We start from the raw sequence: 144,179 nt of genomic DNA, 5'->3' as shown, positions 1-144,179 counted from the left end.
CAACAACTGAAAATTACCAACAAATCCAACACACAAACAATCCTTAACATTTTAGAATATATTCTCCTAAGTCATTTTCTACATATAAACAAGTACATATCCCAAAACGTGTGTACGGTGTGCAGGGAGGGTGGCTGTAAGGTGGTGGTGGGGGTCTGGACAATAGGGAGCTATTAGAAGACTGTCCTAAAGAGTTGATATTTGAGAGGCTGACACCCAGTAGAGACCCTGAGAGCGAGGACACATGTGGCCAGCACACACAGAACAATGTGGAACATGATGCAAGATGAAGCTGGAGAATTCAAGAAAATGAATTCTGCCAATAACAAGAATGAGCTTGGAAGTTAAATGTTCTGTAGATTCTCCAGATAAGATTTCCAGCTTGATTTTGGCCTTATGAGACACTGAGTAGAGGATCCAGTTGAGTCTACAGAACTGAGAACAAAATAAATAAATGTTTGGCTCCAAGTGTCTGGTGATTACTTATATTTAGTTTTCTGAAAACTAAACAGAAAACAGAAAACTAAATGGGAAGTTATCAGGCAAAGAAATGTCAGAATTGGTCTGCATTTCACAATGTTCCCTCTTTGGGAAAAATAAGAGAGGAGGGGAAGGAAAAGGAGAAGGGAGAAAAAAAAAAGGGGAAAGACAGAAAGAAATCCTGAGTATATGTGAAAAAAAAAAAAAAACAAAAAGACTAATTGGGAAGCTCTGCAGCAATCTAGGACAAAGAAGAGAGGAGATTAAACAAATTAAGGATGTAGCAATGGAAATTGAAATAAAAATGTTTGTGAGGAATGTGCTACTTCATTTACCTATTGAAACAAGGATGTTTCAGGAAGTGTACTAGCAAACAGGGATAAAAAGGATTGTGCTAAAAATCTTTCATTCTTCTTTACAGATCCAATCTCTCCCCTCTCTCCCCCTGCCTTGTGTTTTTGGAGGCTGATCTGTGTGGCCTCCAGGTAGGGATTTTTCTGGCCTCTGGTTTTGACTTGGATTTAACCAAAGGGGAGCACTGACTGGTAAGAGACACAGGGAGGAGAGAAGAAAGTGAAGTCAGAGTACTTCTTTTCATTTCCACCAGATGTAACATCGTGAACTGGCTCCATCATTTAACTAAAAGTCATAACTCCTATCGGGCGACCCAACCCTTTCCCTCCTTTGGGTCTGAAACCTGCTCCTTCCTATTTCCCCCTTCAGATCTAGGGGTAGGCACTAGGTCTGGAAAACTGCACTATCCCAGTTTCTGAACACTTAATTTTGAACAGTGCCACTGCAAAAATTAAATCCATGGACATGAGCTTTTGCAAGAAATAATAAAAGTATGTATGGAGACAAAGATCTACTCTTGGAAACTATCAACATCTTTTATAATAAAAATAATCTGAATTTATGAGACAAGTATTGTATATACGGTTATACATTTTCACTGTGGAGAAACTGAGGCTACAAAAGGCAAATAGTGTTTGCCCCAATGTCATACCTCTAAAGAGCAGTAGAGCAGACAGTCTGGCTCCAAAATTCCCCACTTGGATAGGTAATCCTGAAAATGAGACAGAAGCAGAAGCCAAAGTGGAAGTGGAATACCACAAAATTAGAGTAAGAATTTCAAGAATATAAGTGGCGAGGTGCCTGAGTGGCTCTGTCAGGTAAGTGTACTACTACTGATTTCAGCTCAGGTCAAGAGCTCTAAGTGTGAGATTGAGCCTCATTTCGGACTCCCCATGCTCTGGGGGCATGGAGCCTGCATAAGTTTCTCTCTCTCCCTCTCCCTCCCTACCCTATCTCCCCACTGCTGCACACATCCATGTACTCTCTCTCTGAAAAAAAGAAAAGGAATGGAAATGGCAACAGTGTCAATCACTTCTGAGCTTCTGAGGAATCAAATACAAGCATATGTGATATCCTTTGGATTTAATAACACACAGATTATTTTTTCTGCCATTATAAACGATGCTGCAACAAATTTCTTACATATACACACAGCACTCCTGTCCTTTTCTAGAAGTGAAAGAGCTGGACTAATGGGTATGAGTATTTTAAAATTAATAAATAATTCCAGTTTGCTCTCCATAAAAGATAGACATTTATGCCCCTACCAATAATATAGTCAGAGAATCTATGTTACATCAAACCTTTCAACTAGGCTATCAGTCTGTTTGATGTTTGTCAGTCTAAGAAAATTATTATTTTAATTGTATTTATGTGCAACTGATTACTAGGGAGGAAGAAACTCTATGCACATAACCACTGAACAATTATGTGAATCTTATAAAAAAAGATCATGAGATGCCTTCTTAATGTCTGATAAAGCCTAAGTCCATGATGTCTATTATCATACTTTCTTTTGGAGTAATATTAGCTAAAATTAACTCACAAAAAATATGCTATACACTTGATTTACTTTGCTGCATTTTATTGCCATACAAGAACTTTGAGCATCTGACATTTCTCATGTAGCCAAATCTATATTTATTGAGCAAGGTGGCTGACACTGCTGCTGATAATGAGGATGACAGTGAGGGCAACAATGAGAATGATGCACTTATGCCTTGATGAACTCTCTTTTTATGTTCAGATGTTTTCCCCTATTATTAAAAAAGTTGCATAGAATTAGGAATTGGATTTTCGTTTATATTTCAGTATTTTTTACGATGAGTGCAAAAATGAATGGGGGTTTAAAATAGGCAACAGGATGAAATATGACTTTTGCTCACTTGTGGCAGGTGTGCATTCGTGTTTATGTGAATATCTTTTTGCTATCCTCTTTCTGTAGTTCAGGACTAGTTTTCTACAGTTCCATCTAAGGTACAGTTTTTATTTACCTTCTTAATTTTTTAGTATAGTTTAAACCATACCTGTCCTAAATAATAATCTCCCACTACCACAGCTTACTTCCTTTCTCCAACCAAAACATTTCTCTGGCATTTGGCGATTTATTCTTACTATATCTGCTATGTACATATTCTTTATCATCAGAAATCCCATGAAAAAGAGACAACATACATTTATGGTATTGGTGGCCCATGTGTACAAGGAGGACTGGAACGTTTGTCTCTAAAATAATGAAGCAGATTGTATTACACACTTGAGTAACAACAGGTATTTTCCTTCAGAAGGAAAAAATGTAAATTAACTTCTCCAGAAACAGAATGTTTTTAATGGCTACCAAGTCACATGGTAGGTAGCAAAAGGAGTTTTGTCACAAGATTACTATTAATAATTTATTTAAAAAATGAAATAACAATTTAATAAAATATGTAGGTGATGACAAAATAATAAAAAAAACAAATAGATATTAAATATATCCACCTAAATTTGAACAAAGTTTAAATTAGAAATATCAAATTTTAGTGTTTTTACTTTTGGAAAACTGTGTATCATATGAGTATTTTCCTTTCTAATAAAACTCTTTCAAAATAATAATAATTTTAACTGAAAAACTCTCACCAATAAATAAATTACATCATATTATTCATCCAAAAAAGTACATTTTCAAAAAAAATTAAAAAAAAAAGTACATTTTCCTCCTATAATATCTAGCACAATAATATTCATGCAAAAGAGGGGGGCTTATAGATATACAATGGCCCTTGTGTAACAAAACTTAAACATTATCTAGGGCATGCACATATTGATGGGTAACAGGCAAAATAAAAGTGACAACTCTTTTATAAGGTGCTTTTATTTTTATTTTTATTTTTTTTAGATTTTATTTATTTTTATTCGTGAGAAACAAAGAGAGAGAGAGAGAGAGAGAGAGACAGAGACACTGGCAGAGAAGCAGGCTCCATGCAGGGAGCCCAACGAGAGGGACTCGATTCCAGGTCTCCTAGGATCACACCCCCGGGCAGAAGGTGGTGCCAAACCGCTGGACCACCGGGGCTGCCCTATAAGGTGCTTTTATATGTAAATGTTGCTAGGTTTCCTGTCATAAATTTGGCCTCACTGTTCTGTTGCTTTGTATTTCATGAGGTGGCTCTATCATAAATTGTATACATTAGAATCTGTATAGCCAGACACTTTTATTTCCAAGTCACAAACAAATTCACTTCAACTAGTTGAAGCCAAATGGAAACTTACTGGAATGGTCCAGACAATAGTTCTTGTGAGGTATGGCTTCATACAGAGGTTCAAACAGTATCTTTAAAACATGGTCTCTTTATGTTTCACTACATCCTCCACCCAAGATTGGCTTCACAGTGACCAAGCTCTGTCATGGAACAAATTAAAGCAGTAAGTCTGTTACTTTTATCTATCAATTGAGCAACTCCAGAAAAATGGAAAATTTATTTTGAAATAGTTCTTAGAAAAACCCCAGAGCTGGATTTCATTGGTTTGGCTTCCATCATATGTAAAATCCCAAAATACTGCAGTGTGATTGGGAGGGTCTGGTGCTCTGATTTGGCAGTGTAGGTTCTATGCCCGAGTGGCTGACCCCATCCTAATCAAATGCACTTGGACTACAAGAGAGCTACTAAAAACCTTGCATCCTGAAATATCTCAAGAATGAGTACATTTGAGCTATTTCTATCTGATCCATAAATAAGGAATGCTGAAAGCGCTGAACATTCTTTCACAAAAACAGCAGTATTTTCATTTTCTTCTCCTGAGGCACAAGTGGCTCATTAGCTTCAGAAAAACACATTAGTATTTAGTTGTAATTTAATATGAACCTTTCATGGTCAACCATTATTAAAGCCAAAGTGATTATAGTGAAACACTAATTGTCTCCAAATTTCCTCATCTCAGGGGTAGATACAAGTAAAAGAAGGAGATGCTTGCAATTATCTAAAGAAAGATAGCGTGTGTGGCAGGTAAAGTGGCACCTGCTCTGAGTTAGGATGCTTATTTGGAAAAGCAGTGGTTAAGACTGGATATTATTATAATATACAGTGCCAATGGAAACAGCTTAATGAATATGTGGTGAGATAAAACCATAAAAGCACAGGGTGGCAAAAAGCTAATAAAAAAGTAACCCACAGGTTCACAAAAATGACCAGAGACCAGAGCATGTATTAATCAATGTGAATGGGTACATTAGAATGCACATCCCATATTGTATTCCTTAGAACCACAGTTCCACAGGGTGTTGATACTCCCTGAGGAAAAAGGCAAAAAAGGAATCGTTGGGAAAATAAGGTTTAAAAAATCTGAGTGAAAAGACATTAAAAACATTTCTTTATTCCACAGCATCCCTAACTAGGTCCTAAGCATTTGTTCCTAACTTCTTAGCAGCCAGCCCAAAGACTGAAGGAACAGCTACGATTGACATTGGTTGGGCTGAGGTCAGAAGAAGTAGGTACTGGGATTATCTGAGGTCAGCTCATACTAACGCTAAGCTAGATGTTACATATTACGTGCATTTTACTTCTGACAGATCAGGCCATGGGCAGTCACAACACTGGATTAGACACGGATGTAAACCAGGCTTTGACATAATGAGCCAGGGAGAGTTGTGGGCAAGGCACAGATAGATTCTGAATACTCTCTGAGGACATTCTTCTACGCCACTCTGAATGACTTCCTCGATCTGCTTTTTCTTTAGTCCTTCCTTAGGGCCTGATTCATTTTAGAAGGTGTAATCCTTTTTGCCAAGGTAATAACAGAGTGAATAACTTACACTTACAGAGTACTGACTACAGGTACCATTCTAAACTTTCAGTGTATTAACTTATTTGATTGTCAAACCACTCTATAAAAGAGGTAGTTTTATTAGTATAATGGAGGAAAATGAATAGCAGGGAAATTAACTTGTATGTGAGTCAGAAGTGGACATTAAAGGCTGGCAGGCTAGCTCCAAAGTGTATATCCAACCATGTTGATTTCTTGACTCAGTAACATCAGTTTCCAATATCTGCTTTACATTAAAAAACAACAATAAGGACTTTGGACGAGGCTTAAGAAGCCACCATCTTCAAATCGCTCAAAGGGCTACGAGGTTTGTCTCTCTTAAAACCCCCTGCCTAGAAGGCAGGAAGAGCCTTGTGTCCAAGGATAGAGATTAAGACAGTATTCAAATATGTGAAACTCACAATTTCCTCAAGACGACGCGTGGCCTCTCACCCACAAATTTCTGCTCCTGCTCCAAATTTTACAAGTTATATATATTTTGTTCTTTGTATTTTCCCCCTTCCCCATTCTAAAACACTAAAAATATCCTTTATAATATTTTACTTTAAAACTTTAGCACTTTGCAAGCAGAAAAGACTTACTTTCAACTGCCTTTACCCCTTATTTCTAAGTGTGTATCTATTGCCAAGATTATGCAAACAAACTGTTCAGGAGGAAGGAGGCTGGGAGGTCATCTCTTGAAGATCTAGAGGAGGATAAAGAGACATGCTCAAACATGACGGGGTTGGCACTTTCTTCAGCTTATCTCTTCACTGTGCGGCAATGCAGGGCTCAGAGGGCAACTGCTGTGGAGCAGTAGTGGGGAGAACAAAGCTAGGCATGGGGCTCTCATCTCCAGGAGGGCTTGTTCTATTCCCAGCATGACCCAAAAGCAAAGTCACCCAACTTCAAGGGAGTTCTGCTAATGTCTTAGTGATAACCCTCCAAAACTGTGGCTACCTTCCCGAATGTTTTGGGAATGTTTCCATAACCCTATGGGAGTTAGAAGGGAAGTCTAATAGTGATGGAAAATTGATTATTTCTACCAGCCTAGCACATTAATTCTCAACTGAAAGTGATTTTCTTTCCCAGAGCACATCTGGCCCTGTCTACAGACACTTTCGGTTGTGGCAACTAGGGTTGGGGTGTTTCTACTGGCATCTAGTGGACAGCAACTGTCAATTTGACAAACTAAATAGTTGTTTTACTAGCAAAATGGATTTATTTGGGACTAGAGAAGGAACTGTAATTCGAGACATGCAAACTAAAGCAAACCATAGGCAAGTCAGGTGAAACAAAGGCAAGGTCAGCTTCTCGTATGGCTTTAGGAGGACACTGGGGATGGTTGTTTTGAATAAAAGTTCACTGGAGAAGAACAAGTTTGAAGTTGTGACAGCTTCTCACTGGCTGCAAGCTGGTGAGGATGTTGTTGTTGGGGCAGGGAGAGATTTTCCTTCTTTTTCTTAAAAGCAAGAAATAAAATTCCTAGTAAAAAATGTCCTCCTTTGTCAAAAGAATCCATATCTTCCTGCTGGATGTGAAGGCTGCAAAGATAAGTATGCGCATAAAAGCTCCCCAATTAGGGCCTCCCACCTTGATTTCAAGTGTGGTTTCCTTTTGACTCATTTTGGCACAACCAAGGATGCTGTGAAATATCCTACAATGCAGAGGGCAGCCACCATAATAATAACAACAACAACAACAAATCACTGGCTCAACAACAAACACTGGCCAACAGTGTTGAGGTTGAGAAATCCTGATGCCCAAGCAGCAAAGGGTTCTAAGGTCCCTTAATTTTAAGGGAGGGGAGAAAGTACCTTACATTTTCTTTATTTACTTATAAAATGATTCCTTGAAATACAGTGTTAGGAGCAACAAGGAAAATTACACAGTCAGTTGAACATTTGATTTCATTCACTTTGTATCAAAGAAATAGACCAACCTTGACTTGGTCATGTAGCCTCCTGTCAGCAATGCAGAACAGACTGGGCATCATAGCCTTGATTTAGGCAGCCTGGTGCCATAATCCCTGAGGAGTTCCCTATAATGCAGCCAACCACCTCCAAGTAGCTCAGGTTCTACCTGAAGACAAGCCCAGATACTGACAGCCAATCAGCAACACCCAAAGAGACTTTGTTCTCCTGATATGGAACAGGGACAGTTCAAAGTCTTTCTTTCCCTCTGCGTCATTCTCTGAGTCTTTTAACTCTCTTCTTCTTTAGGTGCACAGCACAGTGGTAAAATTTCCCATTCATCATTCAATAGTGCACTTCTTGGGTTGTTTTTTTTGGGGGTTTTGGTGATTTTTTTAAATAACAAAAGCGTATTAGTATTTTCCGTAAATACAAAATGTGTGATAGAATTAATAGAGGTGTCAAGGAGAGAAAGAGTTGACAGGAAAGATTTTAAGATAAAATATTGAATCCATTTTGAAGGACATTTCTGTTCTACCCTTTATCCTATTAAAAAGATAGAGTAAGGGATCCCTGGGTGGCCCAGCGGTTTGGCGCCTGCCTTTGGCCCAGGGCGCGATCCTGGAGACCCGGGATCGAATCCCACGTCAGGCTCCCGGTGCATGGAGCCTGCTTCTCCCTCTGCTTATGTCTCTGCCTCTCTCTCTCTCTCTCTCTCTCTATGTGACTATCATAAATAAATAAAAATTAAAAAAAAAAGATAGAATAAGGGAAAAAGATTTTATGAAACACAGAACTAAGCTAAGCAATAGGAATCTGAGATATAACTGAGCTAAAATATTACATGGATGATAATTATTTGAGTAAATATAAAAAATATGATTTATTGCTCTGCAGAGACTCTTGGGTAAGAAATTAAGTAAGACTTGATAGCAATGCTTAAAATTAACATGATGAGATGATTTTTGAGGGTTTGATATAATTGCTTTTTAAAATACTAAATCTATGGGAATTTATACTGTTAAAATTTATCTTAAAACTAATGCTTCATATTTGATATATGAGTAGAGGCATTGTGGATAAGGGCTGATGTTGTGGGTCCTCAGAGCCACAATGTGCTCTTCCAATATAAACTATAATATTGTCAAAATGCATATGTTTCAGGGAAATATTAAGCTGTATCTACAACAAATGACCACAGGCAAGGTAATGGGGAGCTTAATCTATGCAATGTAAACATATAACCATTTTGAAACACTCAGATGAACTAAGTATAAAACTTATTTTATATTTAAATATTTGCAATCATACAATGCAATTTTCATGACTTGCAAAAACAATTATAGATCAATAACTTAGGTTGGAAATCCTGACCCTACATTTTCAAAATAAAGAGACCCAATGTTGAGGTATATGGAAGACAAGTGTTTGGACAATCAATCAATCAATCAATCATTCTGCAGGGAGTAGCTAATTGTTCCTTGTCATCTATGAAAACTATTAAAATCCCAAGAAGTTAGTTAGATGCCATTCCATCAACCATGGTGAAGCACTGCCCCTCTCTTCATAATGTGACAATCAGTAGTATGTTAAACACTCTTCTCTCTCAATGACATTAACTGGTTAGTGTCTTTTGGATTTAGATTCCTAAACTACCTAGGCAGTATGAAATCGTTAGCCATTTCTCACCACTTACCCATATAAAAAAAATGAACAAACAGGCACAAAATGAAACCAGACAAACACACCAATCTTTGGGCACCAATAGGGTTGCTGGCTCAGAGCCTGGCATGGAAAGTGAGAACTTCTTTTACTGTATAGCTATTACCATTTTGTTTCAGGTCTCTTCTCTCTGGAAAGTAAGCTTACCTCAGGGCACTGCTGCCTTAATTCAGGCCTATACCCCTATGGCCTGGTATCTCCGAAAGTGTTGGCTGAATGAAAGGATGATATTTCTTATTTTTATGTAGTTTTAGCTTATATGCAAAAGGTCTTTCTTAGTCTATCTAGGAGGCCATAATAACAAAAGAATGAGGTAGCAGTCTGCCTCATCCTTTGCCCTTAGAAATTTCCCTGACGAAAACCACTATTTCTGGGAAATAATATAATGATGATAGAAGAGAAACAGGCAATCTGAACTGTATACCAAAGGGAAGGGCAAGGTCTTTAATAAATTACCTCTCATGTGAAAGATGGTTAGAGGTGGAATTAAGTGTGTTTCCTATAGCCTGGCAGTGGATGTTTAAGCCAACACAGAGTTATATATTTTATATACTGAGAGCCAGTCTTGGCCCCTGGGAACCATCAACTACTGAATTAAATTTAATCACCTATGTTCATTTATTATGGATCCCCAAAAGGCTTTTCTCCATGGTTCTGGGCAGCTGTGTTGGTTTCCCTTCAGCTTTTTTCTAACTTTTTAACCTTGTGGCTATTTTTCTTCTCTCCAGTTTTATTCATTTCTGCCTAAATGTAACTTTTTTTCCTAAGAAAGTAGTCACGAGCATTTTCAAAGCTGAAAAATACAGGTACTAGGGAGACAAATTCTAATTCAATGTCTTGCTTTTTAAAGTGAATTTGTATTAAAAAAAAATACCTGGTATCACCATAAAATCTCTGGGCTCAAATGAACACTATTCATTGTTAAAAATGCAATTTGCTAAAAAAATGAGTAATAAAGCTTGGAGAATTTGGGAGCGTTTATATACATTCAGACAGTAGCTGAACTACAGCCACTTAACTATAGGTCATGATTTTTCATTAACCTCTTAATATCCAGCACATTCAACACTGCCCTGCTCCTTCCCCTTATACAAGAAAGTCATGGTTTATTGCTCTTGTCAGTAAATGAACTAAATTGTTTTCAAATTATTCAAATAATTGTCCTTTATTTTCTTTGAACTTAGGCCAGTAAGATGTTTTTCATCAATTTATCCCTCCAGAGCAATTCTCCTGCCACACACAGAGGTAAAAGACTTTTGTTCTGTGTCTTAAATATGAGCATGATCATAATAATTCACTCTTTCATTCAAAAAAGCCCTAAGTCCTATTGCCTGATACCTGGTATTATGGCACAGTTCTTGACCTCCAAAAGTGTAAGTTTGGTTGTGGCAAAACCTGTGGTAATTAATATCATATAATAACCACATGACCAAAGATGAGAGTTATCCTAATTGCCCAGGGCTTCTGGGCAAGATAGCTAATTCCAAGAAAGGTGTTTAGTTTGGGCTCTGAAGTGTGGTTGATTACATTCCACCAAAGAGAAAAATGAATTAGTACATCAGTGTTGTGTATCTGTGTGTAGGAAGTTTTTAGAAAGTTTGGGTAGAGCACAGGATCATGTTGTGTGTGTGTGTGTGTGTGTGTGTGTGTGTGTGTGTGTATGATGAAACAGTTTGAATTTGGTAAAATTATGACAATTTGAAAATATACTGCATTTTTAGGAAATCTTGAGTAGTCCCATAGTATTGGAAGTTAAGGGACATTTTCCTTTTTCTTCAAGAAATATCTAAGAGATATCATAGTGCTTTAATTACCACTGCTTTGTAATATAACTTGAAATTTGGAATTGTGATACTGCCAGTTTTGTTTATCCTTTTCAAGATTGTTTTGACTATTTGAGGTCTTTTGTGGTTCCCAACAAATTTTAGGATTATTTGTTCAATTCTGTAAAAAATGCTGTTGGTATTTTGATAGAGGTTACATTAAATCTGTAGATTGCTTTGCATAGTATAGAAACAAGTGATGGCGATTAAAAAGTACACTTATCATGATGAAAAAGTAAAATAAAATAATTTTTAAAATACCCAAGAGGCAAGAAAAAGCCACCATAGAAAATTTAAACTATGAAAAATGTATGCTCCAATTTCAAAAGAACTTGAGGCATCTAGAAAAGTGTTAATATCAGATCTATATTTCTGAAAATACATCTGGACCCTGTGTAGAAGATAGAGAGAGAAAACACTTAGAAGTTTGCCTCAGTAAATACAGTGCCAGTAGAAGGAATAGATATATTCCACTTGAATAATTGTAAAATCGATTTTTAATTTAATATCAGCTCAAAGTTATCAATATTACAAGTGAGTTAAATCTACATGTATGGAACAATGTGCAGCATTAAATGTATATATTCACGAAAGTAGCATGGTCTTATGAACCTCACCTTAGACTCAAAACAAGGCAAAATACTTGAAGTATCACTTGGAACACCAGTAAATTAAGATTCCAAAGATTGGAACTGACAAAGTAACACAACTTCAGGAAATTATTTATAAGTATATAATCTAAAATGCTGAATGCAAAAGAAATGTCACAAAATTTATATATATAGTATGATCCAACTATCACATACTTCTATACTGAACAAGTTTTTAATATATACACGAAATTTGGGAAATCTTTATGTAAAAATACTACTGTTATTGTCTTCAGGAGGTGAAGTTATGGGTACTCATTAAATTTTAGGATTTCAATAGGTATTCAATTACAAAAATCATGGAAGGGAAGAAGGAAGAAAGGAGGAAAGGGAGAGGGAGGCAGGTAGTAAAGGAGTAAGAGAAGGAAGGAGTAAGAGATGGAAAGAAGGAAGGGTGGAAATGAGGGAGGAAGAAAGGGAAGCAGGGACAAATGAAGGAAATAGACACTGACTGTGAATTACAGGTTAAAAATCTTTTCAAATCTATAATCAGTAACTTCGATAATATTTTTTGCCACTGAAATAAACTTGAGTTTTATTCATTTTAAGTTTGCTTGTTTTAAGGAGAAGACAGTTAAAAAGGTAAATTATTACATGACATCCCTAACTGAAAATGGAGATTTGGGGAGGAAAAATAAACTACATGAGAAAGGTACAAAAGTAGGAGCTCGATAAACTGCTTGTTGAATTTAGAAACTTAAACTTTTGTGAATATTTGGACCACTTTACAAGACCTTGGACTGTGAGTATGAATTATTGGTCTGCTCTTGTTGTGCACTACAGTTTATCTTTTTGTCATTCATGCCAACTAATTGCTCATTTTTCTATGGAAAGGAGCGTTAGTGATAAAAAAAATGAATTTTTTCGGCAGGTCACCCCTAAGATCCACACACTTGCATGCATGTAGATTATACGCACTGCCCTACACATCCGTTGTGATCTGCCATTTTTGACCTTTCCTGATGTGGCGTTGTGAAATATAAAGGTCTCAGTATATGCAAACTGAAAACAAGGAAACTGAAACATTTATCCCAGGAAAGACATAATTCTGTTTAATAATGCTGTTCACTAATTCTCAGTGTTAAATCCTAATAGAGAGAACTGGGGTTTACATGATACTGCTGGATTCAACAACACATAAAGGAAGGTCTATTCATCCAACCATTCCCACTAATTTTCCCCTTTTTAATAAGTTTTAATTAATTTTTTAAAAAAGATTTTATTTATTCATGAAAGACACAGAGAGAGAAAGAGAGGCAGAGACATAGGCAGAGAGAGAAGCAGACTCCATGTAGGGAGCCCGATGTGGGACTTGATCCCGGGACTCCAGGATCACACCCTGGGCGGAAGGCAGGTGCTCAACCGCTGAGCCACCCAGGCATCCCCCCACTAATTTTTCCAATGTATTTTTTATTGTTTGCTATCCTCCAAAGGATGAAATTCAATATGTAAAATGTGTGTTTTTTTAAGAGATGAATCAGCTTCTAATGCCAAATTCAATGAACTCAGCTGCTGAATTCACATCCCATTATTATAAGAGGGGAAAAATAAATGATGCCCCAAATTTCAACTATTTTTCTCAGAAGCTTCAAGCTGGAAATTAAGGGTAAGTTATTGGAGTGCTTAGGAACCAAATTGATATTTGGAAAATAGAACTCACATAATGATTTTTCCATCCAGTTTATTTATTCTGAATCCAATAGCCATTAATACATTTTAAACTCCAGGGAACTGAAGGAACCAATGCGGAGTTACTTTATTATCTCATTTATAGGGGACTATATGACTTTAGAAAAAACTGTGATTACAGAAAAAAGTGGCTTTACCCCTTCACTGCCTACTACATAATGTATTTATTTTGGTGGACCTTTCTACCTCTTCTAATATAAAAATATCACAAACAGAGAGCTCAGAAAATTATATGAAATATTCTTTCAATGCTATTGACTTTTCTCCAGAAAGAAAATCATCAGCTAACTTGTCACTAGTAAAAACTTCTGATAATGAGAGGAGATGATGGGGCTATGTAAGTGATTAACAACACTAATTTTTTTGTGTTGTAATCTAATTCATAGTCTAAAGTAAGGGTGGAACACAATGAATTTGGCATGCAAATTTGTGTATGGATCACAGCTTGCCAAAAACAGAACTCTGCAAGTCACTCTATTTGAAAGAAAAGAACCTATTGATGAATCCCTTCCATCTGATACTTTGAACATTTGTCTCATTACTGCCTTCTCAGAAAGGACATACAATAGCAGCATGAAGCAATGAAAGGAGCAAGGAACCAGTACTTAGGACACAGGAGTTCCAGTTCTGTCTATGTCCTATGCTGTATGAACCAAAACAAGTTCTTACAACCTCTGGACCTGACTTTTATCCTCAGTGACTTGAGGGATAGCTGTTAGATTATAATCTCTACTGTCCTTGCAGTCCTAAAAATCCATCTTCCATGAACAAAAAGAGCAAACGTGAAGTCCTAGCACCATACAATTAACAAAATAGGTGCTAGAGATGAATCATGTTTCTCTCAGGAGCTACAGTCTTGCTTTGGTCTTAAAGAGGACCGTAATGCAGTCAAAAGATAGACCAAAATAGGCTCAGACTTATAGAGTATACATTTGAATTGCTCACCATGACATGAAAATGCTCCAAATAGGTAACAGTACTACAATCGGTAGCTTAATCTAAATAATTGTTTAGAGGAATTAATACAAAGACATAGCAGTTTTGCTGATAAGAAATGTATATGTATATATTTTTACCACAAAAGTTTCTATTTTGTTTCATTTTACTTATGCTTTGCAGAACACAAAACAATTTTAAAGATTTTATTTATTTATTTGAGGGGGAGGGGGAGCAAGAGTGCCAGCGGTAGGGAAGGAGCAGAGGAGCAAAGAATCCCAAGCAGACTACACACTGAGCTTGGAGCCTGACTCGGGGCTTGATCCCATGATCCTGATATCATGACCTGAACTGAAACAAGAGACAGATGCACAACTGACTGAGCCGCCCAGGAACCCCCCACAAAATGGAAATCTGTAAATAGGGGAGAAGTGCAGAAAATAGTACCTTTTCTTTTCTTTTAAATTTTTTTTAGTACCATTTCTTAAAATTAAAAATAGACCTAGAAAAGATACATTGGTCAGAAATCAGCTGGGGCCTATAATAATGTGAATAAAAATTATGGCAATGTTAACAATAATAATATCTAAAATATGAGTGCTATGTGTCATGCACCATGATGAACACTTTCATTAAATTATTTTATTACATCTCCCAAGTAATTCTATAAATATAGTGTCATTACACAATGTTACTGGCCAGATAAATTGATAATAATACATAAATAAATGGCAGAATGACTCAGGAAGAATACACTGTTTTTCTCACAGTGGTTATCTACAAGCAAGAGCCAGAAGAGTTCTTCTGTTCTACTTAATCTGGCTCTGTCCATAGGACAATTACAAAACTAAGGAAAGTGTTCTTCCCTTGGGAAGTTTTCTATCCTCCTTGTTAGAGATGATCATTATGTGTCAAGTTTTGGTATTTTTTTCACTTCATTTTATTAAGGTATAATACAAAAAGTACACACTTGTACAACTTGATTAATTTTTACAAAATGTACCCATGCAGATAAACTCAAATAACTTCCACCCAGGTTAAGACGTGGAACACTGCCAGCTGCCCAACAATGCCTCATGCCCCTTTAAAAGTCATTACTCATCTCAGAAAAGTAAACACTATTGTGACTTTTATCACTGTAGACTAATTTGCCTGTTTTATAGCAATATATATTGATATCTTCTGTTTACACTCTTTTGTAAGTGACTTCCTTTGCTCACAATCATATGTGTGTGATTCATTTAGGATTTTTACAAATACCAGCAAGTAGTTTGTTGTTTTTATTAATGTATAGTGTTCCACTGCATGACCGTACCACAGTTTATTTATCCGATCTATTGATGATGAACATTTGAAGCTCTTAGTCCAATTTTGGCTATTGTGTACAATGTTATTATCTGCACTCTTTTCCACTTCTGATGCATAAATGTGGACATGCCTATTAATACACATACACACACAGAGTATATAATAAAGCATCTCTATTTGCATTTGTATACAGAATGTTAGGATACATGGTGTTATTTTAGTAGATCCTGCAAACAAACATTTTGAAGGTGTTTGAACAATCTTCCCATTAGTCATATAATTTGCATTTGTTCAACATGCTAGTTACCATGTGGTATTATCATTTTTAAAAAATTTCAGCCATTATAGTGAGTATAGGTGATATCTCAATGATCTCATTGGAATTTTAATTTTGTGAAGAATGATGTTGTTCAACTCTACACTTACGTTTATTAATCACTGGATACATTTTTTTGTGAATTGCCGATTTTTTATTGTTTTTCCTCTAAAGTATTTGTCCTTTTTTTACTGCTTTGCTATGATTTCTTTATATATCCTGATATAAGTCCTTTGTCAGATGTATGTATTGCAAACATCTTCTTTCCCTGTTTTGCATTTTCTCTTCATGGTGTCTTTTGATCAAATGGAATTCTGGATTATAATGAAATTTCTTTTTAAAACAGTTCTCTGCTTAAGAAATATTTACCCATGCCAAGTCATGAGGATATTCTCCTAGACTACCTCCTGAAAGCTTTATGGTTTTCACTACTAAATGTTAAGTGACTACCTATTTATAACACACCTAAATATCTGCATAAAAGGTTATTTTGTCCTATTTTGGTTCATAAGTCCCCTTAAGACTCTGGTGAAAACTATAAAACCTCACTCTAATCTATAGGAAAAGTGTGGGAGGAGGTTTTACCAGTCACCTTCACTATGATGACAAATTTATCTCCTGGACTTAATCTCCTGTCTCTATGTTATATGTCTATAAACGCAGGAAGACTGGAATCCAAAAATGTGCCAAAATAGCAAACTAAGGACAGAAGTGACTGGATCATTCCATGGGGGCAGGAAATAACTTTTAGAAAAGAAAGGTGGTGGCCTTAAACCAAAAAAAAGTAAATTTTTTTAAGCCATCCCACAGGATCAGCAATGATTTCTTGCAATAGACAAAAGCTTCAATTAAAAAAAAAAAAGAAAGAAAGAAAGAAAGCATTTGTTTATGACTTTGGCAAGATACACAAGAACTTTAGTAAGTTATGGCAGTTCAAGAAACCCTAGATACTGGCCTACAGTAGCACAGACACTTGAACCATTGTTGGGAAATGTGGAACATGCCACTAAATACTATATAAAGAAAACTTTTAAGAACTATTTAAGGGGTTTACAAATTGAAGTGCTATATAAAGAATAAAACATAATGAGAAACAAGAGAGAAGACTAGAATATTTGAATGGATCTTGCAGCATATATTGAGCAAGTTTTTAGCAACTGCAAGGGGATACTCTTAATTTAAATATATATATGTATATATATATATTTATACACACACACACACACACACATACATACATACAGAGTTCAGGGATGTCTGAATGAAATAAAACAGATTGAAGTAGCGTATTTACCTAAATTAAAGCTTCTTGCTAGTACAATCACCATTGTTATAATTATTTCTCAATGTATCATAAGTTTAGGGGACCGGATACTTCTATGTTCTCCTTAGTTGAAAAGTAAGGGTAAAAAACAATTAAAAGGGATTGCATAATGCTTGAGAGTTTCAACTCATAAAACATTTTATAATACAACTTAAAGTATTTGAGGAGGTGAATGTTTACCTTGCCACTCCACACCATGCTTGAGCTGCCAGACACAGCAGATTAGGTTAAATCACTGTGGTGTTCGTGTGTTCATTCCACCTTAATTCCAGTAGAATTAAGTTACCAGGCAAGAATCCTTCAAAACCAGATAATTAGAGGACATACAGACTATAAAAGCAACAATATATTCCTGACAACACAGGAGGTACTTTTGAGTGACTAAACTTATACAGACTCCAGAAGAAGGTATTAAAGTAATTACGCAAGATAATTGTGGGGATTTGGGGGATATATGTTCATAGGAATGAGATCTGTAATGATGTGGAAAAGATGAACTCATAAGTCAGTCAATTAACTCACCAGTAGGACTGTGGAGCTCAAGGAATATGAGCTCAAGAGACAAATGGGTCTGTTTAGATAACAACTTACTTGGTGGTTAGTCTCTCAAGTATAGTTTTCTCATATGGAAAATCATTGTAAGAAATGCCTACGTTGCAAAGCTGTTTTGTGAACTATGCATATGTAAAATGCCTGAAATCAATGGATAAAAGCTATAATTAGGACTAATTGTATCTTTCTTTTTTCATGGGTGTCTTTTGCAGTTAGTTATGAAATTGGGAGAGATCCTTGAAATTCTGATCTAAATTAAGAACTCTGAGGAGAAATAAAATAGGACAGTAGGCTATCAAATATTAGAAAAGGAAATCTAGCAGCTTTCAAGTCAGACTTATGCCTGCTACTTACTGGCCATGTGGACTACAAGTGCTGCAAAAAGTTTTTATCCAAATGCTGGTTTTCTGACAAGCAGCAGGAGCTTTATTTTTGTTGCTTAGTTGACTGTAAAGAGTCACCATCTGTATAAATTGTAATTTTGATATTCTAGAGCCACACTGGAATTGTTCAACTAATTTCCATAAATTTCCTGTAGTGGTCACAATTGTTCATCCTTATCAGTCAAACCCAGAGCTCAATGAAACTATTGTGAAGCTACAGGTGAAACCCTTTCTCAGCCTTCTATATCAATTCCCAGTAATCCTCAATCTCAAACCACCATAGAGAATGTTCTGTGTGAGGTACGTATAGACACATGGGCCTCATGAATAATCACCAACACCAAAGACATTTATTTCAGTGTGAATTCCGTCATTAACAATGATATAAATAATGGCAAGCCAGAGGAAACATTTTTAATTGGAAGCACATGGGCAAGGATTTTAGGCTCCCTTCTATTTCATTAGGGTGATTTTTGTTTCCACAGTCATTTATTATTGTACCTGACATTTGATGGCTTTATAGGTGACTTTATTAGAAATTTTATAGAAGACTTAAATGGGCACAGATTAACAAAGAAACAAGTGACAATGCCAAGCAGGGGAGTGATCATCAGTGCTTAAGTAAGGAAAGAAGAAGAAAGGGAAGCAGTCTGGTTTCCACGTAGTCTTTCCACACAGGGGTAATGTGAGGGCTGAGAAGATGAAGGAAACAGTGTTGGGCAGAGTTCATGAAAACAGCCCACAGAAAGTTACGCCTTTCCACTTGAAGCATACATCTGAGTATCACACAGCAATGCAGTGATGAACAGGCTACATGTGATATGTATGATATGTATGATAGCCAAAACACTTACATGCCTCCATGGAATGGCTGCCTGTCATTATGGAGTCAGTACTTATTTTCTAGCATCCCTGCTCTCAATAACTTGGATTTAGATTCATCAGTGCTTACTTATGGTTCTCTTGAACCATAAGTAAATATCTGTCTAAGAAGTTCTCTTTGTATAGAGTTAACCATTAAACATTTAAATTTTATTTTAATCAGATTAATGAAACAACACAATAGTCCTGTATATACCCAAATTTGAATAACCAAATTTTCTTTCATATGCATGCATTTTTTTTACTTCCCTCATTCAAAACTAAGATATGCCCTGAGATCCATCCCATTCATAAATCATATATAAAATTATATAAAATTATTTGGCAGTAGGTATATACAAATGAATGAAATTGTTTAAAAATTAAAAAATATATAGAATTGAAATAAAAGTCAGTTTTTACTGAGTATAAACTTGCATGCATATTATTCCCAGTATTATCATTATGAATTTAATCAAATATAATATTAAGCATAAACCTATGTAGGAGTTGTTACCATCCACATTTCACTGATGAGCAAACAGGCTAAATGCCAAAAATGTCACTGATTTCCAAGACCAAAGATATAGAAACTGAGAGAGAAACTGAGCCCCAAATTATCTGACTTCAAAGCTCAAGATCTTTTCAACTATTTCAAACTTGGTAAATGCTTGTTACCATGCTAGGTATTCAGGGGATTGATGAAGAAAAATAAAACAGGTCTCACCAAAATGATCTAAAATATTCATATTCTAATGGACTGCTTCTTATCCTGTTTGATTAAGAAAACTCTCAGTTGCCAGAAAATCTGTTTATGAAGATGTTAACCAAAATCATAATAGAAAAGAAAACAATTTGAAGACCTAGTAATGCCTTTCAGGTGCATTGCATAGTTGCTTCATATTTTATTTCACATAAAGAATTAAAATCACTATCCAGCTACCACAAACCATGTGCAATCTGCATTTTGCTTCAAAACAAAGATTTGTAAAAAGCTAGGAAATTAATGTCTTTGGGGACTTACCTTCAGAGTTTATAAAGTTATCAGTTTTATTTTTTTGAAGAACAGAGGGTAAGGCTTGATAATTATGCAAAAGATAAATCATCTAGCTATGTAATTAACTCAGAATTACAATGGCAATAAAGGTACAGTTAAATTCATATTGATATATGAAATTGTAAAGAATGTTAATACACTTAATTGGCATTTAATAAGATAGCTGCAGCAAGTTAATTGGATATCAATTTACGTAGTTCATAAATGTCACTTCTTTTAATAATTGAGCTCATTTCCTCAAGATAATGCTCATATAGTTTATTGTGGATTGTTAACATATATACATTTTTCTATATAAAACGTGTGTTCAATCTTCCACATATATTTTATCAAACAAGCATATCGTTCTTACTTACTCATGCTCTGTCATGGGTAGAAATGTAATGCACCAGCATTCACCATCACAGCTGAAATCCACCTAGTTGGCCATTTATTACTGTTTTCTAAAGTCTCCAGAATACATCCAGATAAAATGCAAGAAGCTCTGTTCTTCATACCAAGTTCTTTAAAAAGACTTGAATTTATTCCTTTCTCTTAAGCATTGTTAATTTAGCCTCTAAATATAAAATTTTCCTTCTTGCTCTCTCTTCTCTTGGAGTCTTCTCCAAAAATTTTGTCCCTGCAATAACTGCTCTTTAGTTTCATGGCCTTAGAGATGCTCGGTTAAGAGAAAATAATAATAATAATAATAATAATAATAATAATAATAAAGCTGATTCACTCACAAATGGGTTCTCCTTCCATTCATAATTAAGTAAAGAAAAAACAGTTGAAATATTTTAAAATCCAAAGTTTCATTAGCAAAAATCTAATAGATAAAGGAAAATGATACTATGTCACAAACTTGAAAAAGCTGGGATCATATCTATATGGTCCAACCAGATTAGTTAGATGAGGATTCAAAAAACGATTCCTCAAACTATGTCAGAATGTATGGTTAATCCAAATTTACCAGCCCACATTAAGAACAAGATGAAAAAAAAAATAAGCCAGCATTTCCTAAAACTTCACCTAAAACAAACATAAGCAAAGGAGTGGAAACAAATTCTGCAAAAGAACTCTCTGCAATAGCAGAATTTATTTAGAAATTGGTGAAATTTTGAATTCAATAAAATATGTATACAAAGAAAAACTACACATGAAAAAGTATACTGGGAAAAAGACAACGTAGAGTTAAGGGAATGTATTGTGCATAATAACATCATCTAATAAACACATTGGGGGGAAAAAAGAACAAAACAGACCTGGAGAAAAGTCAAATTAATGGCATGGAAGAAAAAAGCCTGAGACAATCATGGTGAAGGGATACAGAAAAAAAGAATAAAGTAATTAGGGAGAACATGATAAATACAAAGGCCACATGAAATCTATATTTCACTTACATCCTGAAATTGAGAGCTCAATATATTTGTTATGCACTAAATGTTTGTGTCCTCCCAAAATTTGTATGTTTAAGACCTAAACCTCAATGTGGTAGTATTTAGAGATGAGGGTCTTTGGGGGGTAATTAGCTGAGGTCATAAGGTTGGAGCTTCTATGATGGAATTAGTGTCCTTCTAAAAAGGGACATCAGGGAGCTTGCCTGCTCTCTCACTCTACAGGTGAGGCACAGTGAAGAGGCATCTATCTTCAAACCAAGGAGAAAACCATCAGGAGAAACTGAAGCCTGCTGTACCTTGGTCTTAGACTTTCTAGTCACCAGACCTTTGAGAAAATAAATTTCTGTTATTTAAGCCACCCAGTCTGTGGTATTTTATTATGGCAGATATAGCAGACTAATACAGTATTAACTCTATAGTATTAACTGAATACAAATAAGTTATTCAGAAATAAAATATGGGGAAAAAATCTTATAAAACTAGTAATTGAGCCTATACAGTAAAAACACATATTGTATACATATTATCAAAAGGTGATTTGAAATGCTCAACATCAAAACATCCCATATCTGTTGAACTTCAGACATAAATATAGGAAAAACAATATTTAGGAATCAAGGAAGAAAGAACATAATTTATTTAAAAAGAAGTGCAATACTCTAGGACATTGCTTCAACACTGAGGCAAATCCTGGTAACTTACTGAAATTCACAGAGGATGAATGCATTGTACAGGTCTCCAGGTATAAAAAATAAGTTACCGGGCAGCCCTGGTGGTGCAGCGGTTTAGCACCGCCTGCAGCCCAGGGTGTGATCCTGGAGACCCAGGATGGAGTCCCATGTCGGGCTCTCTGCTTCTCCCTCTGCCCGTGTCTCTGCCTCTCTCTCTCTGAATGAATAAATAAATAAATCTTAAAAAAAAAAGTAAGTTACCCATAAGGAGAAAAATTAGACTAATCTCAGACTTCTCTTCTGTAAAATACAGGTTAAAGACTATTAAGGGGAAAACGGGGCTACTCACAAATATACCCAGTGATGCATCCTTTACAACAGAAAGACAATAGCCAAACATTTCAGATTTAAAAAGTGAGGATTTACTCCACTGGGGTCATATAATCTTAAAAAAAAAAAAGAAAAAGAAAAAGAAAAGAAAAGAAAAAAAGAATTTGAAGATGATCAAGTTAATGATCAAGATGATCAAGATGACCAACTTGCAGAAGATCAAGTTAAAAAAGAGATGAAGTGAAATAAATAATTGAAAAATTACAAATAGTAATAGTGTAAACATCTAATTAATTCAATACAAAACTAAGATTAAATAGCTGTGAAAATGTAGTTAAAGAAGAAATAAAAATATTAAAATCTCTGACAAAGTAAAAAACATAATCTGTATTAAAAACTGGGAAGTAGAAAGGAAATAAGGTGGGAGGAAGTATAAAAGAGCAAATTAAATGATCTTTGAACATTTATTAATACTGTATAACTTTAATTATTCAATTAAAAAGAAAATACTTCTAAGTTTTTAATAATCTTTTAAATCTTTACATCTTTTTTAAAAAGGGTCTTTCAGCAATGTATTTATTGCCATCAAGTCTTAATCTTGTAGTTTGGCAACTTCTTCCCTTTTGATCTAGCTTCTTTTTTCTTTGGTTAAATTCCAACTAACTGAGAAAAATAGATAGTCACAATAATAGGTAAAATCTGACTCCATTCTTATAACTATTTTTGTATCTATGCATCCTTCCTGTCATCCATCCTTATTTTTGTATTTTGGGATCACTTGAATGTCTAAAATTATGAACTTCAAATTTTAATACTGGTTGTTTTAGAATAGTAAGATTCTAAATCTTTTGCTTTCTTGTACCTTTTTTTTTTTTTGCATTTTTTAGAGCTTGGTAATAAATCTATATTGCTTATATACATGACTCTAAAATAAATATATAAGTCAAGCAATCCATTTATCCTGGTGCTAACTTTAGTGATATTTTAATGGATGTCATGTAACTAAATGTAGACAGTATAAAATTCATGTGAAAAATTTAAACAGCAAATTTTGAATATTAGGAACTTTATCTACATCCATTTTATTTCTCAGAATCTACTCAACATTATAAATCTCATTAGTTGGCATGGTAAATGCTTCTTGATGTGCATCTAGAAACACTTTTTGTGTTTGACGTAACTCTGACATTAGTAGCTAAATGCTACAATAGTGAGGAAGGAGGCACACTTTTGTAATCTTCACATTACACAAATGTGTGCACATCCAATTAATGTACATACTGATCCAACAACTTTTCACTCTATCCATACAGTCCAGTTTTGTGGTCCTGAGCTTCTGGTATAGATAAGACTTTGTTCATGATTCTGATGAGAGCACTTCCTAGGATTTTTATGCACCTGAAAATAACAAGTCTTATTTTTTTAGATTTTAGTGACTATAAGCTATTCAAAATCTTATGACATTCCTATACCCAGGATTTCCCAACAAGTGTCATCTTCATTTCATATTCATGAAACTTCTCTGTTAATATCTGTGATGTGCGCTTAATTATGGCAGCATCTTTGGAAATATACACATTTACACAAACAATGCCTAAGATCTGGCAAGTGTCAGGGATGACAGTACAAATTTATGACAAAAAATTGGAATTTGTTTTTTATAAAAAACAACATAAAATTTCTGTTTCTTCTCTGACTGCACCTTCCCTCCTTCACAAAACACATTATCTGTCTAGGACCCAGAGCTTTGTATTTTCCAAACTCTGTACCATTATTTGTGTTTACTACCCATCTCATTGGTTAAAATCTCCTTCCTCTTTATTGAAGCTCAAATGCTACCTCTTCCTCAGAAAGCCTCCTCTCATCTCTCTTTAGAATTAGTTCCTCCACTTTTGGTGTTCCCAAATTTTTTTTCCCTCAACTTCTTTCTTAATACTGCACATACCTGTCTCTTCTATAAAATGTAAGTTCCTTTAGAGAAAGAACCAAATCTTATTGTTGCATTATATATAGACCTCATCCAGTTGTTCTTCACAGTAAATGCTCAATCAACATTTTTTTTAGATATCAAATTGTAAGCATTTTTAAGATTGCTGGTCATATATATATTAATTTAGAATTGATCATGTCTCATTAAAAAGCATATTTTTAAAGCATAATCAAGTACAGAATATTTTCAAAATTTAAGAATCATCTATTATAATTATGCAAGTTATAGTGCATGGCTAAGAATCTCACAAGTACTGCTTTACTCCTTGCAACTCCTTTATGTGATTGAAAGTAAAATTTCACTTCTTTAAAAGCAGTCTGCAATTTGTATTTTTTATTAATCCTCTTATTAGTTCTGTGGCCAGAAAAATACAGTTAGTAGGCCACACTAAGCACTATTGCTTAACTGATTATAGGATGGACATCAAGGGATTTTAAAGTCCACCATTCATTCTGGAAATGTCTCCTTAGTCTGCAGTATACCTATTATTTGACTAATGCAGCTGCAACATATCTTTTTTAATAGTATAATTTGTAACTCCTGAGACAGAGGAAGAGCATTTCCTATACTTGAGAAAAGAGTTCACTGCCACTAAATTAGATTTTTTTGAGCAACCCGAAAAGATCCCAGACAACATCCTTGGATCACTGCTTCAAAGGTAATCAACTTAGAAGGAATTAGGCTGTATAAGACACAACACTGACACATGATACACCAATTTACTGAGTTTTCATTAGTTGAGAGTATCAAACAAAATGAAATCTGCCTCAGCCATTTGTTAGTTTTTGCCATTTTACCAAGTAGCGAATTTTCTATAATCAAAGGTAGGAGTTATCTGCTTTGGAGCTAAATCTGGCTCCAAATGCTTTAAAAACTTTTAATCAAATTCATTTCCAACATTTCAAAATCAGGACATTGTATAGAGAAGTATATTTCATTTTTTCTTGCTCTTCCTGAGAAATCAGAATTATCTAGAGACAATGCTCTCATTTTCCCATATATCAAAAATTTCAGAGTCAGGTAGCGAGAATCCTCTTTTGAAGAGTTTGCCACATACTTACCACACCTTCTTGCTAAAGCCAAAATTCAGCCACATTTAAAATAAATGAACTATTTTTTAGAACAGTTTTAAGATTGAGAGAGAAATTGAGCAGATAGTACAGATAATACAGTTCCCAAATATGTCTCCCTATGTACATAATTTCTCCTATTATTGATATCATCTGGGTGTGGTGCATTTGTTTCAATTGATGAATCAATATTAAGACATTATTATTAACTAACATCTAAAGCTTAAGTTAGGGTTCTTCTTTGTGTTGTACAGTTCTACTTTTGGGTTTTGACAAATGCATAATGTCATGTGTCCATCATTATAGTAACATACAGAAAAATTTCACTACTCTAAGAACCCTTTCTGCTTTACCTACTTTACCTACTATATACAAACTATGGTGCATATGGATGCATCATAGTTTGTATATCCATTAATCTATGAAGGACATCTTGGCTCTTCTACCACTTTTTAACAATAATGAATAAATATGCTATGAATATTTGCATCCAAATTTTTATGTGAATGTAAATTTTCAAATTAATTTTAAATACCAAGGAGCAAAATTGCTGAATGGTATGGTAAGGCTATGTTCAACTTTTTAAGACACTGCTAAAATTTCTTCCAAAATGGTGGCACCATTTTGAAGCTTCACAAAAATACTCATTTATTATCTCAAAGATTCTACAGGTCAGGAGTCAGGCATGTATTAACTGGGTTCTTGCTCAGGGGTTCACAGGGTTGAAATCAATATATTGGCCTAACATCTCATCTGAGACTCAATATTCTCATGAAGCTCACTCAGGTTAGTGACATAATTTAATTCCTTACAACTGTAGGACCCAAAATTCTATTGCTTGTTTGCTGTTAGTTGGGGAGTCCTCTCAACTCCTAGATATTGCCTAAAGCTCTTAGTCACATGACCTCCTCTATTGGTCCTCTCACCTTTCAAAGCCACCAGGAAAATTTCTCTCATGCTTCAAATCTTTCTGACTCAGGGAAGAGCCTAAACTTTTTGAAGGATTCATCTCTTTAGTTCTGACCCACTTAAACTATCTCAGTTTTGACTGACTCAAAATTGATTGAATTGGGACCATAATTGTATCTGCAAAATCCCTTTATTTAGCATAGAATGTGATCTAATTGTGTGAAATTCATCATAGTCACACTCCTGTCCACACTCTAGTAGAAGGGATTATATAGAGCCAAGGGAAGAATTCTGTGGACCATCTCAGAATTCTGGCTACCCCCAAAGAACAATAAGTAGTAAGAAAGTGAGTAACATTCACACAAATATTTTCATTCATGAATAAAGCCTTCATATATTTGGCCTGTTTTACTGGATAGTAAACACTGCATTTAGATCAAGCCAGTTCTGACCACCTACTTCTGTCAGATTGGCCTATGCTGTATGTGTACTTTTTACATAGAGAAACATATTGCTGTTATCTGAAATATCAGTTACGTTTTTCTCATAAGCTCGTCATTTATTGCATAAAAGTAACATGAATTGTTCACTGTGATTTGACCCCTCAGTTTTCTCTTCTCATTTAAAGATACTAGCATTACATTTTTTGATGACTGACAGAATAATTTGTCTGTGTATGTCCTTTTACTAGTGTTAGAACTTTATTAAGCCAAGTAGATCTTTCACATAATCCTAGATTTTAATGCCCCGTTGGATTTGTATAAATAATGAAGAATGCCCCTTTGCCAGAGATACCAAATCTCCTCCCCAGTATGAAGTAGTTTCTCTTCTGTTCTGATAGATTTCCTACCCTTTGACTTAACATTTTTCCTCATGCGTACTTCATCTTGCATATTGAACAACAAAATTTTAATTGTGTGTGTCTAAATTAATGAGACTCTACTGAAAATGTAACACAAATAATTTCAGTACTAAATTCTGAAATTATATTTATTTTCCAGATGATGCTCCTCTTTTTCCCAAAGAAAACAATTTACTTCTCTCAGTACCCCTTACTCTACTCCAGATTGCGATAGTTTGCATTTTTTGAGCTTGCCACCTGCTTCTTTTACTGAGATCTTCGTTGAGGGCTTACATACAGAGTCAGCCTTTAATCAGCAGGAAAGGGATGCTGTCCTCAACTGCTCCTCCAATTCTTGGCTGGAAGGGGAGGTAAAGTGAACTCATTCATTAGGGAAGCTGCCCCGTGACTTCCTGTTGTTTATAATCAACTTTTTAAGAGTAACATTTTTAGTGATTTACAATGATTAGCAATTTTGAAGTGATTACCAATCCCCAGAGAAAAACTAACTCTAATGAAGTTTTGATTTTTAGTTTACTTCTTTTTCCTTCAGTGTCTTGTCTATCCTAATATTTTTTCCTTTTTTTTTTTTTTTGCTATCCTAATATTTCATAGCAAGATGAAATCAAAGAAGAGAATCTATTCAGAAATAGCTTGATGATATATGGAGGTAGAAAACCTGTAGGCAAGTGCCCAAGACAGCAAGATGGAAAAAGGGATGGGAGTAAAAAGTAAAAGCCAAGACTGACTAGATTCACCTACTACTAAAATGTTCCCAGAAAAAGCAAAAGAAAGAAAATTGTTCAAGCTATGACAGAGAAAGCTGTGTTCACCCAAAACACCAATCTTAACAAGAAATTCATGTGACAAACATTAAAGGATATACATGTCCAAAATCATTAAAGCTTTTTAATGTTCTTAATTTGAAATAAGAAAAAAAAAAAAAACTCCATTTTTTTTTCTGGTTTCTCAGTGCCTTAAACTAGATTGGTCTATTTTTGGAACAAAAATAATTTCTTTAAACTTGGCTTATTTAATGTCCCTTCAAACATTTCCAAGTCCAAGTAAGATTCCTCATGCCTTTTTGGCAAAGGAAATGTCTCTGCATTTGATGGGCATTCCTATTCAAAGAATGCTTATTTATAAAACAATGGGTTCACTGTTTCAGTAGTTAACGAAAAATAAGTATGAGATACAATGAATGAATAAAGTGCATTTTCAAACTTGGAAAGACCACAACTAAACATATAAATATTAAATGCAAAATTAAATAAAAGTATATGGAAAAATAATTTATGGGTAATTATTATCTTTTTCACCTCATTAAAACATACATTCAACTATGGTATAAAAGAGAAATTTCCACAAAATATGATCATTAATTCATGTATTCTACAAGTGATTTTTTGAGATATTTTGTGTAAGAACACTGAGGACGTTCTTTAGCTCTTTTTACTCACTCTGTTTGATCAACCAGCAGCATTGGCATCACCTAGGAGCTTACTGGAAATGCTGAATCTCAGACCCTACTCCAGATCGACTAAATTAGAATTTCATTTTAACAAATCCCCAGATAACCAGTGCACATTAAAGTCAACGCATAGAAGGTTTAATTTAGTCAACAAACTAAATAATCTCAACTTTAAACTATAAATAGCTTAACCTTTGTATTGCTTACTTATCAATGATATGTAGCAACTTGCCCAATAATAAATGTGTAAACAACCCAATGAGTGAATAACTGCAGATTGTTTACTGAAATAGCTTGTTAGGATGATAGGATGACCTGTTTACTCTATCCATTGATTAACATTGATCCCATGTGTATCTTACATCTTAGATTAGTGACAGTTCCTCTTTAATGTGGAGAATAGTGGTTAGAGAATTTATGGAGAATATAAATATACATATTATTATTTATTTCTTATTATGACCACTTTTGGAGTCTGATTTAGGAAACCTTAATTTTTTTTCCAGTCTTGGGCATCTGGAACAAAAATTGTGTTCATGTATTACATCGTGCCACAATCCAGCCAATCCTAAGGCAAATTCTGTATCAAGTGTCAGTATTTAAAAGTGACTACAAATATAAAAGACAATCTTTCGCAGTTTCCTCAAATGAATCATTGAATTTAATTTCCTTTATATAATTCATTCAATTTGAATAGTTTTAGACTCCCTAAAATAGAGCAAGCGTTTGACCTATTAGCCATCACACAATTTTATATTTAGTTAATTTAATTAAGGAAATTAAATTCATTTAAGGAAAAATTTGAAGGAAAATTGTTCAACTTAATGATGTTCCAGCTTCACAATATCCAGCCTGGGAACTCAGAGTTTCAATATCCAAAAAACACATTAGCCTATCTCTTGCCAGTTCAATGTCATTATATCTAACATATAATCCCAATGCTTTTTCACACCCCTCTCACCCCTTTTATAATATCCTGAATAAAACTATTTTTGGCAAGTACAACTTTTTTCATGATTGATGCCTAAGGTTAGTAATGTTTAACCAATATATGCCTCAAATTAAGCACTGGTTACAATATTAATATTCACATATAACAATAGGAATTCAATCCCATCTTCTGCCTCCAAATTGGAGACAAGTCACACATCAACCACATTTATTTTAGACTTCCCAGGTATTTGTTGTGAAAACTGACATCTAGCTATTTTCTCAATAGGACTATAGAGTTTCTGAAACAAAAAAGCTCTTTTAAAAATAAGGCTTTTAAAAAATGTAGGCCAATAACACTATTTTATATAAAGAAATGTTTACACTTACCTTATAAAAGGAAATTGAGATTTGAAGGTAAAAAAGTCAGTGGCCTGTGCCCATACACAGTTTGGAGATGAACTGAGACTAAAAAAACCTGCCATTTACAGATTAATATGATGCCTCCCAAGCTGTATACATAAAAACTTTATTACAAATAATTCAATGATCGAATTTTTCCTAATGAAGGGTTTCTTGGGTCTTCTAGTCATTACTTTATTTTAATGCTGACTAAAAATGGCAGACAGAAAAAAAAAAATAATGGCAGCCAGGAAAGTTCAGTGTAACCATTTCAGCCAGTCTGGAACTAGAGAATGGGCACCCTGACTAAAAAATTACAGAATGGCAGATAGAGAAACACACACACACACACACACACACATCTCTCTTCAAAAATCAACTATAAAACTAGATGAGATATCAAAAACAGGTCTAGAAACTGAGGCAAACAACAAATCAAGAGGCATTTATTTAAGACAGATCACTGAAATCCAGTTTTAGTGGATCCAGTATGGCTACTCCATACTATCCCTCTATCCTCCTCACTGACCACCACATTGGCAAAGTAGTGCTGTGACAATCAATGACACTGGAGAGGGGCAGAAAAACTCCATGCACCTGGGTACTGGAACCATAGCAATACCAATCCATGGAAAATGAATGGAGAAGGCCAATGATGAAGCCATCCTGACTTGGAAAAGCAATAAATTGACAGACTAGCCTCAAATTATCAGGACAGTCTGGGGAACGAGACAGATGTAGTGTGCAATGATATGACTGCAAAGGTCTAGAAGGCTGTGGATATCAGCAAGGATGTATACACTCTTGTGAGAGACCAAAGAGTGTTATTCACACATCTCTGGCTGAGTGTAATTATGAGCAACAGCAGAGAAGACAAGAAAGAGAGAAAGAGCAAGCAAGACAAAGCTGCAGAGCATTTGTGTACTACTGAAACACAATATATTCACCAATTCTCGAAGAGATCTATCAGCAATATTCCGCCCATAAACTCTAGCTATATTACTTCCCTAGATTCTTCAGCTGCATATCCTAACTCTAGGAGTCTTGTGAGCTCTGTGGGTTTCCCCTCCCTCAATGACAACCCAGAAACTACATCAAGGAGTAAGCTGGGACAATCGTAGTACACACCTCATTTGTTTCCCCATCTCTCAGGGATCACTGTTTTTATTTCCTTGTATCTAGTGTCTTGAAACTATTATTTCATACCCTGTCTGTTTTGTTGTTATTGTTTCAGGTAGGACGTTAAATCCAGTTACTTGTTATTTCAATTTGGCAAGAAGAAAAATGCATACTCTATGTCTTTTTGACACTTTCCCATCACTTTGTGAGCATTTCCTTATTTTATGGGACCACAGGATCTTCCAGACTCATTTTGTATTGTCCTTCCCTAACAAAGAGTTAGCCACTTCTCCAGGAGTCCTGGTTTCTTTTATTGGATAATGGATATTTAGAAGACAAATTCTTGGAGTTAGGTGTGCTCACTGGCTATGTGAAGACATTACCACAGTAAGTTATTGAATATTTGATCTCAAGGAATTGATGATTTGAGTTTAATAATTTTATAGTATTACATCTAGGGATTGATCATTTTTGGTTAATTTTTCACAATTATTCAGATGTCCTTTGGATATGTTCACTCAAGCTTTATGTTACCTGGGGAATGGCCTTGGTTTATGAATTTAAATATTTAAATATCATTTTTTTTCTTCTTCAGGGCCTCTAATAATTAGGCACATTTTCTTAGTTAATTAACCTTTTATTTTCACTACTTTATTTCTGACTTGTTTCACTTCTCACCTTAATTTTCATTGTTGTATGTTTGACTTTCTTCAATGTCTCTTACTATATTTTTATTGTAATCTGTTCTATTTAGTCTATTATTGGGTGTCTTGTAATTTACTTTTAATATTGGAGTTGTCTGGGAAACGAACTAGGGGTGGTCTGGGAAACGAACTAGGGGTGGTGGAAGGGGAGGAGGGCGGGGGGGTGGGGGTGAGTGGGTGACGGGCACTGAGGGGGACACTTGACAGGATGAGCACTGGGTGTTATTCTGTATGTTGGTAAATTGAACACCAATAAAAAATTAATTTATTAAAAATAATAATAATAATATTGGAGTTGATTATGTATTCTTCTTCCAACCTAACCTCTTTCAATCAATCTGCTTTTTAATTTTTTTTAATTTTGAATTTGTAATTAAAAAATGGTTTCTGAGGCACCTGGGTGGCTCAGTAAGTTAAGTACCTGCCTTTGGTTCAGGCCATGATTCCAGGGTCCTGGGATTAAGCCCCATGTCAGGCTCTCCACTTGGAGGGGAGTCTGCTTCTTCTCCCTCTGGTCTCTCTCTCAAATGAATAAATAAAAAGTCCTGTAAAAAAATGATTTCTAATTTCCCTAAATACTTTTTGGATATATAAAATCAGTCTGAATATATTTAATTAAGTTTAGGTGAGTCAATTTCATCAGCTAAAGTGTATCATTCCTCAATTTCTGATTTCTTAAGTTTTTACACTATTATTATTTACTTTCTATCTATTCACTTTGTGGATTTGAGGTGCTTTACAAGATTCCTAATTTACTAAAATTCTCTTCTATAAGTACAGGCAGGTCCAGTTTGTTTAACACTGGAAGGAAAACTGGAAAGGAAAACACTGGAAGGAAATAACTCCATTTCATTGTTCTGTTTATTTTTTCAGTGCCCTAAAATTTCCAATTTGCTTCTTTTAACTTTTAACCATTCAATTTCCAAATGATATCTATTCACACCTTTTGACTTCCCTAAGTTAAAAATTTCAAAGATGACCACCTTAAATTGCATGTATTTTAAGCCCTACAAGCAGTGTTCTGACTTACCAAGGACATTTTTTTGGTACTTTCACACATAGGGTGGAGGTGTTCTTTATGGAGAAGTTAAAGAGAAATTTGATATAAGCCAGTAGATCCTCTCTTCTCTTTTCCCTACAATTTTTCTTAAAGTACCCTTATTCATGACAAAGATTTTAGTAAGAGCATGAGAGATTGCTTGCTGGGATCTGGTGTTTGTTTGTTTTCATGTATTAAAGTTTGGGCATTCTTAGTTTTCCAGTTAGTCTTCTTTTTTTTTTTTTTTTAAGATTTTATTTATTTATTCATGAGAGACACAGAGAGAGAGAGACAGAGACAGAGGCAGAGACAGAGGCAGAGACAGAGGCAGAGGCAGAGGGAGAAGCAGGCTCCATCAGGGAACCTGATGTGGGACTCGATCCTGGTACTCCAAGATCACGTCCTGGGCCAAAAGCAGGTGCCAAACTGCTGAGCCACCAGATCCCCTCTTCCAGTTATTTTGAAAGCATATTTTTTGGTAGTTTTATATGTTCTTCTCAACGTTATGGTTTTTTTTGTTTGTTTGTTTGTTTATTTGTTTGTTTGAAGGATATTGGAGGGCATGGATTTAGGTTGCTGCCACTGTGTCAGGCTCCCTGGGAGTTAACTCATATAATGTTACCAAAAATTCAGGTTTAATTTTGAAATATTAATACCAATATTGTTATAATGGCTTCCTTCAGTATTGCATTACTTTTGTATACATCCTTAATATTAGCATTTTAAATACATCTTCTTATAAGTTCTAATTTTTTTTAAATAACTACTCAAGAGCTCATGATGCACAATTTATCTAAAATTTGCTTGAACTTACACCTATTTTAGCTGCTATAGTCTCTGTTACATGCTTATTTATTATATTTTTTTACTATTTGTACTAAAAGTATTCTAAGTATCATATTTGACTTTCTTTATTAAAATTATAATACATACTAAAACTTCACATTCTATTTCTTATGTTAACGTTTTTATTTTATTTTTAATGTTTTTATTTTAAAAATATTTCAAGTTTTCCCCTCTACATTTATCTTTAGAAAGTGCGAAGTTCTAATTTCTTTTACATTTTTATTTAAATGAAGTTAAATAATCCATTTTAGTTTTAGTATCTTTTTTTACAGTACAAAATTTAAAAACCCTTAGGGGCTTTTTAGACATTCTTTTAAAAATAGCACATGCCATACCATTCACATAGAATCCTCAGAAATAATTAATAAGTGAGAATCCATCATTCAGTACAATTTAACTTTGATAAAACACCTCATTTTCGAAGGCACTGTGGTTACTTGTCTTAAATGTAAGATGAATAAAATCTTTTCGTATCTTCAAGGGTAACTGGTAGTCATATAAATAACATCCTAGGTCAAAAAGACAGAAACAAATCACATGCTCAATGAAGAGATATAAAAAGATCTGAGGAACCCAAACACCTAATTTTGACTAAGTAGGTATCTTTGAGCATTCAGTGGTAATAGACCTTAAAGTTAAAAAACATGTTAGCAGACTAGAGAGTAGAAGAAATACCAAAATAAAGGAATAATAGGACCAAAGCACAGGAACATCAAAGAACAATATTAACTCAGACAAAGAAAAAAATCCTGAATGGTTTTCCTATCAAGTAGTTATTATCTAATTGTGTAGGACATTGAATGTCATGCAAGAGAATTTATATTTTACTTTTTTGTCAATAAATGATTGTAATAAAGAGGTTTAAGACTGTTTTTACATTTTAAGAAAATCAGTTTGTCACCCGTGTAGAGAGAAAGTTAGAAGAAGTAGAGGCAAGGGTCAGTTAAGAAGTATAAGACATGAACATTGTCTTATGAACATAGGTTACAGTATTACTCCTAAAATGGATGATGTTGCTCTTACCATTTAAGTTGAAAGATAAATTATAATTCAAATATTTTAAATATCATAAAATATTCATTCTTTAGAAATGCAGTTCTATATATTAAATGAAGATCATACTGTGTATATTTTCACACACTTCAGTAATATTAATTATGAGCCATGTTCTCAAACTTTAATCACAACTAAGGCTTATTTTTTTAATCTACCATGTCTAGTAATACAAACACAAAGGCAATTTAAATCATAACATCAGGGAGGGTAACCTTGGAATGAAGACAGGGTGACAAAAATAGTCTTGCTATATTCATTCTAGTCATTTTTATTAGACAATCTATCATTGCTTTTAAAAATAACTAAGCATTTTATAGTCACACTGTAATGAAGAATTTTAAATATATTTTAGTATTATTTTCATCATAAACCACTCAAATTTGACATAAAAGTACAAAACCAAAGTGTGAAGTGGCATTAATATATGTAGATACTCAGAATTTTCAAACAAAAGATGCTCATACAGTTTACATAAAACTATAATACAAGAAATTAGCATGCACAATTGATAATAGTGAGAGCTATTAAATTATGTTTAAGTTCATAATATAAGAAGAATAAATCATCCGTTACCCATCTGGTTAATGTTTTAAATGTGGTCACAATCAATGTGCCCATATGCCATTTCAAGACAAATAAGAACTTAATATATTTCAAGAAGGCAGTATAACAGAGATGCTTGAAGTCTCATTTCTTCTGTGATGTCACCTAGATTTTATTCCTTGCCATGCCAATTGCTAACTTTGTGCCTAAAGACAAGTTAATCCATCTCTCTGTGACTTAGTTTTCTTGGCTATAAAATGAGGAAAAATTAAAACTTTAAAGGTTTGTTGTAATTTTAGAATAAAATGATATATGTAAGACACTTAGATTCATGCCTGGTCCATAACATAGTAATTATTAAAGTTGAATACTAAAGGAGAAAAGATACTCGGGTACTTATGGATTCTCGTCATTGCAGACTCAGAACTAAAGAACCCATTCTTAAAACCAGAATCTGCAGTTACTTATAGGTTTTATGATTTATCACTGTTCTTTCTCTTTCCTTCATATTGCCTTTTAGAATGTGATCATTCTATGATCATTAAATTTCTACTGTTTAAACTATTTGGTTACAATGCCATCTGAGATCAAATGAGGTTGAAAAGTGTAGAGCATTAGAAAGAAAACCCCATTTAGAAGGTACTGACTACTGACTCCCCCCAAAAAGCTGTTTATTTGGTCTACTATAAACCAAATAATGGAGAATACCAATTTAGCAGAGTCCTACTAGTATCTCAAAAGTGAAAAAATTAGGGAAGGATGTTTATAGGGTTTTGGGTCCTAAGCTGGAGTAATTTAACATATATCTTGGGTAAATTGCTGGAACTGAGTAAAATTTATTGGACAAAGTAGAATGAAAGTCTTGAAAAGCAACTTTTGATGAAAAAGTTCTCAGCTAAGTTAGTTTTACTTGGTCTCAGTATGGTTTAAGACATGACCAGAAAAGTACGGCTGATCTCAGAACTGTTTAACCCAGGGCCAGTGAATTATATTCTCAAAGAGAAGCATATAATTTAGAGAAAGAAAGAGGAGAGCATCCACCTGAGATAAATTAACAATGCTCATATATAATGGGCATTGTACAAAGCACACCAGCCTAACTATCACTGTTGGACCTAATGCTGGGGAGCTAGAGAAGGTCCAAAGTGTCACATATTTGCAGACAGAGAAGAATCATAGACAACAGGAGATTAGAGGAGTTCAAGTAAAGCAGGTTTAATACAGAATTAGCATCTGAGATTACCAGCAATCACTAGAAAGAAGTGGCCATGGCCAAGGACAGTTTTCTCCATAAAATCCCTTGCCAAAAATGGGTCTCTCCTTTTCTGAATACCTACTGAAGTTAATATTGACACCATTTATTACGAAATTCATCATGCTAAATGCTATAGCCTTATATTTAAAAATCATAATATTTATTAAGCCTTTATATACTTTATTCATTTTAGCATCTTTGGTGTAAGTTTATATTCCAAGAAGTACAGTATAAATTTGTCTGTTTCTCCAATAGCATTTTGGTAGTGTCTGATATAGAACATGTACTAATAAATACTTATTGATTGGAAAGTAGCTACTTAAGGAGAACTGCACACACATACACTATGAATGCGTGTTCTTTTTTTTTTTTTCTGAATGCGTGTATTTTTACTGTGGTTTTCTGCCAGTGTAGATGGTCTAGTCATCTAGCTCTCTCCAAAATAGAGTCCAATCATTCTGACAGTTCTCTGTAAGAAGGGACAGCATGAAGCAAGTGATAGAGTCCAAATCTGAAATTGAGATGGTTAGGTCAAAGGCTCTGCTTACTTTATCTTCATTGCAATAGCTTCATACAGTCAGCTTCAATGTAGAAAGAAAATGACAACAAAAGAAATTAATTAAGCTCACTGTAAGTCAGAATTACTATCCTTGAACAAGTACTGGTTGAGGCAAGGCTTCTTTTTCTATGTCCAGAAGTTTCAGCTATATAGTTACTGGAAAAGTGAGGAAATTATAAAGGCAGAGAGATATTTTATAAAAAAAAATATTGCTTCATTAGAAAGTCTTGGGATAAAGTAACATTCTTTGTAATTATTTTGTGTCAATTTCTCATTTAGGTAAATTGGAATTGTTTCCACATTCAGTTAGTCTAAATACTGTAATACTGAAAGATGTACTAAATGTAAACTCTAACCTGAATCACACTGTAGCAAAATATAGCTGTATTACTTTGATATTTATTTAGCAGCTATAATAATGCACCCCTGTGTTAGTTCTGTCCTAGGTGAAATGGCAACGTAAATATTTTATGACTCATTTTTGTTCTTTAGGGGAATCAGTGAAGTGTCTGGAGAAGAACAAACATGTAGAAAACTCCAGAGAACAATATTATAAAGTAGTTTTAAATAATTTTTAATAATGGCTGCCTGCAAAGCAATTAAGTCTTTAAGGTGAGAGATGCAAAATAGGATAGTACCAAGGTCATGAGGAAAAAAATAGAAATGTAATACTAAGACTTGAAGGTCAGAAAGCTATGGGTTCAATTCAAGGACCTACCACTGCTGGGTAAATCTGGACAAATCACGTAAATTCTCTGGGTCTTGGGTCCCCTATCTTTTCAAAAAAAGATAATATTTTTAGCAAGCTGAAGATGTAAAAGTTAAATGACATAAGTCATCTAAGATATTAAATATGATACCAAATACATAATAGAAACTCAATAAACAGTAACAATTATTTAATTACTTACCTCATACTATATATATATATATATATATATATATATATATATATATATACACACACACACACACCAGGCACTGAACTAAAATGTTTTATTTATCTTTCTTGTTTAATCACAGGAAAACGGTTCCCTATGAGGTACACATACTCAATTTACAGATATGAAAACTGAAACAAATATAGGAATAGCCACATTTATCGCATGTCAAACAGCCAGAAAGGGGAGAAACAGCTTTAAATACAGCCTTTTTTCCTCATTCAAAACCTTGCATTCTTTTTTTTAATATTTTGTTTATTTATGCATGAGAGACATAGAGAGAGAGGGAAGCTGAGACACAGGCAGAGGAAGAAGCAGGCTCCCTGCAGGGAGCCCAACATGGGACTCGATCCTGGGTCTCCATCACGCCCTGGGCGGAAGGCGGCGCTATACCACTGAGCCACCGGGGCTGCCCCAAAACCCTTGCATTCTTAACTCAGTCAGCAGCACCTCTTATTACCATTGCTAAAGAAATGGTTAAATCAGCTTATAGATGAATATCTACTTATTGCATCCTAATATAACTAAGAAGATGGTAGCTTCCCCATCCAATCTTCCAAGCAAAAATAGGTAACTACAAAATAAATCACATTTTTCATCTTTCATTTTGGTGGAACTCATTTTTCAGATTCTGTCTGGCCACATGCCAGCTATCACATGTTCATCCTACTCTTTTCCTGTTATCTGTCCATTACAGATTTGTGACTTATCTTTCTAATTTCTTTAGAGCCTGAGGTCTCATTTTCACTCTGTTTGGGTCTTTGGGTTATAACAATTGTGAAGATTGGAGGACATCTGTGGTGTTGAATAATTCAAATCATTGTATTTTCTAAATCCAACTTTAGTACAACAGCAAAACAGGACTTTGCAAACTAATGTCCACTTTACAACCAAATTATGAATTATTTCCACCAAAAAAGTTGTATCTGACTGGTCCACAAAATATGCAAACACTATTCTTTTTCAAGAAGATTGACAAGTTAACAATATACTTATTTGGTCCATGAACATTCTTTTATCCTCGACTTTCATCTACTTATATGTCTTCATAAGACTAGATTTTTTTAAATTTTTAATTTAAATTAAATTTAGTTAACATATACTCTATTATTGGTGTCAGGGGTAGAATTTAGTGATTCATTAGTTGCATAAAACATCAGTTATATTGGTTGCTCATTACATCAAGTGCCTTCTTTAATGCCCATCACCCAATTCCCCTATCCCCCCACCTACCTTCTCTTCAGCAACCCTCAGTTTGTTTTTTATAGTTAAGAGTCTCTTATGGTTTGCCTCCCTATCTGTTTTCATCTTATTTTGTTTTTCCTTCCCTCCTCCTATAATCATCTGTTTTGTTTCTTGAATCCAATTTATAAGTGAAATCAATTTGAATATGGAAAGGCGATCCTCAGTTAAAGATTTAAAATTGTAAAACTATTATCAAGAGGATCCATTTTAATATGGCTGAATATTATAGTGGATTATCTATTTCCTTTCTTAAAATTGTGAGACTGTGTGGGGAAAATACCTGCAAGCACCTCAATGAGCCAGAAAGAACTTTATTTTTATTTTTTTTTCTTCAGAAAGAACTTTAGGTATTTTAAAAATGTTTCACTTAATCCTCAAAAAGATCTTCCAGAGTAGACTTCCTTCTCCACTTTATAGATGGAGAAAATGGAGACTCAAAGGAATTACGAAACGATTATTAACTTGTAAGAGTTGTGATCTATGAAGCTTTATAAGGGGTTCTTATTTTGCTAGTTTTAACTTCAGGGAGCATTAAATTGTCCTCTTTATTGGCAAGTTGTCCTTCAATTCAAGAGAGTCACAGCATTCACCTAGAAACCTTTCAGAACTGGATGAGGTTGGTTCTAGGGCCCAATGTTGAGCATAGTAGTTTGTTTCTGTTTAGAATAAAATTTGGCCCCTGATCATTCTGATCTCTACTACAAACATCTCTCTATACCAGAGCCCCAAGCAGCACTTTAGAAGAAGGGCTGAGATCAAGAATTACCATCTAGAATCCTCAAATGTGCATGTAACAGACATAAAGATTAAAATCGTTTCTATAGAGTGATGTTTGGCCTTCCTTGTATTCCGTCACCTTTTCATTTCCTCTTACCAGTTAACACAACTGACAATAATTGCATGTTAAAAGGCTGAGAAAAAGGCACTTCAGGAGAAGTCAGTGGTACCATATTATAGATAATTTGTCTCATACACACATTAGACATCAACCAATGTTTTGGGAGAAAATTTACCCAGCCACTTCCTCACACTTTTAGTTAGCAGGCTTTCCAAAATATTTCCATAACTTAATTGTAACATAGATTCAAAACTGAATGACCTAGGGCAGTGCTAAGAAAAGCAGAGTGGGGGATCCACTGCAAATTGCTTCTTATGGACAAGGAGTCCCTGTCGTATCTCGAGTATCTTACTTGTAGGAGGAGGGATCCTATCTGAAGGGAAGCACACAGATAGGTCCCTTCGGAAATGGGAGCACTTATCCTCCAGTCAGGCTACTAATTTAAAAACAGGTGTTATTAGACCAATTAGAGTTTTCTTTCTTTTTTGCAATTTCTGCAGCAGAGAAAATTCATTGGACCTCATTTTGAAAGTAAATTAACAATGACTTCTGATGCATCACCAGCTTGCAGAAAATAAAATCAGTATCAGTTCATTAGGAAATTAATGGGATTCTGACTTCACTGTAAATAGAATGGCTATAATTGGGCCACACTGAATGATCATGCTAGACATGGCAGATGAAGATATGGCAAAAAAATATTAAAACCACTAATGAAGCCCAACTCCAGTCAAATGTTTATGATTATTATTATCAGGATCCAGAATGACAACAGAAACAGATAATATTTGTTTGGAAGGTTCTCAGTACAATATATCTGAGCAATTAGTTGTCTTGTGATAAGAAATACACACATATTTCTTGAGGAGGAGGAGAAGGAGGCTGTGTATGCCACCTTCACTAATCCCTATATCCTTCAATATTTAGAGTTCATTAGAAGAGCTAACATGTATTTCAGTCACTCTTAACAAAAAATAATTATCGAAATATTGTTTAAGAGGATTCATTCAATAAAATAAAACTGAAGGAAATCCTATCACAGAATTAGAGACCTTGAGTTCAGAGTAGTCTCCTGTAGAGGAGATGTCTAAATCAGATATGATTTACTTATAAATCACCTCTTTTAAATGTCAAGCTAAGTTTTCATCAGTTTAAATTTAGCTTTTGTTGTTTAACAATAGGGCATGGAGTACTTTTAGCTGTGTGAACTGGGGGATATTATTTAATCTTTGCATTGTAAAGAAACAAATTCTGGCTAAATTAATCCAAACAGGATTTTATTTGAAGGATATAGGAAGTTCACAGGATAAAAAAGGAATAAAGACAAACAGGTTTAAAAGAGGTGGGAAAGAGAAGGTTATATGTCTCATCACTAAAAACAGAGCCATAGTTCCTGTCCAGGGACCAACTCTAGAAAGGATTCCAACCACTGCATACCTCTGGCCCACTCTCTCTGCCTCTAGTTCTATCTGGCATTGTTAGCAAGCTGAAAAAAAATCTGTTTGACATGTTTATGTGGCATTTCTCTTCTTTCGTGTGCCAGTCAGAACAAAATCTGCTGAAAAGGGTCACCAGAGACCCCTCAGATTTTTGGTGGTGGCAGTGGTGGAGGAGGAGGAGGAGAAGGAGGAGGAGGAGGGTATGTGTGCCACCTTCACTGATCCCTATATCCTTCAATATTTAGTGTTCATTAGAAGAGCTAATATGTATTTCAGCCACTCTGATAAGAGTTTTATTTTACTAGTCCCATTTACTTTTACCAACAAGTCTGTGAAGAGAGAAAATTACTATACTTAAGAAGAAACAGAGACTCCGAGAGATTAAATTACTTCTTCCCAGTCACAAAGGTAAGAAAACTACAGCCATGTAACTGAATCTATGTAATCTGATTCTTGATCCCATGATTCAAAACACTGAGAAGGACCACCTACTTCCACATATGTAAGACCAGTAAGATACCACCAAAGAGTATCCCGGAAATACGTGTTTATTAAAAGAGGTCACCAATACCTACAAAGCTTAGGCCATTTTATGGTTCAGTAGAAGTTTATCAGAAACCTTGTTCACATTAGTGAGTTTTGTAAATGTATATATAATTATACAAAAGTAGACACACTAAACAAAGATAATGGTGTACAAATAAGTAACAAGTTAAACAGTTTTGTTTGGTATAAATTAATAAGCAAAATAACATGCAAATTAAAATAGAATTTAAAAAAACAATATAGGGGTATCAGCACTACCAGCTATTTAAATATACATTAAACCTCAGTTAAGGAGAAAATGTAGTACTGGCCAATGAGAGAAATGAATGCTTCATACAAAATAAAAAAGCAGAAAAATGTCCAAAATAAACCCAAAGACATATGATAATTAATTTTATGACAAAAGTTGCATTTTAAACCCATTCATAGGAATAACTTTTCCCTAACTGATGTTGGAAAAATGAAGTTGCTAACTGGGGGATAAAAAAGAAGTTGAAGTTCTATATGGTACATCAAGATAAATTCTGTAATAATTTAATATCATGAAAAATATAAAAATGTATAGGTAAAAAGAATATAATATTAGTAAGCAACAACAAAACACCATAGTAGTATTCCTTTAAAAATACATATATATTTTTTTTTTCAGGATAAGGGCACTTTTTTAATCATCGCCTATCTATCCATCCCCCAACTTGCTTTCTCTTTGATAACCACCATATTTTTCTCTATAGTTAAGAGTCTGTTTCTTGATATGTCTTTTTTTTTTTTTTGCTCATTTGTTTCTTAAATTCTACACAAGTGAGATCATATGGCATTTGTCTTTCTCTGACTTAGTTCACTTAGTATTATACTCTTTAGCTCTAACCATGCTGTTGCATATGGCAAGATTTCACAATTTTTTGTGCCTGAATAATATTCCACTGTGTGTGTGTATGTGTGTCTGTGTATGTACCACTTCTTCTTTATCCATTCATCAATCACTGGACACTTGAGCTGCTTCCATAGTTTGGCTATTGAAAATAATGCTATAATAAACATAGAAGTTCATATATACCTTTGAATTAGTTTTTTTTTTTTTCTATTTTGGGAGTAAATATCCAATAGTGTAATTCCTAGATCATAGGGCAGTTCTATTTTTTAATTTTCTGAGGAACCTCCATACTATTTCCTACAGTGGCCCCACCAATTTATACTCCCATCAACAATGCATGAGGGCTCCTTCTTCTCCACATCTTCAGTAACACTTTGAGTTCTTCTGTTTATTATATTGAGGTGATATCTCATTGTATTTTTGAATTATATTCTTCTGATGAAGAGTGATGTTGAACATCCTTCCATGTGTCTGTTGGCCACTGGTATGTCTTCTTTGGAAAAATGTCTGTTCCTGTCTTCTCTCATTTTTAATCAGTGTTTTTTTATTTTTATTTTTAAAGATTTTAATTAATTAATTAATTAATTAATTATGACGCAGAGAAGAGAGAGAGGCAGAGACACAGGAGAGGGAGAAGCAGACTCCATGCAGAAAGCACCACGCGGAACTCGATCCTGGGTCTCCAGGATCACGCCCTGGGCTGAAAGTGGCACTAAACTGCTGAGTCAGCCAGGCTGCCCAATTAGAGTGTTTTTTACATCAGTTCTTTATATATTTTAGATAATAACTTTTTATTGAATATGTCATTTACAAATATCTTCTCCCATTCAGTAAGTTGCCTTTTTGTTCACTGCTTCTTTTGCTGTGAAGAAACTTTTTTTTTTTTTTTTAATGAAGTCCTAAATAGTTTACTTTTGCTTTTATTTATCTTGCCTCAGGAGACATATTTAGAAGAACATTGCTGTCACTGATGTCAGAGAGATTACTGCCCATGTTCTCCTCAACAATTTTTATGGTTTAAGGTCTCACATTTAGATCTTTAATACATTTTGAGTTTATTTCTATGCACAGTGAGAGAAAGCAGTCCAGTTTCATCTTTGGCAAACAGCCATCCAGTTTTCCCAATACCATTTGTTGAAGAAACTGATTTTTTTTCTATTGGATATTCATTTCTCCTTTGTTGAAATTAATTGACCATATATAATTGTGGGTTTATTTTTGGGTTTTCTGTTCTGTTCCACTGATCTGTGTATCTATTTTTATGACAGTGCCATGCTGTCTTAATTCCTACCAGTTTGTAATATAACTTAAAGTCTGTAATTGTGACACATCCAGTTTGTTTGTTTTTTTTTTTTCAAGCCTGCTTTGGCTATTAAAGATCTTTTGTGGTTCCATACAAATATTAAGATTGTTTGCTATAGCTCCATAAAAAATGTTGGTGGTATTCTGATAGGGACTGCATTAAATCTATAGATTGCTTTAGGTAGTATACACATTTTAACAAAATTTGTTCTAATCCATGAGCATGGAATATCTTTCCATTTCTTTGCATCATCTCAATTTATTTTATCAATGTTTTATAGTTTTTGAGAGCACAGGTCTTTTATCTCTTGGTTAAGTTTATTCCTAGATATTTTATTGCTTTGGTGCAATTATAAATGGAACAATGGAATTGTTTTCTTAATTTCACTTTCTGCTGCTTCATTATTAGTATATAGGAATGCAACAGATCTCTGTACATTGATTTTGTGTCATGAGATTTAAATGAATTTGATAATCAGTTCTAGTAGTTTTTTGGCAAAGTCTTTAGAGTTTTCTATAGCCAGTATCATGTCATCTGCAAAAGTGAAAATTTTATTTCCTCCTTACCAATTCAGGTGCCTTTTATTTATGTTGTCTAATTGTGTGCTAGGACTTCCAGTATTATGTGAATAAAAGTGATGAAAGTAGACATTCTTGTCTTGTTCTTGACCATAGGGAAAAAACTTTCAGTTTTTCACCATTGAGTATGATGCTGCCTGTGGGTTGCTCTTATAAGCCTTTATTATGTTGAAGCACATTCCCTCTAAGCCTACTCTGTAGAGGATTTTTATCATAAATGAATGTCTATTCCTTTATATTTATATGAGAACATTTCTATTACACTTTAATGTTTAAAAAACTAAAGAAAACAATTGTAAATAATAACATGAAGAATCTATATGACATAGTAATGCTATAGACAAAATCAAAAGTAAAAGTTAAATTGTGATAAAAAAGTATCTGAAACTCACTTCACAGTAGGAAAATATCCCTACTATATAAAATAATCCTAACAATATACAAGATAAAGACAACTCAAAAGAAAAATAACAATGTACCAAACAGTTCACAGAAGGAAAAATACAAATGGCTCTTTATAATAAAAGGATGCTCAACCTCTCTCACTAAGAGGAAAATGCAAATAATAACTACACTAAGATATCTGTTTAACCCAGGAGATCGACAAAGATCCAAGTTTGAAAATGTACTTTTTTCAACTATGTATGCTAGGGAAAACCAGCATTCTATATATTTCAGATGGTAGTTCAAATCCATGCAGCATGTATGGAGGGTAATCAGGTATTATCTCCAAGTGTTTACCCTACAAATATTTCTCCAATGCAAGAAATTACACAGTACAAAACTATGTATTATTTTGTATGTAGCGAATATGCATAAGCTTGTAATAGAAAAGTTTGAAAACCACCACTCATGACCACTAATAGTTATTATTTGAATGCTTTATTTTATATATACATATTGAATAAGTATACATACTACTGAATAACACGTTAAAAGCTAGTGGGAAATCCCTCCATGCACCAGTATAAGTAAATCTTATATGGAATCCAAAAAGCAAAACAAAACAAACAAACAACAAAGAGAGAAACAGAACCATACATATAGAAAACTGGTGGTTGCCAATGGGGAAGGGGTAAAAAGATGAACAAAATAGGTGAAGGGAATTAAGAGGTATAAACTTCCAGTTATGGGACCCCTGGGTGGCTCAGTGGTTGAGCATCTGCCTTTGGCTCAGGTAGTGATCCCAGGGTCCCAGAATCGAGTCCCTCATTGGACCCCTGAAGGGAGTCAGCTTCTCCCTCTTCCTGTGTCTCTGCCTATATAATATATATATAATAATAATATAAAAGATAATATATAATTATATAATATAATATAATATAATATAATATAATATAATATAATAATTGTTGAATTATTATGTTGTATGCCTGAAACTAACTGATTATTACATGTCAACTACACTTTAATTAAAACTATTTTTAAAAAGATTAGGAAACACATATGTTAATAAAAAATGAAATAAAGTTAAAAGATCTCAAAAGTGTATTATCAGGTGAAAAAAGCAACAGAGGAACAGTCAGTGTATTTCTGTATAAAATAAGTACATATGTACTATTTGTTTATATTGTCATAAATAATCTTTGAATCAGTATACTAAAAATAATGAATGGGTGCATGAAGTGTGTGTGTGTGTGTGTGTGTGTGTGTGTAAGCTGGGTTGGGAATATGGTTGCAGGATCAGGGGCAAGGCCTATCCCATTCTATGCCTTTCAGTTTTTTCTACTTTTGAACCAAATATTACCTAATCAATAATTTTAAAGGATAAGATCTATTAGCATATCCAATAATTATATTTGTATTCCTCTTCTATTCTCCTATGTCAATGAAATTAAGTGTGGGTTTCATCCCTAATAGAAGTCTTACAACATTAAAGTTTGCCATAGTAACAAATGTAAGGAAATGCTAGGGGCCATGAATAAGGAGCTAGGCGACTCAAATGATGTTCAAGTGTTAACTGCCTTCCTAACTAATAAAGACAAAAATTTACTTTTCAAAATGGAAAGGTAATTTAAATTTTACTAAATTATTATCCTCTCTTGAATATTAGCAACACCAATGCTCAACCAAGAGACAATGGAAGGAAACACATATTACTCAATTTTATTATTCCCAAAGTTTAGCATTGTATATGAAATAACTAAACATTTCAAATAAAACTATCATTTATCCTTTATTTTAAATGTACTGAATGATTTGACTTGTAGAAGTGGCCTTCATTAGGCATATCAAAGTTGTATATAGAGAATCTAGAAATATTAAAATCGTGTAAGTTATTTTTTTCATTCTGGGATCTATTCAAAATCTTAAATATGCTTTTGCTATCCTAAGACTCCCACATTGCAGCTTCATTAGTTAACTCAATAAGCCTAACATTAGGTTAGAAACTCTATGTTAGCTTAGGCACTCAGTTAATTATGATTGTCCACATGTGGATTTCCATTTTTAATCTAAACGTATTTCCCTTGCTTCAACAATAGTTTAAAATCAAGTATGAGTGGTTTTTACATTATTCTGTTTGGGATTATCTATCCCATGCACTACTACAATTATAATAATGAATAATAATGATAATGATGAGTTGTAAACTTGATGTTCAAACACAGCAGGGAATAACAAGTGCAAATTCATATATAAGATCTTGTTCACATTTTGATTACAAAGTACTCTTCTTTGTTTTAAGACATATGCATTAAACCATTAATGTCATAATGTGTTATGAACTCCTAACAATTCAAAGCGTGGATACATGTTAATATTTAGAGCAATAAGGGGCGGGGCAAGATGGTGAAGGAGTAGGGTCCCCAAGTTACCTGTCCCCACCAACTTACCTAGATAACTTTCAAACCATCTGAAAACCTAAGAATTCGACTTGAGATTTAAAGAGCGAACAGCTGGAATGCTACAGAGAGAAGGGTTTTCACTTCTAACAAGGAAAAAAAAAAAAAAAAAAGACAAGGGAAAAAAAAAAAAAGAATCCAGTGGGAAATGGGCCCCCGGGAGGACCCGAGCTAAGGGGGGCTGCAAGAGCCTTGGGGACAGGAAAGCCCAGCCCTGGAGAAATGGAAACTTTAAAAATCTGCACCAGATTCTTCCTGGAGGGAAAGGCTCTCACAGGGAACTCGGTCAGGACCGCAGGAGGGGCAGTGGAGCCCCCAGGTTCCCAGGGTCACTAACAGAGGAGTGGGTCCCAGGGGAGAGCGCACTGCGCACTGCAGGCTTAGCTCGGTAAAGGCTGGAGCCGCGCCCGGGGGGCCTCGGGGAGAAGCCAGGGGTCAGGCGGGGGCTTCGGGTGGAGGGGGCCGCACCTGCTGCCTTTGGAAGCCGCGGCCCAGGAGCACGATTCCAGCAGCGCAGGCCCCGAGCCCAGGGCCCGGGGGACACAGCCCAGGATCCTGTGCTCCCCCCGGGGACAGGCGGAGGCGAGGAGGGCACAGGATGGCGAGGACTCTCCTGCCACTGGGCACCCCCAAGCTGTGCAGATAAGTACCCGGAGCATCTATGCCGGATCTAGCATCTAGTGCACTAGCATCTAGTGCGGACTGGGAGACTGCGGTAGTTACTGGGGGAGCTAGCTCCAGAGCTGGAGACCCGGCAGCCATCAGTGTTGTTCCCCCTTGTGTCACCCTGTGCCTGGGAGGGGCGGGCCCGCAGGGAACAGAGGCCTCACAGGGTCAACAGCTCCCACTGAGCCCAGCATCCGGTAGGGAGCAGGGCAGCTCCCCCAGGTGCACACACCTGAGAATCAGCACAGCAGCCCCTCCCCCAGAAGACCAGCTGCAAGTACAAGGGGAAGAGCAAGTTCTTGATCGAGCAGCGCTAGGAAGCTCCAGGGGAAGTCAAGGGATTTATGGTATATGGAACCAGAGGATACTTCTCCTTTTTATTTTTTCTTCCTTTTTCCAGTACAACTAGTTTTTATATCAGACTGTAAATTTCCAATTTTTTTCTCTTTTTCCACCTTAACTACAATATTTTACCACCTCTTCATTTTTAAGATTCTTCATTTTGACTTCCATATTTCTACAATTACAGGTCCTAGGTATATTTTCCACTTCTAGATTCCCTTCAACATACTCAACTTAATTGTGGAAGATATACAAGATATGTGTTCTCTGTGTGTGTGTGTTTCTTGTTTTCTCTGCCTCATTTTGTTCTACAATGGAGTAAGTTAATATCTTCTAAAACATGACCAGCATGCACCCAGAACCAAGTCGTATACCATGCTGGTTCATTCTGTGATATTCCTCATCCCCATTCTGCCCCCCTCTTTTATATAATTTATGTTTTGATGGTCAATGTTGGGGCCTTCTACAAGCATTTCTGGTTTATATAAATTTGGGACTAAGCATCTTCTAACGTACAGAACTTAATATAATCAGAAACAAGAGGATCACACTCTAGAACCCCTCAGGTAGACTACATTTTCCCTCCACTACAACTTCGTCACCACCACCATCTCCCAGTACCCCCTCTTTTTTTTCTCCCCTTTTTTTTTCTTTTTTTTCTCTTTTTTTCTATTGGGAGTAGAAATAGTCTTTGGGATTCTTGGCCTTTTATGCTTTACTACTTTGTTTAAAAATTTGTATTTCAATTTAGTGGTCTTTTTGTTTTATTTCGATCTGATATTTGTTTTCAATTTCTGGTCTCTGACCTCAGCAGAATTATCTAGCGTGAAATTTACTTAGCTTGTGGTTGATATTCTTGACTCAGCCCACTCATAAAGCCACTCTGCACTGAGCAAAATGACTAGAAAGAAGAACTCACCACAAAAGAAAGAATCAGAAACAGTACTCCCTGCCACAGAGTTACAGAATTTGGATTACAATTCGATGTCAGAAAGCCAATTAATTCAGAAGTACAAATATAAAGCTACTGGTGGCTCTGGAAAAAAGCATAAAGGAATCAAGAGACTTCTTGACTGCAGAATTTAGATTTAATCAGGCCGAAATTAAAAATCAATTAAATGAGATGTAATCCAAGCTGGAGGTCCCAATGGCGAGGGTTAATGAGGTGGAAGAAAGAGTGAGTGACATAGAAGACAAGTTGATGGCAAGGAAGGAATTTGAGGAAAAAAGAGAAAAACAATTAAAAGACCATGAAGAAAGATTAAGGGAAGTAAGTGATAGCTTCAGAAGGAAAAATCTATGTATAATCGGGCTCCAGAGAGCGCTGAGAGAGACAGAGGGCCAGAAAGCATAATTGAACAAATCATAGCTGAGAACATCCCTAGTTTGGGGGGAGAAACAGGCATTCAGATCCAGGAGATAGAAAGGTCTCCCCACCCCAAATTAATAAACTTTGTTCAAACTTCGACATTTAATAGTGAAACTTGCAAATTCCAAAGATAAGAGAAAATCCTTAAAGCAGAGAGAGACAAGAGATCCCTAACTTATATGAGGAGAAGTATTAGATTAACAGCAGACCTCTCCACAGGGACCTGGCAGGCCAGAAAGGGCTGGCAGGATATATTCAGGGTACTAAATGACAAGAACATGCAGCCAAGAATAGTTTATCCAGCAAGGCTCTCATTCAGAATAGAAGGAGAGATAAAGAGCTTCCAAAAGAGGCAGAAAATGAAAGAATATGTGACCACCAAACCAGCTCTGAAAGAAATATTAAGGGGGACTCTACGAAAGAAAGAGGAAGCCCAAAGAAATAAGCCACAAAAACAGGGACTGAATAGGTATTATGATGACACTAAATTCCTATCTTTCAATAGTAACTCTGAACGTGACTGGGCTAAATGATCCCATCAAAAGACGCAGGGTTTCAGACTGGATAAAAAAGCAAGACCCGTCTATTTGCTGTCTACAAGAGACTCATTTTAGAAGTAAGGACACCTCCAGTCTGAAAATGAAAAGCTGGAGAACCATTTACCATTCAAATGGTCCTCAAAAGAAAGCTGGGGTAGCAATCATCATATCAGATAAATTAAAGTTTACCCCAAAGACTGTAGTAAGAAATGAAGAGGGACACTATATCATCCTTAAAGGGCCAACAAGACGACCTAACAATCATGAATATTTATGCCCCTGATGTGGGAGCTGCCAAGTATATCAATCAATTAATAACCAAAGTAAACACACACTTAGATAATAATACACTAATAGTAGGAGTCCTCAACACAGCACTTTCTGCAAATGATATTTCTTCTAAGCACAATGTCTCCAAAGAAACAAGGGCTTTAAATGATACACTGGACCAGATGGATTTCACAGATATATACAGAACTTTGCATCCAAATGCAACTGAATACACATTCTTCTCAAGTGCACATGGAACTTTCTCCAGAACAGACCATATACTGGGTCACAAGTCAGGTCTCAACCAGTATCAAAAGATTGGGATTGTCCCCTGCATATTTTCAGACCACAATGCTTTGAAACTTGAACTCAATCACAAGAAGAAACTTGGAAGAAACTCAAACACATGGAGGTTAAAGAGCATCCTGGTAAAAGATGAATGGGTCAACCAGTAAATTAGAGAAGAATTAAAAAGATTCATGGAAACTAACAAAAAAGAAGATGCAACCTTTCAAAATCTTTGGGATACAGCAAAAGCAGTCCTAAGAGGGAAATACATCACAATACAAGCATCCCTCAAAAAATTGGAAAAAACTCAAATACACAATCTAACTTGAACCTAAAGGAACTGGAGAAAGAACAGCAAATAAAACCTACACCAAGCAGAAGAGAGTTAATAAAGATTCGAGAAGAACTCAATGAAATAGAGACCAGAAGAACTGTGGAACAGATCAACAAAACCAGGAGTTGAAAGAATTAATAAGATAGATAAACCATTAGCCAGCCTTATTCAAAACAAAAGAGAAAAGACTCAACTTAATAAAATAGAAATGAAAAAGGAGAGATCACAACCAAGACCAAGGAAATACAAACTATTTAAAAACATATTATGAGCAGCTATATACCAATAAATTAAACAATCCAGTAGAAATGGACACATTTCTAGAAAACCACAAACTATAAAACTGGAATAGGAAGAAATAGAAAACCTGAACAGGCCAATAACTAGGGAGGAAACTGAAGCAGTCATCAAAAACCTCCCAAGACACCAAAGTCCAGGACCGGATGGGTTCCCAAGGGAATTCTATCAAAGATTTAAAGAAGAAAAAAATACCTATTCTAATAAAGCTGTTCTGAAAGATAGAAAGGGATGGAATACTTCCAAACTCCTTTTATGAGGCCAGCATCACCTTAATTCCAAAACCAGACAAAGACCCCACCAAAAAGGAGAATTACAGACCAATATCCCTGATGAACATGGATGCAAAAATTCTCTACAAGATACTAGCCAATAGGATCCAACAGTACATTAAGAAGATTATTCACCATGACCAAGTGGGATTTATCCCTGGGACACAAGGTTGGTTCAACACTCGTAAAACAATCAATGTGATAGATCACATCAACAAGAGAAAAAACAAGAACCTTATGATCCTCTTAATAGATGCAGAGAAAGCATTTGACAAAATACAGCATCCATTTCTAATCAAAACTCTTCCAAGTGTAGGGATTGAGGGAACATTCCTCAGCACCTTAAAAGCCATCTATGAAAAGCCCACAGCAAATATCAATCTCAATGGGGAAACACTGGGAGCCTTTCCTCTAAGATCAGGAACACGACAGGGCTGTCCACTCTCACCACTACTATTCAACATAGTACTAGAAGTCCTAGCCTCAGCAATCAGGCAGCAAAAAGAAATAAAAGGCATTGAAATTGTCAAAGAAGTAGTCAAACTCTCCCTCTTTGCAGATGACATGATACTGTACATAGAAAACCCAAAAAACTGCATCACAAGATTGCTAGAACTCATACAGCAGTTCAGCAATGCAGAAAGATACAAAATCAATGCCCAGAAATCAGTAGAATTTCTATACACTAACAATGAGACTGAAGAAAGAGAAATTAAGGAGTCAATCCAATTTACAATTGCACCCAAAAGCATAAGATACCTAGGAACAAACCTACCCAAAGAGGTAAAGGATCTATACCCTAAAAACTACAGAACACTTCTGAAAGAAATTGAGGAAAACACAAAGAGATGGAAAAATATTCCATGCTCATGGATTGGAAGAATTAATATTGTGAAAATGTCAATGCTACCCTGGGCAATTTACACATTCAATGCAATCCCTATCAAAATACCATGGATTTTCTTCAGAGAATTGGAACAAATCATATTAAGATTTGTGTGGAATCAGAAAAGACCCCAAATAGGGGAATATTGAAAAAGAAAACCAGAGCTGGGGACATCACATGCTGGATTTCAAGTTGTACTATAAAGCTGTGATCATCAAGACAGTGTGGTCCTGGCACAAAAACAGACACATAGATCAATGGAAGAGAATAGCGAACCCAGAAATGGGCCCTCAACTATATGGTCAATTAATATTTGACAAATCAGGGGCAGCCTGGGTGACTCAGCGGTTTAGCGCCGCCTTCAGCCCAGGGTGTGATCCTGGGGTCCTGGGATCGAGTCCCGCGTCGGGCTCCCTGCATGGAGCGTGCTTCTCCCTCTGCTCGTGTCTCTGCCTCTCTCCCTCTCTGTCTCTCATGAATAAATAAATAAATCTTTAAAAAAATATATGTATATATATATTCAACAAATCAGGAAGGACTATCCTATCCACTGGAAAAAGGACAGTCTCTTCAATAAATGGTGTGGGAAAATTGGACAGTCACATGCAGAAGAATGAAACTAGACCATTCTCTTACACCATACACAAAGATAAACTCAAAATGGATGAAAGATCTAAATGTGAGACAAAAATCCATCAAAATCCTAGAGAAGAACACAGGCAATACCCTTTTTGAACTCGACCACAGCAACTTCTTGCAAGATACATTTATGAAGGCAAGGGAAACAAAAGCAAAAATGACTTGGACTTATCCAAGATAAAAAGCTTCTGCACAGCAAAAGAAACAGTCAACAAAACTAAAAGACAACCTACAGAATGGGAGAAGATATTTGCAAATGACATATCAGATAAAGGGCTAGTATCCAAGATCTACAAAGAATTTATTCAACTCAACAGAAAAGAAACAAACAACCCAATCATGAAATGGACAAAAGACATGAACAGAAATTTCACCAAAGAAGACATACACATGGCCAACAAGACATGAGAAAATGCTCCACATCACTTGCCATCAGGGAAATACAAATCAAAACCACAATGAGATACCACCTCACACCAGTGCTAATGGTGAAAATTAACCTTACACCAGTGCTAATGGTGAAAATTAACAAGACAGGAAACAACAAATGTTGGAGAGGATGTGGAAAGGGGAACCCTCTTGCACTGTTGGTGGAAATGCGAACTGGTGCAGCCACTCTGGAAAACTGTGTGGAGGTTACTCAATGAGTTAAAAATAGAACTGCCCTATGGCCCAGCAATTGCACTGCTGGGGATTTACCCCAAAGATACAGATGCCATGAAACGCTGGGACACCTGCACCCCAATGTTTATAGCAGCAATGTCCACAATAGCCAAACTGTGGAAGGAGCCTCGATGTCCATCAACAGATGAATGGATAAAGAAGATGTGGTCCTATATACACAATGGAATATTACTCAGCCATCAGAAAGGACGAGTATCCACCATTTGCTTCAACATGGATGGAACTTAAGGGTGTTATGCTGAGTGAAGTAAGTCAGTCGTTGAAGGACAAACATTATATGGTTTCATTCATTCGGGGAATATAAAAAAATAGTGAAAGGGATTAAAGGAGAAAGGAGGGAAAATGAGCGGGAAATATCAGTGAGGGTGACAGAACCTGAGAAACTCCCAACTCTGGGAAACGAACAAGGGGTAATGGAAGGGAGGTGGGTGGGGGGATGTGGTGACTGGGTAATGGGCACTGAGGAGGGCACTTGATGGGATGAGCACTGGGTGTTATGCTATATGTTGGCAAATCGAACTCCAATAAAAAAATATTTAGAGCAATTTCAATGTATTTCATAATCCATTTTATATAAAATGAAGCTGAGGTATGTAAGGTGAACTATTTCGATAATTTAAGAGTTAAGCTCACTGACACTGAGGCAAGTGTCCCTAGATTAGAATCATTATTTTTGGATCCCTGTTATTTAATTTACTAGATCTCAAATGCCATTCTGTTATAATAGTTTAATAAATGAAGGCAACATAAAATAAAAAAAATAAAAAATAAAACTTTGAGTGATAATTTCCTAAAGTAAATTTAATTCATTCTATCTTTTGTTCTATGATATTTTCTATCCTTAGTTTGAATAGCTTTGTCAAGATATAATTGACATGATAAAGAAGCACTGAAATTACCAGATGATAAGTCATAACATACTGTGTTTTTCTATACCTTTTTCATTGCATAAAGTTTCCTCTTGGTGGCTTAACTTGCTAGTACCATTGTTACTCTTTGCTCATTGTGAGATGACAAAGATTTAAAAATCATCAAGGAATAGCAAAAATATACACTTTCTAAAACTAATAGCACATTATATGCCTTTTCCTACAATTAATAGCTCCACTCAACAAAGTCTAACTCCCTTATGATATGGGGGCAATTTGCAGTTTCCTCAAAGAAAGCGTTCTTTACACACCTCCCAAAGCTAATGTCTGCAACCCTCACTGAGGCATGGCAGCTGATAGAACGTTATAATTCTATTTCAACCAACCATCTAAGGGAAGTTACAATATATTGCAGCATTTTTTAGAGTCAAAAGAAAATAACCAATTTATTATTTTTCATTCTTCTCTTTTATTTACTTCTATTTCTCTCCTATTTCTCCTATTTCTCTTCTATTTCTCTCTCTATTTCTCTCTTCTATATCTCTCAGGATAGAAGATATCCTGATTTTGTATTGACTGAAAATCTCTTGTGCTGTTTTTTGACAATGTAACAATGATTTTCCTTGGGTGGCTACTTCACTCAGCTCCCACTGAGTTATCCATTAAATATAATGCTTAATTCTGCTTGTCATAGCAGCTCAAAGATTTTCATTCTCAGAAAACAATTGTACCCTCATTTCTATGCCATAAGTACTAGGCATTTTATTTTCTCAAGAACTCGACAGTGTTTTTTATATTCCCCAAATGAATGAGACCATATAATGTTTGTCCTTCTCCGACTGACTTCTTTCACTCAGCATAATACCCTCCAGTTCCATCCATGTCCAAGCAAATGGTGGGTATTTGTCATTTCTAGTGGCTGAGTAATAGTCCATTGTATACATAGACAACAGCTTCTTTATCCATTCATCTTTTGATGGGCACCGATTAGCAATTTGAACTCCAATAAAAAAATAATTTTAAAAAATCCCACCCAAGACAAAAAAATAACAATAAAATAAAAATAAAAAGTAATGTCTTAGGAAAAAAAAAAAAAGAATTCAACAGTGAAGTTTCACTGGATTGGGCCATTTAAACATGCAAAGTGTTTCTGGAGAGACCTATGTAAACAGGTCCAATATTGCAAACTGAAAACCAACTGCAAATTTTTTTTAAAGTACCCTGTGGCTTGGAGAACAAGGTGTTCTGGTCAATTTAATTTTCTGGGTTGAAGTATAACATAATTTACTCTTTTTTATGACAGAGAAGGTTCAATAACTTTATTTAGTCCTTAAAAATTTATACTGTAAGGCAGAAGAGAAATAACCCATACACTTAATGACCGTGAGTGTGTGTGGAGGGTGAGGACATATAAATATGTATAATCAGCTTAAAATATTGTTCTTAAACTTGAGCAACACTTTACATTGCCAGATGTACATGTGAATGCCGAATGGAAAAGGAGGTTGATATTTTATATATTTGCTACATACACACAGAAAAAAACATTCTCTCTTGCTTATAACTGAAAGCAATTTAGAGATAACTTGATTAACTTCTCTCATGTTACAAGTGAGAATAAAAGCCTAGGAACATTACTAACAACTAAAGATTGACAGAGCTGGATCAATATCTGAAATTTTTCAATGAGAAAAAGAAAACACTGAATTTGCTAAAGTTAGAAAAATCAGAGAAGATTTTACAAGGTCTCTAAGAAAATAAAGGTTAATATGAAGAATGCTTCTACAGCCTATTCTCATTTTTCTGGTGATTACAAATAGGAAATGCTGTGCAGGAAAATTAAAATCTAGAACGGGGATCTAACATGAGGTTTGGACTCTACTGGAGTAGTTATTCTATCCACATAGACAAGATTACACCAAAATTAATATTAAAGAGCTTAGAAGCCAAACTGATGGTTAGAAATGAGTTATTTCTAGCTTGCTTCCTGGTGCTAAATATGAATTTTAAATCTATAATCCTATTTACCTTCCCATGGGCATAGGCATATATCTTTGTCCTTGCAAATTGTTTGGAGAAGTCCACAGCTTCTGAAAAAGGCTTGCTATCTAATTAAGCAGAATATTAGTTAAACACCACCTAACTTTTATCAATAAACCTCAACTTTGTGGGGTAAATTCCAAACTTTGACACAACAGTATATATTACTTACCCACATGTTATAGTACATTGCTTCTACCTCTGGGTGGCAACTGGTTTTCCACATGGAGATTCAGGGATCCAAGCTCTTTCTATCACTATCTCAACTATTCACTAGTGCTTCCACTGTATTCTATGTATACAGGCACGTGAATAGGGAACAGGAATGTGGTGATATGGAGCAGAACACTTGGTTACACGTTAGCCTGGAAGTAACACAAATGAGTGATTTAGTTATAAGGGAGGTCAGGTAGGGGGAGGGAAAGGAATGAAAGCAGGGAGGAGAATGCAGACCTTAGCTGAGCAGCCATTTCCTAGCAAAACTTCTATTAACAAATGTAACGGGAACACATCTTTGGAGAGCATCTGCCTATCTCTGACACATCACATATGTGAGACATACTCCCTCTTTTTGGGGTAGAACTTATTTGCCACCATATCCGATAGCTAGAGTAATTAGTAGAAGGACCAAGATAATCTGCTTATCATACATTTCTATTTGCAACAGAAAGTAACCTGCAGTAGAAGTTTTACTTAAGGGTTAAAAGAGTTAACACAGCAGTGATAATACTAAAGATTTTTTAAACTGGTAAGAAAATGGCAAAATCCTACCAGAACGGATACTATCAGCCCTGAACATGTATTAAAAGTACTTTTAAAATGTAAGATTCTATTCTTAGTAATTGTTATAATTTGGCAAATATGTGGTAATTTATAAATAAAAGACCCATTATGTTTCTAGATTGTTTTCCTCTACACTAATGGTACCAAATGACTCCTTTTGTATTCATGTACCCATTTGTCTTCTTATGACCCCCAAGTTGATGTCTACTTGCCAGCTGGGATTTTTTTTTGTTCCTGTGGATTCATCAGCTTCTAATAGTACTCTCACCCGCTGTGCTGTGGTAGCCTGTATTTTCTGTGACTAAGACCCTAAGCAACAGTGCTTTTTAAATTGTGTAAACAGACTTGCAATGATTGTATCAAAGAGTAACTTATTCCTGTGAAAACTTGTGACTTCCAGTTAGCTGCTCAGAGTCCAGTTTTGCTTTCATCCAGATGCTTAGTTCCTTTGTATGTGGGTAATATGTACCCTCTGTGTAAGTATAACTGAAAACTCTAAGACTTAAAATGCTTGTTCTTTTTCAGTATAAATATAGTCTGTAAAATTTTATCTATACCCTGTTTATATTTTCTCACCACATTGGTTTCTTATGAGTAATGCCAAAATAAAGATCATATTAGCTCACAAATAATTATTTTAAAGGTCTGAGTATGTGAAATCATAGCTAATGATATTTACTATAATTAGGGAAGCAAATTAGAAGAATATTAAAACCTTCACATTTCAGTACTCATAGATTTCCAGGTAATTACAAAACAACATTATTACTAATGAGATTTTTTTCATAAAACTAAGACAGTTGGCAATATTTTCCCTGTAAGAAATAATTTGGCAAATTTTAGTTAAAACAATAGCTTTTAGTCTTTGGCTATCTTGTCTCAGTGAAATAGACTGAAGTTTTGGAAACTTAAGACAAATGTTCATGCCAAAACCATTTTATCTTTGTTAACAACAAAAATAAAAGATCCTTAATTATTCTAAAAGTTCAGATAATTTAATATTTATATTTATGAAAGAAAATGAAAGATATTTCATTATATCTGGGCAATTACCAAATACAAAACCTGCTATGGATTCAACATAGTACTACTCAAGTGAAGGAAGAAAGTGGACTATTAATTCCTGACCCTGATCATAAAAGATCACAATCTATTTTGAAGAACAGGTACATCAAGTAAACAATAGCTTGTAACCAAGAGTTCAATTATATAGTTGACAATACAAGAATAGAAAAGAATGCTAACATTTTAATAGTAAACAACTAATATTCAGGAAGTTTAGCTAGAAAATATACTACATAATATATCCTTTTAGCTATTTAGATCTCTCTAATACTACACCATCTGCAGAATTCATATTCTTGTATGTACTTACAGGGAACATATAAGAACATGTTAATGAGACTCTCCCAGAAGTCTGCCTCGAAAGAATGCATGCTTAGTGCCAGGTACTCTATTAGGTGCTAGAAACTGATGTAACATAGACATCATAGTCTAATGGAGGCTTGGTAAACAAATGTATAACACACTCACAGTGAGGCTTTGGAATGTATGATGTTTCGGGAGGACAGGAAGACAGCACTGCACTCATCTGAAAAGAGGTCACAACTGCACAATTTTATTTATTTTTATTTATTCTTTTTAATATTTTATATATTTATTCATGAGACACAGAGAGAGAGGCAGAGGAAGAAACACAGGTAGAGGAGGAAGCAGGCTCCCCACAGGGAGCCTGATGTGGGACTCAATACAAGGACCCCGGGATCATAACCTGAGACAAAGGCAGATGCTCAACTACTGAACCACCCAGATGCCCCACAACTGGACAGTTTTAAAGGACAGCCAGGCATTAATCTAGCAAAGAAGAAGCTGGAATATGGAGGATGGTCCATACAGAAGGAACAGAGTATGCAAAGCTGCAGAGAAAATATGGATTGTCCCAAATAGTGCCATTTACTGGAATGCTATATGTGTCAGGGTATGGGATGATTGTATATGCCCTATATTTGTTGATTCAAGACATGATTCATGCACTTGCTATTTCCTCTAATTCCAATCATTTGGCTGTAGATTTTATGGTTATATAAATGTGGCCGCCATAATATGTTAATACTATATGAAAAAATGTACAGACCCTCATGTGTGGGATTGTAAGCAGATCTCAAGTGTGGCCAAAACTGGAGCTGGTCTTAAATTACATATTCTTATGCTCTAATAAAATAAGTTTTAAGATTATATAGGGAGAGAAAAAAATTTCAACAAAGACAAGGGAAGGTAACATTTCATTTGTGTTAAATCTCCAGTCTTGCAGACGCAAAAACATATCTCCTAAAGGATGTAAATCCAATATCATGTATAATGGTGCCATTATAACACATCTTAAAAAGGAGGGAGCTAGGGGACCAGAAGTTTAGGTGTAGAAAAAGGAAAGACAATGTTTTACTACGCATGATAATATAGGAAATGCTTCCAGTGTTCCCTAAGATAAGAATTTATCTAACTTAATTGGTTGTTTATGAATATTAGTTGCATATAGAAACATTTTGTGAGCAGTATCAATTTACAGCTTTTGAGGCACTTTGAATCCAGTTTGGGAATAAGTATGCTATTACAATTCCAAACTACTGGTATTGTATAGTGGTTTAGAACATGAAATCTGAAATAGATAACTATATGCTACATCATGAATCTGTCACGTAGGATTCTCCATATATTTGAACAAGTTACTTAACTTGCTTATGTTTCTTCATCATCTATAAAATGAATTATAATACATCACTGATGTGTTACATAATGTATTTAAAACTGAAAAATAGAAAGTCTAAATATATGTGATTTTACTATTGAAACAGTCTTGTCATTTTTTATTATCTAGAAAACTTTATGTTTTTCTCACTTAATCAATAATAAATATTGAGCCTTTGCAATGTGCCACATACTGTGAGGTATGCTTCTGATACTAACATAAGCTGAAAAAAACCATCCTCATCTCACTCACTAGAGGCTTATAGTCTAGTACAGGAGTTGGCAAATATCAATTACTATATATAACTAGAAGAAGCAAATCAATGAATAAATTAATAGTGAAATTATTCTTGGAGCATCCTACTGAATTTTAATTTTAAGTCATGACATCCATTGAGACACAAAATTTAATTGTCATTTAACATCTCAACTTGCCATAAGATTCAAATTTAAAATTTATAAAAAGAATTTCAGTATCAGAGAAAGGAAGGATGCTTAATGGTTTATCTTACTATGGAGAACTCTGGAAATGTCCAAAAGTACAACGAAATAGAATTGTTTGAATATGTGTGGGTGTACTAATAAGCATCCATTAAAAGTCATGTGATGAATTGATACTCATTAACTTGGTCTTTCTCAGTAAAAAGAGAAACAGAATATATATATATTTATCAATTTAGTTTTCTTATATTCAAGCCATTACACAATGAAGCTCATCTACATGGAGATACAATAAAAACAAAAAACAAAAAACAAACAAAAACTACAAACAAGCTAGGGAATGTTATAATTATTTCCCTCTAGGTAATGAGATTACAAACATATTTTTCTTCATTTAGGTCTTTTCAGGGTTTTCAAAGACCGTTTATTATTTTAGAAATTAGGAAAACATACATAAGGAGTAATTTGCATTTTATAGAAGTGGCAAAAATATATTTCTAGACATCAGTATTAACTTATTTTGGATCTATGAACATTTTAATAATTATGCTTGAAGATTTTTAAAGAGTTTTCCATATTCTCCAAATTCAGAAAATTTCTTATCATACAACTAACCTCAGATAGATCACAGCATTTTGTTGCTTTATGCCTAAAGAAGTGTGCAATATACTTCCTTCCCTGTGCTTTCCTTTATTTTATATTAAGGAGAGGCTTGGGTATAACTGAAACTGCTGAAGCATCAAATACTTTCCCTGAGCCACAGGGGAAAAAAAAAAATTAAAAAGGAACCTTACTAATAGGGGACCTGAAATGACAGCCTTAGGCCAATGCCAAATTGTCCAGCTACTAAAATTTTCCAAGGGGCATGTGGGGGTTTCTCTCTCTTTTTTAGGAGAATTACCTTAAGATTCCTATTTCTTTTTGATCTGTACTGATTATCTATGCATACATTCCACTTGAAGGTGTTGTACAGTATTTCTTTTTCCTTTAGAATCCCGTAATACTCCAATTTCAAGCACAGAAGAAATAGGCAATCTAGTTTTAGTGCTACGTTTTGCGAAGGTTGTTGAGCTCTTAAAATTATGTTGTGGTTACTTGAATTGAAGCTGGCCATGACTGCAATATTCAATCCTTTCCACTGAGGCATAGATTTCACAATTGCCCTTTACAGAAAATAACTTGAATTATACCAAATTCCTTCATATACAGAGGGAATTCCCAACACTTTGGTAGTGACATTCTGCTAAGAGCCTATAAATAATCTCTTCAAATATATTCCATGAATTTATACTATACACATCATTATTGCATTTCTAATTTGACAGACTCTAAAACTGCATACCCATTATTGTTTTATTCTTTGAATTGGGAAAAATGTTTTCTTGTGAGAGTTTCCTCAGAAGTGTTTGGCAAATGTAAGATAACGTTACTCTTTAGATATAGAATTTTTAATGACAAAGTTAAAATATTTCCTCACATGTTCTGGAAATCACTGATACCTTTAATAAATGGGTTGTCAATAAAACTGAAACATGAAATCTTTAAAATAGTATAATTTGTCTATTCCAAGCCAGACAACCAGAAATGGAATGATGAGATAAGATTATTTTAGGATGACAAGCACTTATACAGAGTATTCAACAATTATAATCCTTTTTTGGAGGAGGAACCATCAGACACAATAAAATTTGCCTTGATGGATGATCACACATTTATCCAACCTGTAAATAACTTTAGTTTCCTTATTGTATGAGTTAAGACTGTTAATTTATAACCAGAACACACACACACACACACACACACACACACACACACACATAGATTAACACACATACACACTCTTGATGATTTAGGAAACAACAAAATTATTAAATCAAACAAATAAAAATTGAAGAGTCCTACTTAAGAGCTTCAGCAAAGCTATAATGACTTAGGTTCTCCCACGAATCTGCTTTCTCTGTTTTGGCTTCACTCTTAGGCTTCATTTGGTGGTCCCCCAGAGTCATAAACAATGGTTTCCTGGTGACAATATGCCTATAGCAGCCCTAGCCTCAAATCCTCTCATGTTTAGTATCACCAGCAAATGTTATTCCTATTTTTAAGTATAGCCCACAAAATTACTAGTTATTCTGATAAAAACAGGGTGTGTCCCTACCATGCCTGAACTACCTACTGTGGCCAGGAAAATACAACTCACTACCCAGCTTGGCTTAGGTCATGTACCGATAAAACTTCACTTACACAATATGAATTAAAAGTTGAAGAGGGTAGAATTCTCAAGTAAAAGTTGAAACTCTGCTAAAAGTGGCAATGGATGTTGGGAATGCTGACCACATATATGTACTATACTTCTCTAATAGCACTTCTCCCTACTAGCTGGTAAATATCTAAAACAAAACAAAACAAATAAAATAGATTATTCTGAAACTTCATTTTACCTCTTATCAAGGACTTTTGTTGACCCTATCAAACACTAGGAAATCATCACAGTTAATGCTCTGATTCTCAATTAAACGAACCTTACAACATTCTACAGGGAAACATAAAATCTTGCATTTATGGCTTTACAAACACACAAAAAAGTGAACAATGTATAAATAAGAATGCTAACTTTTCTGTGTATACGAAGAATTAGAAGACCATGCTGCAATTCTTGGACTTTGAATTATAGAGGAAAACGGAGCTCTAGGTCAGGAAGCTTTCAGGAGTTTGATTACACTAATGTTGCTACTAATAAACACTCAATGAAACAATCTAATGGGATAGAGTAAGAACTTCTTTAAATATATTTCTTTTCCCTGGCAAGAGAGAGGTTGACTCTTTGAGAGCTGGTGTCCAGGAAGCAATGATGAAACCTTAAGAGAGACTGCCAATTCTGCCCCTAACTGGCTGTGTGACCTTGCACAAAATTTTTCATATTTCAGACTTAGCTTCTTTGGTTGTATATTAATTTAAAAAAAAAGTATTTCTGGTCCTGGCTCAGCATCATATAAATTTTATATCCTTTTAAATATATGGAATTCCTTTATTTATGGGAAGTGAAAGATCTGCCTTCAGTAGTTTCTAGAGATTCAATATCGGAGGAGTTGGCACTGAACAAGGTCTAGAAAATCAGAGGTACCATGATAAACCAGAGATTACTCCCACTACATGGGTTATGAAAGATAATGGAAAACAGGAGTGACTGGCAAAAGTCTCAGGTTTGAGCTAAACTGCACATATAATTCCTCACCTCCCTCCATTTAAATTGATTGCTTGCTTTGACCTTGATAATGTATGAACATTTTACTTACCTGCATATAACCACCACTGCTAATCCCTTACAGGGAGAATGAAGAGCTTTATTTAATGTGAAAGAAGGGAGAAGAACTGAATGGAAAGAATCCTAGAATTTGAAGATACAGCTTTGTCTTTCAATCAGATAAAGCTTTCAAGTAAAGATCCAGTAAGTGCAGTGAAAACATTTGGGATCTGCATTTAAAGGACTGGGTTTCAGATCCAGCCTTACCACCTATTGGCCGAATGAGAATGGGCAATTTATTGATCTCTTTGAGATATAACCCATTGTATTGATGTAGGCATGATAATGCATTCATTATAGAACTGTAAAGATAGAAAAAATCAGGTTCATACCAGATATTTGTAGAAAACTAATGTCTATCAGCCTCAGGAATCTGTGGATAAGAATGAGATCTTTATGCAAAACACCATAAGCTTTCAAATATCCATGAAGATGAAGTCTCACCACGTATTTTTGAGAAGCCCCAGCTTGTCTTACACATGCTGTAGCCAACAGTGGCCCATGTCTTTTCTCTTGCTGACACAGCACATTGCTGCTGCTGCTGCTCTGCATGGGAACACTATCTGTCTTCCTGTCTAAATAGCCAATTCCTAGTGTCACCAAAGCTGTAGTACAAAAGTTGCTAAATGCTACAGGGTTATTTCCATTTTTACTGTGATGCTGAACCTCATGCATAACTGAGCAGAATCACTCTCTCCAGCAAGTAATGTGTTGTATCATTCACCCTTGTCTTAAAGCAATATTGCTTATTCTCTAAGTTTTAAATGGATTATAAAGAATGGAGACCCCTTAAATTTATTCCAGAAGCTTCTTTCTTTTTGTAAGGAATCCTATTTATTTCTTATACTTGAGCCAGAAAACAATACCCGTACTGCATTCTACTTCAGAATGTCCCCACTGCCCTTTCTCCCAGGCAGCCACATAAAACTTCAACTCCACAGACCATAGGCAAATCTCTCATGTAGTAAAGTACAGCTAAGATTCAAAACACCTAACAAAATCCAATTAGGGTCTTTCTACAATACCTGCTTTACTAACAATAACCTATGAAATACCACAAAAATGTATGCTATCATTTGATTTAGACATTGTATTATTTCAACCCAGCTAACCTACAGGCTAATATTTTTTTTATCACTCTGATAATGAATTGATAATTCTTGGTTATGAAATAGCATTTATAAACTGTTGTCATCTGTAATTTTAGTTAGTGAATTTGCTTTTAAACATTCTGGAACACTGGCTACAATACCTAAAACTATTATTATGTAGTATCATTTTTCTTAGGAGGAAATTAGTTTATTTCTAAGTCTCAGACACTGAAACTTTCAGACACAAATTCATAATGATTTAAAAATTATAAATTAATGGATTTCTAAAAGAAAGGCTAAAAGAGAAGAAACAGGCAGAGACGTGCCTACATAAATTTGGGAAGTGAGGCTGGGCTTAGAGAACCATGTAGCCTGTCAATGAGTCTTTGATTGTATCTTGGACAGGCAAGCTTTCATTGATCATATTTGGCAGCCAAGTTTAATTTTGCTATTTGACCAAGATCAGTGAAACATGTATCTTCCCAACTATAGTTGTCAATTACTTATTGAGAAGAGACAGAATTTATTAGATTCAGGAGCTGGATTTCAAAATGAGAAGCCTTCTTCTACACATGGGTATAATTAATGGATAGTTCAAATGTTTTTGACTCAGGATTATGATAGAAAAGAAAAGGTTAAATTAAGCAAGCTGATTATAAAATACTGCGAACATCAGTAAAGGTGATTTTCTTAAAAATAATAATGAGATATGTAGGAATCAAGAAAACTTCTAATGATAAAAAAAGAAATATCAAGTCCTATAGAAAAACAGCTTATTAGCTGAAGGAAGAGTTTCAAGAAACCTGAAAAAAAAAAAAAAAAAAAAAACTCCTTCCTTTCTCAAATTAGGCATGGACTAAGGGAATGAGTACTTTTAGAATAATATATCACTGTGCTTGTCCTAAAGATAGCTGAGGAGCAGACAGCAGGAAAGAGCTAGCAGAATGTGAATATTTCAGTGAAAGACTTCCTAAGAACTTACCATCAGGAAAATTTCTCCTTCTGGAGAGCAACAGCAAATAGGCTGCCTTTACGATATCTGTTTAATCAAATTATTCATTCTTCAAAACAAAAATAATACACCCTCCTTCTGGAATTTTTGGAAAATATTCTCAAGTACAAAGAAGATAATGGCAACCAGGCAAATTCTGATTACCCAATGAAAACCATGTTAATAATTAAAAATTGTTTCCAACCAGGTTTTCCTTTTATACATTTATTTGACATCATAACGTGGACATAATTCAATATTCTGCTTTATTACTTAGTATTATAGCCTATGTATTTTTCCTATCACTAAAAAAGTGAGTATACATCATTTTTAAGGATAAAAGTTTACGTATGCCAAAATTAACCATTCAGTTACAGTTGTACGTTCACTTTGTATGTGATGCTATCTAGTAAAAGCAATGCCATTATATGTGTTTCATTTTGAAAGGTTTTTTCTAAGGTGTTTTGAATTTGTAGTAGAAAAGTGAAGTGATGAAAGAAAGAAACCCAATTTTCTTGAACCTGTACTATATGTCATCAACTCTTCTAGATTTTTTATGAATGTCGTGCAGCTCCTAATTTATACCCAATTTTTGTCCATCACTAAGATTCAGAGGTATGTGCCTATCAGTCTTCCAGCAACAACGCCTTACCTCTTAGCCAATTTACAAAAAGGACTAAGGAAGTTAGAATAGGAGAACTCATTCTTAGTGTCTGCCAGAAAGCAGGAATGATTCTGAATAAAACTCAATGTTTATTGCTCTAGTGCATATCCTGGCCCAGTCCTACAACCAACTGAAAGGGGAAGAAGGTATATAAAAGCAAAGTACTATTTCTTTAAAATTATGCAAGTAGCTAGAAACAGTTTTAATAGGGTTAATATAAAGGAGAAAGGGAAAGTTTCCCCAGCTTCTGAGCAAACATCCAGTACTGGCACTTAAGATATTCAGTGCAAAAATGTCAAGCAAGAGGTAGAAGATCCCAGCAGAATCAGAGAATCCAGTGGAAGTCAATTCATTGCCTGCTTGAACAGGGCAACATTGATGCTCGACATTTCCTGGGCTGCCATTTCCAGAGCAAAGATGGAAGCAATGTGCAGCAAATGGGTGGATATCTAGCAAAAATGGCAGTTGCACCCCAAGTCCAAATGACACTGAGAATTTAGGGGTCAGATGCTTTAAGCACAACTGAGAGACAATGTGAAGACCCATAGGAACTCTTGGAGAAGAGAGATAGGACTTTCGAGAGGCTGATGTTTTACATTAGAAGGAGGGAAGCCAGACAAATGTCATATATTTACTTATTTAGCCCTACTGGATACAGACAGCTAAACTGAGAAAGTTAAAGAACTGTGTAAGTTAACAAAAGGGGAACACATGTGGGAGTTCACAGGCAAAGTGAGCTGTTACATACTTTAAGAAATCTATATTGAATAGTTTCATTAAATAGCACGGATGAAATCAGAACAGGAGGAGCTGCTGCTGAGTTTAATATATGGGCAGATTCCTCTGGCACACACCAAGATATATAGAGATATTCACTGTCAAATCATAATTTCTGAGATGATGCTACAGCTGGTGAAAGTTGCTCACCCTAATTGATGGACTTTGACAGCTTCTCCAAGTGATCATAGCCCCCTTTGGGTTGATCCATAATAACTATCCATGGAAGCAGAAAAAGACCAAGGAAGTTCCCAGGGCAGTAGTCCACCTGAATCAATATCACATAAGCCTACTCCTAAAGCTGTTCATTCAGGAAAATGAATTCTGATGTTTTCTTCCTTAGAGATGGAACTAATTAGGATAGGCTATGTTGATTGATAAGCATTTCTTTAATTTGAACTGCTCCTGTCCGTGTAGGTCAGTAATACCCTAGACATTCTCCACCCAGCTCAAAACTCAAAAAGAAAAATATTTTTTTTTACCAGAAGTCCATTTCATTTAGATTTTTATATTTTATTAACACCCTCAAATTCCCAAATTTAATCAGCCCCCTAAGACTGGAAGGTCTTCAAACATTTTTTTTATGAAAACTATGTATTCCTTAGTACATATATAGATTGGTATCTTAACAATTTTCACAAGATTAACATTAATAAAATTTCTCATGAATTGCACATGTATATATAATTATATATCCTCAAAAATTGAAGGAGCTAATTTGATTAGTTCAGTTATGGAGAATGTCTGTTGCCAATAGAAATATATAACATATATGACATATAAAATACATATAAGGTAAGCATAATTCTGACAATAAGTCAGACCTCATTGTCAAGTCACTAGTCAAACCAGACCTACTCTAGGAAATATAACCTATGAGGTCTTTTTCCCAATTCTAATAAATTAATGTAACAGCACACAACCAGTCTTAAGTATTAATTTGCTTCAAGCTTATGTGCTCCTTACTTGCTGATCTAAATCCCACAGTAGCATAACTAACCTACTTTCCTTGAGACTTGCAGACCACTGGCCTTGAGGAGTGAAGGACCAAACTTTTCTAGAAGATAAGGCCTGACTATATTTGAAAACAGCTGTTGCCGATGCCAGCAAGTCTGTTTAGGGTCATGCTGACTTATAACTAACTGCTTGAGCACCTGCTTCTTCTGCTCATAGCCCCCTTCCTTTACCTACACCTTTACCTTTAAAGCCCTCCATCTTCACCCAAATGGAAAATATTGTCTCTGAGACAATATTTAGTTAGTTCAACATCTTCCAAGGTTGCTGGCTTTTTGAATAAAGCAACTTTTTCTTTTCTACCATCACCTGTCTCTCTAATATCTATTTTGAAGTGGCAATCTGAGTTCAGAAAGGAGTCTCTAATAGAGAACATTAATATAGTTATATATGACAATTGTCCTCACTTCCAAGATATAAACCTAAGGGACAGATGAATGGATAGATAGACAAGAATTAATTAGATATGATCTTGCCATCAGTATGTTTCCTGTATAAAACCAGTTCCTATTTCTTGGGGCGCCTGGTGGCTCAGTTGAACATCTGACTCTGGATTTCCACTAAGGTCATGATCTTAGAGTTGTGAGATCGTGTCCCAATTCAGGATCTACTTGAAGCCTGCTTAAGATTCTCTCTCTCCCTCTCACTTTGCAGTGGCAAACCTGTTCTCCAACCTGCTCATACACTTCCTCTCTTTAAAAAAATAAATGAATAAAAGGATATTAAAATTTCTTCTAGTTTTGTTTTCAGAGTCTCACTCAGGAGCTCTGCATTCCTGAATAGTACTTTTTTTGTTGCTGTTGATACTCAGGATTTTACACACCAGACCAATGCATTATGAAAGCAAGATTCAGTCTGTGTGAGATGCTGACTGCCTTTTATAAAATGAGAGAAGAGGGGAGAAAGGAGAAGCAGCAGAGTGCTGATGCCATTCTCTGGAAGACACATTTTAGGGAAGAGTAAACGTTGAAGCTGAGGATCTGGGAAATTATTTTCTAAAGACAGGCGGCTTGGAAAATTTTCATGCACTTTTAGAAGCATACCTGTCCCAGGCTGAAGACCACAGAACCAGATATATTAATCTTTATCTTGTTTTTGTGCATCCTTGTAGTTTTATATTGAGTTTTATTTACAGTAAGTCCTTGTATTTGGGTAAGACTGAGAAAGGATTCTCCCCAACTCAGGCAACTGAGCCTCAACTCAGTTCTTGAATTATCTCATGATTGTGGCTGCAAAAAGGTGCCTTGTCTTTTTCTCCTAATATCTTCCTGGATTCACGAGTTAATATATTTTATTAAATGTTACAAACATCTTTGATAAAAGTATTATAACGTGATTTTTCAATTATGGCTATAGTTATGTCAGAATGTTTTTTTTTTCACCAATGATTATAAACCCTGTCTTCATATTAGAAGACTCTGGATAACTTCTAAAAAAATATTAATAATTGGCCCTATCTCCAGAATTTATTTCACTGGTATGATGTGAAGATTAGGTATCAATATTGTTTAAAAAAGTAATAATACAGTGATTCGATGTATAGTTAGTATTGCTTTAGTCATGAAAAATTCAAGAGAAAAGACCTAGCACAACAAGCCATATTATTCCTAAGAGGTCTCTGAGTTACCAGTATGCCTCAAAAGTCATCTTTCTGTTTGCCAAAGCAGTTTGAAAATACAGATTAAGTAATCATTTCAAGAATCACTTGGAAATGGGATTAGCCCCATATACACATTATTGAGATAACTGAAGATTACTCCTTCAAGCTTCCAAGCTTATTTAAAAATCTATTCTAAACTAGATTTACTAGGGTTCCAAGGAAAGCCCTAAGAAATGAAGTAATTTTACAAGATTTTCAAGGAACTCTGATGTACTCATTTGCCATACAGTGTTGAGTTTACTTGAAGCAAAATTTTCAAATAAGTACAGGTGAATAAGAAGATGAGAAGCCTAGCTCTCTAAATATCCACAACTCTAAAATATACTGCAGGCAGTCTTATAGTTGTCCCTCTTTAAAATCTTTCTGATAAAGAGCCTAAAGCAAAAGTCATGGTATAATCTATATCCTTCTAACAAATTAATTTTTACTCAAGTGGTTTTTCCTAGATGCAAATTAGTATGAATGAACTCTTAATGCATATTCTTCAGTGGAAATGCTAATTATTCTCAGTAGGCAAAGTTTAAGAAGGCTAAAATGGAGGTGCTTCAAAAAAAAATCAGTGTCCCCTTCTTTAGAAAGGAAATCATTTTGAAGGCAAAGGGCTTGAGGGATAATGAAGGTTAATTGCCAATTATGCAGAAAAATTATGCAGAAGCATGAATAAAGAACACTTTCCTGCACTATTGCCCTTTCTTTTATTTGTGTTACAGTGCTATTGTTTTTTTTATTTTTTTTTATTTTTTTTAACGTTGTTCCAAATTAGTTTGGTCTATGTCACTAGTATTTAGGTTTAGAATGTTCCTCAAAATATAAAACAATAGTAGCGACCCCAAACTTTGAATCAGATCAAAAGAAATATCTCAGGGAGAATGGAGGCAAACTAAAGAGGAGCTGTCATTTTCCTAAACTCTTTTGAAGCTGATTAGAACTGGGAATTTAAAATATTCTGTTCTCTTTATGTGTAAATGCTATGCTGTTTTGAAATGAAAATTTTTAAACAGCTGTTTTGAATTAAGGAAACATTAAAATTAACAGGTTTGATTCCAGCCACTGCCCTATAAACCTTGGTATAAGATGTAGCAGAAGTTCATTATCATATGTATGGTCCAACTGATCCTTCCCTTATTGAATTATCAACAAGGTTGCATTCAGTAGTGTTCCATGCAGACATTTCTTAGGAAATAGGTCAAATAAATAAATGAATATTTATTTCTGCAAGCCAATCTATCAAAATCCATAGATATCTGATTTTCATTTTCTGATGGAAACCAATGAGACACCAACGAACCTCTTGGAGTATCCTGGAACTCTACTCAATCACAGAGGTTTTGAGTGCAGATTGATATGGGTTTTCAGACAGCAATAATAGTCTGAAGATGGGCTTGAAAGATTAATTTTAGTAAATCTTTATTTACTAAAGAAGCTAGAGAAATGGCTAGAGAAGCCACAAAATTCTGACTAGCTTTGATTTATGGGGAAAAACAGGACCCTAACAAGCTGCTCAAAATCAACAAACAGGGAGGAAAAAACTTAAAATGACCACTTTTACAAGTACTTCAAAGTCCAAAATCTCAACAAAATTTGTAGTTTGAATTTATGTTGGCAATACATAACTTAAGTCCTTGCTCCTTGTTATGTTCAGCATTGGCAAGTTACAATGATAATAATATTCACCCATTCAATTGTTTTTTTTTCTTTTACTCAACAAATATTCATTGAAAACTGCACTACATGAGAGGAATACAGAGAAAATGGATGTGACACCTCCATTTCATTAGTTCACAGGGTACTGATTGACTATAATAAACAGAATTTTAAGATCTCCAAAATTTTATACACATACTATATAATCATCTCCTTTTGAATGTAGACTGGAATTGTAAATATAAGGATATATCACTCCCATTACTGTATGGAGTTAATTAGCAAACATATTTGCATATGTAATTAAGTCTCTTAATCAGTTGGCTTTAAGTTAACCAAAAAAGAGATAATGTGGTGTGGACCTCAGCTCATTACTTAAAGGAGATAAGAATGTTAATTTTAAATGAGTAAGCTGCCATGCTAAAGAAAGAGGAGACCATGTTACTATTGTACATAATGCTACAATGAACATAGTGGTGCATAAATTTTACCCAATTGAAAATTTTTCATTTTCTTTAGATAAATACCCAGAAGTAGAATTGCTGAATTATATGGTAGTTTTATTTTTATTTTTTTTAAAAACCTCTATACTGTTTTCCATAGTGGCTGCACTTATTTACCAACAGTGTATAAAGATTCAAATTTTTCCATGTCATCACCAACACTTGTAATTGCCAGTCTTTTTGAAAACAGCCATTCTAACAGGTGTGAGATGTTATCATTTTGGTTTTTATTTGGATTTTCCTTATGATTAGTGATATAGAGCATCTTTTTATGTACCTGGTTGCCATCTTTATTTCTTCTTTGTAAAACTGTTTATTCAAATCTTTCACCCATTTTTTAAACAGATTGTAATTTTGTTATTGAATTGTAAGTTTATATTTTGGATATTAGCCCCTTACCAGATACATGATTTACAAATATTTTCTCCCATTCTGCAGGATGCCTTTTGATTTGAAGGTTCCCCTTGCTGTGCAAAAGCTGTTTTAGTTTGGTGTAGTCCCACGAGTTTACTTTTGTTTTTGGTGTTTTTACCTTCAATGTCAGATTCAAAAAATCACTGCCAAGACCTATGACAAGGAGCATGCAACCTATGTTTTCTTCCACGAGTTCTATAGTTTCAGGTTTTCCATTCAAATCTTTAATCCATTTTGAGTTAATTTTGCGTATGGTATAAAACTGTGGTCCAGTTTCATTCTTTTGCATATATGGGTGTTCAGTTTTCCAAACATCATTTACTGAAGAGACTGACCTACCCCCACCTTTTTAAAAAAGATTTTATTTATTTATTTAGTCATGAGAGACACACAGAGAGAGAGGCAGAGACACAGACAGGGGGAGAAGCAGCCTCCATGCAGGGAGCCTGATGTGAGACTCAATCCAGGGACTCCAGGATCACGCCCTGGGCCAAAGGCAGGCACTAAACCACTGAGCCACCCAGGGATCCTTGCCCTTTCCCTTTTATATTATTTGATCTGTTGCTGTATATTGATTGATCATATATGTGTGGGTTTATTTGTGGGCTCTCTATTCTGTTACATTGATTTATGTGTCTGTTTTTATGCCAATACCATAGTGTTTTAATTACTATGGCTTCATAATATAGCTTGAAATCAGGAAGTGTGATGCCTCCAGCTCTGTCCTTTCTCAAGATTGCTTTGACTCCTCAGGATCTTTATGGTTCCATACAAATTTCAGGATTTTTTTCCTTGTATTTCTATGAAAAATGCCATTGGAATAGCTTTCCATTTGTTTGTGTCTTCTTTAGTTTCTGTCATTAATGTTTTATAGTTTTCAATATAGAGGTCTTTCACTTCTTTGTTAAATTTATTCCTAAGTATTTTATTATCTTTGATGCAATTACAAATACGATTATTTTCTTAATTTCTCTAGTAATTCTTTGTTAGTATATAGACATACAAGAGATTTTTGCATATTCATTTTGTATCCTACAACTTTAGTGAATTTGTTTATTAGTTCTAACAGTTTCTTGATTGACTCTTTAGGTTTTCTATATATAATATCATGTCATTTGCAAATAGCGCAAATGAGTTTTACCTCTTTCTTTCGTATTCAGATGTCCTTATTTCTTTTTGTACCTAACTGCTCCAACTAGGACTTCCAATACTATGTGGAATAAAAATAGTGAGGTGGGTATCCTTGTCTTGTTCCTGATCTAAGAGGAAAAAAATATGAGCTTTTCATTCTTTTGTATGATGTTCATTGTTCATATATGCCCTTTATTATGTTGAAGTACATTGTACATACTTTGTTGAAAGTTTTCATCATAAATGGATGTTGAATTTTGTCAAATGCTTTTTGGAATCTATTGAGATATGTTTTTTTATCCTTCATTTTGTTAGTGTGGCATAAAACATTGACTAATTTGTGGATATTGAACCATTTTTGCATCCCTGAAATAAATCCCACTTGATCATGGTATGTGATCCTTTTAATGTATTGCTGAATTCAGTTTGTTAATATTACACTGAGAATTTTTGCATATATGTTCATCTAATATATTGGCCTGGGATTTTCTTTTCTTGTGGCATCCTTGACTGGTTTTGGTGTTAGGGTAATGCTGGCCTCATAAAATGAGTTTGGAAGAGTTCCAATCTGTAAAGTTTGATTCTTCTTTGAATGGTAGAATTTATTAGTGAAGACATCTGGTCCTGGACTTTTGTTTTTTGGGAGATTTTTGATTACTGATACAATCTCCTCATGGTAACTGGTCTTTCACATTTTCCATTTCATGATTCAGTCTTGGTAGGTTGTATGTTTCTATCAAAGTCAGGCAGATCATACAAAATGCTGAACAATATACTCTCTGGAAATTTTTGAAAAAGAGTTTATTTCTTCCTTAAATGACTGATTGAATTTACTAGTGGAATCATCTAGGTTGTGAAGTTTTACCTGTAAAAAATGATTTTATTCGAAACATAATTTTTTAAATACATATATTCAGAATTTCTATTTATCCTTATTTTACTACATGTAACTTGCGTTGCTAAGATTTGTCTATTTCATCTAAAATTTTTTAAAAAGATTTTATTTATTTATTCATGAGAGACACACACACACAGAGAGGCAGAGACAGGCAGAGGGAGAAGCAGGCTCCATGCAGGGAGCCCGATGTGGGATTCGATCCAGGGACTCCAGGATCACGCCCTGGGCCGAAGGCAGGTGCTAAACTGCTGAGCCACCCTGGGGTCCCTTCACCTAAATTTTTAAACTTAAAAGTATGCTTTTACTTATTGCCTCATAAATTTTTATTGTTAAATGTATTTGTAGAAAACCACACTAAACAAATGTACAGCTTAATGAAATAGCTGTGCATTCACCTCATATTTCAATTTCACTTTGCATTAAATCTTCACTCTCATTTTCATATCTCAGGCCAACAAGGCATGGGTCAATGTCACAAAGAGAAAATAGAGTTGTCCATGGTCCATCTCTATGGTTCTCAGAAAGGGATCAAGACGAGATGAGTTCTGGGGCACCTGGGTGGCTCAGTGGTTGAGCGTCTGCTTTTGGCTCAGGTCATAATCTTGGGTCCTGGGATCAAGTCCCACATCAGGCTCCTAAAAGGGAGTCTGTTTCTCCCTCTTACTATGTCTCTGCCTCTTTCTGCGTGTCTCTCATAAATAAATAAATAAATAAATAAATAAATAAATAAATAAATAAATGAGTTCCAAGAAAAAGTGGGATATCTGAGTTGTGAACACAACCAAAATATTCTATTCCACGTTACCAAGATTACCAGGATTATACAATTAAAATAAAAATAGCAATATTTCATCTTCTGGTATTTTTCAGTTATTTTTCTTTTTTTCTAAAGTCTTCTAACTTGCCTAGTAAGTACAATAATTTAATAATTGGTTTATTAAACCAACTTAAGCCAAAATTTATAAAAAGAATCCACTTTTCTTAGTGTAATCGGAAGGAGAATAAGAGCTAAATAATAGATTTATCAAACTACTTTTTACCACTTTAGTATCTTCAGGATATTTTAATATTATATCATTTCCTCATAACTCTGTTACATAAAGCTATTTTAAATCATTAAAAAATTCTCAGATGGAAATTTTATGAACCATAAATAAAATGTGTAGTTGGTTGAGAAAAAGAATAGGGCATATCAACAAGGCAAAGACCTCTAGCACAATCTCCTTAGTGAGAACTCTTGAAGGCTAAATTTTAGGGAAAATTCTATGAAATATTTTTAATAATAGAAAATGCAGAGAAATGTTCCAAGTCCTATAGAAATCCTAACTGGTAAGTAAAATGAATAGGAAAATAAAGCAAGAAAGTCCTTTATGGCTCTGCCTCCACTGTAAATTGAGACTATCATTTTTACTATCTTCACAGTACTTAAATTATTGATGGGACATTTGGTTATGTTTTCTTAATCACCTACAATAGAAGATAGCATTCATTATATCACTAAATAAAAAAGCCTTTCTTTCACTTGCAAACAAAGGACATCAACAAACTTTTTTCTTTCTTTTTTTTTTTTTTTTTTTTTTTAAGTACCTAGTTTGTCTATGGTGCTCTGGAGAATAAGGGAAAATCTGAAGGCAAGCCTTTTTATTGATTTGCTGAATACAATTGTTAGATATATAAGACATATGAAAACAATTGCATTGTTTTAAAGATTTGATTTATTCACTCATGAAACAGAAAAAGAGAAAGAAACATAGGCAGAGTGAGCTCACAGGGAACCCAATGTGGGACTGGATCTCTGGCCGACTGGGATCACGCCCTGAGCCAAAGGCAGATGCTCATCAGCTGAGTCACCCAGGCATTCCAACAATTGTAATTCAACATATAAAATGACCGATTTCAAAGGAATTTTTAAAATGGTACAACTCTAATAAAGAGCAGAAAGATTTCAAGGAGGATATCAATTTGTAGTCTTGCAAATTAACCCCAATACATAAATAGTGAATGTATGAAAAATGTAAATACAGATTTGTCAAACGAACTTGCATAAATACTAATATTCTATAAAAATAGAGTTAGTCATATGTACATCTTACAATTTAACAAATTTTACTAGCTAATGACTTTTGGAACTTTAGATATATTTTGTGTACTACTGTTCCAAATTGATTAAGTCTTCAAGTCAATCATTATATACACAAAAAAATTTTGTCCATTGACTACTGATTTTTGTCAATGTTCTATTATCATAAACAGTACTGAAGAGAATATTCCTAAATATGTTTCCTGATATATATGTGCTGAATTTCTGAGTCTTATGGGATGAAAATGATACTACTTTGCTGTTTTGCATTTTGTTCTGAGTTTTAGGATATGAAATGTACATGTGTGTTTGTTTTCATTTGAATTTCCTTTCATATGTAATATGTTTTTGTTATTCTGTATTTTTGTAGCTGTCTTTTCTTTGTGATTTGTAAGAGTCATTAATTTGTCATTGCAAAAATAATGCATTTTGTCTATAGAAGCTGACAATTTCTTTTCCCAGTCAACATCTTTCTTTCTTTTATGTTAACATTTTTCATAATGATATTTTAAATGCTGATACAATAATATTTACTAACTTGCACTTTTTTTCTTTCCTCTTCTTGTATAAGAATTCCATATCTACCATAAGGCCATGAAGATCATCTCTTGCTTTCAACTAAAAGTACAAAATTTTCCTTTCAGATTTATGCCTTTAATTCATCTGAAATGACTTTTATTTATGATAACAAAAGAATCTTTTTTTGACTTTTTCTTTGTTTATTTGCCATATAGATAAACAGCTGTCTCATCACCATATTTAATAGGCTTTTCTTTTCTTACTTATTTAAAATATCCTATTTGTCACATTTCAAGTTTTCATATATGCATGTTCTTTCCCTGGGTTTTCTATTATGTTTCATTTATTCAACTGTGTAACATTATTCCAAACAGGAATGCATTAAATGATATAACTTTAAATGCATCTTAATATCTTTGAAGTAGAATGGTTTTTAAATATCCATATATGCAGAGTTTTCTTATTAATTTTATGTTAATTTTATTATTAATTTCATATGGAGCTGAATTAGGTACAATGAGGCAATTTTGGCTCTGGTCATGATCTCAGGGATAAGAGATCAAGCCCCACATCAGCCTCCATCTTGGGAGTAGAGCCTACTTAAGATACTCTCTCTCCCTCTTCCCCTGCCTCTCCCTGCTTCTGAAGGAAGGAAGGAAGGAAGGAAGGAAGGAAGGAAGGAAGGAAGGAAGGAAGGAAAGGAAAGGAAAAGTTAGTTGACTTCTTTCTGATATCACTTTCAACATCACTGATATTTTCCAGCTTTCTATAGCTTAAAGTATACTTAGTCTATCTCTATAATCATTTTACACCTTATCTTTCTATTCTTTGATTTTAGCTGTGACAATTATATCTATAGATTGTGCATTAATGCCCTTTTTTAATCTGCAAGTTTTTATTGATTGTGCTATGTATATATTAATATTTGTTTCTTCCATCTTACTTTGTTGTCTTTTTAAGATTTCATTTATTTATTTGAGAGAGAGAGAGATACAGTGCACGTACACGTGAACAGGGGAAGGGGCAGAGGGAGGAGGAGAAGAAGACTCCCTGAAGACTCCTTGATGAGCCCAACTCAGGGCAGGATCCCTGGACCGGGAGATCATGACCTTGAGCCAAAGGCAGACCCTTAATTCCTTAATTGACTGAGCCACCCACGTACCTCCATAACTTGTTTCCTATTTATAGTATTTACATATACATTTTTTATGCTGCCATTCTTTGCAAATACTAAATATGTTACTCCCTTTTCTTTCTACATGACTTGCAATATGTATATTCATTAACACCAAAAATGACAGAAATCATTAGCCATCTCCAAATAACGTCAGGATCTTGGAATGCCTTAACTTTGAGCATTCCCTTTTCTTTGGTCTTATTTTCTGTTTAATTTAACTTTCCTTTGGTTTGACCTGTAGCAAGTTAAAAATCACCATAATTAGTTCTGTTCACTCTGTAAGAATCCAGACATAACTATATATTTACTTTTTTAAAATTCACCATCCTTTCAATTCAGTTTTCTTCTTCCCAAAGTACTTCTTTTAGTACTTTCAGGAAAGGGCTATGACGGTAACCTATTTTCACCTGTTTTCTCCTTGAAACTTCTGTATTATTTACTAATTTTAAATCATATTTTGTTGAATTTTAGGATTTTACCATGGCATTTATTTTTTTAACTCTCTGAAGATATTATTTATTGCCTTCCAAATTTTATTATTTCTTTTAAGGATAGCTGACTATTATTTCTATATTATGTCTTTATGTTTCCAAATATTTTATGAGCTTTTCTTAGTATTTAGTTCTTTGGTCCACTTTGGTGATTTTGAAGTATTATTTCAACTTCATAGCTAGATTTCTTTCTTAAGAGTTATTCATTTATTCTATTTATTTTATTTAGTTTTTTTTAAGTGATTTTATTTATTCATTCATGAGACCACAAAGAGAGAGAGAGAGGCAGAGACACAGGCAGAGGGAGAAGCAGACTCCATGCAGGAAGCATGATGTGGGACTTGATACCAGGGCTCTGGGATCATGTCCTGGGCTGAAGGCAGGTGCTAAACTGCTGAGCTACCCAGGGACCCCGAGTTATTCATTTATTTTAGAGAGAGAGAGAGCATGCATGTGAGCAGAGGGAGAGGGAAAGATTCCTCAAGTGTACCCCCACTGAGCATAGAGTTCAACCCCAGGACTCTGAAATCATGACCTGAACCAAAATCAAGTTGACTGCTTAACAAACTGAGCCATCAAGGCACCCCTAGATGTTGGGGACTTTAAAATATGTCTGCAAATTTTTTTATACTTCATCTCTGAATGTGGAATAGACTTTTTGTCTGAATTCTAACTACCAGGGGGGTGGGGCAAGATGGCAGAGGAGTAGGGTCCCCAAGTCACCTGTCCCCACCAATTTACCTAGATAACTTTCAAATCATCCTGAAAACCTATGAATTTGACCTGAGATTTAAAGAGAGAACAGCTGGAATGCTACAGAGAAGAGTTTTCGTTTCTAACAAGATAGGAAGGTGAATTCTAACCACTAGGAAGTGGTAGAACTGATACTATTGACTTCTGAGATTAGATGATAAAAATTGTACAGCTTTCATATCTTCTCTCTGTTGGATCAAGCATTCTAGAATAAGTCAATCTTTGTGTCATGAGAATTTACAAGTATTTTTGGGAGAGGTCTTGAGCAGAACTTGAAAGCCATGTGAATAACCTGTCTTGGAAGTCAACCCAACCCCACCTAAGCCTTTAGATGTCTGATTTTGATGGACATCCTGGGTGCAATCTTTTGAAAGACCTTAAATCAGAACCAGCCCACTAATTCCAGATCTACAAATAAACAATATGAAAATAAATGTTAATTCCAGCCACTAGGTTTTCAGATTATCTGGAATAATTTATTACATAGCAATAGATAACTAATACACGAAGCATACATTAGGCATGTATTTATCTTGCTGGAATTTATTGTCTTGAAAATTAAGGATTACATTCTCCATCAAATCTGAAAATTTCTCCTGAGTTATCACTTCAATTCTACCTCCCCTGCATTCTTTCTGATCCACCCTTTTGTAATTCTTAATAAATGAATTTTGAATCAAGCGAATTGATTATCAGATATCTTCATCTTTTTAAAAGATTTCATTTATCTCCTATGCTTCATTTCATAAAAATTCCTCAGTATGCTCTTCTAAGACACTAATTTCTTCTTCAGTTTAATTAATTTAAAAACATTTAAAATTACTTAAATAGGGATCCCTGGATGGCGCAGCGGTTTGGCGCCTGCCTTTGGCCCAGGGCGCGATCCTGGAGACCCGGGATCAAATCCCACGTCGGGCTCCTGGTGCATGGAGCCTGCTTCTCCCTCTGCCTGTGTCTCTGCCTCTCTCTCTCTCTGTGACTATCACAAATAAATAAATAAATACCTTAAAAAAAAAATTTAAACCTTAAAAAAAAAAAATAAAATAAAATAAAATAAAATTACTTAAATATGTTAAACGTTAGAAAATTTTAATATTTTTCTTTATATAAATTCTACTTAATTATTTTAAAATACCACTGATTTTAGAAAATAACAGAGGAGTAGGATCCTGAGTTCATCTCATCCTGCAGACACACTGAGGCAATATCTATTGCAACTAACTCTGAAAATAACTTGAAGACTAGCAGAGCAGGTCTTCCACAGCTAGTTGTAGAGAGAAAGACACTTGGACAGAGTTGGGGGGGTAGACATTCTTTAGGGAATTAAACCCCCAGTGCAACTAACCATAAACAAGAGTGACATCCCGAGTACAAAAAAAGCAAGGTGATCAGATCCCCCACACTGGGCACTCCTAGCCCTGGGGACCTGGACTGGAAAGATGAGTTCCTATAATATCTGGCTTTGAACGAGGTTAAAATGAGTGAGGTTGAACTCTAGGAGTTTTAAAAGTCAGCAGTGCATAACTCCAGGACAGCTGAAGGGTAACAGGAAACTGGGTCTCTACCCTTAAAAGCCAGTACAGAAGCAACAATTTGAAAAGCACCTATGGTATATGTGAAAGATTTATTAACTAATTTTAGGACTTGTGCTGGAGGGGCAGGGATCTGCAGGAGATTTCTCTGGAAACAAAAGTCCTGGCAGATGCCATTTTTCCTCCCCAGTCTAGGTAGCTGGAGCCAGGTCTCATACTCTCTATTTACTATACTAGCACCAAATTCTCCACCTTGGCTTTTCCCTGCAGAGCTGCTCCTTCTAAACTGCCTGCCTCTGCAGGTTCTCTGATCAAGTGGCTCCTGCCCTGCCATACCAGGCAGGCAGCCCTAGCCAGTACTGGTGACCCTCAAAGTGACTCTTGCCCTGGGGAACAAGGAAGACAACCCCAGACACACCAGCACAACCACAGTTCCTGCAGTTTGGTCTTTTAGTTGACTGTTCAGGGGGCAAGCACTGACTTTCAATGCTTGTAACTGTTGCAGAGGGTAACTGCAGACAGCTACACTGAGGGCTGGCCCCACTCACCAGTCAAACAACAGCAACTGCAGCTGGGATTTCCAACAGTGCAGGGCAAAAACTACCAAATGTGCCTGTAGTAGGCAAAGCAGGTCACTGCAACCAGCTGGATGAAGCCAATCCCATCCATTAATGTGCCTTCAGTAATCACAGCTAAGACACAACATTAGGATACATGCAGCCCACACACAGTGGACACCCCTAAAAATCTGGTTCTGGTGACCAAACAGATTGTGCTAGAGCGTACCCAGGACCTCTTTGAAAGATGGCCACTGCTTTCAAGACCAGGAGACACAGCTGACCTACCTAATACATAGAGACAAACACAGAGTTACACAAAATGAGGAGACAGAGGAATATGAATATATTCCAAACAAAAGAACATGACAAAAACCTTAGAAAAAGAAGTAAATGATGGAAGAAAGTGGTCTACCTGATAAAGAGTTCAAAGTAATAATCGTAAAAATGTTCACTGAACTTGAGAAATAAGGGGATAAACTCAGTGAAAACTTTATCAAAAAGAAAAAAATACAAAAATAATCATTCAGAGCTAAGTACAATAAGTGGAATGAAAAATACACTACAAAGAATCAACAGCAGATCAGAGGAGACAGAAGAACAGATCAGTGATCTGGAAGACAGGGTCATGGAAAACAACCAAGATACACAGCAAAAAGGAAAAGAATAATAAAAAATGAGAACAGGTTAAGGGACTTCCATGACATCATCAAATATAGTAACACTCACATTATAGGGACCCAGACTTGGCAAACTTATTTGAAGAAATAATAGCTGAAAACTTCCCTAGGAAGGCAAGAGACATCCAGGTCTAGGATCACTGAGAGCCCCAAACAAGATAAGCCAAAGAGGTCCACACTGGGACACCATAATGAAGATGGCATAAATTAATGATAAATAGAGAATCTCAAAAGCAGCAAGAGAAAAGCAAAACAGTTATATACAAGGGAAACCATATAAGGCTATCAGCTGATTTTTCAGCAGAAACTGCAGATCAGAAGGCAGTGGTATAATATATTCAAGCTGCTTTAAGGAAAAAAAACCTATGACCAAGAATACTCTACTGGCAAAGTTATCAATCAAAATTGAAAAAGATATAGTTTTCCAAACAAAAATTAAACCACTAAACTAGCTTGCAAGAAATGTTGATGGAAATTCTTTGAGTGGAGGGAAAAAAGCCACAACTAGAAATAAAATTATGAAAGGAAAAAGATTTAGGTAATTATAAACATAAAAAAGTAAATAAATTAATCACTTATAAAGCTAGTATAAACACTAAAACACAAAGGCCGTAAAATAAATTATATCTACAGATATTAATTGAAGGATATATACATAATAAAAACATAAAATCATATACTTTTAAATTTATATACATAAAACATCAAATACATAAGCATCATATACATCACATACATAAAATATGGAGGAAGGAGATAGAAATTTGGTGCTTTTAGAATGTGTACAAACTTACACAATCATTAACTTAATATAGACTGTTATACAGATAGGATGTTATATATAAACCCTATGGTAATGACAAATAAAAAATCTATAACAGATACACAAAAAATAGAAAGGAATCCAAACATAACACTAAAGGAAGCCACCAAAACATGAGGAAGGAACAGAGAACTATTAAAACAATCAGAAAACAATTAACAAAATGCTAATAAGTAATTATCTACCAATAAACACTTTAAATGTAAATGGACTATATGCTGCAACAGAAAGATACAGGGTGACTGAATGGATTAAAAAACAATAACAACAAGACTCATCTATATGCTGTCTATAAGAGACTCCCCTCAGACTTAAAAACATATACAGATTGAAAGTGAAGGGATGAAAAAGAGATTACATGCAAAGGGAAGCAAAAATAAACAAATAAATAAACCAAAGTAGCAATACTTAGACAAAATAGACACTAAAACAGAGACTGCAGAAAGAGACAAAGAAGGGCATTCTATAATGTTCTATAATGATCAATCCAACAAAAGGATATGACAACTGTAAGTATCTAGTACCTAAATACAAACATTAACAGAAGCAAACATTAACAGAAGGTGAGAAACTGACAATAAAACAATAATAGTAGGGGACTTTAATTCCCAGTTACATCAATGCAAAGATGATCCAGACAGAAAATCAACGAAGAAACTGGCTGTGAATGAACATGAGACCAGATAAACTTAACAGATATACACAGAACATTTCATTCAAAGCAGTGGAATACACATTCCTTTCTAGTGCCAATGGAAGATTCTCAAGGACATATACATGTTAGGCCACCAAACAAGTTTCAATAAGTTTAAGAAGACTAAAATTTTATCAAGCATCTTTTCCAACCACAACAGTAAAAAACTAGAAATCAATTACAAGAAAAAAATACTGGAAAAAATACAAACACATGGACCCTAAGTAAAATACTACAAGACGACCAATGTGTCAACAAAGAAATCAAAGAGGAAATAAAAAAAAAATACAGAGAGACAAATGAAAATGTAAACACAACAGTCTCAAATCTCTGGAACATAGCAAAAGTGGGTCTAAGAAGGCGGTTTATACTGATACAGATCTACCTTGAGAAACAAGAAAAGTCTGAAGTAAACAATCCACACCAAAAGTACCTAGAAAAGGAATAAGAAAAGCCCAAAGTTAGTAGAAGGAAGGAAATAATAAAGATTAGCAAGGAAATAAATGAAATAGAGACTTAAGAAAACAATAAAAAAGATCAATGAAACCAAAGAGCTGGCTCTTTGAAAAGGTAAACAAAATTGATATAGCCAGACTCATAAAGAAAGAAAGAGAAAGAACTCAAATAAATAAAATTAGAAATGGAAGAGGAGAAATAACAACCAATACCAATAAATACAGAGGATTATAACAGAATACTATAAAAAATTACATGCCAACAATTTAACAACCTAGAACAAATGAAAAATTCCTAGAAACATATAAACTTCCAAAACCAAATTAGGATAAAATAGAAAATTTGGAGAGACTTATTACTAGTAATAAAATTGAACTGATAATCAAAAAACTTCTAGCAAACGAAAGTCCCAGAACTGATGGCTTCACAAGTGCATTCTATCAACATTTAAAAAAGAATTAATAGGGCACAAGGCTCAGTTGGTTAAGCATCTGCCTTTAGTTCAGGTCATGAGCCCAGAGTCCTGGGAGAGAGGCCTGCTTCAGGATCCTTGCTCAGCAGGTAGTCTTGTCTCCCCCTCACTCCCCTCACTCATGCGCATGCTCCCTCTCTCTTTCATTTCTTCTCAAAAAATTAAATAAAATATGTAAAAGATAATAAAAAAATATAAAGAGTTAATAACTATTCTTTTCAAACTATTCCAAAAAATAGAAAAGAAAAATTTCCAAATTCATTTCATGAGGCCAGAATTACCCCTATGTAAAAACCAGATAAAGACACTACATAAAAACAAAATTATAGGTCAATATCCCTGCTGAACATAAATGCAAAAATCCTCAACAAAAATGAGCAAACATAATTCTGAACAATACAATAAAAAAGTCATTCACCATGATCAAGTGGAATTTATCCTAGGGATGCAAACCAAGATAGTTTAATATTCACTAATCAATCAATGTGATACATCATATAAACAAGAATAAAAATCATATGATCATCTCAATCAATGCAGAAAAAGCATTTGACAAAATACAGTATGGACTCAGGATGAAGATTCAACAAGGTGAGTTTACAGGGAACATATCTCAACATTATAAAGGACGTATATGAAAAAACCCCAGCTAACATCATACTCAATGATGAAAACCCTTCACATTCTCTAAGATTGGGAACAAGACAATGATGTCTACTCTCACCACTTCTATTCAACATAGTACTGGAGGTCCTACTCACAATCAGAAAGAAAAATAAAAGCTACCCAAATTAGTAAGAAAGAAGTAAAACTCATTATTTGCAGATGACATGATGTATATATGTCATTGGGCTCCCTGCTCAGCAGGGAGTCTGCCTCTCACTCTCCCTCTGCCTGCTGTCCCCCTGCTTGTGCTCTCTCTCTCTCTGTCACAAAAAGATTATTTATTTATTTGAGAGAGAGAAAGAGAGAGTGTGTGAGCAGAAGGTGAGGGGCAGAGGGAGAGAGAGAAGCAGACTCCCCACTGAGAAGGGAGCCCAATGCAGGGCCCAATCTCAGAACTCCAGGATAGTGACTCAAGGCAAAGGCAGACACTTAATTCACTGAGCCACCCAGGCACCCCAAATAAATAAATAATCTTTAAAAAACATTTCTTAAAAAAACCCCTAAGTATTAAAAAAACAAACAAACAAACAAACAAAAAAACTATTAGGACTAGTAAACAAAAGGCAGTAAAGCTGCAGCACCCAAAATTAATTCGCAGAAATATGTTGCATTTCTATACTCAAGTAATTAAGTAGTAGAGAAAGAAATTAAGAAAACAATCCCATTGTTTTTTTGGTACAACTATACCAAAAAAAAGGAAAAAAAAAAGGAACAAATTTAATCAAGAGGTAAAAGACCTGTTGTCTGAAAATTGTTAGACACTCATTAAAAAAAACTAAAAATGACACAAAATGAAAAGACATATCATGCTCTTGGAGAAGAAGAATTAACATCATTAAAATGTTCACACTACTTAAAGCAATCTATAGATTTAATGCAATCCCTATCAAAATACCAATAGTATTTTTCACAAAGCTAGAACGAAGAATCCTAAAATCTGTATGAAATGAAAAAGACCTGAATAGTCAAAGCAATCTCATAAAAGAACAAATCTGGAAGTATCACAATCCTGGATTGGATGGAATACCACAAAGTTGTAGTAATCAAAACGGTATGATACTGACACATAAACAGACACACAGATCAATGAAACAGAATAGAGAGCCCAGAAATAAAACCATGCTTATATGATCAATTAAGCTATAACAAAGGAGGCAAGAATATACAATGGGGAAAAGACAGTCTGTTCAATAAATGGTGCTGGGAAAAGTGGACAACTACATGCAGAAGAATAAAACTGGACCACTATTATTTACCATATACAAAAGTTAACTCAAAATGGATGAAGATCTAAATATAAGACCAGATACCATAAAACTCTTAAAAGAAAACATAGGCAGTAATCTCTTTGATATCAGCCTTAGCCACATAATTATGGATATGTCTCCTCCGGTAAGGGAAATAAAAGCAATAATGATCTACTGGGACTATTTCAAAATAAAAATCTTGCATGCACAGAGCAGGAAACCATCAACAAAACAAAAAGGCAATCTACTAATGGGAAAAGATACTCGTGAATGACACATCTGATAATGGATTAATATCCAAAATATATAAAAAAATTATACAATTCAACACCAAAAAACCCCACAAATAATCTGATTAAAAATGGAAGAGGACCTAAATAAACACTTTTCTAACAAAGTCATACAAATGGCCAAGGCATTGGAGAAAAGAGTATGAAAATAAAAAGCTTAATTAAAAGATTAATAAAACAGAAATAGAAGAAGGATATGTAGAAAAGGGAACACTTATGCACTATCTGTGGGAATGTAAATTGGTATAGCCACTGTGGAAAGCAGTATGGAGGTTTCTCAAAAAATTAAAATAGAAATACCATGTGATCTATGAATTCCACTACTAGGTATTTACCAAAACAAATAAAACATTAACTTGGAAAAATTTATGCATCCCCATGTTTATTCCAGCATTATTTATAATAGCCAAGATATGGAAGCAACCTAGATAGATGAATGGATAAAGAAGATGTGGTGTTTACATATATGTGTATATTATGTATATTATGTAACAGAATATTACTCAGCCATAAAAAAAGATTGAGATTCAAGGACACCTTGGTGGCTCAGTGGTTGAGTATCTGCCTTCGGCTCAGGGTGTGATCCTGGGATCCAGGATTGAGTCCCACATCGGGCTCCCCAGAGGGAGCTTGCTTCTCTCTCTGCCTGTATTTCTGCCTCTCTCTCTGTGTGTCTCTCATGAATAAATAAATAAACCTTCTTAAAAAATGAGATCTTGGTATGTATAACAACACAGATGGATCCAGGGGGCATTATGCTAAGCGAAATATGTCAGACACAGAGGTAAATACCATAAAATTTTTCACTTATATATGTAATCTACAAAAGCAAAATAAATGACAAAACAGAAAATGAGAAAGACTCTATAGAAAACAAAATTATGGTTGCCAGAGGGGAGGTGGGTGAGGATATAGGTGAAATAGGTGAAGGGAATTAAGAGGTACAACAAGTAAGTCACCAAGATGAAAAGCACAGCATATTGAATAAGTAATATAATAACATTGCATGGTGACAGATAGTGACTACACTTACCATGGTGAGACTGAGTGCACAGAATTGTCAAACTACTATGCTGTATGTACATCCGAAACTAGTAAAAAACTGTATGTCAACTATACTTTGATAATGAAATAAAAAAATCAATTAAAAATCATTCCACTAGTTTTGTTTTCATGTTTTGTTCTTTGCTAAAGTTTTTAATTATTTCCTTTCATAATTTCAATCACTGTAACAAAGTCTCCCTGTTATAGTTCAATCATTTGAGGTTCTTCCCACTGTTTATTGTAGCTCTTGACTCCCACTCATGTTGCATCACTGCCTCACTTGTCAAGTTAATTTAGACTTATCTTCTGCAGGACTTCATCTGTGTTGTCAATAACTGCACATATAAAGCTCCATACTGATTTTATTTCTACTTCTCATGAGCACTCCAGGCTTATCCTTGGCCAGAGATCATTTAAATTATTTAAGATTTAAGATTTTTGGTTTGGGGGGTTCCCATGAATGATGAAAATTCATACGTCAATCCCAGGAGATACAGAATTATAAATTCTCAGGATTGTTTCATTTTCTACCCTGACTCTAGCCTGAATGAGATAAATGTCCTGTACTGGAAGGCATTTTGAGTCTTCTGGTTTAATACATGTTCGGTTATAATAGTCTACTCCAGTTCAATTAGATGTGTGTTCTCTCTTGTTCTCTCACTATACAAATATTGATATGCAAATGCTTATTTAGACCATATCTATCCCTCTTCTCTCCAAAAGATCTCAAGGTATACAGGCATACTTCAAATGTAGTGTCCACTTTATCATTACAAGAGATTCTCTCCTATCAGCTCAGATGAGTAAAGATGGAATCTTAGAGGCAGGGGAACTGATCATGGTAAAAGAGATAAGAATATGGGATTATTTAACTTGCATGACAGACCAGAGGAGATTCTGGGAAATGTAAATATTTCCTCAGATACTGAAAGCGTAAAACATAGATATTCGTTACAAGAATTTTGTAGACCAAAGGAAACATAGATTTTATCTTAATAAACAAAAAACGTTTTCTAAAAGTCGGTACTCTACTAAGAAAAAATGGAACACTCCAGCAGCTACTTATTACAGAGTTATCAATAGAATACATTCAAGAATGAGACGTAAAGTTAATAGATGACTTTTAATTCTCTATTACACCTCACTCCCCTTATCTTCTTATTTCCATTTCTCCAGTTAAGATGTGTCCTAAAGGATTCAACTTCATTCAGATTAGTCAAGGCTGTCACAAAGAGAACTTGAAAAAGCTCCTCATTGCTTAGGCAATCACATCTACACAATTATCTATTAAGAGAAGTAAGTCATTGTTAAGTGAGTATATGTTTTTAGTTAGTATAATATTTTTAGAGATCAGGGTGGGACAATTTGGTTACTAAACTGGTAATATTTGTGTTTATTTATTCAAGAAATACTGATCAAGACCCTGTCTATATGCTGTAGCAATAGACTAGCTCCCTGTCTCATAGAGTTTATAGACTAATTAATCTTTAAGAATGATTTTATGTATTTTCTAACACAAAAAAGAGACTGTGTAAGGAAATTTATTGCAAAATACAAACACAATATGATGATTACTCTTACTATCATTTATCTTTAAGTAACTGAAGATATGTCCAATTTATCCCTTGAATAAATTTATGTCTTCTATAAAATAAAAATTGTGAACTTTAGAGAGTTAGAGTATTTATGAATTCAACAGTATGAAACATGAATTTAAAAACACCAGGTGACCCTGTGTGAATGGAATTTTAAACTGATGCAACCTCTTTGGAGGACATTTTGGCAATGACTTGTAAAATGCAGAATACATTTGTCTATTGACCCAGGAATTCCATTTCTAGGGATTTAACTGGAATAATATATTTACATATGTGGAAAAAGATAAGTGTATGTAAGACTTTTTATAGCACCCTTGATATTAGGAAAAAATAGAAATAACTAAATGCCTTTCAACAGAAAAAGTATTAAAAACATAAAACATGGTATACCCAAATAATACAATCCCATCAACTCCCTTAAAACAATGTATCTAGGAAAAACTCTCCAACATACAGCTGTGAACACATATATTTTTGTTATATTTACCCATGCAATACCCCTCTCCTCACCCAGATTTCCTATGTCCCCTACCATCTCGAGACTTAGGTTGTAAGGCATCCTGTTTTCATAGTCCCAGGAAAGGGAGAACACAAGAAACCAAGAAATCAATTGAAACACCAAGATCTATGGCCTCCTTCCCAAGAGCAATGACAATAACAAGAGAAGTGAATTATAGGGAGTCAGAAAGATTTGTATTTCTCTAATGTAATCCGCTATCCATCGATTATAAAACAAAAGATCCCCAAGATAATTGGAGTTAATCAAAAAGAGACATATCTAAGTCTCAATTCCCAAGTGAAGCTGATAAACATCAAAATCACGACCTTTCATCCCATCGCCACACATGCTTACGAAGGAGCAGCAGAAGAAATGGTTGGTTGCATGATACATCTGGGCAGATGTTGCAAAGGCAAGCCTTGGCATAGACCAGGGGGGTCAGTGGAATAATTTCTGGTGAGTTCAAGTAGGCACACAAGAGAACTAAGATAGCATCAGTGATCACTCGCACATCAAAGTAGCATGGTGAATCAGAAAAAAATGTTTCCTGTGCCCTCAGGAGACAGACAGAGCCGGCCTCATAGAGACCTGGCAAAAAGCAGTGAGAGATGCCTTATCGGTAACGTGCACAAATGCAGACCTCAGATGGTAGGTAGCACTGCAGTGCACAGAGAATGAAGAAGGCCTAGCACCTACTCCCTTCCCGCAGTTCTTGCCAAACACTTCCAACATCCAGGAGATGCTACTTTAGGGAAAACAACAGGCAGTCGCTAAGTTTACCAAGATTTTCTTTTTGCAACAGGTAGGATCAATGTTCAAAATAAAATACAAGTGGACAGTTTAACAAAGCTACATTTCATGAAAATCTGAATTTGTGGGCTGAGATTTATAGGGAACTATGTTTTGATAAGAGGGAAAAAAAGTAGAAATGAGTGTGTACTATTTGCCCCATATATGTGTCTATATATTCAGAGACAATTTCCAAAAAGAAAAAATTTATATGAGTTATTTAAAAATATGATAATTTAAAAAATAGTGACTAGATATTGAAGGATTATGAATATAGGTAATTATCAAACATATTCAATAGGAAGTCTGTCTCTTCCAACTAGCTGCAGCCAACTTCTAGCAATCAACTGAGTGAAAAAAACACAACTCATTCCTTCATTTGAAATATGACATTTCTCTTGATTTTTTTTTCTGCAGGGTAGTTGTCACTGTTTCTATCTTCAGAGAATATCCTGAATTTAGGTCAACAGATCTTGACCTGCCAGAGCTATGTTCAAACAGCTCCAGAAATCAGAAATTTATTGCTTTTATTTTTTTTTCTAAGAGTATCCTCTGTAATTGGCAATTAACCTTAGAACATTCTCTAGTATTTAACTTTCCATCCAAACACTGTCTTTTAAAAAGTTTAGGGTTTATTGTAGTGAAGAGACATACTGGGCCCTTAAAATGTTGCTATTGTGAACAATTAAGAAATGTTAGTTGAAGATAATAAGACAGTGTGTCAAAGAGACATTCTCAGGACTCTATTTCCTCTCTACACACTGGCCCTTTCTTCAATGAAGGGTTAATATAAAGTTACAGATACTTAGAGAAAGGAAATCAAAGTTTCTGATGTGGTATCTATGTATTTCTACTCTACCTCTTTGCTGCCTAACCTACATTCATCCTCTCATCCACCAGCTCACCCCTGACCATCCGGATTCTCTTTCTTTCTTTTTTTTTTTTTTTTTTAAGATTTATTTATTATTAGAGAGAGAGAGAGAGTAGGGCAGAGGAAGAGGGAGCAAGAATCTTAAGCAGACTCTGCGCTGAATGTGAAGCCCAATGTGGGAATCCATCCCACGACCCTGAGATCATGACCTGAGCCAAAACCAGGAGTTCATATGCTTAACCAACTGTCACTCAGGTACCCCTCTCTTTTCTTATAATTGTCCATGTTTACTCTGTACTTAGGCCCATTTGTTGCACTCATGGAAAATAACTAAAAAATGCCTTACCCATGCATAATGCCTGCTAGCTCACAAAATATTTAAAGATCTTGGGGCGTGTGGGTGGCTCAGGCAGTTGGTTATCTTCCTTCAGCTCAGGTCGTGATCCTAGGATCCTGGGATCAAGCTCGCTGCTCAGCTGGAGTCCTCCTTGTTCTCTGCCTGTCACTACCCCTGCTCAGGCCCTCTCTCTCTCTCTCTTTCAAACGAATAAATAAAATCTTAAAAAAAAAAAAAAAAACCTAAATATCCAACATTTCTTTCAATGTTCATAACACAATATGAGACAATCAAGGCAAGACTCTTCATTCATAGATGAAGTGTATACACTTTCCCAAGATTAAATAAACTCTCAAGTTAAGCCAGAAATCTAGTTTCTAATTTAATTGTATATCTTTTAATAGCACTAAACTACCTCATTTAGTCATCTGAATTAAATAGCCTGGTAGGTCCCACTTCTGAGTCAAAGTAATCACTCTATTCACAGTGAGCTAGGCATAGATACTAACTTGTTCACAGTAAGTTAGGCATGGTAGGCACCATTAATTGGGCTTGGAGAAATACATCCTAAAGATCCACACTGCCTGTATCTTACACTGGAAGCATTCCAAGGACACCAGCCTTACCATCATTGTACTTTATAATTCCATATACCTCTGAGAATGATGGCAAGAGTAACTGTAACCAGAGTGAACTTCTGTCCTCCCTAGCCCTTCCAATATTCCAGCTCTCAAGAAAACCTGACATACACTTATTCTAAAAATCAGTGCAAAATCATCTAGGTCCTTCCAGTAGGTCACTAAATATTTTTCTCAGATTTAATGCCAGATACATAGTATATGAAATATGCTAGAATATGAAAAATCACACTGAAAACCATCAAGGGTTATAAATATAAGTTATGAGCCCCTTTAATTAAATAACTATTCTAGTCAATATATGGTACCCTGTCACCATAAAAAGCTAACACAACTTAAAAAATGACCAACCTTTTGTTTAAGGTTTTGGGTGAAGGTGACTATATATCAAATGGTAACATTAACCCATTAAGTCCAGTGAACTTATAACTAAAACTGTTAACAATAATTGTGGAAGAAATAATTTGGGGTTCCTGGGTGGCACAGTCGGTTAATTGTCTGACTCTTGGTTTCAGCCGAGGTCATGATCTCAGGGTTGTGAGATGGGAGTCCCACCATGGGCTCCATGCTCAGTGGGGAGCCTGCTTGAGATTCTCTCTCTCCCTGTCTCTGACCCTACCCTGCTTACCCTGCTTAATAAATAAAATCTTTAAAAAAAAAAAAAAAGAACGAAGGAAGCATTTATAAAATGTCTTTTGAACATAGGCCATGTCTGTGGACTAGAATATGTGCCAGAAATACAACAATAAACATGGCACCTGTTCTCATGATACTTACATCATGTGGGAAGGAGAAAATTAATCAGATGATATAATCAAATGATTATAAAGCAAAGGAGTAACTTAAAGCCCCAATATTCCCATCTGTACAATGAGGATAACAATTTTACTTAACTCATAGCTTATTATAAGATTGAATATTTAGTGCATGTAAAGTGTTTATTCTAGTATCTGACACATATGAATGCTAGTATGTTTATCATTGCATCAGTTCAATCATATCCACAAATGAGTATGAAATAAATGAAAATAAAATGTTTATTTTAAATATTTTAGATACAGCATCTCTCTGAACAAATACAGAATTTGACCATAATTTTACTTTTTGCTTTTTCTCCAAAATCATTCATTCTAGCATTGTGTCAATGCTGCCTTAGTTAATCTAGGAAGTAATTATTCACAATTTACCACAACGAAACTCATGGCCAGTTTGTACAACACATAAAATCTGGCATAGCATTATCAAAAATATGTATGCATTACCGACCACCTGCTACATATTTGGATACCAAATTAAATGGTGGAAATCATACATTATGTAGCCTTTTTAGATTGGCTTCCTTCACTTAATAATATGTATTTAAAGTTACTCCATGTCTTTCGATGGCTTGATAGCTCACTTATTTTTAGCACTAAAAAATATTACATTTCATTGTCTGGATGTACCACAATTTATTTATCTATTCTCTAATGGGGGAGGACATATTAGTGACTTCCAAGGTTTGGCAGTTGTGAATAAAGCTATCATAAACATCTATGTGCAGGTTTTTTGGGGATACAAATTTTCTACTCCTCTGGGTAAATACTAAGGACTGCAATTGCTGGATCATATGGTAAAAGAATGTTTAGTTTTATAAGAAAATGCCAAACTGTCTTCCAAATTGGCTGTACCACTTTGGATTCCTATTAGCAATGAGTGAAACCTCCTGTTCCTCCACATTCTCAACAGTATTTATTATTGTCAGTGTTCCAGATTTTGGTCATTCTGAAAGGTATATAGTGGTATTCCATGTCTTTTTTTTTTTCTTAATTTGCATTTCCTTAATAACATATTATATGGAGATTTTTTTTTTTAAAGTAGGCTACATACCCAGCATGGAGCCCAATGCAGGGCTTGAACTCATAACCCTGAGATTAAGACCTGAGCTAAAATCAGGGATCCCTGGGTGGCGCAGCGGTTTGGCGCCTGCCTTTGGCCCAGGGCGCGATCTTGGAGACCCGGGATCGAGTCCCACATCGGGCCCCCGGTGCATGGAGCCTGCTTCTCCCTCTGCCTGTGTCTCTGCCTCTCTCTCTCTCTCTCTCTCTCTGTGACTATCATGAATAAATAAATAAAAATCTTTAAAAAAAAAAAAAAAAAAAAAAAAGACCTGAGCTAAAATCAAGTCAGACAGACACTTAACCCACTGAACCACCTTAGTGCCCCCTGGAAAATATTCTTATATGCTTATTTACCATCTTCATATTCTTTTGTAAGGTGCCTTTTAAAGTCTTTGACCAATTTTTTAACTGGGTTGTTTTCTTATAGTTGTGTCTTATGAGTTCTTTGTATATTTTGGATAACAGTCCTTTTATCAGGTGTGCCTTCTGCATATATTTTCTCAGCAATCTGTGGCTTTTCCTTTCATTCTTTTGGAATTGTCTTTCACAGAGCAGAAGTTTCTAATTTTAGTAAAGTCGAGTTTACCAATTATTTATTTCATGGGTCATACTTTCGGTATTGTATCTAAAAAGTCATTGTCATACTCAAGGCCATCTAGGTTCTCTCAAGTTCTCTTCTACGAGTTCTATAGTTTTGTGTTTTACATTTAGGTCTGTGATTCATTTTGAGTTAATCTTTGTAATGGATATGACATCTTTGTTTAGATTCATTTCTTCACCCATGGATGTCCATTTATTCTGGCACAATTTGAAGAAACTATCTTTGCTCCATTGTACTGCCTCTGATCCTTTGTCAAAGGTCACTTGACTATATTAGGGTGGGTCTATTTTTGAGCTCTCTATCCTTTTCCATTGAGTAATTATTCTTTTACCAAAAACACACTGGCTTTATAATAAGCCTTGAAGTCAGATAGTGCCACTGTTTCAACTTTGTTCTTCTTCAAAATTTTGTTGGGTATTCTGGGCCTTTTGCCTCTCCACATAAACTTTACAGCAGATCACAAATATACACAAAATTACTTGCTGGGATTTTGATGAGATTGCACTGAATCATTATCAATGTCATATATATATATACACACATACACATATATATACATATATATGACATATATTGTATATATACATATTTTAATATAAATTCTACCACCAACATGGGGCTCAAACTCATGACTCTGAGATCAAGAGTTGCACGCTCTACTGAGACAACCAGGTGCCCCCTCAATGTCTTTTTAATAGAGAATTACCAAATATCAACAGAATTATTATTAGCTGTACTCCTTCCTTGTGGAAGTTTAAACAAGGTTAGTCCCAAATTCAGAACAGTAAGTTTCATGTGACACAGTGAAACACCATATGGCTTTCTTAAATATAGTAATCCACAGGTCTTAAATTCTTTAACTCTTTGAGCATCCTATCACTGTCAAACAAAAGAGCAATTATCCAAAATCTTAAATTCTTTCTCTTTTTTTGAAGTTTTTTTTTAATAAGCCTCCAATAATGAACTGCCAGTTACTGACTATATAATAGTGTTGTGGAACATTCGTCACATTATCTTCAACCCTTGTAAAGGCTCTGCAAGGAAGACACTATTACCCATATATTACCACTGCTGATTTATACCAGTAATTTGCCCAATGGTTAAATGCCCAACTGTCAAAGACATAGGCATGATACCATCTCTGATACCCATCTATGATACCCATCTATCTTTACACTCTATCATATTATATCTCTGCCAAATAAAGCAAAGAGTGAAGAGTATACTTTGATACATAGAAATTTAAACCACCCAAAAAAGTTCAGCCATAATTGTAAAAACTTACGGATAATCTGAGAAGAAAGATACATTATTCAAGAATGTTATTTTTGAAGTAGAACTTCTCACACATTGATAGCAACATGACATAGGGAGGTGGAAAATGGATCTGACAACCTTTCACTGTTGCATTTTTCATTTAGCAATCCATTTAGATATTATTTGCAGAAGCTTTTGGTAAGTTTTAGCCCTGTTTCCATCTTCCTTGAATCAAAGATGTCTTTGCTTGAAATATTAAGAATTCCATCAAGTAATCTCTTACAAATATTTACTCAGTTAGGTCAGTATTCCTTAATAAGCACTGGCCTCATCTATGTTCAGAGGTATAAAGATAATATAATATCATGATTATATGTTCTATAGACACAAATGATTTATACTTATGAAAAACTATAATTATAGTGAGTCACTGCAAATTTAAGAACTCATGGAGGGCTGCTCTGAGGTTTTCTGGAGAAGCACCCCCTGCACTACCACTGTTTGCTAATTGAGCTTGTGGAAAGTTCAGAGCAATGATTAGGCATGCCAGGATTCATCTGCCAAGTAACAATTATGAATCACAGCAGGGAGCAGAAGGGCATGCATTGCCCAAAATAGCAAACAGATCCTAAGATGGGAGAGAATTACTGTGAGGAGTCAGAAAAAGAATTAATTTTTAAAAAAGAAAATAATAGACCACAAATTATGTTAAGAATGAAATAATAAAGAAAATATCACAGTTATAGTAGCAAAGTTAAATTCAGGGAGAGAAATGGTAACACAAAATGGTTTAGTTAAAAAGTCAGTTCTTACCCTAGGACTTATTCAAAAGAGAGTGGTAGCAAAGAGCAAAGAACAGCTGTTTAATGGAATACAAAATGAGAGACTAATTTAAGAGAGACTTTATAAAACTTTGACTATGTACAGGTTCAAAGAAATCAAACACACAAAAAAGAAGCAAGTAAAAGGAGAGAGGAGAAAGGAGAGAGAGAGAAACAAATCACTTCCATGCATATTGGAAACCTGTCAGAGAAGTTTTGATTTATCTGGTGTTAGCTATAAATGGAACCAGGATGTTAGAACAGCCATGATTTGAGGCAAAGTCTTTGGTATTGATATTTTCATCAGTAGAGAACTTGAGGGCTTGTTTTCTCTTTTACCTACTACAATTTCCTGTTGATGTTTTTGTGTATGTCTCCAACCTCCAGAACATATTATTCATTTAACTGGGACCTTGTCTGCCTTATTAACTGCTCTATCTTCAGTGCCTACAAGAATCCCTGGAACAATTAAAAAAAAATTAAATCTAAGACTATGTCTTTGCATATCCAAAGACATTTGCTTTGTCATCATCCTTGATTGCTTTTCTTGCTTAGCATTGACTCCAGATTCAAACTGTAGGTCTCAGAACTTTGAGGGCATTTCTCTGTTATTTTTTCCAGCATCCACTCTTGCTGATGAACAAACAAAAATACTAAAGCTTTTGATTTTTATTCCTTTGTATTTATTGTTTTTCTCTTTGGAAATAGGATCTTTCCTTCATTCTTATCTTACAGTCTTAAGTTTCTTTAAGTATTTTCCCATTCATCCTATTTGGGATTTTTAGGCAACTTCAATATATAATTTATGTCAGTCATTATCTCTGGGAAATGCCCTAAAATCATCACATTATTATTTCACTTCCATTTCTTTGTGTCTCTGAAAAATTCTTATAGTCAAATATCCTTGAATAATCATTGGTGTCTCATATTTTCTCTCATTTTCCTTACCCTCTCTCTTTTTAAATTTATTTATACTAGCAACCCCAGCGCTTCATTCTGGGACACCTATTCCTATCCTTGCAGACCTAGAACTCTCCAAAATGTCTAGTCAACTTTTTGGAAGGAAAACCTTCGGTTTTGCCTCATAATATAAACTGACTGTTGGTCCCTCAGCAAAATGTTTCTGGGATAATAAAGATGAAGTGAATTGCTCCATATAGTCCACATACAGACTTACAAATACTTCCTATTTGCAAGTTTTCTCCCTTTAGCACTCTCTAATTCTCAAATCTCATCCTGGGACATTGTGGCACACCACACGTACTTGCTATAGTCTCCTTCCAATTTTCAAGATCCCAGCTTTTAGTTTCATTTCTTTTTTTTTTTATTTTGTATTTATTTATGATAGTCACACAGAGAGAGAGAGGCAGAGACACAGGCAGAGGGAGAAGCAGGCTCCATGCACCAGAAGCCCGACGTGGGATTCGATCCCGGGTCTCCAGGATCGTGCCCTGGGCCAAAGGCAGGCGCCAAACTGCTGCGCCACCCAGGGATCCCCTTTAGCTTTATTTCTTGACCCATTCAACAAAATGTACTGAGTATCTCCTCTGTTCTAGGAACTGATTTGGATTCTGAGGTACAGCCACTAACAAATCAGGCTTTACTAAATATTGTCTCATCTAAAGTGTATCTTCCAGGAATTTGCTGCATTCTTCTATCTGATGATGATCTCTCATGTACACATCACATATAAATAAACATACACATATGTCTACACACACATAACCTGAAAAAGATAAACAGCTGGGGCAACTGAGTTCTGACTACTAATAGTTCAATCTTCCATGATTTTCTTAAATGAAGTCAAATCATTACTTAGCAAGGTGTGTTTGGCTTAAAGAACTGGTAGTAACTGTATTTCACATGTACAGGGGAAAAAAGTATAATAAAAAACTAAAGGCTTTTTGTAAATTACCACTGGCCTTCTTATCAGAATTTGTAAATAAATCACAGATCTGAATTTTTCCTCCTCATTAAAATAGATCCTCTGGGTGAGCTGGGTGAGGTAAGAATTTATAGTGATATATATGGGGCACTCAGAGAGAATAATTCCCCATTAGATTTTTTTACAGATATTTTGTTTATCTTTTTAAGCAAAGTTCCATTTTATTTATTTTGAAATGTTGCCTTCAATTCTGTCAAGATTTGCAAATCAGCAGAGTAAAACATTCAGAGTAATGCACTGAGCTTTGCATTTTGCATTGTATAATGATAGTTCTTTAATTATGTTCTGAAATGTGGATTTGTAAAGATAGCATTTTATTTGAGCCATCACCTTAATTTTCAAATCCATATGGTTTAATTATCCCATTGAGAAGATTGAGAAGAGTTGGAAAACACCTAGCTGCAGTTGACTTATAGCATGTCTTTCCACAATCCTTCAAATGTCATTCTTAGAAATTTTCTTTTCTCATGGAGATTAGGGTAACTCATCTTCAGTTTTCTCATCTTGGCAATCAAAACATCTAATACACAACCTGGTTTTCTTTTCTATGCTTCTATCCTCTTTAAATTGCCATGGCAATGAAAATGCTGCTCCTTCTATTTAGGAAAGATGACATTTAGCAATGCTTTGCTATATTACTTCATATATATGTGCCCTACAGTCACTTGAAATGTTGGTCAAAGATACATGAATTCTCCAATATATAGATTCCACCATCTGTTTATTACATCTTTAATCAAACTGTCTAATCAGAATCTTTTTTGACTAAGGGCATGTTTGTATGTGTTTTCTGTCCCTGTCTTGACAGTTTCCTTTTTTTTTCCTTCTCTCTAAACATCTGCAGAAAAATGAATATAATGAAACAAAGTCATGTTTCAGATAATTAAGACAATATATCTGTGGACATTATCAGAGGTCTCTTGCCTATGGTAAGACAAGTCCCATAGTAAAGCTGACCTCTGTCTTCTGCTCATCTTTTTATAAAGATTTATGTATGTCATACTAATGGTCCTATAGTGCTGCTGCCTTCAATGAGACAACTCCAGAACTCTCTATGAGCTTTTGTTCACAAAAAGAATGTTAACAGTGCCACCCATCTGCACAGGGACAATCTGTAACCCCCTCCTTCTATTGTTATTGTTTTAACAAACCATAATGGCCTGTAGCTGCTCTGAGGATAAGTGTTCCCTAATGCTTATGGTTACTTCTCAAAATAGACATGGATCTCTTTTTACCTGTTACAAATGATAAACAAAAGGACAGCTTATCATGTCTGATTAGATCTTTCTTCTGAAACAATTCTAGCCCAAAAAGATATAAGAAATTGAAACAAGCTGTCCTTTAAAGATATCTGATGGGTGGCCTGGGTGGCTCCATCCATTAAGCAAGCTGGCTTCTGATTTCAGCTCAGCCTATGATCTCAGGGTCCTGGAGTGGAGCCCTGTAGGCTCTATCTCAGTGGGGAGTCTGCTTGAGGATTCTTTCTCTCTCTCTCTCCTTCTGCCCCTCCCCATATACATCCCCCTCTCACTCAATGCTCATGCTCTTTCTCTAAGATAAATAAATAAATCTTAAAAAAAGATATCTGAAAATTATTTGCTGGAATTATTGCTTGGGAGAGAAAGAAATGACACGCTGTCATAACAGTGGTATTTACCTTTCACTACGATTACAAACAAAAATCAGATTGGTCCTGAAAAAAAACAGAAAGAAAAGAGTAAGAGGAAAGGGGAGGTAGTGAAAGGAATAAATACATAATTAAAAATATTGTCACAACTCCACAAATCACTGTGGATACTTTCGATTCCTCCTACCTTTCTTAAACCTTGATCATTATCATCACGCCCAGCCCTACACAAGTGCACACAGAAACAAAGTCACACAAATACACCCACAGAATTGAACCAGAGAAGAGAAAAGACTACACACAGGGAAGAAAAGATTAAAATGAAAGTATCACTGTGAAATGTGAATAAGGAAACAAAGCTGTCTGAATACCTCCTGCTGGTTCCATTTCCCATCATGATCGTTGTATTTAATGCCTCTGGTATCAGTGTCTTCATCATCCATCTTCTTCTTTTCACCATGGGTAGCTTAGGGTTTCATTATCTGCCTCTTCTGATATTTCCAACCTCTAATCCCTACCAAAGAGCTTTATGGCTAAAAGGGAATCTCTTAATTTTCTCTGCCAGAGCTATTCATTTGATATTATTGTTCACTCCAAGCATCTCAGGGTAGACTGTGTCCAGATATGACAAAGTTGCATGTATTTCAGGTCAGAAGTGCTTCCCAATCATCATTAATACAAATCATAAAGCACAGCTGAAGATATGCTTTATTTGTAATTATAGAAACTGTCACATATCAAAATACTGTCATCTTAAAAATGCAGTATGTTTATGTCCTTTTAAAAAATATTCAATACATTTCTGTCAGTAGAATTTGATAACTTAGCATCCTTCATGCAAACTAGCTTGCAGTTTTGGGGACCATTCTCCAGGGATATATAACTACCTGGCATATGGTGTCTACCTTCATGTGGGATGCAAGCATTAGCTTTTAATAAGAAAATTAAGTGCACTCAGCCATGGAGCAATGCATTTTTTATCAGAATTCTGAAAAGTCAGCTCCATGTTTCTATTTCTCTCAAGAGATGCCAATGCAATTGTGGACAGCAGCTTCAATTATAGGAGGGCTAGGCTGATTCAATAAAGACCAAAAATTAATGTAGCAAATACAAATGATAATGGTCTGATCACGGGTCCACGTGTGCATAATGCTGTGCTAGGCACTAAGCCCTTTGACAAAAATCTACAAATTGATTTTTTTTAAATGGCACCTCTGTCTCTACTAATTCATTTTAATTCAACAAATATTTAGTGATGGCTTGTTTCAGAAGTTTGGAATGCATTAGTGAATAAAGCTGAGATCTGTAATGGAACTTCTATTCACTGAGACAGACAATAAAACAAGTATTTTCAAATAAATTGTATAACATAAGTTGATAACTATGATGGACAAAAATGAGGAGCAGAATCATGGGGATCAGGAGTGCAGGGAGATGTAATTTTAAATAGAGTGATCAAGATGGTCTTCATTGAAGTGGTGACATTTGAGTAACTTCTTAAAGGAGGTTAAGAGGATTAACCATGCTGACAGTTAAGAGAATCCCTGGTAGTGGGAGCACCCCTACAAAGGGCCCAAAAACAAAAATCTAAGTTGACAACTTCAAAGAATACCAAGGAGGCAGATGGAAAGGAAATGGAATGAGCAAGAGAGAGATCTGTAGTTAATGAGACTAGAAAGATAATAAAATAATTGATTGCAGGGAACAGATCACCAAAAGTACTGCATTGCAGTCTCTTTCTTTCTCTAAGTGAAATGCAGACTCTTTCAAGGGTTTGAAGAGATCTATGACACAACATGCATAATATATCTATAAGGCTCAAACCCCACGGCAGAAATGAGAAGAGCCTGTGAGAGACACCATGGAAGCAGTCACCCAGATGAACAGTGGCTGGGATTTGGACAGCATGGGAGCAGTGGGGAAAATAAAAAGTGGCCAAACCCTTCGTATATTTTGAAGAGAGAGTCAACAAGATTTCCTAATGGATATATTTACAGATAAGTAGAAAATCTAATCAAATAAGCATCGAAACTTGATATAAACTAACATTTTACAATTTTATTAAAGCATATTCATTATCTAATTTGACCTCAAAAATATGTCCATGAGACTGACAGGCAAGGTATTATTTATCTCTACTTTACAGATGAAAAATAAAAGGAGGTCTATTGAAAGATGAAGGAAACTATTATTTATTGAATGATTCCTGCAAACACAGCTTTCTAGCAGACAGCAGTCTTTCAAATTTGCTACACACTTAATCTTTATACAAACCATGACAGAAAGATCTAGCCCCCAGTTTTGTAAATAAAGAAAATGAAGTTCAGAATGGTCTGCAATGTACCCATGTTTCCACAATGAGAGTCTATGAGATTAACATAGAGATTAACTATGAGATTTAACATAGTTCTCACCCCAAAGTATTTTTCCTTTCACAATCCCCAGCATGCTCTACTATCTGGAAGTATCCTTATGAAATATCTTTAGTCATTTAATCCTTCCAACATCCCTATGGATAATCAATGTCATTAGTATCTGTTTTCTAGAGACTGAGACAGAAAGAAAGAGACTGGGATGTTCTATCAGAGTTCCTCAAAGAAACACAATCAACAGGATATGAAAAGAGATTAGGAAGAACTGGCTCATGTGATTATGGAGGCTGAGAAGTCCCTTGATCTGCCATGTGCAAACTGGAGACCCAGAAAAGTCAATGGTATCATTCAGTCCAAGTCCTAACGCCTGAGAACCAAGGGAAATAATGCTGTAAATCTCAGTCCAAGGGCAGGACATGAGGAGATGAGATGTCCCAATTCAAACAATGTGGCAGAAAAAAGCAGATTTCTCTTTCTTCACTTTTTGTTTTACTCAAGCCCTCAAAGGATAGGATGTTGCCCATATACATTGGGGAGGGCCATTTATTTTGTTGAGTCCTCTGATTCAAATGCTAATCTCTTCTGGAAACATCCTCACAGACATACCCAAAAATAATGTTTAACCAGACATCTGGGCATCCTTTGACCCAGTCAAGTTGACACATAAAAAATTATCATAGATGTATATAGTAATATGTACAAAAGTACATATGTAAAAAAATAGTATGTACACATGTTCATAACTGGAAAAGATGAACTTTAAATCTATGATCATTTGACTCTAAAATCTACAACCTTCACAACTAAAAATATAAAACTGTATGCTCTACCAGACTCGAAGAGAGTTGTGAAAATTAAATGAAGCCTTATACATGAAATTGGTTTGCTAACTACAAGTTTCCCTATATTCATTGTTTGTTATTTTTATCAATTCCTGTTGGCCATCTAATTTAAATTTCAAAATCCAAAAATAAGTCAATGTAAGCAGTCTCCAAGGGTTGGGAAGTCATAATTTGGACACTGCTGATTACACTTATCATTTGTATCTCTTTCAATGAGCATAAAGTGAATGGAGAAGAAAATCATAATAGCAGCCAGGTCCCAAAGCAAGTTGCAGCCCAGCATGATGAATTCTACACCTGCCATCCTACTGTTAGTGCTGGAGGAGTGGCTCTAGAGCATTAAGCACATTCTGAGGACACACTGCCCTCTACCTGCTGCTCTGGCCATTGAGAAATACCCTTTGGTTCCTTTTATTTACTTCCCCTTTGGCTTGGCCATCCAGATGTGATCCAGAAAGTGTGCTTCAAGGCCTGGCTGTTAACAAGTTGTTCTGTGGGAAGAGGTCCATTGTGTCTCTGTCACTGTCTGCTAAAGTGTATACTGATTAAAGTTTCAGTGGAATTCAATTAAATCCAACATGCATATATAGAGTGCCTGCAATGTGTCTGATACTCTGAGGTGCTGAAGAGAAAAGCTAAGATAAATCAGCTCTAAGATTTTGGCTCTCACAATTTGGTAAGAAAGATAGGAAAGAAAATGCATAAGTTTAAAGAAATGAATGGGATAAATTGTAGAAAGGAAAAAACTAAGCAAAAATGATTAGTTTTTGGACTCTAGCAAAAAGGAAATATTAACTGTTACCAGCAGATCTAAAGGAATTATTTATGTAGAAACAGTTTTTTTGGGTTTTTTTTTTTTTTTTTAGAAACAGTTTTTAAAATGACTTGGAAATATGTGTCTATCACTTGGAACAAAGGAAGGAAATGTGTATTTTAGACCAGATTGCACAAATTTATAAAGGCAAGAATGGTATATGTTGGGAGAATGGAAAATAATCTGTTGCTATTGAAAAACAGCAAATGATGCAAATTACTGAATATACAGGGGTAGGGAAGATCACAAGAAGAGAAGTGTGGCTAAAAGTTGACTCCTTAATGTAAGAAGACATTAAATTCCAGGCAAGGGGTATAGGATTGTGTTTTACATTCATGTAAAGCATTAAAAAAAAAAAAAAAAAAGTTTTAACAAACTTTAAGCCTGGTAGTTCCATGACCAAAAGTGAGCTAGCTCTGAGAAGGGCTATTAGAGCAATGCTGCTTAGGACAGGATGATCAGAAGCAGGAAAATGAGATATGACCAAAGATAACAAGAAAATAAACTAAACAGCAACATACAAAGAAAATACAGTCAAGATGCACTAAAGGTAAAATGAAGAATATTGGGTACAGTTAAGGTATAAACAATACCAAAGCTGAATAACTGAGAGAATATTGTTGTCATTAATCAATACAGCATGCCCAAGAGGAGTTAGGAAAGTCTGGTACATACATTAAAATTGAAAGGCCTGTAAGATATGCTTATAAAGATATCTAAAAGTAAGTATCAACGATGGTGCAGAATTCAGAAGGGAAATGAGGCCTAAACATACAAATTTTGAATCCATTTTTTAGAAAACAAACCAAGAGAGACTTCTAACTCTGGGAAATAAACAAAAGGTTGCAGAAGGGGAGGTGGATGAGGGGATAGGTTAATTGGTTGATGGGCATTAAGGAGGGCACATGATAGGGTGAGGACTGGGTGTTACACTATGTTGGCAAATTGAACTTAAATTAAAAAAAAATAAGTAAAAAAAGAAAACAATATAATAAGCAAGTGTGAATTCTTATATCAGAATTCTTTAGAATTCATAAACTTATGAATCAATAAAGCACAAACCATGTTACCCCCAAAAAAAGAAAAAAAGAAAAAAGAAATGATGCCATAGGATTGCTTATAATAAATAGAGGAATGCCCAAGAAATCTATCCAAACTTGTTCTGCCCTTTACCATTTACTTTTCCAGCTATGCCCCAAAATTCACATTGCTCCACATCTATGTCAACACTTGCTTTTTTTAGCCTTTTAAAATATTTGCTAAGCTGATAGGTTTAATATGATATCCATAGTCCTCAAGTCAGACAACCAGGTCACACAATTCTATTCTCTCATAAAATCTACTTCCATTACAGCAGAAAGGCAATCCAAAAAATGTTAGGTCTTCTAATCAGATATGTAAGCATATTTGTTTGTTTGTAATATCTCACATCTTCCTTTGTACCTACTAAGGTAGGAGTTTAGACCGATGTCTGAGTTTTCTGTATAGGTGTCTGTGCGTGTGCACTTATATGTGGTTTATATAGATATATTCTATGTGTTTTTGTGTATGTGTATCTCTCCCATAATACATATATCTATATCTGTATCTGTATCTATATCTACATCTATCCTTTACTGGATTCTTCTAAGACTCAATATAATATAGTTGTGCTATTAACTATTCATCCTAAACTACATTTAAAAAAATTATTTAGCAAAGTAACAGAAAACAAAAGTATATGTAATTGTCTGAAATCTTAGCAAATATCTGATGCAGGTAGAAGCATAAACTAGTGACAATCATTAGGAAAGCAATTTGACCCAATGTATCAAAACTCTGAAATTATAACAGGTGTCCACACAGATTCTGCACCTTCTTCTGGTTTTCATCACAGTATTCCTTCTAAGAACAAGGAAAAGAAAACATTACAAAGCATACATTTTTAAAACTAGGGGCATTACTTACCAAACTATGGAATGTTGATAGAATGGTGCATTTTGTCATTATTTAAAATAATCCCTTAAAATAGCTGTGGTAGGAAATGTTTGTGATATAGTGTTATGCGAAATAACATCATCTTATTCTATTGAAATGTGTGTCTGTATGCATGAGAATGTGTGTGTCCAGAAAATAACTAATTATATCAGACTATGTATTCATAGGTATAAGGAAGCTTGATTTTTTTCCTCATATTTTTATACTTCACAGATTATTGGTAATGAACACGAATTACTTCAAAAATTTTAAAAAGTGATATGTTATTTTTAAAAAAGGAAGAGCATTATCATAAAAAGTAACTAGTTAATGGGAGGCCTGGGTGGTTCAGTGGTTGAGTGTCTGCTTTAGACTCAGGACGTGATCCTGGGGTTCCAGGATCAAGTCCCACATTGGGGTCCCAATACAGGAAGCCTGCTTCTCCCTCTGCCTATCCTTTGCCTCTCTATGTCTCTCATGAATAAATAAAATCTTTAAAATAAATTTATTAAAAAAAAGTAAACTAGTTAAGGACTTTTAGAGATTTTGATTATTCCTTCTTCAATGCCAATCATTGGGTCTCTATTAAAATATCCTTTGATTTTCTTACTAGAGTATATATAATAAAACTTTATCAGTAATAGGGGCACCTGGGTGGCTCAGTGGTTGAATACCTGTCTTTGGCTCAGGTCATGATCCTGGGGCCCTGGGATTGAGTCCCGCATTGGGCTCTTTCATGGAGCCTGCTTCTCCCTCTGCCTATGTCTCTGCCTCTCTCTCTTTGTGTCTCATGAATAAATTGCAAAAAAACTAAAAAAAAAAAAAAACTGTTTCAGTAGTAAATTGCAGGTAAATCATCTCCAGATAAATAAACTAAGGCATGAATTGATGAAATAAGTTCTCATAAATATGATATAGATACACCATAGAGTGACAGAACTGGAATCAGAACTAGGGTTAAAAATGCCATTTTTACCACCACCCTACCATTCTGTTGCACAAAAATGCCCTGCAGGATGACACTGCAGGGGTGATTAAGGATAAAGGGAACAATAACCCTAACAGTGAGACTATGATAGACAAACCACATCACTAACACATGCCTCAAAGATAAGGTACTGGGATCCCTGGGTGGCGCAGCGGTTTAGCGCCTGCCTTTCGCCCAGGGCACGATCCTGGAGATCCGGGATCGAGTCCCACGTCGGGCTCCCGGTGCATGGAGCCTGCTTCTCCCTCTGCCTGTGTCTCTGCCTCTCTCTCTCTCTCTTTCTCTCTCTGTGACTATCATAAATAAATAAAAATTAAAAAAAAAAAAAGATAAGGTACTGAGCACAGTCCCCCAAGGTGGAAAAAAGTCTGAATCTTTTCCTATCTTCAAACGAAACACGTTCATCAGATATTGGTGACTAGTTATTAGCTTTTATGACACAAATAATCCAGTTAACAAATAGCTCCAACTATTTGCTCTTGAATATTCTTGCTCAAGATATCCAGAGATTTACTCCAGGCTTCAATTTCACAGGAGATTAATTATCCCCTTGCTTTGGCAAAGTATGTGTTATAAAACTGTATTTCCGCAAGTAAAATAAAGATTGAGTATTTATTTAGATAAGTCAAAGATTACAGGTCTCTCATCTTATTTCATCAGTAGCAGCTCTCCCTCACCAAAAGCACAATTTTTTTTCTTTAGGTTTCTTTTGTTTGAGTCACCCAAAAAATTAATTTGGCTTATATATTTCACTTTTGTTTGTTATTTGATATTGTTTTGTTTTTGCCACTATCATTCTTTTTAAGACCTCTTTTGGCCTGAGTTGACTTATCCCAGAATACAGTTATTAACTATATAATAGTTATTATAATTATGATTATTGAGGAAATTCTCTGAAGTTATCTTTTAAGTATATCTGAAACTTAAGAATATTTGGTGGTGCCAGCTAAGGCAGATAGAAGGAATGCCACGTCTTAGAGAGAAGATTGGCGGAACCCATGTGGGCATTTCTATTTCTCCATATGTTGTATTTAATCACCTATTTCTTTCTCCACTTTCAGTCTCCTGGTATATTTCACTTTTGTTATTGGCATTTGCACAGCCAATAACCGCCTTGGACGATGGCCTTGGTATTGTCATACGGATAATATATTTTCACAAGGATGAGTTCTTCTTGGAACAATTTATCCAGTGGATTAGACTCTCCTGCATCAGAGCTCAGCAGGTCTTCCTGTTTCAACTGTCTGCTCGTCTAAGATTTATTAGGCTCTACTTGAGGCACTTTTCACCAGGTATATTTCATTTAGCAGGCTTCCTGATGTTCTTGGGGAGAGTACAGTGAGTTTTAAATGTTAGGTCCCACTTGTTGATTCCTTTTAAATGTACATGTTTTAAAAGAAACTAAATGAATTTCTAGTGTTCATCATCTCATTAACTTGCCCTCAAAAATTTGAAAAAAAAAAAAGATAACATAACAAAAATCTGCACAGAAGAAAACATTCACTTGAAGAAGTGTTGCCCCTACTGTTTCCCTATCCAATGTGCCTGTGTGAAGCAAATGAGTTTGCCAAATGTGATGCACTGGGAAGTTTTGAGAGAAGGCTGAGTATGCTCTCCCCTGAACCCTTCCTGACTCAGTGTCACCTTGATGGCAATGGCTATTTCCTCCTAGACTAAGCTTCTGAAGGTAGCTCCCCACCCAATACTTCTATTTCCTTCTCTTGGCCCCTCATCCAGGGTGTGGTAATGGCTTTCTGCTATTATTAGTCTTTAAGAGCCTTGCCTCAACATTTGTTGGGGCCCTTAGAAACAAAAAGTCTTTTGTACTGAGTTTTTTTTTTTTTTTTTAAGATTTTATTTATTTACTCATGAGAGAGAGAATGGCAGAGACATAGGTAGAAGGAGAAGCAGGCCCCACACAGGGGGCTCAATACAAGACTGGATCCTGGGACTCCAGGATCACGCCCTGAGCCAAAGGCAGATGCTCAACTGCTGAGCCACCTGGCATCCCTGTACTGAGTTTGAATCATTTTCCTCAAAGGACCCTGACTGATACACGTGCTGAGTCTAAAGATCTTGAGAAACTGAGAGGTAATTAGTATATCAAGATGAGTGGTTATCATGTAATTGTTTTTTTTTTTTCATTCCTTTAATTTTTTTTTAAGATTTTATTTATTTGAGAGAGCACAGAGCGAGGAGAGAGAGAGAGAGAGCATAAGTGGGGGAGAGGGGCAGAGGGAGAAGCAGGCTTTCCACTGTGCAGGGAGCCAGACTCTGTCTGGCTCCATCCCAAGACACTAGGATGATGACCTGAGCTGAAGGCAGATTCTTAACTCACCCAGGCACCCCTTTTCATTCTTTTTTAATGAAATGCTGTTATCCATTTACCGAAAGGGTAGGGTGCTTTAATACTGTGCATTTCAGATGTGCCTGCCTAAGGTATGGGACAGTAAATAAACTCTTAAAAGAGTCTGTGCTTAAAAATTGTTGGGGCATCTGTCTGGATCAGTCAGTGGAACACACAATTCTTATCTCAGAATTGTGAGTCTAAGCCCCACACTGGTGTAGAGATTACATTAAAGTGTTTTTAAAAGTTCGTTTTCCTTTATATTCATTGGTTTCATGAAATTAGCAAGATTTTGGAGCTTTACACATTATTTGTTTACATAGCTCACAGGATAAAGTAGCTTTTTTTTTTTTAATTTATTTATTTATTTATTTATTTATTTATTTATTTATTTATTATGATAGTCACAGAGAGAGTGAGAGAGACAGAGGCAGAGACACAGGCAGAGGGAGAAGCAGGCTCCATTCACCGGGAGCCTGATGTGGGATTCGATCCTGGGTCTCCAGGATCATGCCCTGGGCCAAAGGCAGGCGCTAAACCGCTGCGCCACGCAGGGATCCCCCAAGTAGCTTTTGATATAGTTCTGTTCTCAAGTTAGGTCTTCTACTTTTTTTTTGTTGTTGTTTTTGTTTTTTAGATTCTATTTATTTATTCATGAGAGACACACAGAGACAAAGAGAGAGAGGTAGAGACACAGGCAGAGGGAGAAGCAGGCTCCATGCAGGCAGCCCAACGTGGGAATTGATCCTGGGACTCCAGAATCATACTCTGGGCCGAATGCAGGCACTAAACCTCTGAGCCACCCAGGGATCCTCTTTTTTTTTTTTTTTTTAAGATTTATTATTATTATTATTTATTTCAGAGAGAGAGAGAGAATGTACAAACGCAAGTGAGGGGAGAGGCAGAAGGAGAGTAGCAGACTCCCCATGGAGCAGGGAGTCACAGTTGGCTCAGTGGGCTCCATCCCACAACTCAGATTGTGACCTGGGCCAAAATCAAGAGTCAGAAGTTCAACCAACTGTGCCACCCAGATGCCCTGATGTCTTCTACTTCTTTACACCCAACTCTCCTTAACTCACCTAGCATGGACACTGATTGACTACCAACAGAAGATGAATTGTTTAAATTTAAAAGATTTCCCTTACTTAACAACATTATATAAATAACCCTGAGAAAGCCACATATTATTCATTAGCTTTTATGACTTGGTTTTGTGATCTGTTTCTACAGGACAAAAATACTTTGGTGATTCACTTTGCAAGTGGTCAGATGTTTAAGACAAATAACTATTCACTGGATCTGTTTTCTGCCAAAGTGTTTATTTTGCCATTATGTAGATGTAGGTTAAAGGAAACACCACAGTCTGGAATTTTCTAGGTCACAAAAGTCGTTTTAATGCAAGCTCATTCTGGAAGTCCTGGGAGAAAGCCAAGACAGAAGTTTCCCACACATTACAAACTCAGAAAATGGTATTTCATTAAAGTTTCTGAGCAATAGTAAAGAAGTTTACATTCAGAAATCATCCAGAAACCCAAGTTTCCTTTCAAATGTTGATATTTCTACAATGAATCAAGTGAGAAACATTTGAGGTACAGAGGACGATCAGAGCCACCATATTACACAACTAAGGAACCTGAAATAAATTATCATCTACTATGTAAACAGTACCCCAGACTTGTTCAGTGTCCAACCTAAATGGCAATACATCCATAAAGGTTCTGATGGCAATGATGTTGCCCATGAGATTAGCTCAACTAACAAAGAACAAGCTCAAAGTAGGTGATCAATGCATATTTATTGAACGGCATTCAACTGAATTAAATCAGGTAGTAAAATACACTATCTAGCTTCAAGATTCTCATTTCTAGTCCTGATTTATTCAATCTAATCCATCAAATTATTTTCTTTACTTTGTAAATGCACCAGTACTTATATAGAAACTATTTTTTTAGGGCAGAGGCCAGCAATCTTTTTTTTTTAAGAGACAAATAATAAATATTTTAGGCTTGTGGGCCATATAGTCTCTATCTCAACCACTTAAATTTGCTGTGTAGGATGAAAGCAGCCGCAGACAACAAATATATGTGTATATTCAAAAAAAAAAAAAAGGAAAAAACAATTTATAGCAGTTGGCCTATAAGTAGTAGTTTGTCCATCACTGATTTGAGAAGACCTCTATTTTTATGTATGTAAAATAAAACATTAATAGTACATTTTTCTCTTTTCAACCTACTTGTTTTATTTTATTTACATGCATCTGTTAATTCATGAATTCTACTTCCAACATAGAGTCTGATCCTCTAGAAACAAAGCTAAGAATCTATATTTTTATATAGACTCCCAGTGGCTCAACTATCCAGCCAGGTTTGGCAATAACCACTGTAATTAGTTCCAATTAATTCCATTAATTTTTAGCTTGAAATAGTTGAATTATGTTATATCTAGATGAAGTCTTTTAGAGAAAGAACTCTATCCTTCTAATTCCTCAGTTTAAAATCTTTATTCCTCTATGACTTTCACATATTATTTCCAATTCATCAGCAAATTCAGCCAACACATGCTTCAAAATGCATCAATCACCTGATTTCTTCTCACTCTTTCCACTATTATCACTGGAGTCCAAGCCACTACTTTCTGGATTTTCACAACAGCCTCCAGCTTTTCCATTGAATTTAGCCTATGGTACTATAATAACAAAAATGAGAGTCAAACTTAAAACTAGGTAGCAAGTAGTTGGCAAAACTCCACAATATTTATTTAATTTATATATTCCTTTACTTTTGCTCTGAACTCTCTTAATATTAGCCCTGAAAAGTGAAGGAGAAAAAAAGAGGCAAATATATAACTAAAATAATAGTAAACCAAATGTTACAAAGCTCTCTTTGCAGAAAATTTAAGTAATTCCTAATAAGCAAGAGATCTTGGAATCCTGTTACTTACCGGCTTTCAGCTGTCATATGAATAGTGAAGGGCTACAAGTCTATCTATTGATGTGTTTATTTTATTGTTGTAAATCCTTTCAGGAAGTAAATTTACATTTTTTAATAGTACAAAAACTCATTAAAAAATAGAGCAGAGAAAAAATAACTGCCTCTTTTTAATTATTTTTTTCACTAGGTGAAAATAAAGAGATGTTTGGAGTAACAAAAAATAAATAGAAAAAAAGTTAATCGCCTGGAAGCAACAATTGAAAGTGTTGTGCCTAAGATTGCGAATCCGAGAAACCACCAAGGAGCCGACACCGATGCAAACACACGAGGGTTTATTTACAAGCTCAAGCTTGGGTCCAAGTATACCCGATGCAGCAGAGCAGGGACTTGGACCCCGAGACTCAGAGGCGTAGCAGCTTTATAGGGGCCAGTGCCCCATGGGATACCCAGATAGTTGCACAGTCATGTCGGTCCACACACAGGTGGCCGATTGAATTACATCTTACCCTATAGTATCCATTTGAACTGGCCTATTACTTTGGTCAGAATCGGCACAGTTTTGGTGGGCACAAGGCAGGGTTACATTGTTATGAGCCGATTTCGGATTAGGGTGTGCCCAGCGGCTTGACTAGGGTGGGGCAGTGCCTTAAGCAATAAGCAGGTTATGTGGGGGTCATACAGGAGGTGGCAGGTGTAGCACAAATGGAGTTAGTCCTGCTCTGCTTGTCCAGGGGTAGGGGATTTTTGTAAAATTCCTGAGTCCCACAGAAAGATATAAAAATTCTGAAGCTAATGACTAAAAGCAGCTTACTACATGGCTAAAATTATATAGAGGATAAATAAATATATCAAATAATTATATTGGAAAGTTATTATACTACTCAATCTAAAACTGATAGAAGAACCCAAATCTTTGCAGGTTCAATTATTTCAACAGTAATGTATATGGTTGATACATACAGAATCTTGCAAATAATAATTAAGGAAAATACAGTATTTCACCCATATTTTGGATGCTATCTCAAAAGAACTCAGAACAAATACTAATAAGAAAGAAATACACTTAAAATGTAACAACAAGGATAGTCTTTCAAAAACACAAATATATGGTTGGAAACTCACTTCTAAATAATTCCACATTAAAAATAACCATACTGAAAGTGGCATTAAAGATTAAACCACAAAAATGTGTAAGACTTAACAAACTAGTGGAATGTAGTACTGCTTCCAGTCATGAAGGAGTAGCTAGAGGAGAACCTTCCTTTCCTTTGCAAACAATTAAACAAATGGACATAGTATAAGAAAAAAATGGTTCCAGACATTGGGACATTTGACAGAACAGGATCATGATCCTTAAGAGAATAGAAACCAAGCAGGCTCTACAGTATTCTTTCTGACTGGAGACAATTTCTGGACAGAGGCTCAGGAATGAGGAAGGTAAGCACTAAATAATGGATTGCTGATTTGAAGAAACTTATTTCTCAGAGTTTGGGGAAGTTGAGGAAGAGGAAATCTACAGGGAAGAGACTGAACTCCTGATATTTTTTATTGGATTCCCTTGAATCTCTGACTTCATACTAATCAGTGAATGTAAAGCTGAAACTCTATGAAGCCTGGCAAATAACAAAGGCAGGGAGTTACAAGTTAACAAACTCCAAACATCTCAAGAACTAAGAGACATCCAAATTCCAAGCAGCCAGACTGTAAAAATCTCATTCAACATTCAAGACAATCAGTAGAAACTGTTTAAGAATCATACTTAAGAAGGAGTTAGACCAGACTAGCACTTTGTCTCACCCTCAAAGAATTTAAAATCAAACCTTGAAAGAATCAAGCCAGCAAAAACAAACTTTAATACTTTTTAAAGAAAGATAACAAATCTCATACACTCTCATATGCATCATTCATTATGTCATAAATTCACTAAAAATTTACTAAGCATATGAAACAGCAAATGTGACCCAAACCCAGTAGAAAAATTAATAGAAACACACCCAGAAACAATAAAGATGATGGATTGAACAGAAAAGGGCTTTTTAAAAATTATGAGCTGAAGTTATAAATATGTCTAAGATTTAAAGAAATCTAATGAAGACAACTCACAAGATAGATAAAATAGACACAAATTTAGAAGGTTTACCAAGAAAAAGTAAGGAGATAAAAACAAACCACCTAAGGAAAGAAAAATGCACAGAGATACAGATCAGTAGAGATTATTTTCAAATTACAACAATTTTATAATACAGATGAAAACATAGCTGAAATGAAAATTTCTCTAGGAAATATCATGTAACAACAGTTGACTCAGAAAGAAATAGAAAACTTAAACCAAAAACAATTATAAAGAATCCAAACTGTTAAAAGAGAAAGAAAGAAAGAAAGAAAGAAGAAAGAAGAAAGAAAGAAAAGAAACCAAACTGTTAATCAGCAATTCTTGACTACCTCCAACACCTCTTAATGGAAACAAAACACAAAAACTAAACAAAAACAAAACAAAACAAAACAAAAAAAATCCACAAACTACTCAACTGTTCCCCCATAACAATTTTTACAGAACTCACAAGAAACAGATTAACACATATACTCAAATTATTTCATAAGATACCAAAAAGAGCATCCCAATTCATTATATGAAGATGATAAATGAATGAAATCATAGGCCCTTCTTACTTCTATCAACATATCAACTCTGCTATTAAATACCCACATAATCTCGGGTAAGTTACTTGACCTCTGTGAACTACTCTCCCATCAATAACACTCCTTAAATAAGACCTATTGAGGATAGACCAAACCTAACCTAAAAGCTAATCTCTCCACTTCCACCGGTAGAAATGATCAGGTCTAAATTAGCACAGTGAGAGAACCAGCCCCTGAGCTTCAAACACCTTCCTTTCTAACATGGCCACATCCTTGATTAATAACTTCCACTATTTCAGAGTTGTATCAAAGCTTCTTGCTGCTTTCCAAAAAATACTGACTGTGGTCCCTACTAGAATCCTTGCCACAGCAACTGTAGTCTGGCTTTGCCACGTATAAGCATATCACTCCAAAATATACTGAAAGCTGGAATTCCATGTGTATTCTGCTACCTCTCTGCTTATTAGTTTGTTAGTTTCCCACCCCTCCACCAAGAAACATGATTTTCTATTGACAACAGTCTGGTGTGAGTTTATTGTCCCTTGCATAATACCTATGTTTAATATGCTCATTTTGACCCATAAGAAGATATTAATTGAATTTATTATTCAATTCCATTAGCTATCATTACTTTCATCTGAGACACCTATTCTCTGTATTTTGCCACACCAAACAATGATGTAAATTCTTTTTTAAATAATAATCCTTCTTTCCTTTTATACCCCTTTCATTTAACCTTTTCTTTGTATTTACCCTTATGAGTTACAAAAATTATTTTAATTCTGGATTTAAAATTTCAGAATGTTATATGCTGATATGTAGCTTAAAATGGAACTGGACACATAGGACTAAATATTACCCTACTTGAGTAAGAAGGAATTTCCCTATGTTATTACCTTGTCCTTCACTGACAGTGCAGGGCCTGAGATATATGTTTGCACTATGTTTTTTGTCTGTCTTGAATTGCTATAATGAGTTGAGCTGTCAGTGGCAAGTATGTACCAAAAGGACTATGAATATGTAGAGTGCAGCAAGATGAGATGAATCCGAGTATATAATGTTGACTCCAAGGACACCATATTCCTGGGTTACACCAAATTACTAATATTAGTAACCAATATTCATTTTTCAAAGTTTTTTTTTTTACTCATTTTCATGAATCCTTCCTAGTACAAGTATATAAAAGATGTTGATCTTGCTTGTTTTTGATTTCAATCAAAATCATAAACTAGGGCAAAGGGAAACAAATATGTATGGAACACCTATTATTCTCTGCATCTTTTTCCATTGTCCTAGCTTCTCTTTTAGAGCTTTGTCCTCCACATCCTTCCCCTAGTTTTCAGCTGATGCTCCCTTCAGTATCCAAAGAAAGTAATTCAATATTAATGAATCATCATTTTACTATAGGCCCCACATCAAAATTTTTTTGTGCTGCATCCACTTTGAAGCTTAAATGATAAAGGCCTACTAATAAAAACAGTTTAGAGCCTAGCAATTTACAGAGAAGTGTCACAAATGGCATTTTAATTGATTCCACTGTGTCCATTTGATAAACTCACTTTAAGATATTAAGGTTGATCATGAAAGGAAACATTTTACATTTTTAACTGGTACTTTTTTTAAAGCAAATTGGCCACATATTGAAAGAAACATTCTGGGAAATTGTTAGGCATGTGCTGGCAAGATACTTTCGTTAGGACTACTTTCATCTGAATTATATGTTGTCAGGACAGTGGAGATTTTTTCATTCCCCAAATTCCTCACTATTCCCTATTTCTTCGCTCTGAAAAGAAGAGCTAAACTTTTCTGAGAACCAATGTTTCTTAAATCTTAACATTTATTCTTTTCAGATTTCACATGACAACCCTATGTGATTGATGAGCCTTAAAAGTACACAAAGAATATATGTCTACATTGATTTCACTAAATGCTCTGTAGGGTTTAAATGTTTCTGATTTCCTAACCATTTAAAGACATTCAGAAAATCCCTTGTGATAACTGGAAGATGCAACCATAAGGATTTTACTCTTACTTTTCAATGTCAAGCAAAAAGGAGTAAATTTTAAAATACATGTATCTGACAATATTTTCACTGCTAACAAATCATAATATTCTAAGAAATATTAAGCCTTGGCACTTTTGTCATTCTAAGCTATTTATAACAATTCAACTCTAAACTTTAAGACTAAGTATTAAACCATGTCCCTCAACATCAATAGTCTTTTAGACTTTACTACCTTTCAGGGAACATCGTCTGATTTGATTTTAAACCAAATAACAATTTTACCCAGCTTCTGAAGGGCTAATAAGCATTTAAAATCTGGAAGAAAAAAAAAAATAAGATGTAGCTCCTACTCCAAAGAAGCCATCTACAGTGGCTTTACGATTACAAGCTAGTTCCCTCTCCTACCATTCAGACATGTTTCTACCTACATAAATATCAGTAAACAGAGGATTATTAATTATATATTAGCAATGTATTAGCAAGACCAGCTCATCATGTGGGGTCTCTCATGTGGTTACAGTTAGAGGCTCATCTGAGCTGGATGTCCAAGATGGCTCAGTCACATGGCCAGTGGTAGACAATGGCTTTTAGCTGGAAGTTCAGCTAGAAATATAGACCACAGCCACTGAACATGGCTTCTCCGTATGGTTTGGGCTGCTCATAAGCAGGGAGGCCAATTTCACAGAGAGGTCATTCCAAGAAGTAAAATTCAAAATAATTTAGTTGAAAACCTCAAGGATTCTTCTGACTTAGACTTGGAAATCCACAAACATCACAACAATCTATTTTCTTGGTTCAGAATTCAAGGGGCAACCGAGATTCAAAAAGAAGAAAGCACACCAGGGCAGGAATACTGGAAAGGATGATGGCCATCTTTGGAAACCAGCTATTGTATGTAGTATTCTATCTGTGCATTAAAAGTGCTAGAAGATTCTGGGGAAAATTCATAGATAGTAACTACTCATGAAACCAGCTATGAGTGTTGGTCTGTTGGCTTGTTCACCATATAGGTGCCTGAGTGGTGACAAAGCATGCCACTAGTTGAAATGATAACATAGATGTCTGGTGGCAGTGAGTCTAGGAGCTAGAGAGCACAGAACTGAAAGAATTTAGTAGTAGATAGCCCTCTTGATCTATCAATTTTCTACTGAACTATTATTAAATAAGGCTGATGCCATGTATAAAGATAAAAAAACAAAATAAAAATATTCTATATGAATACATTTAAACCGAAGGAAATGACTTTAGAAAATAAACTCTAGATTATTAGTAAGATTAAGGAGAGACATTACATATTATGACCTGTTGGTTCAAATATATCAATACCTAAATGTCAATGTATTTGAAAAATGTATGTGAAATTGGCACACAATGGGTTTTCAAATGACAATCTTCTTTCAAATTTTTCCAATGTATGAGACTGATTATCAGATTAATGTGTGACCTAATTTTTATTAAAAACAAAATAGTTTATATTAGAATCTAAGATATAGAGATACATAATCATATTTGTGAGTGGATGCATATGCCTTAACATACATATAATCCTCAATTCATAGTTTATATTTTATGTAAAGGATATTTTTTTCCTTCTTAATTATTGTCACATAAATCTCATCTCAGTTATTACCAGGTAATCATATCTTCAGATCTAGAATTCCCCAATTCTAATATTAAAATATATTGCTGTGTTTAAGCCAGAAAATAGTTGTAAGAGTGAAGTAAAGGAACCTCTGCAGAAGCTATATTTTAACTACTGCATATAAATACTTCAGTGACTTTTGACATTCTTTATTACTCATTGGATTTCTGGCTTTAGTCTTGTCTAGTAATATATTTATTTGGTTTTGTCCAATAGCAATATTAGCAAATACTGCTCTCCTCCAAAATAAGTCGGCTTGAATTATGGTACCTCTGAAATCTTCACTAATGTCTTTCTTTTCTTTCTGCATTCTTAGCAAAGTCACGTCTGTCGTGGAAAATTATGCTGATTATATTCCATTGCACCTGTGTTGACATGTTTCTGAGAGATGATTTTACCAAGGTTGTGTGCCAGTAGAGGGAATAACTTCTGGGTGGGATTTCTGTTTAAATGTTATAGGCCCCATCTGGAAATTCAGGTAACTCATAACACATATGAAATTGAATCTGTTAATTTAAATTAACTTTAGAGGAAATGTTCCCCTGTCATCTAGGCTCCAATTTTCCCAGAATTATCTGTGAACCCAGAAGATGGCAATTTGAGTTACTTTGTATCTTTAACCACTGAAATTGAAGCTGAATTAACTTACAGATAACAGCTCACCACTGCTAAACTGATGATTTCAAAGTTGAACACGAACCTAACAGTGGAGAATTATTTCTTAAATTGCTCTAAAATAAACCAGACAGCAGGAACACATTTGGGCTAAATTTACTCTCATTACCTTAAAAGAAGAAAGAAAAACTGAGGCTCATTTTACATACCATTATTGACTTTTCTAAGCTAATGTTTTCTTTTTATATCCCATCAGCAAGACTTGCTGAAAGGATTTGTTGTGTGCTTCAGTAGGGGAATGCAAACTGCTCTGTTTACCTGTCTCCTGAACTGTCCTCAGGAGAAGAGACAGAAGGAGGAGGTGTGTATGGAGAGAATTCTCAGAGGAAAGTATACTTGTCCAAGAACTCTTAGGAAAAAAACAATAAGGAATTCTTCCTTTCTCCTCCCCAAAGAGTAAGTGTTCATTGATGAACCAGTATATCAAACATTATTTTAAGGCCAGGTAAGGACTTGATACTAGTAACTTAGAAGGCATACCTTAATCACCATAGTAGGTCAAAAATATATTTCAGTCTATTTAAACAAACAGGAATAAAAAGAACAATATGCCAATGATTAGGGCAAGGCAAGCAATCTGGATGACCAAAAGACACACCAATAATTAAAATTCAAGATAACCAAGAATTAGAAAGTCAGAAAGACAGATAAATCAGAAAAAAGCTTCATCAGGTAAGACAGTGAAATATGGAAAACAAGCCTATTATAATAACAAAACCACCCTTGTATTCCCCATATTCCATAGCTCCAATCAATGTTTCTGGCACACAGTAAGTATTTAATGAATATGTGTTGTTTTGAATTAAACCCTGATGAACTAAAGACTGAAAAACTTGTCCCAGAGCAGAATCATTACTGAGATGTCAAGAATCAAATACAGATTTGGGTTCCACTTAGTATTTGGGAAGACTGAAAGAAAGATTTTGAGAAAGCTATTAACTTCAGATGCATCTATGAAATTTAACGAATGAGAGCCACTGAGTCTCAAAGGTGATCTAATCTCATCTCAAATGAGACACACATTTGAGACATCTCATAGGAGAGATGCCACTGGGTCCTTAGAGGCATATGACTTTCTAGAAGTTCTTTGTCTAACTTCCTTAAAGATAATATTTGCATCCATACACATTTGAACAGCCATCTGTACATCCACCAATTATTGCCACATAGCAAAATTCACTAAGAGACAAAGATGTTGTTCCTTTGTCTCTAATCTTGGCTAGATTTTCCCTTTGAACACATTTGTCCTTTCTTCTTCACTAGATTTTCTTTTTGAATACATTGGTCTTTTTCTTCTTCACTAACAGATGAGAAAAGACAGATAAAACACGTGATAAGAGTCCTAAGAATGCCTCCAAAGTTTTACATAGATCTTGGAGGACTTCCCTAATCAGCTTTAGGGCCATACTCAGTAATTTGTTCTGTGAGAAAAAAATAACATATCCATTTTCTCAATACATTAACAAGAAAAAGAGATTTTATTGAGAATGTCACAGGCAGATAGGCGAGAGAAGTCAACCATACCACAAAGAATAAAGTCAAAACAAACCTCTACTTAGACATCACTGCTATTCTTCCAATAGAATGAAAGAATCCTACATCCCTCCCTCTTTCTCATCACAGTCTAATCTCCTCTAATGTTCTAAATAATTCAGCTTGACCTCTTATGCACCCTACTGTGTAAAGAAAGCCAAGAAAATAGCCACTTTATATTTTAACTTACAAATTAACTCACTGATTATCTTGTATCATTTAAGAAATTTCTTATAAAAGTAGCTAATAAGAGTACTCATCTAAGAAAATAAGTCTTTCTATGAGGAATGTTGTTGCTTAGGAAATAGGATTTTCTCTATATCATCTCTAATGGTAGAAAAACCTAATGTTTCAGTATAGCCATCCTTAGCCATTGCTGCTCTACCTCCATGAAAAGGAGGTAGAAATGTTAAAATGGGATCAGGAAGAGACAAGGTAAAATGTAAAGAGGGAGCTTCACAGAATGGTGTGTGAGGACACAGACATATTATTAATATCTCTGAAATTCAGTCACCTCAGAGGCAAAATTAAAATAATAATGGTAATGATCCACTAGGGTTATTTTGATATCTTTTGAGAATGAACTGAATAGACAAATATAAATCAGTCTGCACAATTCCAAATGATGTTCGTCTTCCTAGTCTCATTTACCTAAATGACAGGTAAAAGAAGGAAGCATTCTAGGTAAGAATAAAACATAAGTACAAAGAATAGAGAATGGAAAAAAAGAATAGTTTTCACTTCTATTCAGAGTGAAGCAATGCTGCATGAGAAAAGGAGTCAGGTATTAATATCTCAAATTAAAAGAATTTCATGTTTATGATTTTATCATATTCTTGGCTCAGAAGTTATTGCAATTTATTTAGTAAAAACAACTACCCAAATCCTGTTTTCTGGTAACTGGTGGAAAAAAAATAACATTTTTTATTCTCTATTCTGTGAAGAAGCGAAATGAACTTAGGATAGTTGGATACCTATTGCTATAGTTTTGTCTCCTAGCCTTTTCTAAACAGGGGCTACAGGTAAGGTTGAGACGAGACCAAAGTGCAAGAATTTTTTCCTCTAAAACATCAGTATGGGGACGCCTGGATGGCTCAGCAGTTGGGCTCTGCTTTCAGCTCAGGGCATGATCCTGGAGTTCAGGGATCTAGTCCCATATCAGGCTCCCTGGGGGGTAGCCTGCTTCTAACTATGCCTGTGTTTCTGCCTCTCTCTCTCTCTCTCTCTCTCTCTCTCTCTCATGAACAAATAAATAAAATCTTTAAAAATAACTAAATTTAAAAAAATAAAACATCAATATGGAAGGCTCCTCAATTTAGGTACAGGATTATAACCAAGGAACTCAGATTAGCCTAATTTTTCAGGCTTTTTTTTTTTTTTTTTTTTTTATGATAGTCACAGAGAGAGAGAGAGGCAGAGACACAGGCAGAGGGAGAAGCAGGCTCCATGCACCGGGAGCCCTGATGTGGGATTCGATTCCGGGTCTCCAGGATCGCGCCCTGGGCCAAAGGCAGGCGCCAAACCCCTGCGCCACCCAGGGATCCCAGATTAGCCTAATTTTTAAACATGACTTCATCAACATGACCCTCCGAAGTTCACATTATTCTAACTTGCTTTCTTCCTTTACCAGTACATTTTTTGTTTTGATATTCTTTGGAGAAATTGTCATGACGAATTATTTGTCTGTGTCAAAATTCTGACTCAAGAATGTATTTATTCAGAAATTGTTATAATGGATCACCAATTCAACTCTACAATGGCAATGGACTAGATCATCTCTAAATACTTGTCATTTCTTTATCTATATTGCATACCAACATTTGATCTATGATTTGAAATTAAACAGCCTAAGAAGGAAAGCAAGCCTACTCAAAGTCATAATTTCAATAATAATTATGATGTTTGTTGTTAAGTATAGATCTTGGCATAATATAAATCATTGTAATAAAGTATATTGATCAAGACTGACTTAACAATCCCCTTAGCTTTACTAAACTTCAGATAGGTTTCTTCCAGACTACAGGTTCCTAACCTCCCTTGACCGAAGAAAACTTGCAATTGTAAATTTTTCTCTGGCCCTTTGAAATCTTCTCCCAGTCTCTTGTCTGTTTGACAATTTGGAAATGTCTTTCTTAAAGGACCTGCAAACCATCTCTTCAAAAATGTAATAATCAATAAAGACAGCGTACCTATCTTCCAGTCTTTGTGAGTAGGAGCTGACTAAATAAACACCAATTACAAATACAAATGGCCTAATCATACTGACAAACATCACCCCTCCTCACACCTACCAGTACTTTCCCACTAGCTTACCTTAGCACTTAACAACTCTACCACCATGTTTCAAAGGAATTGAGTCTGGGGAGGGGAGGAAAAAGTTTTGCTTGACTCTCTTAAGATTCCTGGTCAGGTCTGAAAATTAAACTTACAAAGAGATTAATGGGAAAGGCACAAATTATTTAATATAAATTTTACATGATGAGAGACTTTAAAAGGAAATGAAAACCCAAAGAAAGAGAGCTTTGTATTTTTATGTTGGGTTCCATGAAGAGTACAGAGTTGTAGAGGAATAGATCAGGTTAGGAAATATGAAGAAAATGTAATAAACTGGAGAGTACTTGGCAAAATCTGTTTATTAGGGTTCTTCTTGGAGAACCTTTGGAGAGGATGGGAGGGCTCCTCTCTCATGAGGATGTTATATTGTGTTATGGGAAAGAAGAGTAAGCAGAAGAGAAAGGCAAATTGACCTTGTTTCTGACATTTCCTCAAAATTTTTCAGCTTAAAATATACGATGTGCCAACATGCCATATCTTGGGTTAGCATGTCCTAAACCCTATAAAGTTCAATCTCTCCCCTGTTGCAACAGACTAAATAAAATTGTTTCTGCTTATTTAACTTATTCACTGCAATATTTATTTAATAATATGCATTACCTCAGTCTTTCCAACAAACAAAAACAGAAAATCTTATTATTGGATACGGTTTATATTTGAAGGAATGCAAGATTAAATCACAGGCACCTTGTCGCATAGCTAGTTATTCTTCTCCTACCAGTAGGAGGGACCTGATGACAGGGGATTCACACTTCATTTCTTCACAGTAATGAGTTCATTGCCCATTATGAATCAAGTCTAGGATTGGGGCAATCTGCTCTGTCCTCATGTTGCTATTAAGTCACAAATGTAAGCCACCTAACCACATACAGAAAGGTGAGGAAGGATGTACTGAAGAGAGTCCAGAGTTCAAGTTTCAGCGATTCTGGTAGCCCATCCTGCTGTTATACTATGAGTCACCCAAACACTCCTTCTCAGATTGCTATTTGTAAAGTTGTATAGAAAAGAAAATCCAAGTATCAAAGTATCACAGCCCAAAATGTATACTTGCACATGATAAAAAGAATACAAAGAATAATGAATACATGATGAAAACACCTTTTTAAAACACATTTAGGGCAGTCCAGGTGGCTCAGTGGTTTAGTGCCGCCTTCGGCCCAGGGCGTGATCCTGGAGTCCCGGGATCGAGTCCCATGTCGGGCTTCCCTGCACGAAGCCTGCTTCTCTCTCTGCCTCTCTCTCTCTCTCTCTCTCATGAATAAATAAATAAAGTCTTTTTTAAAAAATTAAAAATAAAATGCATTTAAATAAATGAAGATGGTAGTTATTTTAAATCTGCTAGAGAAAGAGTTAAAAAACTAAAAGGATTTCAATTGTGTCTAAAACAGACTGGATAATTAAAAGGCTATTTGAATGCTTGACAACCAAAAAAGGTGTCTGTTTATATCCCTATGTTTTATTCTGTGTAAAGACTGTATTGACAAATAAACTCATGGCAAATCTTCTATTCTTATAACAACGCCATTTCCTCCTTGTCAGACTTTTTGTTAGAAAATTCCTTTTGTCATTGAAGGAGTAACATCGATACCTTATGAAATCAGCTTATTGTCTTAAACCATCTACAAATAAAGCCCAAAACTGTTTTGTTTTGTTTTGTTTCTGATGAAAGGGTTGCTACTGTTTGACAATCAAATGATCACCGTGTCCCTTTTTACACACCAATACAGAAGCTCTCCTGTTTGGCATATTATTAATACCAAGAACCAGAGAAAAGGTAACACTCTGACTGATATGCAAATCTCAAATTGTTCTTTAAATTACCCACTGCAATCTTTGGCTAAAGGTGAATAGAATCTGGTAATTATTTTTATTGATATGTGTGTTCACATAGCAAGTGTTATTTCCAAAGGTTAATTATTCACATAACCTCTCTGAATTATATCTCCTGCTGTCTTGAAATTTATCTCAGCACAGCTTAAATTCCAAAAATCTAAATTTGCCTTTTTATAGCATCCATGAGTAATGAAGTTGATTACAAAGGAAGGAACTAGGAATTTATTCAAACTTTTCATGAGTATCTCATGAATGGTCTCCAAATATTTAGAAATCTAATGTACTTAAAATTTTTACTCTATTTATTGTAAGGACTTTTCAGACAATCTTGAAAAGTAGAGAGAAGTAACTTATCTAAAGCATATAATACATTCAATTTGAATTACTAAATATAAGACTATTATATACAAGAAACACTAGATATTGTTTGGGGTTTTTTGTTTATTTAAATAATTATGGTTTATTTTAGAATAGTTATCATGTCAGCCACTCATTACATTTCTTTCTATTAAATATTAAATATTCCCTTCATGTTCTGGATAAATTTTAGGCCCCCTATAACCCCCATGCTCCTGGTATTAACTCTGGCATTATTTCCCTCCTACTGAATGTGTGTGAGACCTATGACTTTCTTCTAACCAGTGAGAAATATGGTAAAGATGATTGGAGGTCACTCCTATGATAATATTATGTAAGATTTCTCCTTGCTAGCAATCTCTGTCTAAAGACTCTCAAACAATATTTAGAGATTATCCTTTAAGATCTGATGAAGTAGACAACCATGTTCAAGAAACCCAAGTGACAAGAGACACTAGAAGCTAAAGGTGGTTGGCCTCCAACCAAAGCCAACAAGAAGTTGGAGCCTTCAGTCCTACCACCCCAAGGATATTAATTCTGCCAACAACCTGAGTGAGCTTGGAAGTAGATTTTTCTCCAACTGAGCCTCCTTATCAGAACACACAGCCCAATTACCACCTTGATAATATCCTTGTGAAGCTGAGAGCAGAGGAGTCCATTAAGCTTTGTCTGGACTCCTAATTTATGAATAACTTTTATATAATAAATACATGTAGTTTTATGCCACTACATTTGTGGTAATTTGTTAGGCAGCAACAGTAAGCTAATATGCTTCATATTTTGCTATTAGTTAAATGAAAATCCAAGTATCAAAGTACCACAGCCCAAAATTTATACTTGCACATGATAAAAAGAATACAAAGAATAAAGAGTACATAATGAAAACATCTTTTTCATAAAAAAACAAGTCCTATTTCTAGAATGTAACCATTATTAAAGCATTTTTATGTAACCCATCAAAAATCTTCTGAACAATTTCAAGTAATTTATGAGAGATTCTATTTCTCCATATTTTTTCCTCAATATATGTACTTTAAAAATTATCTTATTTGAATGAAAGAAATGTAGGAGTAAATAGATGTTTAATTTTTCATTATTTTAAAACTATAAGTGAGATTAGAATATTTTCATTTGTTCAGCTAAAATGTAACTGTCCTTTCTTCTGTGATGTTTATATTCTTTGCCCCTTTTTACTTAGTAATTTATTTTATCAATTTATGAAATTATGAAATTTTCTTATCAACTTATGAAATTCCTAACAGCAATATATGGTTTCTCACGAATACTTAATTTTCTTATTTGTATTTTGACATAGTTTTGGTATCCATTCCTCTGGAGAAATATTTAAACTTAGTGGTTTCAAATCTGTAAAGCCTCCCCTTCATGGTAATTCTAAAATAAGAGTTTTAAAAAACAGTATTGAAAAAAAAAATAGTATTGACTATGTGTTTCACAATCTGATTTTTTTATTTACTTCTTTACAAATGTTGAGAGTGACCCACTAAATTGATTTTTTATAGTTTTGAAGTTAAAAGTAAGTTCCTATTCTTTTGATAAGTATAATAACATATTCAGGGACTGCATTGTCTTTTTTTTATTTTAAGATCAATCTTTTCTCCCCAGCCCCCCCAAATATTTTATTTATTTATTTTACAGAGAAAGAGCACAAGCAGGGGAGTGGAAGAAGAAACAGATTCCCTGTTAAGCAGGGAGCCCCATGTGGGCCTTGACCTCAGGACCCTGGGATCATGACCTGAGTCAAAGGTGGATGCTTAACCAACTGAGCCACCCAGGTACACCCCAAGATCAATCTTTTCTGATATCCTGATTACCTTCCAGAGTTGATGAGATTATTAGGTGATATTAATGACTGGTAGATAATAATTTAGCAATCACTGTTGTTTCTTCTCTACCCCATTGTACAGCCAATGAAGCACCAGTGATATAATAATGATTTAAATGATATAATAAAAATAAATAAATAAATAAATGATATAATAAAGATTAAAAAAATTAAAGCTCTGTATCTCAGAAAAGACTCTCAGGATTTTTCAGCATCCAAAACATTCCAGAAATATAAAAAACAGCCAGTGGGATCTTAAGATGCCAAAGCACTGTGGAGATCAACTTTGACAAAATCTAGTAAGTTGGAAGATGCAGTAGTTTAACTTCAGCCTATATTTTAATCACATTTATATACGTCTCAGTACCAATCCTGTACTTGTGTCCAAAGAGATGTGTATGATGTTATTTATTGCAATATTGTTCATAAAAAAATTAAAATTAGGAGTACTAGTCCTAACATAAGAATGAATAAATAAATGGGGTATATTTGTACTTGAAACAGAGTAATATAACAGAAGAGCTAAAGCTATACGTATCATATTAGCTATGACCCTGTGTGTAATAGTTCAAATACTATAGATAATTATTTACTTATAAAACATCTAAAACAGATATTCTTCATCAGCTGTCAGCTTTTCTCCCAAGTGGCACTTTAGGAACTAGGCTTTTTCCATCTTTTGGTTCCCACCATCATCTAGGACCCTGTCATCATCTTCATCTTGCAAGCAGAAATGAAAAGATGTCAGAGTTAGTTAAAACACTTAGATCAGAAATATCTCATCACTTCTATTCGTGTTTCATTACACAGACCTCAATCATATGGTCATACTTATCTATAAAGGCTAGCAAATACAGTCTAACAATATAACTCCTTCCCCCCAAAATAACATATTTAAAAAATTAGTAACTTTACAATTTTGTTACATGTATTGACAGGCATTAGTCTTACAAACATAATACTGGGAAAAGAAGAGCAAGTTGAAAAAAGACATGACTTACATATGTATATATAAAATTCAAATGCATGCAAATCATACAATGTTGAGGAAATATGCTTACATAATACAAATAATAAGGAAATCCATGGAAATGATCAGTCTCAAATTCAGAAGAGTAGTTATCTTGTAAGTAAGGAAAGGGAATATATCAGGGGGTATATAAGGAACATTAACTTTATTTTTTATTTTTTAAACTATGCATATAAGCTTTTATATAGAATATTTCAAAATATATTTTTAAAAGGACCCGATAAACCACGATTCTTTAGTGGAGGGTCAACCACCTACTTAGATTATTTCACTAAGTGGATTATGTGGATAGGTGAGAAGTTGGAACTGAGATTTCACAATGCTAACATATCTTAGAGCACTAATTAGTACTTGCATATACATGAAAGCACAGAATAGATACATTTATATGATAAAGATCTACAAATGGGTAATAAAATGAAGAACCAGAAGTATTTTTAAAACCCACTTGCACACTCTTAGAAATGCTTTCTTTTTAAGTCAGAATGTTTTGGCATTATGGCCTCTAAGACATGCTAAAATGATAAAATGAGCCTTTTGGCTCTGATAATTTGGAGAAAAATCCACATCAGCTAGAATAACAAGTGGGGCTGCTTACTGTGAATTCTACTAAAGAGGATCAGAAAATCTCATCATCTTAGTGAAAATTTACTCTTGACTTCTTTAGCCTTTCTTTGCTTGAGGACTAAGTTCTCATGGTAAAATGCCTTGAAGTATCTCCTACTATACTGAACTGTGTTATTGTATTTTCTGAAGTACTGATAACTTCATATTAGTATTCCTAAAGTGTGCCCTTGGCACGATATCTAAGTACCTTTAAAATTATTTTAATTAACCAATTAATCTTTATTTTGTCCTTTAGTATATTTGAAGATATGAAGCATTTATCTGCACTCAATTATTGCCAAACATTTAAGTTTAAAAATCTGCTTCCTGGACAAAAATTGAGCAACGCAAGACGTCCCATGATTGTCTGTCTTAATTGGAAGTTGAAATAATTGAAAACAAATATTGATGGCTGAGCAGTGAGAACAGCAGATATACCTGCCATGAAAATTCAGTGAGAAAGTCATTAAGAAAAACTTCACAGAGGAGAACAGAGTGTGTTAGGCTTTGTAACTTATATTTGATTTCAATATGAAGGACAAAGACAGGAACAATTGTGCAAGTCATTTTAAAGTTATATTTATTTAGAATATATTGTCCTTGATAAAACCACAAATATCTATGCTATGTGAGAAGACTGGCAGAAAACAGAGAACTATTCAACCCCTTCTTTATGTACTGAATCATTATATAGATATGTTCCCATAACCATATATGAGGGTTTTATTTAAAATTTATCTGTGAAAATTATTTACTTCAACCAAGTTAATATGATTATACATAAAGGTACAAAAACTACCATATATAAATAAAGTAATTAAAGGTGATTTGTTTAAATACTGTTAAACTGTGAATGTTGTCATTAAGACTGCAGATATATTATGCATTATTAAATATCATTTGGTATAGGCTGTCTTAATTTATATCACATATGATGAACGAGATCTAAGAATATAACTATATAAAGATATTAAAACAAATAATTACTTGAATAATTAATAATACTAAATATTTCTTTGATATGTTAAAATAATTTTCTTTTTCCACCACTATAATGTAAGGCCCACAAAGACGTAACTTTTCCTGATGGCATTCTGTTGTATTTTTGGGACTGTGCACAGTGCCTGGCACAGCAGTTCTATGTAGTAGTTAAAAGAATAATACATTTGCCATTTATATACATATTCACAATATAACGTATACTTACTCATGTATACTTGTCTATGTATTATAAAAATATTTTACTTATCTAGTTAAAAATATTGAACATTATTTATCTCTGCAAATTTTATATTTATATATATCAATAATAAGCCATACTGAGAAGCAACACAAATAAGGATAGGATGCATTATTTATTTATGTGTACATTAGATTAATTTAGCGATTAGTGCTTGCCAATTAATATCTCCCTAAGCTGGTATAAAAGGGAAAAAAATCTTTAATTTGGCAGAATCTATTTTAACACTGAATAATTAATGCTTTATTCTAGCCTCCAAATAACAAACCATGATATTTAACCCATAGTTTATTCCTTACTCAAGATAAAGCCATGTAAGAACACAGTGTTTTTTGTACGAGGCAGTTGCAGTCATCCAGTGTCTTAAGCTAACAGAAGCTCCACTATCTTCACCACATACCTAGGTTTCCCAAGGAGCCGACAACTAACTAGAATGTAAAGAAAAAAGAGCAATCATATAGGTAGGCGATTTAATGAGCCACGCCTGGGAACTGGCATACTTTCCTTCCACTCACTTTACATTAGTTGAAACGTCAAAAGACCACCTCTAGCCACAGATATCCTGGGAAATGTAATCTAGCTATGTGCCTAATAAAGGAAACAGGTTTAGTGGACACTTAGCAGTCTCTGCCATAGACTCAATCACCTGCTCCACTCGAAGATAGGAATTTTATTTAGAGGGAAGTACAACCAAAAGACTGGGATAAAGGATTATAGATATTGGCACAAGAACATGTGTTGAAGTTGACTGAAAAATGAAGAGCTAGATGCAGGCATGGGCTTTGGAATAGGTACTCAAAGAAGTCAGAATTTGCATCTATGTCTTTGAGACCAAGTGGTAAGAGAAGCCTTTTGGAATGCAGGATGAGAAAGTATAAGGATATGGACAACTCGTGGATTTGGCCTAGGAATTGTCAAACTTTACTCCAATTAATATACTGACCTTGTATAATTTGTGACTCAATATGAAAGGAAAAATTATTACAGAGGTGTTAGAAGCCTGAAGTTAGCACAGAAAAATGTCCAGAAAGCCAAGATTGCTGACAGTCACCTCAGGTATAAATTCTCACTCAAATTAATGAAGATCAAGGAGAGCTAGACATTTGAACTATAAGCCTCATGCAGTGCCTATAAAGTAAGTCCAATAGGTTAATAACTTAATATGCTTTTAGAAGAATGTCTTCATATTTCTGGAATACAAAACAAATTGTTTTGAAAATATACATCATTGTTTATGTGAGTTCTTGAAAAGTTGTGCAGTAATACTTGAAATAAAACCAAAGGTACTTTCTCACCTCCGCAAACACCAACCATCCTATTTACAGGAGATATAATGAAATAAACTGTAAGAAGCAAAATTCCCTCTAGGGAATCTATACCCTAACACAAGTGCTGCAAATTCCTCATGACATAGATAACCCTTTATGGAAACTTACCTTCATTCCTTCCTTTACATAATCTCAGAGATAGCAAAGCAGAAATAGCACAGACATTGGATTTAAATCATATCTAGCAGTATTCTCTTATTTTTGTCTAATTTCTTATGATCCATAAATTTCATCTGTAAAATGAATATACCCACCCTTCTTGCACAGTGCTTAGCATATAATAGTTTCTCAAGAAGTGTTGTCACTACATAAGATTTTTTTTTAAAGAAACTTTTCCCAAAATGAGTATCATTTTGGCTGATATAAGTCTCCCAAATGCTAAATAATGGTAATTAATTTATGAAATTTTGCCTATACTGATGATTCTGCTCAAAATGCAATGACTTAATTGTTGGCTGTTATTTTTATATTGGGGATTTTGAAAACATTAATAATGTTTTTTTAATCTGGCAGGATGATGAAAATTGTTCTTGTACTTATTCTGATGTCGATATTTGTATATATATATATATGTTTTTGATATTTTAAATGATTAATACCTGGGAAGTGAGTTATTAAAGGTGGAAAATAAAGAACAAATTAGGGTTTGAACAAACTTTTAATTAATTATATTTATTAATTTGCCAATGGAATTGAATATTAGCTTTTTCTTTTAAGATTTCTAAATGAGATTATGAATTGGGACATTCGATCGCTGAAAGTATTTATGAAAATCTTCTCCAATATGCTTTACTGAATTAAAGACTACATGTCCAAATGCCAAAAAGGTATGCTTTCCTGGATCAGCATATCATTAACATTCTAATTAGATAATAAGATCCTCTAGAAATGGAGCTGCATCTTAGTCATTTGACCTATATGAAGATGGATCAATAAGTGATGTTTTCACAGGTGACCTTTTTCTTTTTCAGGAGTTTGCCTAGATTAGGAGTGGGCAAATTTTTTCTGTAAAAAAAAAGTATTTTCAGCTTTGGGGGCCATATGGTTGTATTTAAACTACTAAACTCTGGCATAATAGCATGAAAACAGCCACAGAAAATATGAAAATGAATGAGTGTGGCTTTATTCTAATAAAAGTTTATTTATAAAAACAAGCTACAAGCTTTCATTTGGGAGAAAAAATAGTTGATATTTTCAAATTGTTTCCATCATTTCCATCTCCATCATCCTTATAACTGAATATAATATTACTTAAAAGAAAATTGCACAAGTGCTTTGGTGTCCCTAATTAGCACATTTATATTGATAAGAGTTGTCCAAGGACTACGTTTTCAAGTTCTTTTAACTATGGGCTTCTTGGATCCCTCTTTCTCTTTGAATTTCTTCTCTGCCCCTATATCTTCCAATCAATATTAACTAACCCCTACCTACCAACACACATATAGGTGAAATAACCAATATTAATTTATTCAGAAAGATGTTAGAGCAGCTATTGTTCTCAGCTATCTAAATCTTAAAAGGATAATTAACCTTTCTTGTCCTTGGTTATTATACTCCTCACCCCAGGAGCTGTCACTGTTATGTCAATTAGACTCCAATGGCTCTGTTTTGACAATTAAGAGGAATCTCACATGACTCTTCTCTGTTTGGACTATGGGTGGTCTAAACACCTCAAGTTCCCTGATGGAATAATTGGAAGCCATCAAACAGTAGACTTCTCTATGCCTAGGAACACATCAAATCTAGCAAGAGGATTTTAGAAGAATGAATCCAATTTAGACAGAAAAAATGTTTTTGCTTTAGATATATGACATTCTTTTACATGGGTAGGATCAAAGTGACACCTGTCTCATGGGATTCACATTCCTCCTAAACATGGACTGGTCCTTGGACTTGTTTTAAGTATGGATAATGTGGTAGAGGTAATATTGTGCCAGTTCCAGTACTTAACCGAAAGAATGCCCGGGAGCTTTCACCTTGGTGTTCTTAGGTGCTGAGTCATTGAGTTTCCATGTATAAACTACGGCTACCTGCCCAGAAGAGACCAATGGAGAGACCATGTAGAGAAGTAGAGCTCCTGAAACTGCACATACCCAGAGAGAAAGAGGGGAGAGGGAGGAGAAATAAGATATGATATGATACAAGAAATAAGATATGAAGAGGAGGGGAGAAGGAGAGAGGGACTGTCTTGGCCATTCTAGTATTCTAGGTCAGGCCAGACTCCAGGGGACCTGACAGCTAAATGCAGTTACACAAATGTCTGCTAACAAGAACATGGGAACTGCTTAGCTGGGCCCAGCCCGATTGAAGAACTGTGAGTAAATAGAATGATGTTATTTTAATCCATTGACTTGGGGGTGGTTTGATATGTAACCATACATAATTAAAGTAAAACCTGACACCTGACAACAGAGGGGATTGCTAAAACAAAACCTGAAACTGTGGCATTGACTTTACATGCAGGGAGGAAGAAGATCAAAGGACTCTGAGGAGAGTACTATGAGAAGCTGGGAAAGAAGGAAACCTCACTTGAGATTAAGGAAAAGGATTCAAACTATTTACTGACAGGATAATTAAAGAAACTGTCACCTATGATAATTAACAAATGTTCCTAATAAGCTTAAGAATTTTGCTAAGAACATTTCCATGGAGAATGCTGCAACTACTTATTGGCCTATTTTTCCTATGCATGAGAGGTTACAGAGAGGGATGAACTAAAGAAGGAACTTCTTTTCATTTTCTAACGAAATCTACATGAAACATTTCCAATCTGAATGTGCTGGGTTAAAAAATAAAAACTTTGCATTCATAGCATCTGTATTTAGCAAAAGTTTTGCAAAATACAAATGGCCTGAAGGCAAAAATCAAATCCAGGACAAAAATCAAAAACAAATTTAGGAGGAAAATCAAGTCAACAACATGGCTGTAAGTCTCTTTCTAAACATTTCAAAAATGACTTAAGGCAGAACCTCTCAGACCCTCTCAGAGAAAAAGGGGCTTCAAAATGATTTTAAAGACATGCCTTGTAGACACTGTTCCCTAGAAGAACTTCTGGAGATGCTGAGTATATATTGTTTCATGGCTTCCAGGGGCTCTAGGTCTATGTGAAGTTAGGTCTATCTTACAGAGATTTGTGGGCATAGATCTTGTCTAATAGAGTACATGCAATTTAAATTTTAAAGGATACTTAACATTTTTAGAGAAATTATAAATTTGGTCTAAAAGGGACAGAGAAGGTACAAAATAAAAATGAGCCTCTGAATTCCAAAACTTATAATGTGAGGAAGCAGACTTAAGAAAACTGCCCAGGGGAGAACACTGACCTCTTCTTATACAAAGTTAATCATTAAAAGTTAAAAGCCCAAGTTACAATATCAAGCAACAGGAATAACCATTCTAACGTGATGTGGAACAGAAATCAGTCCCAACCAATTCACATCTCCCATCCCAGAGTATGGTGAGGAAGGATGGTGCTAAGTGCTTTGCTGAATTCCAAATTCCTGGGAATTACTAAGTGCTTTATCTTCAGGTGGTCCCACTACACTCTCATTTGTGTGGGACTGTCTGTTCCATTTGTTGTTGTTTCCCTGTCTTATCATGAAATGTTTGGTAGATCTGGAAAAGAAATGTGTCTTTTTAGTTCAAATATTTTCTGAAAGTAATGGAATTTTACCAAGAAGTCTTATTTCCTGGGCATAATTTAGATGATCCTGGACCTCAGGCCTCTCTTGAAGCACTGATGGGATGAGATGTTTGATAGTCCAGGAGAAGAGGTGAATGTATTTTACATGTGGGAGGGATGCAAATCATTAGGGTACAGAGGGCACACTACTAGATTCCAGTGAATCATGCCCCCCATTATTTATGATTTCAATAAGTACATTCTTATGTAATGCCTTCATCCTTGAATCTAGTCTGTTCCTGTAACTTCTTTTAACCAAGAAATTGTGTTATAAATTATGCTAGCTGGTTTCTAGCCTAGACCTTAAGAAGATCTGTTTCCTTATTTTCCTTATTTTGTGTGTTCTTGGGAACCCTGATCACAACCCCATCTCTATGTAAGTCATGCTATCTTGATGGAAAGCCCACAAAAAGAATCAAATGGAGAAGTAGAGAAAAGTCCTGGAGACTCACTGGAAAGAAAGATGCTAAACCCAGACTCAGGCTGACCTGAAAAACATATCCTCAGATGGACCCACAGTGAGATAAAGTAGAAGCCTAGCTTAGACCAAGAATCATGAACAAATAAAAGGGCCACTGCTTAAATCAACAAGTTTTGGAGTATGTTGTCACACAGCAATAATAAATGAAACAGAACCATACTATAGAAATGCAGAGTAAAGTTATATCTCACCAGCTGAAGGAATAAATTATTAAAGGAAAACAAACATATATTACAAATATATATCTATTTCATAAGTGTCCATATTTGTATATGTACTTATACATATGCATATGGGTATGTGTATATAATTAGAAATATATTATTAAGAATATAAAGTCTGTGTCCAGGCCTGATTAACTTCATTAACTCATTACTAAAGATATTAGCCTGTAAGTTGATTCAAAACCATTTCATCAATTATAGTGATATGGTATCCATGACTACAGTATCTCAGCACACTTTTAAAATAACAGTGGAATTATACTTTACTTTTAGTTTTAGCATTTGTAAAATTGCAGAAAACAAAATTCAAAACACTGATACGACACCATAGCTCGTCTCTCTTAATCCTTTGCATAGCATTTTCCTACCCTGCAACACATAAAAAGGTTGAAAACTATTATCAATTTATCTTTTTTTTTCCACAGAAAGACGTTTTTAAGATATTTCTGTTCTAAAAAGAAAAGTCTTATGTTAGTTTTTTGCTTATACCACCTCCAGTTATAAACTTGTCTTTACTAGTAATTCAGCACATTTGTGAAAAAAATCAGCCCTCTCAATATTGGTGAACCACCATCCCCAAAGGACTGAGAATTAGCCTATGCTTTTCTGGGAATGAAAAGAGAATAGTCACTACAGTCCACTGATTCTACTATAGACAACCTCAAACTTCCTCTTCCAATCACAGTTATAATTGCTTATATACCTGACTTCATTCCTTTCTCTCATTATCTTTTTCTTTCTCTTTAGTATAATCCAGCTGTCATTTTCAGGACATCTTCTAGACTGATTGTTATAAGATTAAGATCTGAAAGCCATGGAGAGGGCAAACATGGAGGAGTAGCCATTCTAATACAAGAATTCATTCATTCTATTAGTGGAACTGAAATAGTGACTTCCAATGCAACATCTAGTCATTTCCTAACTTAAGGAAGTAATATTAATCAATTTTAAGCTATTTATTAAGAAAATTTAATAAAAATCATAGTTCATATACTGCCATTAATCTTTACAACATACTTACAAAGCAGGCATTTTCTCCATGTCATTTGTGAGAAAGCTAAGTTTTGCCAAAGCTAAGTGACTTGCCTACATTATACAATTCTTAATCTGCTATTTGACATTTTTCTCCAGGACTCCAAAATATGGGCTCTTTTCAGTATCACCTATTCTAATACATGACTTAATGTCTTCAGATTTCAACATAGCAAACTTATGCTTATAGCTTGAAGAGTCCACAGAAGTTTTAAAAGCCCTGAATTAAGGGTGAAAACAACACTTGCAAAAATCAGATTCATAACAACAACTAATTAGTATGAAAACATCTGGATCAAAAGTGAAAACTTCAACCACTTATACCAAACATCTATGTGTCTAGAAGCATCTGTACAACTGACCAAATGACTGGATTTTCACTAATAATTTAGGAACTGCATAAATAGCAGCCCCTCTACTATACATTGTCTGGTTACTGAAATATTAAATATGTAACCAGGAATTCTGCCTATTGCATGTGAGGAGAGAAAAAAGAGCCACTTTTTTGAGAGAACTGAAGCAATTTTTAGATATTGGGCTTCATGTATAGCCTTCCCTGATTTAACATTCATCATATCATGTACTTTAATCTAGAATAATGGCTCTCAAACCACATCCCATTAGGCTACACAGACAATTCTATAGCACTCTTTCTAATCAATCAACTCCCACTTTCCAAGGAAACATTATTATGAAAATTGCCATTTTGCACCTTATCTTCTGGCGGTTGTGTATGTGAACTATGCACAATTACAATAAAAACAAATTATATAAGTGAACATTATCTGAAGCACAACTTCTCTGTACCTTATAATAGAGACTTTTAGAAGTCTAAATACCACTGCTGCAAGTAAATTTACTAACAGTAAGCACAAAACAAATAAATTATGATTAGGCTAAATCAACAGTTATTTATAGTTGAAAAACAAGCAAAGCAGTAATCCAAAATCATTCTCAATTCAAAACAATACTAATATCAAAGCATCCTTGCCCCAAATTGTAAGTATTCTAATTTTCCCTTTGCAACATGATTAGGAGCTAGGCTAATTAGGACAGGATAATATGGTACAACAGTCAAACTTTTTATAATGTTGAACTTAAAACCCTCAGCAAACTGAACTATGCCCAGTGTTTTGAAAGACCTGCTTTTAGAAACCCACTAGATGGCTTACCAATACTCTTTATGCTACTTAAAACTAAAAGTTGGGACACGTGGGTGGTTCAGTGTGTGTCTGCCTTCGGCTCAGGGCATGATCCTGGAGTCCAGGGATCAAGGCCCACATCAGGCTCCCCAGGGAGCAGAGAGCCTGCTTCTCCCTCTGTGTCTCTCTCTGCCTCTCTCTGTTTCCCTCATGAATAAATAAACTCTTAAAAAAATAAATTAATCTAAAAGTTTATAGAGCATGGTCGCACTTCAATAAAAAAACAAACAACCAAACAAACAAAGGACTCGGGACTATTTTTCAAGAGGCTCCATATATTCCATCAGTGGACCTTACAGTATACTTAGAAATCATTATAGCAGGTATTTTTCCCTCACCTTTTTAAACTATGGCTTTCAATAAAACACTGTTTTCTAATCATGTTTGTTCATCATAAAAGCAAACTAGAAATAGAAACATGACATGAAATTATATGACTGACTAATATATTGATCTAACTAACTTCCTAATTCTTCCCTTCTTCCTTATATTTGCCAAGGAATCATCATGGGCAGAGTATATTTCTTCTTCACTTGATTCCGGGCTTACTACTTAAACTTGCATTGGCCCATGGAATGAAGTAGAAATCAATGCTAAGTTTTGAGCCTAGGCCTTGAGAACTCTTATGTGTTTCTTGTGTCTTTTTAACTGTCAACACAATGAGAAAAAAAAATAGTTATTTAATCTGTCATGCTCTCCAGTAATAATTATCTACTTGCATGTATATGGTATAAGAATTCTCACACATTATTTGGCACTAAGCATTATCTTTATCCTTATACCATGACATTATATTCAACACGCTCATGTACAAATGCCAAGCCCTTCAGTAAATGGAGGCCAATATCCTGCTTTTCATTTCGATTAGTATCAATAACTAATGAAAACATTTCAATGAAGAATAACTTAGCTATTGTAGGGAAACTTTGGGATAGAACCTAAATAAAGCAAGCAATGGAGCTAATTTCATTTGTAAAGCACCAGAGACTGAGCCAATGTGTGTGTGTGTGTGTGTGTGCATTTTTTGATGATATTTAATATATTCATATGGATTTTCTGTGAACCTCCTTCAGGTACTCTTTACTTTAAAGAATGTTACTTCTTTTGATTCCATGTAGCCAACTATGAGACAAATTCTGTGATTTCTAATAATATATGCATCAAGAAAACTTTGGCAATAAAAATATTTATTATGTTGTAGCATGAGGAATGAATATAAAAGAATCTCAATTCAGTCATAACTGTACTCCCAGCCGAAGTGTGACAGTAAATCCAGAGATGAAATGAAAGATTAATTTTTGGAGATGGCAGTTTGGCAGGCACACATTACTGCCATATTGTTAGTCTTGCGGCACAGTGGGTTGCATTTTTTCCTTTATGCCATTTACTCACATATATTTGCTTTGGTTCCCAAGTAAAAGAAAAAGTGTTCTTTTTTTTTTTTTTTCAACTGCATGTTATTAGGTAGTGCTATTTCATATTAGATGTGGTTATAAATCAATTAGTAAATACTTCTCTTGATTGAGTGTAGATTATATATAGAAGATCATGAGCAATGATGCTCATGTAGCAGGCATCCAGGCCGAGCCTAAGGAGTGTACCTAATAAAGCAGTGCATCTAGTGGCCCTCAGGTGTCAATTTGCATGAACTGATTTAGGAGGGAGGAAAACTACTAGATTCAGTGGTGGTTATGATTAGGGGAAATAGGGAGTGATGAAGAAAGAGCGGTGCAAGTCTCCAGGCCTTTCCTCAAGGATTAACCATATGAGGAGAGTGATTGTGGTTAAAGATGTGAAGATATTTCACTTGAGACTCAAAGACATAACGACCACAACCAGAGCAGCATCAGTGCTCAAGGAGCAAAGGGAGACCTGAGAGCAGAACCCATCCCCACAAAGTGAGCAATGTGAAGAAATGGCACCCTTGGTGCCTGTGTGTCACTAGCAGACAGATAGAAGTGGTGGAGCGATGCTGCAGAGCAGGTGCAGCAGGAGGTAGAGTGCAATGACAGAGTGAGAATGTAGTGAGGTATGTGAGAACTGCATGTTGAGCTTTTATCAAAAAATCTCCAAGAACACTCAGAAATTACTACTTGAAAATTTGAGTTACACACCAAGTTCTCTGCTACTACACAAGTAAAGCATTGTGAAATTTGTTGCTAGTGTGACCTTACAGCTCTTGAGGCCTGGGGAAGCAGGTCTCTGTCTTTAAAGGGCTCACCATGTAACACAGAAGACTGAATAATACACATGAAAAGATAATATAAGGCAAATGCTCCTTGAAAGACACAGACAGCAGTTACCCTGGGAGCAGAGAAGAGAGATAAATATGATCAAAGCTTCAAGGGTGGGTTTCATTTTATATGCTGCATGCAACAAATATTAAATATTAGAATTGAGAAGCGCTTGCATCCCCTTCTCTCCCTCTAGGGTTCTATAATCTCTCTATGTATGCCCAGGGCATTGTGTATCATTATTGTACTTAACTCTCAATGGTACTTGTGTATTTTCTTGCCTATCTAAACCCAAACTGCAAACTCTGGCATATAAAAGACTGTCTTTATTGTTGGCATCTAATTTCTTTTTATATTACATAGTAGCTATTATTAATTATTGAAAATAATGAATCCTCATAAAAGGAAGCTAAATACATTAATTTTGACAAGTGCAAATCTATATCATGGCCATAACTAGCTCATCTGGAACTACTGATTACCTAGAGCTGGTCTTCAGATTTCAGATATTCAACAAAACCTTTCTTTTGACAACTGAATTTGATAGCATAAAATGCAAGACCTCTTGATCCCAGTAACTCACCTCCTTATATCAACAGTAAAATAAAACTTGGATAAATCTCTATGATAGCAAGTGTGAGGAAACAGAAGTTCTAATCTTCTGTACCTATAGACTCCAGAGTTTCTAGAAAGGATAGAGAGGCCCAGTGGGGGGTAACAATGTTCTATAAATTTCCTTTCCCACTTAAAATGCCCAAGGTATTCTTCTGCTTCAGTGTCCTTAATGCCTGGAATTGACATGAATGTTTTCATGCAAACTCATCAGGAAAACTATTTATTAAGGAAAATATAAATAAATAAATAAAGAAAGAAAGAAATAAACAAACAAACTATAATATAGCCAAAAAAAAATATCCCTACAAAGCTATTCATCCTCTTGTGTTACTTGGAGGCTCCTGCCAGCATACACTTTCAAAACAACTTAAGTGTCCCTTAATCATAAATCTAACCTTTGGGCCCACTAACTTCACAGTGCCTCTCCCCAGCAGCCATTACCCACTCAGACTAACCAGAGCCCAACAGCATTCGCCCTCATTTATGGCAAAGTGAATGAAGTGAAAATAGATGCTATTAACTAGTCTGGTCTGAACTTGAGAACCTGGAGACACAGGGCTGCAGAAGTAGATAGATTTATTACAATCTTTTAATTTTCCACTATTAGTTGGATACACAGGCAGTAGTTAAAAGAAATTGTTTGTCTCCCAAAAAGGTGCTTTCATGTTCCAGCAGTTTAAAAAAAAAAACAAAAAAACAAAAAAAACATTTAGTTATTTGTCTTAAGGACATCCCACTTTTACTCTTTTAATTCACCAGCTGATAGCTTATAGAAAGTGGCCCTGGTCTCATGCTCTCCCATTGAAGAATTTTAGAGAAAAGGACATCTTTCTTTTTTTTTTTTTTTAAGATTTTATTTATTTATTCATGAGAGACACAGAGAGAGAGAGGCAGAGACATAGGCAGAGGAGAAGCAGGCTCCATGGAGGGGGCCCAATGTGGGACTCAATCCCAGGACCCCAGGATCATGCCCTAAGCTGATGGCAGACACTTAACCACTGAGCCACCTAGGTGTCCCAGAGATGGCCGTCTTTCATTTAATAAACTATCAATCTAGCACACCTAATTTTTTTTAAAGATTTTATTTATTCATTCATGAGAGACACAAAAAGAGTGGCAGAAACAGAAGCAGGTTCCACGCAGGGAGCCCGACATGAGACTCTTTCCCAGGACTCCAGGATCACGCCCTAAGCCAAAGGAAGACGCTCAACCACTGAGCCATCCAGGCATCCCTAGCTCACATAATTTTAGTTGACTAGGTCTATTTCTTTTCCACCTGTGCATAATAGTAATGATTTTCTCATCTATCCATGGCCTCTCTGCCTGTTTTCCTTTATGGAAACCTTTTTTTTAAATCCTGATTATTAATACTGAATTGCAACGATACTTAATTCAACCACAAGAACACATATGATGTATTTAATGGTCACAAATGACCATGATATCTCTACTCTTTAAATATGAAACACTTAACAGCATGTCATCTTCAAGTGTGCCAAAGTACTGCCTTGGTACCACATTCAGCAACAGCAGAGTCTCCTTTAGACTGGTTTTTCTATTCCAAACAATGGTGCTCATTGTTCCTTAGTGAGCTGAACCCAGGTGTTCACCAGGTAGAAATACACAA

The sequence above is a fragment of the Canis lupus genome, chromosome 8 (assembly GCF_003254725.2).
Source record: "Canis lupus dingo isolate Sandy chromosome 8, ASM325472v2, whole genome shotgun sequence".
In the NCBI taxonomy this organism is placed as follows: Eukaryota; Metazoa; Chordata; class Mammalia; order Carnivora; family Canidae; genus Canis; species Canis lupus.
This window is presented reverse-complemented; position numbering follows the sequence as displayed.